The sequence below is a fragment of the Hyaena hyaena genome, unplaced genomic scaffold, assembly GCF_003009895.1.
Source record: "Hyaena hyaena isolate Hyena2069 unplaced genomic scaffold, ASM300989v1 scaffold_18, whole genome shotgun sequence".
Lineage (NCBI taxonomy): Eukaryota > Metazoa > Chordata > Mammalia > Carnivora > Hyaenidae > Hyaena > Hyaena hyaena.
In genome coordinates, this window is record NW_024080649.1 from 634,759 (window position 1) to 755,687 (window position 120,929).

The following is a 120,929-nucleotide window of genomic DNA, read 5'->3' on the forward strand; positions in this document are numbered from 1 at the left end:
ATAAATATAAATAAATAAATAAATAAATAAATAAATAAATAAAAACAAGCATTAAAAAAAATTTTTTTAAGCACATGAAAAGAAAAACACATGAATAGAAAAAACAAAACCTCATTGTTAAAAGTGAATGGCGCAGCCTATTCAGGAAGGAAGGAAGCTAACTCCAAGCATGTGCCCCACACATGGCATGGAATGTTCTGACTTAATCTTTATAATTCTCATTTTTACAGATATGAGAACTGGGGTTAAATACCTTGCCCTGGGACACAAGGCTGGGACAAACTGAGGCTCAAATCTTCATCATATGAAGAGCACAAGAAATGACAGATTAAATGCTTTGAAGATGGAGGGTGGGAAGTGGGGAGGAGAGACTCTGGTTCAAGAAGTACTGGGAACAGAAATTAATCCAGAAAAAAAAAAGTTTGAGTTCTTTGAATTCATCCCATAATCAGTAAATATTTGTCAGTCCCACTGGATTGTTCCAGGCCCAGGCTGAGGACAGAGTCCCTTATCCCTGTGGGAGCCCACAGATTAGCTGGAGCAAGACCTACCTAGGAAACGATCTCTGAAGCAGCCAAAGATTAAGTGATGCTAAGGAAAAACATCTGGAGCGGGCAGGATTTGGGGAGCATCTAGGATCTGGGATGCTTGCTATGGAGCTGCTGGTCCCCATCTCCTAACTCAGCCACCAAGCCTTCTACCTGCCAGGGGCTCCCACATTCTGGTCTTCATCAATTCTTACCTGAATAGCAGGAGCCCCCAAGCACACCGCACTGGTTTCTATGCCTCCAGTCTGATTCGCCTCGCGGCTACTGCAAGCAGCCTTTCTCACTCTGGCACCTGATCTCTCCTCTTGATAAAGTCCCATATTCTGCACTTCTAGCCTCAACTCTGCCACCTCCCTCACTAGCTCCCCAGGTCCCAGGGACCTTACAATCCTTGGAGAACCCTGTCCAGTATCTGAAGTTCTCTTCCTCCCAGTTGGTCCCCTCTGGAACTCCTTCCTGCCCTTTTCAAACATAGCCCAGGAGTCCTTTCCACTAAAGGTCCTTCTCAGGACCCCATTCCTCTCTGGAGCCTCCCTAAGGTCAGTAATCTTCTCTAGTTCTTTCCTGGTGTCTCAGGCATCAGGCGACGTCATTGCTGGCAGCAAAGCCCACCTTTTCCCAAACCCTTTTCTCTGGGAATAGCAGAATGCGCCGCAGCAGCCAGCTGAGCAGACACGAAGGTAGTGCAGGGTCAGAGGGGATGGGATAGGGAAGACAGGTTGCTGTTAAGCTGCAAAATAACCCAGCCTTTCCTTCCCGTATATGGTCTTGTGTCCGGCAGTCCCTGTGTCTCACAGCGGCAATCGTGTGTATCTTCGATGGGATTATGATCACCAAATTGGGGAGGGATACAGTGAAAAGAGTCCTGGGACTCCAAGTTGAAACCAATGTCTTCCGGCCCCTGGAGCCCACCACACAGGCACCCGCAAGAGAACCCGCGCCCGCAACTGGGAAAGCGCCCCCGCCGGCACCCGCGAAGGCACCTGCGGCCGCGCGGGCCAAACCACCCGCGCCAGCGCCGGAGCCAGCACCGGAGCCAGCGCCAGCAGCCGAGCCGGGGCTCACCTCACCACCCCAGGCCGCACCCTCGCTGGCACCCGCCTCTAGGCGCCCATCGCGCCGGGCATCCTCTCGGCAGCCTTCGCAGCCACCGTCGCGGCCGCCTTCACGGCAGCTCAAGGGGACATCCTCGCGGGAATTCTCGGCCCCATCCTTGACCAAGGCTGCACCTTTAAAAGGGGGATCCTCGCGGACATAAGCGTCCATGCCTCATCCCTCCGGGTAATCCCACCACTTAGCTTGCATGCGCTGTCACCCACTCTGGCCCACATGCGATCATAAAATCAGAGCTGCTAAATCGGGAACATTTCTGCCTCCTCGTGTTGCCTTGTGTAAAAGTCGAGTTTCCTTTTCCTGCGGCCGCTGCGGGGCGAGGCTGCCCCAGGACGCGGTGGCCAGGGTCTCCACCCCGCCCAGGGTTCCAGCCCACGCGTGCACAGGGGTCCAGCGCTGAGGCCCCCTCCCACGCAGGCGGGACCCCCACCCCCACCCCTCGCTGGGGAGCCCGGGCTGGCGCAGAGCTCCCGCGTGGTGCTTGGCGGCGGGGCCGGGCCCTTGACCCCCCCCCCCCTCCGCTCCGGTCCTCGAGGTGTGAACCAGGTGCGACAGCGGGGGGACGCGGCGCGCGGGGCAGCGCTGGGAGTTCGCGTCCGCGGGTCCCGGCCGTTGGCTGAGCGGGACCTGTGAGCGGGTGGGTGGGCACCAGGCTCGCTCAGAGGCCAGGCCTGTCCGGGGCCAGCAGGAGAGAGATCAGACAGGAGGCGAGAAGTTAAGAACCCCCACGCAAAAATGGCTGACAAAGGCAAAAAGGGCAAGGCGGTCGCGGCACCTACACCCGGGCCCGCAGATAAGCCGCCGCCCCCTCCTCCAGCTGCCGAACCGGAGGACAAGAAAGACCAAGAAGACAAGAAAAAGGCAAAGTCGGTGCAGCCCACGGATGAAGTGGGCACCAGGAAGGGGTGTCGCCGCTACGGGTGGGAATTATTGAACAGCAATAAAGAGTTCTGGATGATGGGGCACGCCGAGGTCAAGATCCTGAGCTCGGTAAGGTGGGCTGGTACCCCGGGGCAGGGGCCCAACCATGGAAAGAGGGTGGAGGAGCGGGCTCCAGAGGGGCTCCGGAAGGGCTCTAGAGTCGCTGCGAGCCCTTTGCCATAGCTCAGGTGCATGTCTCCCAGCAGGGCTGCCTAATAGCCGCACTGGTACTGTTCACGGAGACCAGCGTGCACCCTCTCCTGACGCTCATCATCACTATGGAGCTGTCCGTCTTCTGCTTCTTCTTCATTGCCTACACCCTCGCCATCAACAGATACACGTCCTTCATCCTGTGGCCCATGTCTGTAAGTGAGAGGAGGTGGGGACTGCCTGAGGCTGGTGTGCATTCGTGGGTGTGTCTTGATGAAGAGAGACACCCTGCACCTTCCATATTTGTGGCCCAGCGAACGGCACAGCACCTCCAGCGGGATCAGGGTAGGGGAAGCTGAAGTTAGGTTACAAAAGGCTCTCAAACACCCCAGCTTAGGGGCAGGGAGGTCTCTTACCTTACCATGGTCAAAGGAAGAGGTAGGTCTTTGCTTTCCTGAGGCTTTGCTCTCCTTGGGAGGAGGTGCTGTGTAGCAACCAGCTGTCTCCTCCCCCACTTCTGTGCCAGCTAACACTGGAGTGGGGAGATCACCCCAGGGGTACCCCATCCCTAGAATTCAAAAAAGAGAAACCAATCTTCTCATAAATCAGTAATATAAAAAGAGAATTTTTTTTTTTTTACAAATAGTTTATTGTCAAATTAGTTTCTACATAACACTCAGTGCTCATCCCCAAAGTGCCCTCCTCCATGCCCATCCCCCCCTCCCCCCCACACCCATCAGTCCTCAGTTTTTGTCAGCATTCANCCAAAGTGCCCTCCTCCATGCCCATCCCCCCCTCCCCCCCACACCCATCAGTCCTCAGTTTTTGTCAGCATTCAAGAGTCTCTCATGGTTTGCCTAAAAAGAGAATTTTTTAAAAATCACTTTGAAGCAGTCTCAGGTCTCTAGTGACTATTCCTGTGAAGGATGTTAAGCCCAGAAGAATGTTCAGCCCAAAGCAGTCATCCACTAGGACAGGAGCAGGGCAAGTCAACCAACCATTTGTAGCCTTTTTTCCTTCATCTGTAGCATGAGGACAGTACTAATGTCTCAAGGGATTGTGCCTGAGGAGTAAATACAAAGCTCTTGATGCTGTGGATTTATGGACTTGACTCCCTGATCATGACCTGTATAATCCAGAGCACACTCACCCAAGTCCCACCTCACTGCACATTCACAGCAAGCCTCCAGAGCCTTAAGCTCTAGGTTTCATGTACGTTACATATGAAATGGTCTCAAAATGGTCACCTAACTTATCCCCAGGTAACTCAGCTAGTAAGTGGCAGAACACGGATTCAAACCCACCTTTGTCAGTAGAGTCTGAGTACCTAACTATACTCTGTCCTGTGTCTTTGTCAAAAGTTATTAGGGCCCAGGGATTCATAGGTCTCAGCAAGGTAGGAGAGGACCCCCAATACAGGGAGAAAGGAGAGGAGGACCAAATAAGACTCTTGGGGAAGGGGTAAGCAGAGGACAGAGTAAAGGAACAGGCAGAGGGCAAACTCCCAGCCAAGGAACCTGAAAGATACTTTTAGTTCCAGCAAGATGAAAACTCAATAAACCCTGAAAATCCTCCTACTGCACTTACCTAAAACTACTACGGAAAGTGTAAACACAACTGCTGTAACTGAATGGCTGAGCTGACAAAAAGGGAAACACACAAGTGCCAAAAATGAAAAACAGGAGCAGTGATCGAATACCCTGCTGAAGTGTGGGGAGCAATGGCCCACGAAGTATTGCCCCAGGAACCTGGCAGATGGATTTTCATACATTCTTGAGTTAGAGGAGATGCGACCTTCGTCCTAAGCAAAATGAAGATTTAGAACTGAGACCCCTGGGTAAAGCCAGCACTCTGCAAAGACTGAACCTTTAAGGAAAAGACAGGCAGAGGAGATACCTTCCTCCTCACACACAGAGGAACAAGAAGGCCTGTTCACCTCTGCCTGAGCTGGGAGTGGAAAAAACAAAAAACAAAAAAAGACCACTTTGAGAAACAGAAACCTTGAGCCTACAGTTTGTACAGATTTGGTTTGAATTTTTACCACCACCATCCTAGAAACCTTCATGCAGCCTAGAAAATTTGTGCCTCGGAATTATAATAAAAATAATCCCAATTTAATGATGTTCTGATGATGTCCTTGGGACTCCTAACAGAAACCAATGCAAAGTCACAATCAAAGCACTGGGGTGTTTGGGTGGCTCAGTCAGTTGGGGGTCTGACTTTGACTGAGGTCATGATCTTGCGGTCTATGAATTCAAGCCCCGCAGCAGGCTCTGTGCTGACATCTCAGAGCCTGGAGCCTGCTTCAGATTGTGTCTCCCTCTCTCTGCCCCTCCCCTGCTCACACACACACTCTCTTAAAAATAAATAAACATAATTTTTTTAAAGTATAAAGAGATTCTCACAGGACAGGTAAGGGTGGGGAGAGACTTGTCAAAAATGAATGCACAGTTCAAAACTACAAAACACTTGATTTTAAAATCCCCATGTCTAAGAATTGAGAATCAGCAAACATAACAGAAAAGAGGAGGATTAGAACCCTGAGAATATGAGATTAATACAAGAGCGGTCTGAAAATAATAAGAAATATACTTTAAATAATAAAGGGATAAACAGAGCCCTAAGAACAGAATAAGACATTGTGAGGACAGAATAAAAAGATCTTTTTTTTTTTTAATGTTTTATTTATTTCTAGGAGAGAGAGAGAGACAGCGTGAGCAGGGGAGGGTCAGAGAGAGAGGGAGTCACAGACTGAAACAGGCTCCAGGCTCTGAGCTGGTAGTCAGCACAGAGCCTGACGTGGGGCTCAAACCCACGAACCGCGAGATCATGACCCAAGCAAAAGTCGGACGCTTAACCGACTAAGCCACCCAGGCACCCCAAAAAGATCTTTTTTTGAGTACAAAAGACAATGTCTATAATCAAGTATATAGTTTTTGAATTTAAAATGTCAATAGATGGATTATAAAGCATATCAAAGCTGGAGAATTAGCAAACTGAAAGATGTGAGATAAGGATCCAGGATATAGCACTGAGAGATAAAGGAAGAAAATAGAGAAGTTGAGACAGAGAAAATAGTCCATCATAAGCCTAATAGGAATCCCAGAAGAAAAGACTCAAAAAAATGGAGGAGAAATACTGATAATGACTGAGAACTCTCCAGATGTGATGAGTGACATCACTAAATATGGCAGTGTCAGAAACACCAAACTCTGTCCCTCCACTAAAGCAATAATTAGGCTGTCAAAAAATATCAGAAACAACTTTTTCAGAACTCTGGGATCCAATTTTAAAAGCTTAGAACCAAGGGAATGGTTAATAAAGAAAGAAGCTGTTGAATGTGGTAAGAGAGTGTTGTGACATTTTAACATACCTCCCCACTATCCTTCATACCCCAGCTTGTCTGTGGCCATGAAGACAACAGCCCACATTCCTAGTGATTCTTTGAAGGATGGGCCCTCACCTGCCTCGGAGCTTTTTCAAGGCTGAAGCAGCCTCCTGGATAGCATTTGTCAAAAGCATTTAAAGGCACATCTACTAACATAACCACAACTGACTGGACAAGGGAAATCAAATGAGGCAACCAATAGACAAGACCAGAAGTTTGGAAAAAAAGAGGCTGGGGATAGAGATGCATAGAGGAATAAGAACTTTGAAAACCTACAACATATCCAGGGAATCCAGAAGGCCACACACATGCCAAGAAAAGACCCTAAGCGTTTGCCTCTTGCTGACCTTTAGGCTCTGTATAAGCAGCAAGGGAAAACAGAGTTCTAAACAGCCTGGACAAGTGTTGAAGGAATACCCCAAAACAAAGCCAATTTGCAAAGACTGGTCAATAATTTTTGTTTCCAGATATTTAAGGAACTCTCTTTCAAATAACTACCTGACCAGTAAGCTAGCAAAACAGGGACTTCAGTTGCAGCACTGAAAGAATACAGTCTTTAAAAAAAGATAGTTCAGTAAAAGTCATTAAACATACAAATGAGTACAACTCACAACCATCAACAGCAACAAATCCTGGGAAGGGAGGAGAATATGGTTTACAGAGTAACTATATGATAATATTCAAAATGCCCACAATTATAAGGCATGCAAAGAAACAAGAAAGTATAGCCCATTCACAGGGAAAAAAATTAATAGAGACTGCCTCTGAGAAAACCCAGATATTAGACTTACTAGACAAAGAGTTTCAATCAGTTCCCTTAAAAATGCTTAAAGAACTAAAACCAGGTGAACAATTTATGAACAAGTATAAAATATCAGCAAAGAGAAATTACAAAAAGGAGCCAAAAGGAAATTCTGGAACTAAAAGTAATATAACTGAAATGAAAAACTGAGGAGTGTGGATTAACAGCAGATTTGAGCAGACAGAAGAATGAATCCATGAACTTGAAGATGGGTCAATTGAGATTATCCAGTCTGAGGAAAAGAAAACAAAAAGAATGAAGAAAAGTGAAGAAACCTATAGAAGAGCATCAAGTATACTAACATATGCTGAATCCCAAAAGAAGAGAAAGGGGAAGAAAGAGTATTAGAAGAAATGGTCAAAAACTTTCCAAAGTTTATAAAAGAATACAAATTTACACATTCAAAAAGGACCAAGTAGAATAAACTCTAGGTGATCCACACTGAGACATTTATAATCAAACTGTCCAAAGATAAAGACAAAGTCTTGAAAGTCACAAGAGAGAAGCAACTAATTTCATACAAGGGACCTCTAATAAGATTAACAGCCAATTTCTCATCAGAAACCATGGAGACCTGAAGCAGTGGAATGATATACTTAAAATCCTAAAAGAAAAAACAAAAAAAACTGTCAACTGAGAATTCTATCTTCAGATTTGCTATCTGTTATGATTGTGTCCCCTAAAAATATGTTGAAGTCTTAACTCACGGTACTTGTGAATGCGACCTTATTTGGAGGTAAGGCCTTTGCAGATGATCTAACTAAGATGACATCATTAGAGTGGGTTCTAATCTAATATGACTAGTATCCTTACAAAAAGGAGAAATTTAGGCGCAGAGACAGACATGTTCAGAGGGAAGCTGATGTGAAAAGACACAGTAAGAAGACAGGATGGTGAAACAAGCCAAGGAATGCCTAAAGTTACTAGAAGCTAGAAAAGAGGCCAGAAGAGATCATTTCTTAGCATCTTCAGAGGGAGCATGACCTTGCCAACACCTTGATTTCGGACTTCTGGCCCCCAGAACTGTGAGACAATAAATTAATGTTGTTCTAAGCCACCTAGTCGGTGGTACTGCATTATGGCAACTCCAGAAAATGAATACAATATCCTTCAAAATTTATCCTTCAAAAATAAAGGAGAAATTAAGACATTGTTAGATAAACAAAAGTTGAGGGAGTTTGTTGCTAGTAGACCTGCCTTATAAGAAATATTAAAGGGAGTCCTTTGGGCTCAAACAATAGGACATTAGACAGCAACTTGAAGCCATAAAAAAAATAAATAAATAAAGAACACTTGTAAAGTAACTAATAGGTAAATATAAAAGTCAGTATTATTGGGGTGCCTCAGTGGCTCAGTCAGTTGAGAGTCTGACTTCAGCTCAGGTCATGATCTCACAGTCTGGGAGTTCAAGCCTCACATCAGGCTCTGTGCTGACAGCTCAGAGCCTAGAGCCTGCTTCAGATTCTGTGTCTCCCTCTCTCTCTGCCCCACCCCCCATCTCTTTCTCAAAAATAAATAATAAACATTAAAATAATTATTTTTTAAAAGCCAGTATTATTGTATTTTCAGTTTGTAACTTCTTTTTTCTGATACAATTTAAAAGACAAATGCATAAAACAATAAATATAAATCTATGTTAATTGGCCTGTATGTATAAAGATATAATTTGTGACAATAACAATAAGAGTTTTTGTGTACTACTGAGACTAAGTTGGTGTCAGTTCAAGCTAAACTATTATAAGTTTAAGATGTTAATTGTAACCCCAAGGTAACCACTAAGATATTGACTAAATAATGTGTAGAAAAAGAAATGAGCAGGTAATTATACTGATACATTACAAAAAATTAAACACAAAAGAAAGTAATAATGGAGGAATTGAAGGACAATAATATATGATATATAAAAAACAGATGGAAAAATGACAAAAATAAGTCTTTATCAGCAATTACTTTAAGCGCACATGGATTACACTCTCCAATTAAGGCAGAGAGGATCTGAATAGATTTTTTAAATGATCCTATAACATGAAGAAAAGAGACTCACTTTAGTTCAAAGATATAAATAGGTTGAAAATGGAAATGGAAAAAGACACTCCATGGAAATGGTAACCAAAAAAGAGCTGAGGTAGCCATATCAATATCAGATGGAATGAAAGACATGAATTGTCAAAACCACACCTAGGCATATCATTACAGAGGCACTTCTGATCACCAGAAACAAAGGAAAACTTAAAATCAAACCAAGAGAAAAGACAATTTACCTTAAAAACAAAACAAACCAAAGAAACCCTCAAACTACTAGACGAACTTCATGTTTTTAAACAGCAGTGACAGTGGCCAGAAAACACAATAATTTCTTTAAAGGGATGAGGTGGCAAGAGTAAAATACAGACACTTTTAAACAAAGAATGGAACAATTTCTTTTCGCTGACCCTCACTGAAAGAACTACTAAAATATGTGCTTCGGGAAGAAGTAAGTTAAACAAACAAACAAAAAAAACGTGTGCGATGTAAAAAAGGAACAGTAAGCAAAGAGCCTAGTCAGTTTGTGAGAGCCTGCTGAGCTAAATAAACATTAAGATAATACTGTGATTTTAAAAAGTATATTAATAGTTTTTTGTTTTCATTTTTTTGCAAGGGGAGGGAGGGAACACTATAGCAAGGTGGAACTAAAGCAATAACAACACAATAACATGTAAGGCCATAGTACTAGTATATTATAGTAATAAAAAGTTCTTGATTTGGGGGTATCGTGTAGCAATAATATTAACACTAACATCTTAAAACATAATACTGTATTCTGATAAAGAGTAGAATTCCAGGATATAGAACATCAAATCTGTTGAAGAGAAAGAGTGAAAAGAGAATAAAGAGAGCTAACTCAATAAAATGGAAAAATAAAAAGAAATAAGTGTGGTATATGTTAAGTGGAAAAAATAAAATTAAATGGTAGAAATAAATCCAAATACTAGAAATCAGAATACTAGAAATACTAGAAATCCAAATACATCAAATCAGAAATGATGACAAATATAAATGGACTATATTCTTTGTTTAAAAGACAGAGGTCTCTAACAATAGATTTTTTTAATCCAGCTATACACTAAATTACAAGACATGTGGAGAACAGTTATGAGAGATGGAAAAAATAATAAAAGGAAAATACTAACCAAAAGAAAGCTGGCATAGCTTTAATACCAGATTAAGCCAATTTTATGTGTTTTATAAGTATTTAAAGAAGATCACTACCTAGAGCAATTCTAAACTTGTATGCACCTAACAATATAGCCCCCAAATAAAAAAACAAACTATAAAGAATTATAATAAATTATAAGAAAGAACTGGCAAATAGCAACCATAGTGGGAGATTTTAACAGGCCTTCTCATCAATTGATAGCTTGATATAATGACATACATAGAACATATGAAACCCTACACCTTTCAAGTACACTTGGAACAATCATAAAAGTTATCCTCAATAAGACCACAAAGCAAATGTAAATAAATAACTAGTAATATGAAGTTAGACCATATTCTCTAACTTCAATGAATATAATTAGAAATCAATCAGTAAAATTTAACTAAATCCCCAAGTGTTTGGAGGGAAATCTAATCTGTTCCTCAAACATATGAGGATTTCATGTAGTATTCAGATACTATCTGTAATATGTGCCTAAACTATTCAAATTTGAAAATTAACAATCTCAAGAAGGTACCAAAACTAAAACAGGGGAACTAAAAAGAAGGCAATGCCAAAGATAAAAGCTAAAATTAAGGAAATAGGAAACAAAGATCCATAGTGAGGATTAATGAAACCAAATATCTAGTCCTTCAAAAAGACTACTAAAGCAGATAGACCCCAAGGAAAAAAGAGAGAATGAACAAGGACAAATATTAGTAAAAAAGATCAGGAAGTTATTTTTAAAGATTACAGGGAAATATGAGCTTTTATGCCAATAAATTGGAAAGTTTATTTAGATAATAGCTAATTTCCTAGAAAAAAATATCATATAAAAATTTATTCAAAAAGACATAGAAAAACAGGTTATAAAAAATTCATCCATGTTTTCATCTGGCACTTGTTTCACTTTTTGCATTTAAATCTTCTGATTCATCTGGAGTCATTTGGGTATATGGTGTGAAACATGGTGCCAGCTTTATATCCGAAGGCTATCGAGTTGTTATAGCCTACCATTCAATTTATTCATTTATTAAATAGTATATCTTTTCCCCACTGATTTTAAATGGCATTTTTGTTAAATGTTAAAATTCCAGATGCAAGGTTTATTTCCATACTTTATATTCAGTTTCATTGGTCTGTCCCTGTTTTCTTTTTTTCTTTTAAAGGTTTTATAATATGTTGTACTAATAGGCTTTTGATATTAAAACCAGACATTATAAGGAATGTAAAGTATATATGCCTAGGTTACCTAAATATGGATATAAAAATCCTCAATAAAATATAGGCAAACTGAATCAAGCAATCTATAAGCAAGCAATACATCATGATCAAGCAGGGTATGTGTCAAGAATGCAAAGATAGTTTGTCTTCAAAATTCTATTAATTTGCCATCCTTTACCTAAAGGAGAAAACCATTTCATCATCTCACGAACTTCAGAAAAACTATTTAGTTCGTCTCATGAACTTCAGATATATTAATTTTAAGAAAAACTCTTAGCAAACTAGGGGCACCTGGGTGGCTCAGTCAAATAAGCGTCCGACTCTTGATTTTGGTTCAGGTCATGATCTCACCATCATGAGATCGAGCCCCACCTCAGGCCTTGCACGGGGCATGGAGCTTGCTTAAGATTTTCTCTCTCCCTCTGCCTCTCTCTCTATCTCTCTAAAAAAATAAAGGGGCACCTGGGTGGCTCAGTCAGTAAAGTGTTCAACTTCAGGCTCAGGTCATGATCTCATGGTTCATGGGTTCAACCCCCACGTCAGGCTTTGTGCAAACAGTTCAGAGCCTGGAGCCTACTTTGGATTTGTGTCTCCCTCTCTCTCTGCACCTCCCCCACTCATTTTCTCTCTTTCTCTTTCTCTCTCCCCCGTTCAAAAATAAACATTAAAATTTTTTTTAATAAAAGGAAGAAGGAAAAGAAAACTCTTAGCAAATTAGTTTAAAAGGGAACTTGCTTATCTTAATAATAGGCATCTACCCAAACCTATAATAAACATTGCGTTTCATGGTAAAACTTTAGAAGTACTATTTAGAGATGCCTACTATCCCCACTTCTGTACATTGTGCTGGAGATCTCAGTTAGTACAATGTAACAAGAAAAACAAAAAGTGTATGAATTGAGAAGGGGAAAAAATAGCATTATTCACAGATAATAAGATTCTTTACACAGAACACCTATGAGAATCTATAGTCAAATTACCTGAACTGGTTGAATTCCATAAAGGTTAACCAGAGACAAAACAATAGTGTTCCTGAATACCAGCAATGAACAATGAGAAAATGTGACTTTTCAAAGAAACCATTTAAAGCAGAAATAGGAAATACAAGGTGTCTTAGAATAAACCCATTCAAAGATGTATAAGACTTTACATAGAGATCACATTTTACATAACAGACATCAAAGAAAACTCTGCATAAATGGAAATATATACCATATTCACATATCTGAAGAGTTACTATCATAAAGATGGCAATTTAAGGGGCACCTAGGTGGCTCATTTGACTATGCATCTGACTCTTGATCTCAGTTCAAGTCATGATCTCATAGTTCATGAGATCGAGCCCCATGTCAGTCAGAAGTTTGAAAATCATCCCCTTTGGAGGAAGCTATGCCAGGCTGGGTGTTGATGGGGGTCTTGGCTCTGTTTGAGGCTGACTCTCCTACCTCTCACACTTCTAGGACCTTCTCAATGACTTGTTTGCCTTTATGTTCCTTATGGGAGCTGTGGTCCTAGCTGCAAAAAGTCGACAAACCATGCCAGTGCCCTACTTAGCTGCTATGGTAAGTCTTTAATGTTGGGCAGTTTATTTGCTCAGAAACCACCTCTTTTAGGGGCACCTGGGTGGCCTTTGAGTTAAGTGTCCGACTCTTGATTTCAGCTCAGGTCATGATCTTACAGTTTGTGAGTTCAAGCCCTGCGCCAGGCTCTCTGCTGTCAGTGCGGAGGCCATTGTGGATCTTCTGTTTCCCTCTCTCTCTGCCCCTTCCCGCCTTGCACTCCCTCTCTCTCTCAAAAATAAATAGTAAAAAAAAAAAAAAATGAAGAAATCACCTCTTTTGGAGAATGGGTGCTTCCCTGATTTAAGGAAAGTGCTTCTTTTCACAAAATCTTGGAACCCATGCAAAGTTTAAAACTAAAGTTGGTAAATGCTTCCAATGAAGAAGCTGCTTAAATAAAGATGTAGTCCGGGGAGCCAACCAATCTAATGGCTTCCTCTTCTTAGCTGCCCCAATCCCTGAGGCAAAGGGCCACACCCAGGCTGCTGACAGTGTATTTTAAGACAGAGGCACAGGTGGAGGGGTGTGGGGCAGGGGGAGGAGGGTGGCTGAGCCTGGAGGTGGGGCAAACTCAGAACGTCTCTGGTCCAGAAGTTTAGGAAGAGGAAAGGATGTGTTAACTAGCACCTGCTGATGAATTAGAAACAAGGAGGGAATATGCCAGCTTTGGAATGAAAAGCAAAAGTAATGAGCATCCTTTTTCCCCCAGATCCTCATTGGTATAGCTGGAATGTTTGCTTTATTGGATATATGTCTTCAAACAAAACATTTCAAAGGCAAGACGATTCAAAAGAATGTGCTGGCTCCTCCTCCAAAACAGGAACAAATGGATGAAAATCCAAAGGAAGCAGTAAAACCACCAGAAAAGGCACCAGAAAAAGCACCAGACAAAGCAGAAAAGCCAAAGGAAAAAGAAAAGGGAGGCAAGAAATGACTCAAAGGAGACCCCTGTTGTCGAAAGCAGCAGTGCGTTTTACAACAAAACATTTCCACTGTCTTTATTGTCTTCTCTCTAGAATGGTTTTCTTTTCCATCCTAATTACCAACTTTGCTTGGAAAAGAAATTCCTCTTTAAATGGATTTTAAAGCTTAATGTTGACGTAAACATTATTTTGTTTATTCAACAAAAGTTACTGCAAGTTTTGGTGCAGAGGGCAAGATCAAGGCCTCTGGGGGTGCCTGCAGGCCACAGGGCACACAAGATTTGGGGTACAGTAGTGTGGGTGACACTGGCTGTCAACAGTGACCAGCCAAAGGGGCCAGAAGAAAACAAGAGACTGGAAAACAAAATGAACATTTTGTTCACATTAATTTTTTTTGAGGCGGGGGTGGGGGTGGGGGGAGGGGGAGAGAGTAGAGGAGGGAAAGAGGGAGGAGGAGAGAGAGTCCCAAGCAGGCTCTGTACCCAGTGGAGTTCATGACCTGAAGAAAAATCGAGAGTCAGGTGCTTAACTGACTGAGCCACCCAGGCGCCCCCACATTGATATTTTACATTTTAAAAAAGCACCCAGGTAGCGGCTATGAGAAAAACAGGTTGCCGGCCTCCCTCACTCTGACTTTGTAGCTTAGCATCGGTCCTCATTCGAGGTGTGCTCAGGAGGGAGGGCCACAGGGGTGGTATCATCCCCTCAGGGCTCAGGGCCTCCACAAGCCAAAGCCAGAGTCAGGCTGGCATGTGGGCCAGGCAGACTGGGCACGGGAGGAGCTGGAGGCATTCGGGTTCCCTTAGACATGGCCGGCCAGCCCTCTGGGACCTGCGGAGTCTCCCTCAATGAGGACCTGAGCCGGGCTCAGCTGGCCACCACAGCCACCATTCCCACTCACAGGCCTCAGTCAGGGCCCTAATCTCCATGGACAGACCAAGCGTGAGGCGGAAGGGTCAGCCTCCCGAGAGGAAAGCAAGGTCCCGAAGTGATGCATGAGGAGCTGGAGGAGACAGGGGTGGAGAGTAACAGGGTCCCCCCCCCCAGCACAGCCAGGAACAATGTGAGAGACAGGCTGAGAGGGTCACCTGGGCCGCGGGAGCCATGGCAGTGACTCAGGCCTTCGTCCTAAGTGCCACAGGGAAGCCCTGAAGCGGCAGGGCCCACCTCCACCAGGAGATCACAGACGTGGCTGCTGCAGAGAATGAAGTGAGGCCGAAGGAGGCTGCTGCCTGGCGCTCAGGTGGGGAAGCAGGCAGAGCCCAAGCCTGGATGGCCCCAGCCATTGGGCCTCCACCCATCCAGTCGTTACTCCCTCTGCAGCCCCCACAGCACCCCCTGCAGGCTAGGCAGGGTGAGGCAACCCTGCTGAAAGTGGGAGCAACTACAGGGAGTTAGTTACATTATAAAGAAAAACTCAAAAATGCACCCTATCCTGCCGTGTGACCCCAAATTCCTCTCCTAGGTATTGAGCCAGGAGGAATGGTATATTAGAATTTTCTTAATAGCCAAAAGGCAAAAAAGAGCCTGCAGGTTCAAAAGGAGATAAACCGAACTGTGTTACATTCACAAGACAGAATACTACTCAGCAATAAAAAAGGAGACTAATACAACATGGTAATAACGATAAAAATAAAAGATGCACAATGATGACTCACATACTGAGTGAAAGAAGGTGGACACAAAAGGATACACCCTATGACTCTGTTTCTACGACATTTAAGCACAGGGAAAAATACAGTGGTTGCCTCAGGAGGTGGAGCTTGGGGACTGATGACAAAGCGGCATGAGGAAGGGGCGCCTGGGTAGCTCAGTCGGTTAAGCATCCGACTTTGGCCCAGGTCATGATTTCGCAGTTGGCGGGTTTGAGCCCTGCATCTGGCCCTGCGCTGACAGCACCGAGCCTGCTTCAGATTCTCTGTCTCTGCCTCTCCCCTGCTTACATTCGAGCTCTCTCAAAAATAAACTAAAAACAAACAAACAAACAAAGGGGCATGAAGGTATGAGAAAGTTATTTTCATTAGGGAAGCGGTCACATCGGTGTATACTTTTGTCGAAACATTCAACTGTATAGTAACACCTATGTATCTCATAGTATGTAAATTTTATCTAAAAATGTAAGCTAAACATGACTGTTCAGAATCTAATGGAAATGGGTAGACCTTGCTGAACTCCTTTGTGTGGCCACTCCTCTCAGTCAGTCCCTGGAGGCAGCTCTCGGAAACAGGCAGAGGTTCCCCACATCCAGACAGAGAAGGCACGCAGTGGGGTGGAGCGTCACTTGACACAGCCACTGGTCATACTGAGAAGGAGGCCCTGGGACAGGGTTGTGGTCACCACAGACTTCAGAGAGATGCCTCTTTGGAGCAAAACTACATCAGGCGAGTATCTTCCAGGAGTAAGGAATGACTTGGGCATATTACCTATGGAAATAGTCAAAATGTAAATTCTCAAAAATCCTAACTAGTACATTCAGAGTAAAGATATCATGTCCTTAAAACAAGGAACTATAAAGAGGATAATAAGCTCACCACAGTTCTTGGGATGGAGGAGGGAGTAGATTATGAGAAAGATTTTAAAATTTAATGATGTGGAGCCTGCTTAAGGTTCTCTCTCTCCCTTTCTCTCTGCCCTTCCCCTGCTCTCATGCAATCTCTAAAAAATAATAATAATAAAGGAAGAAAGCTCTCAAACCAATAACCTACCTTTAGGAATTAGAAGACAAAATTAAACCCAAATCTAGAAGAAGAAACAACAGAGATTAGAGCACAGATAAACAAAACACAGAGCAGAAAAATAATAGAATCAGCAAATCCAAAAGTTGGTTCTTTGAAAATATCAACAATAAAAAAAAGATCATCAAACCTTTAGCTAATGACCAAAAAAAGAGAGAACGCATAACTAAAACCAGAATTGTAAGTGCAGACATTACTACTGATGATAGAAAAATAAAAATAATTACAAAATTATAACAATTGCATGACAACAAATCAGATGAAATGGGCAAACACACTAGAAACATACAAATTACTTAAACTGATTCAAGAAGAATTAGAAAATCTCAACATATCTACAAAAGATCAAAATATTGGGGTGCCTGGGTGGTTCAGTTGGTTAAGCATCCGACTTCGGCTCAGGTCATGATCTCACGGTTCATGAGTTCGAGCTCCGTGCTGGGCTCTGTGCTGACAGCTAGTTCAGAGCCTGGAGCCTGTTTCGGATTCTGTATCTCCCTCTCTCTCTGACCCTCCCCTGCTCACGCTGTCTCTGTCTCTCTGTCTGTCTCTCTCTCAGAAATAAATAAAACATTAAAAAAAGATTTTTAAAAAAGATCAAAATATTAACGAAAAGCCTCCCAACAACAAAAGCCTAGTACCAGATAGTTTCACTGATGAATCCTACCAAACATTTATTTATTTTTAATTTATTTATATTTTTCAAAGGTTTCTTTTTTATTATTTTGAGAGAGTTACACAAATGGGGAAGAGACAGAGAGAGAATCCCAAGCAGGCTCCACACCATCAGTGCAGAGCCTGATGTAGGGCTTTAACTCAAGAACGGTGAGATCATGACCTGAGCCAAAGTCAGACGCCTAACCAACTGAGCCACCTGGACACCCCTCAACCAAACATTTAAAGCAGACTTAATACCAACCCTTTGCAAACTCTTCCAAAAACCAGAAGACAAGGGAACACTTCCTAACTCATTATATGAGGCCAGAATTACCCCAATACCAAAGCTAGACAAAGACATCACAAGAAAACTATATACCAGCATTCGTTGACTGTAGATATAAAAATCCTTGACAAAATACTAGCAAATCAACTCTTACAGCATATTAAAATTATTATACACTATGACCAAATGGTATTTACCCCAGAATAGAACTGCAAAGTTTTTGAAAACTGAACTGATACTGGGCCACAGTCCAATGGTAGGTAGGATAATGTGGCCTGCATCTAACCAGTTGATTGCCTGCTTAAAAACAAACCAACAAAAAACTAAAAAACTAAAACCAATGCTCTCTATAGGAATTAAATAAATCCAGAGTTCATAGCCTAATATTCAAAATGTCCAATATACAATCAATAATTACTTGACATATTAAGAAATAGAGAAATCTGGGGCACCTGAGTGGGTCAGCTGGTTAAGCATCCAACTCGATTTCAGCTCAGGTCATGATCTTCTGGTTCATGGTATCAAACTCCATGTTGGGCTCCGTGCTGAATAGCTCAGGGTCTGCTTGGGATTCTCTCTCTCCCTCACCCTCTGCCCCTCCACCACTCACATGTGCTCTCACTCTCTCAAATAAACATTTAAAAAACTGTTAAAAGAAACATGAAAATCTCAAAATTTCATGAGAGAAAAGACAATAAATAACCCCAAGAATAACAACAAATGTTAGGTCATTAGACAAAAACTTTAAAGAGAATATTACAGCCATGATCTAAGAATAAATGAAATAAATGGAATGATAGAAAGTCTTAGTGGAGAAATATAAAATACAAAAAATCAGATGGAAATTTTAGAACTGAATACAATAACCAAAATAAAAAATCTCACTGAATGTGCTTAATAATAGAATGGAAATGACAGAGGAAGGAGTCAGTAAACTTGAAGTAAACTTGAAGTCAGTAAATCAATAGAAATTATTCAGTCTCGGGGCACCTAGGTGGCTCAGTCAGTTAAGCGACCAACTTCAGCCCAGGTCATGATCTCACGGTTCGTGGGTTCAAGCCCTGTGTCGGACTCTGTGCTGACAGCTAGCTCAGAGCCTGGAGCCTGCTTCAAATTCTGTGTCTCCCTCCCTCTCTGACCCTCCCCTGCTCTGGCCGTCTCTCTCTCTCTCTCAGAAATGAAAAAAAAAAAAAAAATTAAAAAAATTATTCAGTCTCAGAAGACATGAATAGATACTTTTCCAAAGAAGACATCAAATGGCTAACAGACACATGAAAAGATGCTTACTATCACTCATCATCAGGGAAATACAAATCAAAACCACAATGAGGTACCACCTCACACCTGTCAGAATGGCTAAAATTACTATTCAGGAAACAACAGATGTTGGCAAGGAAGTAGAGAAACGGGAACCCTTTTGCACTGCTGGTAGAAATACAAACTAGAAAAGCCACTCTGGAAAACAGTATGGAGGTTCCTCAAAAAATTAAAAATAGAACTAACCTATGACCCAGCAATTGCACCACTAGGTATGTATCCAAGGGATACAGGCATGCTGTTTCAAAGGGGCACACGCACCCCAGTGTTTATAGCAGCACTATCAACAATAGCCAAATTATGGAAAGAGCCCAAATGTCCATCAACTGATGAATGGATAAAGAAGATGTGATATGTATATACAATGGAATAGTACTCAGTGATTAAAAAGAATGAAATCTTGCCATCTGCAATGACAGGGATGGAACTAGAGTATACTATGCTAAGCAAAATAAGTCAGAGAAAGACAAATATCATATGATTTCATTCATTTGTGTAATTTAATAAACAAAACAGATTAACATGGAAAGGGAAGGAAAATAAGATAACAACAGAGAGGAAGGCAAACCATACGAGACTCTTAAATACAGAGAACAAACTCAGGACTGATAGAGGGGAGATGGGTGGGGGGATAGGCTAGATGGGTGACAGGCATTAAGGAGGGCACCTGTAGGGATGAGCACCAGGTGTTATACATAAGTGATGAATCACTGGGTTCTTCTCCTGAAACCAACACTACACTTACGTTTACTAACCTGAATTTATTATTTTATTTTATTATTTTTTAACTAACTTCAATTTAAATAAAGGGGAGCCTGGATGGTTCAGTCGATTAAGCATCCAACTTCAGCTCAGGTCATGATCTAACAGTTCATAAGTTAAGCCCCATACTGGGCTCTGTGCTGACAGCTCAGAGCCTGGAGCCTGCTTCAGATGCTGTGTCTCCCTCCCTCTCTCTGCCCCTCTCCCACTCATGCTCTGTCTCCGTCTCTCAAAATCGAATAAACATTAAAAAATTAAAAATAAGGGGCGCCTGGGTGGCTTAGTCGGTTAAGCGTCCGACTTTCGCTTAGGTCATGATCTCGCGGTTCGTGGGTTCGAGCCCCACGTCGGGCTCTGTGCTGACTGCCAGCTCAGAGCCTGGAGCCTGTTTCAGTCTTTGACTCCCTCTCTCTCTGACCCGCCCCTGCTCACGCTGTCTCTCTCTCTCTCCTAAAAATAAATAAAAAACATTAAAAAAAAAAAAGAATTATAAAAAATTAAAAATAAATAAATAAATTGTCTTAAAAAGAAATGATCCAATTTCAACAAAAGAGAGTAATAAGATTAAAAAAAAGAAGAAGAACAGAACCTTGGTAACTTTAGAGACAATACCAAAAGAATACTTTTATCATTGGATTTCCACAAGGTATGCAGTAAGAGTGTGGCACATAAATTTCTTGAAGAAACAATAGCTGAAAACTTCCTCCGCTTAGCAAAAGACATACATTTACAGATTCATGAAATTCAGTAAATTTCTAACAGAAGCAAAAAACTCATACTTAGGTACATCCTAATCAAATTTCTAAACATTAAAAAGATGAAGAAAAAAATATTGAGAGCACCTAGAGAAAAATGATGCAACAATCTGAATAAATGACAATTTGTCATCAGAGACCATGGAGCCCAGAAAGAAGTGGCACAATTTTCAAGCGTTAAAGGTAAATAACCATCAAACCAGAATTCTTTATCCAGTGAAAATACCCTTTTTACATCAATGAAAGCCAAAAAAAAAAAAAAAAAAAGACACTCTCAAAAAGAGGAAAACTAAGAGAACACATTGCCAGTAGATCTGCTCTGAAAGAAGTGTCAAAGGAAGTTCTTTAGACAGTAGGGAAATTATACCAGAAGGAAACATGCAACTTAAAGAATGAGCAACAGAAATAGTAAAAATCTTAAAAATTAAAAACAGAGCTACCATATGATCCAGTAATCCCACTTCCGGATATATATACAAAGAAAACAAAATTATGTTGAAGAGACATCTGCACCCCCATGTTTATTACAACGTTATTTACAAGAGCCAAGACATGGACCCAATCTAAGAGTCCATCGATAGATGAATGGATAAGGGAAAAATGGTGTATATATACAATGGAATATTATTCAGTCTTTAAAAAGAAGGAAAACTTGCCATTTGTGGCAAGATGGAGGACATTATGCTAAGTGAAATAAGTTAGGCAGAAAAAGACAAATAACTAATCTCACTTATATGCAGTATCTAAAAAGAAAAAATGAAACTCAGAAAATGAGATCAGATTTGTGGTTACCAAAGGCAAGTGGTAGAGGGAGAGAGAATTAGACGAAGGCAATCAAAAGGTACAAACTTACAGTTTTAAGAGAAATAAGTATTAAAGATATACTGTACAACATGATAACTATACTTAATACTGCTGTATGCCATATCTGAAAGTTGATAAGAGAGTAAATCCTAAAAGTTCTCATCACAGGTTAAAAAATACTTTTCTCTTTTTTGTTTCTATATTTGATGATGTAGATTAACTAAACCTATTTGTTAATCATTTAACAATACACATACATCAACTCCTTGTACTATACACTTTTATATGTCAATTATTACTGTATGCCAGTTATATCTCAATAAAACTGGTAAAAAGAAATAGTAAATATCTGGACAAATAGAATATTCTTCTCAAGTTCTTTAAAATACATTTGATGTTTGAAAGCAAAAATCTTTTCAATTTTTTAATTTAAAAACTTAATGTTTATTTATTTGAGGGAGAGAGCAAACAGCGGAGGGGCAATTTGACGGAGATATAGGATCTGAAACAGGCTCCAGGCTCTGAGCCGTCAGCACAGAGCCCAACACGGGGCTGGATCTCACAAGCTGAGATCATGACCTGAACCACACTCATATGCTCAACCAACTGAGCCACTCAGGTGCCCTCCTTTTTTAATTTTTTTAAATGTTTATTTACTTTTGAGAGCGAGAGAGACAGTATAAGCAGGAAAGGGGCAGAGAGAGAGGGAGACACAGAATTCAAAGCAGGCTCTAGGCTCTGAGCTATCAGCACAGAGCCCAACGCAGGGCTTGAACTCACAAACCAGGAGATCAGGACCTGAGCCAAAGTCAGACACTGACTGAACCACCCAGGAGTCCCTGAAAGCAAAAATCTTAACATTATCTGATGGGATTTCTAGTATAGGTAGATGTAATACAAGGGACAGCCACAGCATAAAGAGGGGAGGTTAAAATTATATATATGAATGTCAAGTTTCTGCTTTGCATTTGAATGGTAAAATATTAATTCTAAGTAGACTGTGAAAAGTTAGGGATGTATATATTAAGCCCTAGAAAAAACACTAAAAAACGGTACAAAGAGAGTAAAAATCTCAATAGATGTAATAATAGAATACTAAAAAATATTTAAATAATCCAAAAGGCAGGAAAGAAGAAATGAACAAAGAGAGAAGGACCAAACAAAACAAATACAAAACTGCAGACCTAAATCCAAATATACAAATAACTGCATTAAATATAGATGGTCTAAACATACCAATTAAAATAGATTGTCAGATAATGTTTTTAAAGACTAAATCATATGCCATCTATAGGAAACTCTATTTTTTTAAAGTTCTTATTTATTTTATTTTTGAGACAGAGAGGGGTGTAGGGGCAGACAGAGAGAAAGAATCCTAAGCAGGCTCCAGGCTGTCAGTACAGAGTCCAACACAGGGCGTGAACTCACAAACTGTGGGATCATGACCTGAGCTGAAATCAAGAGTCAGACACTTAATTGACTGAGACACCCAGATGCCCCAGGAAACTCATTTTAAATATAATCGTATAGGTAGATTAAAAATAAAAGAATGGAAAAAGATATTCCATATGAACGCCAATCAAAAGAAAACTTGAATGGTTGTACTTATGTCATACAGAGTATAAAGCAAAGAAAATCACCAGGGATAAAAGAGACACTATATAAAGATAAAATGATCAATTCACTTTATAAAAATACAACAATCCTAAATGTTCCTAATAACAAGCCTCAAAACACAGAAAGCAAAAACTGAAAGAAGTGAAGAGAAAAATGGGCAAATCTACACATATTGTTGAAGATATTAACACTTCTCTCTCAGTAATTGATAGAACAAGTACACAAAAAATCAGCAAGGATATAGAAAAACTAAATACCACCAATCAACTGGATCTAAATGACATTTATAGATCACTTAATAAATATACTCTTTTCTGGCTAAAATGAGCAAATCAGAGGGCTCTAGATGCTGGCAAAGACGTGGAGAAATGGGCACCTTCCTACACTGTTGGTGGAAATGTAAACTGGTACAGCCCCTCTGGAAAACAGTGTGGAGGTTCCTCAAAAAACTAACACTAGAACTCCCATATGACCCAGCAGTAGCACTGCTAGGAATTTACCCAAGGGATACAGGAGTGCTGATGCATAGGGGCACGTGTACCTCAGTGTTCATAGCAGCACTCTCAACAATAGCCAAAACATGGAAAGAGCCTAAGTGTCCATCAACGGACGAATGGATCAAGAAGATGTGGTTTATCTATATGATGGAATACTACATGGCAATGAGAAAGAATGAAATCTGGCCATGTGTCGCAACATGGTTGGAACTAGAGGGTGTTATGCTGAGCGAAATAAGTCAGGCAGAGAAGGACAGATACCATATGTTTGCACGTATAGGAGGATTAGGAGGAACTTAACAGAGGACCGTGGGGGAGAAGAAAGGGAAAAATAGTGGGAGAGAGGGAGGGAGGCAAACCATGAGAGACTCTTGAATGCCGAGAACAAACTGAGGGCAGATGGGGGGGTGAGGGGAAGGGGGTTATGGGCATGGAGGAGGGCACTTGTGGGGATGAGCACTGGGTGTTATATGGAAACCAACTTGACAAAATCTAAAATAAATAAATAAATACATAAATACACCCTTTTCAAGTGTACAGTGAGCATTCACCAAGATGGACCATATCCTGAATCATAAAACAAATCTCCATAAATTTAAAAGAATTAAAATCATACAAATATATATTATCTGGTATAATGGAATTAATTGAAATTAAACTGGAAATCAATAACAGAAAGATGATTGGAAAATCTCCAAATGTTTAAAAATTAAACCATATATCACCAAATTATCTGCAGTTCAAACATAATGTCGTGGGAAAAATTAGAAAATATTTTGAGCAGAATGAAAATATAACATATCAAAATTTGTAAGATAAAACAAAAGTAATACTGAGAGATAGTTATAGCATTAAATGGTTCTATGACAAAAAAAAAAAAGATATACAAATGCCAACAAAAAGAAAGTAGGTGTGGTGAAATTAATATTAAATGAAATAGAATTCAAAGCTAAAAGCATTCACTAGGGAAAACAAAGATATCATATTGATAGTTAATAAATAAATGCCAGGTATGATTCTAAGATATTTTTATATATTAACTCATTTAATCTTCACAATAATCATATGATTGGGTCGCCTGGGTGGCTCAGTCAGTTGAGTGTCCAACTTTTGATTTCCCCTCAGTTCATGATCCCAGGATTGTGGGATCCAGCTCTGTACTGGGCTCCATGCTAAGTGTGAAACCTGCTTAAGATTCCTTCTTTCTCTGCTCCTTTGCCCTGTTCACACACATTCTCTCTCTCTCTCTCTCAAAAAGTAATTTAAAATATATATATATATATAACCATCAAACCAGAATTCTTTATCAAGTGAAAAAGTATCCATACACACACACACACACACACACACACACACACACACATATAGTAATCATATGACTTAGTTAATATCACTATCACCATTTTGTGAATGGAGAAGCTGAGGACAGAGAAGTTAAGAAAGTTGTAGAACCAGGATTTAAACCCATGGCTTGTGCTCTTAATTGCTACACTACTGCACAAAATATAGGTTAACTCCAGTTCATCCAATACTATAACTTAAAAACAAACAAAAAAACATTAGAAATCCAACGAAAAGTAATACATCTAAATTTTAGTGAGGAGCTTTAACATATCTGTTTTAGTAAATTAATACATCAAGCAAAAGAAGGATAAGTATACAGAGGGTTTCAATTACACAATTAACAAGATACATAATAGATACATAGATAAGTTTTGTACCCAACTAGGAGAGAATATTCAATCTTTTTAAACACACATGGAACATTTACCAAACAACTATCAGGACACAAAATCTCAACAAATTCCAAAAAAGGAGATCAACAAATTCCAAAAAAGGAGAACATACAGACTTACTCTCTAAATAAAATAAATAATAAAATTAGAAATTCACCAGAAAAGTACACCTAACATTTATCTAACTAAAAACTTTAAAATATCCTTTTAAATTATTCTTGGATTAAAGAGGAAATTAAAACTAAAACTACAAGCGAATTAGAAGTGGATGAGAAACTGGAGCAATATTTTGGGCATGTGCCCTAAGTGGTCCTCAAAGAAAACTTTATAGCTTTAAATGCCTTCATTAGGAAACAAGAAAGACCTAAATAAACTACAACACAACACACAAGAAATAAAATATAATGAAACAAAAACTAGAGGTCAATTCTATTTATGAAAATAAAGGCAAAAATCCCAAAGTACTAGCAAAATGAATCCAGAGGTTTATCAAAAAAGCAAAACACCGCAGGTATAATGGTATATCCCACAAAGGTAAGGATGGTGAGTCTTAGGAAAATTGCTATTTGGGGCGCTTGGGTCACTTAGTCGGTTAAGTGTCGCACTCGATTTTGGCTCAGATCATAATCTCAGAGTCATGGGATCAAGCCCAGCGTCAGGCTTCTGTGCTAGGCACGGAGCCTGCTTGAGATTCTCTCCCTCCCTCTCCTTTTGCCCCTCCCCCCACCGCCTCTCCCCACCACCACCCCTCCCCCCTCTTTCACATTCACACATGCCTGTGTGACTACTCTCCTCTCTCTCAAAAAATGAAAATTTAAAAATTTCTTAACAAAGAGAAAAGAAAAAAAAGAAAAACACTGCTATTATCAGTCATCACATTCCTAGATTAAAGGAGAAAAACACCACGTTCTAGAAGGAAAAAACTGTATGGCAAAAATGCCAAGTAAAAGGCAAATGACAAACCGGGGAAAAACTATTCATAACTCACATTTCAGAACAAGGACTAATCTCCTGAATGTATGCATTCTTGTGTATCATTTTTTTAAACCAACAATTAATAGAAAAACATACAAGGGATGTGAAAAGTCAGTTCTCGGAAAAGCAAACGCAAATGGCTGTTACATATGCAAAACAAAAAAACAAAAAAAATCTTGATCCACTCATAACTAGAGAAATGCAAATCAACACTGCCCAGGGGGGGCTGTTTCTAAACACCATTCTCCAATAAAAGAACCAGAGTTTCTCAGAGGAACCCTGACTTGGGAATACAAAATGAACCTGAAGTATCTTACAGGGTCAGAAAATTAGCAAAGCGGGGGAGGGAAAAAAAGATGAGGGATGGAAGGAGCTAATAAAGGCCAAAGATGAAACAATTTAACCAATGAAATTAAGCAAGACAGTATTTAATACTAACACAAAGACTAAAATAAATAAATCAGTGTAGGAGGACAGAAAATATTCCTAACACAGGAATGTAAAAGGAATAAAGCCACCCTCCTTCATTCCAGAACGGACATTACCTGGTGCCATCCTGTGTGATAGGTTCTGCGCTGGGCAGCTCAAAGCCACTGGTGGGAGGGACAGTGCTCACAGGCATCTGGTCACCTCAAGCAGGGGCACCCCTCAGTTTCTCCTTGCCCTCTCCCTGGACCCCCTCAGCCACCCAGGTGAGTCCCCACATTTTTTGTGTGACTTTCCTTTCCGTAAAGTGCGATATCAATTACATGAAATAAAAGCAACCATTTTAAGTGTAGCGTTTGATATGCTTTGACAAGTATATGTTCCTGTGTAGTCATCACCCTAGTCAAAAGAAAAAACACTTCCAGCACTCCAGAAAGCTTCCTCCTTCCCCCCCTACTTCAGGTCACCACTGATCTGACTTCCATCACCATAACTTAGTTTCACCTGTTCTGGAAATTCATAAAAATGTAGTCATACAAGTACGTATCCTTTGAACCTGGCTTCCTTCATTTAACATAGTATCTGCAAAATGCATCTACATTGCTGCATTTGTCAATGATTTCTTCTTTCTGGGGCACTTGGGTGGCTCAGTTGCTTTAGCGTTTTACTCTTACTAGTTTCAGCACAGGCCACAATCTCGCGGCTTTGTGGGTTCAAACCCTGCATCACGCTCCTTGCTGGCCGCACAGAGCCTGCTTGAGATTCTCACTCTCTTCCTCTCTCTGCCCCTCTGCTGTCTCTGTCTCTCTCAAAATAAACTTTAAAAAATGATTTATTCCTTCTTCTTGCTGTGAAGTATTCCAGTGTATGGATACCCCACAGTGAGTTCATTCTCTCTGCCATAATGAACCACCAGGCAGTATGCAGTATGAGCTATGAGAGAGAGAGAGTTGCTGTGAATATTCATGTCCAAGCCTTTGCACAGACATGTGCTTTTATTCTTTTGGGTAAATACCTACATGTAAAATGCCTGAGTCACATGGTTGGCCTCTGTTTAACAAGAACTTTAACAAGTTTTAAGAAACTGTCAAACTGTCTTCCAACGCGGAGGTAATCATTTCCACCCCCATCAGGGGTGTAGGAGCATTCCAGCTGCTCCACAGCCTCACCAGCCCTGCAATGGTAGCATCCCCTTTTATGAAGCCATTTTAATAGGTACAAAATAGTACCTCATTGTGGCTTTAATTTGTATTCCTAGACATCTAATGATACTGAATATCTTTTCATGTGCTTATTGGACATCATATATCTTTGTTGAATAGTCTGTTCAAAGCTTTGGCTCATTTCAGTTATGGGGTATTTCCTTCTTACTATCGAGTTACAGTTTTGAGCAGTGATTTAATTAACACTGATCGATATCAGGTTGTCCTCTGTTCTAACCTTCACCTGGCCTCTTCCCCGGAAATCCAGAGTAAGATCCAAACACCAGGGCCTGGTTCTCTATAATCTCCCTCCCTCCGCTGGCCCTTTGCTCAGTCCTTTCTTCTACATAGGCTTCTGGCAACCCTCTCAACCAGCCATAACCAGCCAGACATCTTTTACTAAGAATTATCTTATTCAGGAATCTCTGGACACATTTACTTTACTCACTCCCCACAGGTAAGTTGAGGCTCCTTGCATCCTGCAAATTCAATCTTTCTAGCACTGCTGTTGAATAAATAAATGAGTAAATGAATACCTCTTACCTGGTGGGAGAGGTCAGTGAAGTCTTCTTCAAGGAAGTGAAACCACAGTATGACCACAGAATAAAAAAGGAGTTCATCACAGAAGATGGAGAAGAGCATTCCAGATATCAGGGTCAGCATGTACAAAGGCCCTGTGGTGGGAGGGAGCATGGTTTGTTCAAGACACTGTAAGAAGGTCTATGTATGGGAGAGACAAAGATCAGAGGACAGCAAGGGATAACGTTTTTAGGCTCTTTACCAAGACTCTGAGCAAGATGGGAAATTCCTGAGATTTTTGGGATAAGGGAAAAGGAGGTGATCCTGATTGAAGATTTAAGTTCTTCTGGCTGCCAAGAAAGGAACCAGGGAGGCCTCTAAAGACACCCTCCTAGGAGTCCAGGGAGGAGGCAGGAGCACTCTGGGACCTAGTCGAGGCCTTGGTGGTGGTGAGAAGTCAACAGGCACAAAGAAAGCCTTAGGAGGTGAAGATGTGCAGGCCTTGGTCATGGGCTGATGGTGAGGTTGAGAGAGAACTAGGACAGCCCCGGGCCTCAGATCTTCGGGGGGAAGGATGGAAGGCAGTGCCCTTCACTGGGGCTCAGGGGCCATCTGGGTGTCCTCCGGGGTGAATGGGGAGAGGAAGCAAAAGGCAGGCCAGGGCAGCCAATACAGGCCCAGGAGCTGGGCTGGCCAAGGATAGGAGGGGTGGTCAGGGGAGAAAGAGGTAGTGGGGGGGCGGGGGGGAGCTGACAGCGCGATTAAAACCGCAGGGGGACCAGACAGAGGTCTTGCAGTTTGGGCGCCTAGGTTTCTGGGTTCCGGACACAAGCAGAGACGCGAGCAGGAAGCTAGACGACGCAGCGCGGCTACACCGCCCGAAGCAAGGAGAGGTGAATGGAAGCCCCGACGGGGTGTTCAGGGGCGGCAATTAATAAGGTCTCGAGGTGCCGGGACGCGGGCGAGGGGAGAGTCCGGGGGTCTGAGGAGGCCTTGGGTCAGACCCAAGGCCCGCAGAGCAAGCAGCAGGGGTTCGAGGGGAGGAGGCGAGGAGGAGGGAGGGGAGCGGAAGGCGGCAGGACAGCCGAGGAGCTGGAGACGGAGACGAGGGGAGGAGGGGGCAGGGCAGGAGGGGCGGGACGGGGGCGGGGCGGCGGGGGGATGCTCCCCCGCTCCCGGGTCTCGCCTTTTTCTCCTTCCGCACTGTCCGGGTTTCCGCTTCCCTCCCGGGCGCGGGGTGAGGGAGCGGGGCCGCGCCTAGTTCCCGGCCGCTGCCGCCATGTGGCCCCCAGACCACGAACCCGACCCGGACCCTGACCCGGCCCCGGCGCGCGCCGGACGCTCTCCGCAGGGCGCGGCGATGCCCGGGCTCCGCGCCCTCCTGCCGGCGCGCGCCTACCTCTGCTCGCTCAAAGGCCGCCTCCTACTGGCAGAGTCGGTGAGTGCGACGCGGGGCCGGGGCGGGGGCCCGGGCCGGCAGAGACGCCGTCGGGACTCCTGGTCTCGCCAAGCCCTTGGAGCCGAGGAAGGCGGGAGGAGCTGGGTGCACTTCCCCAGGCGTCGGGCGGCGCTGAAGCTCAGCGCGCGGGGCAGGGGCGAGGTGGGACCCGAACCCAGGCCCTCTTGGCTCGCTAAACCAACGTGGGGGGCCCATCGGGAAGCCTGGGGCCGGGTCCCGCTCCTGCCGGACCCCTGGAAACCCAGCCCGGCGCCGTGTGACCCCGGGCGCCTCGGCTCCGCAAACCCTCCTGCCATTCCGGCTGCGCCCGGTGAGGAACTGGGCCCCTTCGGTGCTTCACGACGCCCGGGACGGGGGCAGGGTCAGTTCTCTGCGCCCTTGCCCGCTTTCTGGGCTCAAGGAGGACCGGCCGGGCCTCGAACTGCGGGGCGGAGGCCGGGGTGGACTCCTGCCTGCTGAGACGGGGAACAGTGGGTAGAGGGGAAGGGGACCCCTGGGATTGGGTGAGGCCGGGGCCGCACAGTGCGGGGCGCGCAGGCAGACCCCTCCCCCCTGGTGCACGGGGCCGGGGCGGGAACCCAGCGGGGTGACTTCATCCCCCTCTTCCCCTCCCACGCTCGGATCCAGCCGCTCCGCCCCCGCCGGGTCCTTCTTCCTTTTCGCAACCCCCATCCCTGCCCGTCAGGCCTTTGTCTTCGGGACACTCCGAAAAGAAAACTTCGGTGCAGTCTGTGTGTGGGATGGGGGTTTGGTGCTGGCCTCCGTGCAGTGCTGGGAAGGAAGAGGCCCGGCGCAGGGGAGGCGAGGCAGGGAGGAGCTCTTGTTCCTTAGATTCCTAGCAGTTTGACAGCCCCTATCCTTATTCCCACTTTGCAGACAAGAAGGCTGAGGCCAGAGCATCTAGGGGATTTTGACAGGTGGGTCACTTGAGGGCCAGGTGACAGCAAGGTTGGGAGTGGGAAGGAGCCTCTGCCCCCCACTTCTTCCTACTGTCCGGGGAGGCAGATGGCCAAGGCCTCACGTCGCTCACCCACTCGCCCAGCAAGAGGCGGCCTTTGAGCGAGCAGATGTCGGTTCTACAAGGGAGATTGATGGGAGCCTCTTTTGCAGAGAAGCCTTTAATCCACAGGCCACTGAGGGGCCCCAATCCCAGCCCACTCCGCCCACCTCATAGAGGAAGCCCTTGGCAGTCAGGAATCCAGATCTAGGAAGATGAAGAAGTGGGAAGGAAGGAAGAGTTGGGGTGATCACTGAAGACACAGGGGAGCCATTCTGGTCCCTCTTGCCGCCCTCTGGTCCCCTCTGGCTGCCTCCAGGCCCCAGCAAGTGGGGAGACTGACAGGGACAGGAAAGGCATGAAAGTAGCCACCAGGAATCAGGGAATGAGGAAACAAGAATGGAGAGGGGGATCCCCAAAATCTGGCTCTGGGGTGGTGGACAGGAAGGGAGAAACACAAGAATAGCCTTCTGTTGAAGAAGTACAGCAGGAGCTGGGAACAGAACTCTTTCTGGGTCCCATGGATTTGCCTTCCTGGGAGACCTCTCTCTCAGCTTTTATTTCCTATCTGTTCCAGCTAAACTCAGCTACTTCCATGGCCCTGATCAGGGCTGACTTGTGCCCTGGCGACTCCCTGGGGTCTCTTCAGCTCATTTGTCTGAAGCAGCCGCAGTGTTTCCTGTGTGGCGTCTGAGTGTCCCTCCAGGGCCCCTGTGCCCCACTCCAAGCTACTCAGCCGTGGACACGCTGAGCCCAGCCCAGCTGTAGTGACAGAGACCAGGACAGAAAAAGGCCAGCAACCATGGGGCAAGAACTACAGCTGTGTGATCGGCCAGCCCTGGGTTCAAATTCTGGTGCCTTTTTATTAGTTGCATGACCCTGAGCAATTACCTCACCTGTCTGCACCTGTCTCCTCATCTGTAAAGTGGGCTGTGAGTAAGCACCTGTGCATGGGTGGTTGCAAGGATTCCCACATGCCTCAGTGGGCACTGGCCTGGGAAGTAACAACCCCATCAGCTTGGCCCGCCCTGCAGCGCACACGGTCTGCAGAACTAGCTAGGGCCTCGGCGTCTTCCTAAATCAGTTCCCAGCCACAACGCATGTGCCGGGCTGCGGAGACCTGCAGTTCTTGTTCCTTAATGCGGTGGGCCCTTTTCACAAAGGCTGGATGGGTGATGCAGCCGGGCCTCAAGTGTCAGGGTCAACACTCCCTCCTGGATGTTTTCTCATCTTATGAAAATGTGTCAATCTCTAAAAGACCCAAACAGTTATACTCTTAACGCCCATATGCCCACCACCATGTTTGCTTTAGCACATATATTATCCATCTACCTGTCCACCAAGCCAATTTAGTTTTTGATGTAAAGTAAAAATGTACTTTGCCCGCATCAGTACATGTCAACTCTAAACACTTCAGCCTGCATATCATTAACTAAAGTTCAAGATTTATATTTTGCTTTTCAGCTAACATTTACATTTTGGGGAGTTGGGGGTAATTTTTTGAAACTGGTTCCCACTTAGTGGACTGCCTTTGAGACTGCTTCGGTTTGATTTCCTGGTTGGGCACCATCTGAGTTGGGTGGATTCCACCTTAGAGCCTGCATGGGGGGGGGGGTGGTTAGGTGAGCAGCTGTAGGAGGCAACCTGAGAGGGTGGGAGCTGCACACACGTGGAAAGCTGGGGCTTCCTGATGGGGTCCTTGGCAGGGAGCTGGAATAGGGTCCAGATGCAGATCCATGCCCAGGGTCGCAGGGGGCAGCGCGGGTGTGGGCCACCGCCCCATGACGGGGTTCTGATCCTGGCATCTGTGGTACTGTGGGCAGTTCGCCTCCCCTGTTCCTGAATGCAGAACCCTGGGCCACGGGTTGTGCAAGGGCTCTGACTTTCGCTTGTCTCACCTCCAGGGTCTGTCGTTCATCACCTTTGTCTGCTATGTGGCGTCCTCTGCATCCGCCTTCCTCGCTGCACCCCTGCTGGAGTTCCTGCTGGCCCTCTACTTCCTCTTTGCTGATGCCATGCAGCTGAATGACAAGTGGCAGGGCTTGTGCTGGCCCATGATGGTGAGGGCTGGGCCCCAGGAGGGCGGAGTTTGGATGCACTTTGGCCCTCACCCTTCTCTGTGCTGGAGGGGCTGTTTGCCGTTGGTGGATCCAGGCCCCGCCACTCAGCAGCCATGTGACCCAGAGCAGGTTGTCTTAACCTTCAGGGCCTCCAGTGCCCCTCCCTGAGGCAGGGAACCTTAGCCGGTATCATGGCCCTTGGCCACCAGGTGGCACTGGCGTTCCCAGCTGGGCCTGCCGGAATGAGCCTCCGCCGCAGGAATTCAAGCCATTTCCACAAGGGCAGGGCAGGTTAACTGAGGACTTGCAGGGCTTACCCGGGCCTTAACCATCTGGCACTTTGTCACCACTTCAACCTTTGCTTTTGAAAAGGGACAGAAAGGCTGCCATTGAACCCTGGTCTCTTGACTTCACATCCCATATGTTTCCTGATGGGCTACAACCTGTGTCCCCATTTTAGAGACAGGTGAGCAGAAACCATGATGCATAAGTGGATCTGCCACAAGTATGTGCCACAGTGAAGCCCAGGGCCGGATCTCCCCGTTGGACAGCGAGCAGGGAGCAGATGACCAGGTTTCCAACTTCCCCTTGCTTGCCGAACAGGGAGTCCTGCACGTGGGTCAAGCCACAGGACATGTGCAGCCTGGCCCATACCCTGTTGTCCACCAGGCATCGGACCGGCCAGCAAGACCGGGGACAAGGCAGCCTCAGCTGCTCACAGCCCGCAGGGGCACCTGGGCAGGGCAGGAATGGGGGCGGGACAAGGACCAGGAAGTGCAAGCAGAGAGCCCGTGGATGTCAGATCTGCGGGCCAGGTGTGTTTCCAGGCTGCCCGGCCCATCGTCTCCTGGGAACAGTGGGTTCCTGCCACCTGGTGCCCTTCTGAGCCCCTGTCCCCTGTGTGGGCTCCCAGCTGCCCCCCCTCAGTGCTGTCTTCCACTCCTGGGAGGCCAGGGCAGTGACTATGCCCACTGCTCCCCAGGACTTCCTGCGCTGCATCACGGCAGCCCTCATCTACTTCGCCATCTCCATCACCGCTGTCGCCAAGTACTCGGATGGGGCTTCCAAAGCAGCTGGGGTGAGTAGCCGCGCTCTCCCTGGAAGGGGTTGCCCAGCAATGCCCCCTCAGGATCACCCCACCCCAGATGCCTGGGGCACAGTCTGCCCCACCTCAGGTCCCTCAGGGTTTCACGTGGATCTCAGCTATTTCCAAAGTCCTCTTATTAGATAATTAATCCACCCTGAGTTTTGAAGGCTGTTTGCCCAACCAAGATCTCAGCTCATTTTCCTCCGTGTCGGTACCGGGAGGGGTCTGCGCTTGCCAATCAGAGCTGCTTCTCCAAGCAGATAAAGCCAGGCGGCAGCTTCTCGGGCTGGCCCTCCTGCTCCCAGGGACTCCCATCTCCTGACGATGGGCTCCATCCGCCTTGTCTCCTATCCCACAGGTGTTTGGTTTCTTTGCCACCATCGTGTTTGCAATTGACTTCTATCTGATCTTTAATGACGTGGCCAAATTTCTCAAACAAGGGGACTCCGCGGACGAGAACGCAGCTGACAAGGCAGAAGGTGGGTGGCTGCCCTGTGGGTTTTTACCTGCGGACCTGGCTTATCACCCCAGGACTATTGCTGGGGACCCTGCTCTCCCTAAGGGATATGCAGCCAGTTTGTGGCTACAGGAGGAACATCCCCACAGGCTGAGAGTGCCTTTACAGCCTAGTTCTCTTGTCCCTTCGTGCCGGCTCCCCTGGACTTCTGCCCTTCCAGGAAAGGCAAGCTGAGGGCAGGCCCGGCACCTCCTCCTCCGTGACACCTTCCCTGATGAGCCCCCAAGGCAGCCAGTCACCTGCAGGCAGCCCCCTGCCTGGACCAATCTCCCCACCCCGACCCCAGTCTCACCTGCCTGTGGCTCAGGGGCCAGAGAACCAAGCTCTCGTCCTTACCTGCAGCACCCAGGCAAGCTCAGTCAGGCTTATGAGCCAGCAGAACCCATCCTCCTGCTAACAGTATAGGAGGCGCACCTCGTCCCATCCCGTACTTCAGCCAAAGCTAGGTTAAACGTTCCTAGATGTTTTCCTTAGGTCTTTGTGACCTGCTTACCGGTTGCCCACCATGGATGCTTCTAGACAACCACCCTAGTGGACAAGTAGCAGTGGAGACATGTGTTTGAATATTTTGTGAGCTTTAATATTCGAAGATATAGTTACAGCTTTACTTTTGCTGTAAGATCATTCCTAGCTTATGTGTTAGAATGAATACAGCAAAACCACAGAGTCCTGACAGTCCGGCCCTTGACACAGGGACTTACGGTTTACGGAAGCTCTCTGAGCTCATCCCTGACTCAGCAACAGTATGAGGACTGACTGGGGTTCTGAGAGACAGAGATTGGTCCCTCCCTGAAAATAGCAGCTGACACTGGAGCTGGAGCAAGAGGGTTATAACTTGGGTGCTCTTCCTTCCTGAAGGTTCCAGACGACTCTACAGAGTACTCTTCAGTATTGGGATTCTAGGAACCTTGGAGTTACACCTCACAGATGGGCCCTTAACATTATAAAATGTGTCTGATTACTACATAAAATTGGGATGGAGGCAAGGAGGACTGAAACTATAAGGTGGTTAAAAAGAGGCTTCCTGATTTTCTAGTTATATTTTAGTTTCTTGAGCCAGAAAATAGCTGTCCCCACTTTACCCTGCTGAATTGCAGGGTAGGGTAGGGTTGGGCTTGGGGTGCAGATATACTTCCCTGACACCCCCAGGTGAGAATAGCCCAGGGAGGCTGGGGAGGGCCTGGAGCAGGGTCATCCAGGCTCTAGCTCCTCCAAGTGGCCATGCCCTGGAGATGACAGCAACTGCCTGTCTGGGGTCCCAGGTAGGGGCGTGGGGGGGAGGGCAGCCCTCACGCCAAGCAGACACCACCAACATCACAGTCAGCTGCAGGAGAGGCCTGAGCCCGGGGCTCCAGCCAACACCCAGAAACCCAGCCAGTCTCCCCGGAAACAGCCTCCAGGCACCACTGGCCTGGAAACTCCCACCAAGCATCCTCTTTGCTTTCCTTTCAGAAGAGAATTCTGACTCTGACTCCGACTGAAGGCCTGCCCTGCCCTGGCAACCTGGGCCTCACGGGCCTTGACTGCTGCCCCTTCTGACCAGGACAGCCAGGACGTGGTCAGGGGACCGTGCGTGTTGGGAGAGAGGCTGTGACTTCAGCAGCAGTGGGAGTTGCTGACGGAGCTGGCCTCCTCACAACCCCAAGGTGACGTTCCCTAGCCCAGCTTACAGACTGGCACCCCTTGGCTTAGCCCCGTCCAACTGCTCCACACACAGGGGCTTCGTGAATATTCCTCTTCTCATTCCTGCCCTGCAGAACTTAAGCCTTGTAACCTCCCTGCCAAAAATAAGCACAAGGGATAGAGCTGATGGAGCCTTGTTACAGGAAGCATTTCATGCTGCAAGGCTGGCGGGGGGGTGGGGGTGGGGGTAGATGTAGGACAGAAGCCACCACAAGACCAACCTGCTGGGCCCCCGGGGGTTTGGTCTGCATCTGGTGTCCCAGTCACGAAAGGCACTTTGTGGAGAATGATCCTTCTAAGATTCTTTTGTTCAAGGAGTACCAGCTGCTTCTTTTTTTTAATGTTTATTTTTGAGACAGAGACAGAGCATGAGCAGGGGAGGGGCAGAGAGGAGGCAGAATCTGAAGCAGGCTCCAGGCTCTGAGCTGTTAGCACAGAGCCCGATGTGGGCCTCGAACTCATGAACCTCGAGATCATGACCTGAGCCCAAGTTGGACTATAACCAACTAAACAACCCAGGTGCTCCAGCCTCTTCATTTTTGAAGCAGGGAGAAAACTGACCTTGGCTCTCATCTGGGAGAGAGCGGGTCACGGTGTCCGTGATGGGCACCTCACGCTCTCGGAAACCATGTCTTCTCTGCGCAGCGTGTCAGTTGTAGATTAGCTTACCAGATCCAAAAGATGAGGGTACCTAGAAGCAAAATAACTGACAGTGTCCTGGGTAGCTGGGCAGGCCCAGCCAAACCCTCTTGCCTGCGGGGACCCCCTGGCTGGCAGGGGCTCTCGGGCGCTCAGGATGACATGTTTCTCGACACCACAGCGGGTCTCCTGACCACCTCTCGAGAGGTGAAGTGTGCCTTCTATGTTCGCCTGAGGACCTGTGCTGTGTATGTTCAGTGGGGTTTTGTAACTTTATGTAATTTTTTTACACATCAGTCGCTTCTTTAAATGGCCTTCCCTGTGACCCTCATGAATGAGCCAGATCAGGACCCAGGTCTTGGGCATTTGTAACCTTTGTTCTTCTCTTGCATGTGAAAAAAGCCATAATGGATTAAACCAGACTACCTGCTTGGAGTGTATGTATTTGAAAACCCCTCACACTACCCAGGGCAGTGCAGTCCAGGGTCATGCTTCAGCACAGACCGGTCACACGCATGGTGAGTCCTGACAGCTCCACGTGCACTTGCTCCACACCAGGCCCCCCTAAGCGTCTGATGCCTGTGCTCTCTCTCATCTGCTCCTCACACGATCCTGTCTCACAGTCCAGGAAGCTGACAGAAGGTTCAGGAACTTGTCCGAGTCACCATGACCCCTTGAGGACCTCTCACTTCTGTATCAGGATAACAACCCATGCACCTCTCAGGCAGCCAGAAGCTAGGGCTCTCGTGGTTTGGAAACTGGTTACACAAAGGACCCCGAACGTGAAGGCTGGGAGGGCGCTGGGTCGTCATGCGGCCCAGGTGTCCTGGCCCGGCTTTTAACGCGTTCTGAAAATGCGTCTGGAAGTTAATGTGCAGAAACCGAGAGGGGTACATGGTGGCAGTTTCCTCTCCACCCTGCCTGCCCAGCTAAGCCTGCCGGGCTGCCTGCCAACACCCGCAGCCCGGCCTCTCCCACAGACGCGGGCTGTGTTCAGTCTCCACCTCACAGGCCTGTTTCGGGAACTAGGTCCACAGACTTTGAAGGGATAGGAGGGAAGTCAGAGTGAGGAAAGAAGACAGTGCCATTTTTACATGTCCATTTATTAAACAAGAACTCCTTCATGACAATTTAATACAATATTAGCGATTAGTGCTGAGAAAATTATTTCCCTCTACATACAAAAATACAGATTTGAACACTATGAAAACAATTAGGACAAGTACCATGAAAAATAGGTCCTTCAAAAGAAAGGGGCAAAATTGAGGGCAATGTGAGGCTCTGCCTGCCGTCCGGGACAAACCCACAGGAGCAAAGGCTTCGGGGCCCCAACACCGCTCCAAATGGATAGAGTCAAACCCACAAGCCAGGGTTTGAGAAGCCAGGAAACCCACCAACAGCATAAACCAATGTTTGCCCAATGGGCATCACCTCAGAACGCCCCACAGCTATGTCTATTATTTTAAGAAGCAAACTGTAATCGTTACTAAGTTAACATTGCCCCCCAAAAGTGCCACCAGGCCAGGTACCAATGAATAATCATATTAGAATTATTAGCCATCTGATATCACTTCCTTTGTTAAAATAATTACATCTTCTGGCCCTTCAAAAGGACAAAAAAGAAGCTACAATTTGTTTGAGTAAATCCATTCCTTCACTTTGCAATGGCTCAGCTAGTTGACTCAAAGAATCTTCTTCACCAGACAGAACTCGCATCCCGGGGGATGGCGGGGGGGATGGCGGGGGGGGGAGTGGGGGGAGTTGGGAAAGCCAATGGAGCAGCTAGAGTGTTACCTGTGTCCTGATGTCATCAGGCTCCTCGCAGCAGAGAGTCTAGAGAAAGGGCCACTGAGCCCACCCCGGGGAGTCTATAAACCAAAGCAGGCTGGGCCTGTGGGGGCCTGCGCTGGTCCTGGAAGACCCCCCTCCCTTCCCCAGCCGCAGACAGCAGACAATAGGGATCGTCACCGTTTCAGACCCAAAGAGGGGCGAGAGCGCCGCGGACATTCACGCTTTTCCTCGTTACAGAACCACTTTCCTCTTCCTGTCTGAGGTGAGCGGTGGCCTCCCTGACTGAACAAGTGGCTTCAAAATGCCAAATGCAGCTACACTGATTAATAAGTATTTCACAGAAATATACGCTGACTCTCAGACTGTTGAAATAAGCAGAAACAAGTTAGTGGGGAGAAAGCAGCAGAGAGGAGACAGGAATAGCCAAGGGGGGTGCTGTTTGTTTTCTTTTTTAAAATACATAACGAAGTTTAAAGAGGTAATGGCTAAACCTCAAAACCATCATCACTAAAAGCAATATTAAAAGGACACAATCTAACATGCTACAAAAATAGTGTCATCTGGTTTAACTAAATGTACATCTTTTTTTCAGTTCCATGATTGACAAGTGTTTATGTGACTGACACACAGAAGGCACCGAAGGTGAAGTGATTATTATTTGTCTTAAGACATACAAAGACAGAATTACCTACTTGGGAAGTACAGTCATACCTGTAATAAATAGTTAAGTGGTTCTGCCACGGGTTCCTGAACCCCTACAAATTGCAACATACACAAATAGTTTCGATCCCTACAGTCTCTTAGAGGGAACCATCAGAATCAAGTTATTACAAGCATTGGTTTTATCCACATCTGTCAGTTTCCTCATGAGGCAGGGTTTGAAAACTCATCTTTAAATGGGCTACAGAGTGAAAGAGCTGGAAGCAGTCAGCCCTGGTGCGGGTCTAGCTGGCGTGGGGGTCTGTCTGGGCCTCCTGCCCTCGTCCTTCTGTGGGAGCCGGCCTTCCCCCAGCCCTTGGACCGGCCAGTTGTCTTTTGAAGCCCCAATTATCTGCCTCCTTCCCTTCTGCAGAAAGGGAAGCTTGCAAAATCAATTCTGGAAAAGGCAAGAAAGCAAAATGGCCCACTGAGGGAGGCAGGCATCAGTTAGATCTGGGCCTGTCTGATATGGGCACCAACAAGGTCTCCACACTGTCCTCATTTCCTGGTAACAGGAAGTGCTTCCCAATGGGGTTTAGCAGTGTTCTCCAAAGATGACTCCGATTTAACAGTTTCAGACTGGGTCCCATACAAACCAGTACCCGAATCAACTGTGTCATGCCTTCTCTGGTCTGAGACACAATAATGAAAAGAAACTTTGGGCCTTGCCCTAATCCCATCAACAAAGCAGATTAAGGTCATTTGAGACAAGTTCCTTCTCAAAATCAGAACCATAAACGTTCTGACAGCTCACCAGAGTCCAGGCTATTAACCCCCTTCATGAAGGCTCTCTGGCCTTTGTGTACAATACACCCCAAAGAACACCTACCACTCCAAGGCGTCTAGATGAGCAAGTCACCTGAATTAAAGTCTTGGCATAAAAATGCGGACAATAAACTGACCCTAGGAACGGGATGCACTATTCAAGGATCCATAATCTAAACTTTATTCTAGGCAAGTTGCTGTTGCTTCAAACTCAGTGGGCTTGTAGGTAACTTCTTCCTTTATTGTTACATTTATGGAATGAGAAAAACCAGAAAGGGAAAAAAATCCCCAAGGTGCAGAAATTACACTCGAATAGAAATATAATCTAGACCAAAGAAGGAAAAACACATCAGGCCCCATTCCTCTATTTCAAGCCTAAGAGAGTATAAATTCCATTACTAGTGCGAAGGAAAGTCAAAAGGAACATTCATTTTCAGAAGAAAATTCTTCTAGATCTAACAGGAATTGAGGGTATTTTCTATCAGGGACAGTTTCTAAATAATAGCAACGGGCAGGGTCAAATGTTTCAAATAACCTTTCACCCAGACAGTTCTCATGATCTCAACAATATCTACTGAGAAGGGAGGAAATACGAGATTGTATAAAAAGCCAGGAAAGGTGACAAAGCTCAAGGCAGCCTGTATCTGGTCTGCTTCCTCTCTAAGGTGGACCCGAACCAGAATCTGAGTCCCCTGTCCAGACCTCAAGAGCCCACCCAGGGCTCCAAGGCATACTGGTCCCAACATCCAGCTTTGGCTCTCAGGCTGAATGCGAGCCTAAGACCTCATTTTTGCCAAGACGAGAGGAAAGGACGTTAACCAAGTCCATTTTTTCACAATGGCCTGGGTCGGTGACCGTGTGCAGTATGAGGACTAATTCCCCAGAGGCACACAGTCTGGGTGTGCTGGGCCCTCCCTCCTCTCCCCTCTCATCTTGCCGCTGCTCCACCTCTCCAGCCTGTCTCCCAGCTGGTCCTGAAGTGGGTGCTGATAAGGCAAGAAAGATTTGAGGGAGACAGAAGCCCTGGGTTCTGCAAAGTTTACTAGGAACCAAAAAGGTGTCTGGGGACCTCAAAAGCTAATGACAGTCCCTGGGACAGAGAACAACTTTATTTTCCCAGAGAGAATCAATTGGCGGTAGCCTTCAGCCCACAAAGTGCTTTTTGCCTTTACCTGTTTAATGTCCTTATTTTCCTGTCAACAAGATATGGAGAAAATGACAATTGGGAAGTAGCAGGATGACCTCCTGGCTGCCTGGTTTTGAACATGGACGGCACAATGGGAACCACTTAAATCCTCGCTGCCTTCCAGAATCCCTAAATTGGCCACACGTCACCCCCACACACTGTTTAGGTTCGGGCTGTTCTGAAAACCCACATAAAATCTTGCACGGCCAGAGATGAGAACTTGGGCCACCTCTTAAACACGTGGAGAGTCGAGGAGTTTCTTCCCGCAGAGCAAATGAGTGTCTGCACGACGAGCTGAGCTTGGACCGCACACAGGACATCACACACGGCCAGGCCTCGCTGCAAGCACGAATGCGTACACGTGTGCAGACAAAAGAGTTAGTGCTTCCTTGCCTCAAGAGACCGCCTGTAGCTTAACCCAAGTCTGAATCACTAAGAAAGCATCAAAGAAAGGCAGACCAAGTGGCAAACTTTTTAAAAGAGCAGACATGTTTTCAACGGAGTGGAAAGCTCTCACCATCTAACACATCGATACACTTCATGCCTACCCATGGGCATGAGCCTCCCTGCCAGGGGACAGTCGAGGTGCCCTGAGGGCCAGGGGTGTGGTCCGCCCCTGAAAGCCAACCCTCAGAGGCGGGCGGGCCCCCGGTGGCCAGGCTGGAAGGCAGGGCACTGGGACTGGACAGGCCACTCATTACATCCTTGCCTTTTTGTGGGCAAAGGTAATCTCTCTGGGACGAGTGTTTCTGCATAGAGTAAAAATCTAAAATAAAATAGATCCTAGGAGGTCTTAATCTGTGACTACTTTTGTCCTTCCCTGGTGTTATACGGGGCCGACTGAGCGTCTTTCAGCCTCCATGACTGTAATCTTTCTGTATGAAAGGGAAAGACCTCTCCCTCCCTCTGCACCTTCAGCCACGTGAGAGAAACACACAGGAAAACCCAAGGGAGAAAATACCACATCAACCAAAGTCAGTGAGTGCCAAGATCCACCTTCTCTGAAGACGTCAGTGTGCGCATCTATCTGAAACCACCAGGGTCCCACCGGAGGCTGGGTGGGTTTCCAGCGCGCAGTCTCCAGGCACAAAGTCCAATGTACACAGCAACTGTGGTTCCCACCAAGTTTGGCACAAACTACGAAAGCAAGCATCACCCTACCAGAAAACTGAGAAACACTAAGATTGCCTCAGCCTTAAACCAAATGGATGCCCCAAACCAAATGGATGTGGTCCCATACTGGAACTATTAAATACACAAACAGGCTTCCTTCAATTTGGAAAAAAAAAAAGTCCTGCTAAGCGCCCCCTAAATCTAGATTGTCTTGTTTGCACACAGAAGCCACATAAGAAAAAGAAGTGTTGTCACACTCACCCTAAACAGCCACACTCTCCTCTCAACTGCCCCACCACACTGCCGCACGGAGCTCTGTGCTCTGCGACACACAAGGAGAGAGCGGGCAGCTGCTTCTGGCTGTGGTGGGAGCTAATTAAATATAAAAAAATATATTTACAGAAACCGTGGGGGAGCCTCATGGCACAAAGGATATTAAATAGTTACAGGGACATAAATAATTCCAAAGATTCTAACACTAAGATGCAAAGTGACTCCTATGTCCCTCGGTGGCACAAAGGGTCACCACTTTTTATCACCTATAAGCATTTACAATTGCAATAGGCTTCAGAACCATTTCTTGCAGCTTTCGACACATCCTCAGGAGGCCGACAGGCCCTTTTCCACCAGATGATAAGCTGGTTTTATTGTAGTGACCTGGGAAAGTTTGGGCAACAATCCTGCCTGAGTGGTATTCTTTTCCTCAATCTCACTTCAAAGGCGGCTTTTTATTGAGGCCAAGTAACATGATTCCCAGCAGATTCCTGATAAAGCTCAGGGTGGTCCTTCCACATGGGCCCCACTGAATGCGAGGCTGTCTTTGTGGCCCCATTTCTAAGTGGAACTCTCAGAGGGAGAGAAGCCCATTTTGGATTATGCAGACACACTGGACAAATACAAAATAAATACATGAAAATGAACAGATAAAATCCAGATGTCATCATCTCCTCAGAAGTCACTACACATAAGAAGTTCAAAGTCTGTGAGGTATGACTGGTGCCACCTCAGAACATGCGTGGGAATGGGGCTCGGTCGGACCCGTGTGGGAGCAGGGGAGGTGTATGACCATCAGGCCAGCAGGGTCTGGCACTGACAGCCCGCCGCCCCTGATGCAAAGAACTGCAGCAGAATTCGGCTAGTACCGGAGGGTCAGTTCTGGGGGCTGACCCCTGGCCCCGACCCTTCAGACACGGAAGGGTACCGTTTCCTGGGGAACCGCCTGCCTAGCAGTGGTCCCTGCGCTGGGAAATGAGACGCTTCTCTTTCGCGAGGCATGCGATGCCACAGGCGCACGGATGACACCTTCTCGTGCCTGCTCTGCTCCCCACCCCCGAACACACACTGGGGTTCTCTCTCCCCTCACACGGCGCATGCGGCAGCAGCTGCAGTCATTTGCTACTAGACAAGATCCTGGGGACCCTCCGCGGGCTGCAAACCCGCCTCCGCGCCCCCCCCCACCGCATCCCCATCCCGGGCAGTGTGGGTTTCCTCCCTGGTGACAGCTAGACACAGAATATTAGAGGGACAAGGTTTGTAAACATTCAAAACAGTTCAGAGTGAAAACCCAACAAGTTACGACAATTTTTCCATGAAAGATACAATTATAGTCTCCTGACAAGAAAACAAAAACAAAAACAAAAAAACCCTACAGCCTCACAGGGGCTCATGTAACACATTCACTACAGTCATCTTCACTTTATCCAGAATCCATCCAAAGCCTTACGTAACTAGAATTTTTCCCAGCAACTTACAAGATCGATGTTCATAGTCATGACCCTGAGGCATAAAAGCTACAACCCATGCCTTCTGAAACATCAGTGAAAGGGTGTGTCGTGCTGGAAATTCAAGTATTTTCAAATCCTAGACAAACCTACTCAGAGTCACTCTAGAACTGTCCACAAATTTGAAAATTTGCACATCTCTAAAACAGAGGTGTGTCCCCACCTGTGGTCCATGAAGCCAGCAAATGCACCAGCATTCTGGCTGATGGAATGCTGGGGTGTTTTTGCGGGGGGGGGGGGGGGGGGGGGGGGGGTTGTGGTTTTTTTTGTGGCTTTTACCTGAGAAGGCAAAATTGCAGGAAGTCTGCAATTCAGCCTCCAAGTAGTAAGGGTGGGTATTAAATTGGAAAACAAGCCCCCATATTCCTAGAGGAGAATCTGGGACTCAAGGAGGTGACGCATTTCAGATCGAATTGAGTGATTTCTCAGCAGGGTGGGAAACGAAAGGGGACCTTCCCGCATGTCAGCAGTCCCGCAGAGCTGTCCCTAGAGGGCAGCAGCTTTTTCCGTCCCCATAAAGTCTGGGTCCAGCCGAGAGCCCCACAAGCGCTCCCATTGCCAAGACCCTCAGCGCCACGCAGGGCTTTCTGGGCCTGTGCTGGGTGTGTTGACGCCCCAGGAGTGGAAGACGAGGAGCAGGGGAAGGTCCGGGCAGCAAGACTAAAGGACGCCCTGGAGCTCACGAGGGGGCTGCCAACTGTTTGAACCCCGCACCTTCATTCCTGACTTTTCTCCCTCCCGGCAGCCCCCATTCATCCAAAGTCTTGAGTTGTCACAAAAACATGACAGGGTGGCTTGGAGTCAGATACGAAGCCTGTGCTCAGGGACAGCGAAGACCCAAGGCGGATGCAGGAGCCGGGAAGCTCTGCGGCAACCGCAGCCACCGAGCACTGGGCCTCTGCCACCCGCTTCGCACACCGGGCACGGGGGCTCCCTGCCTCACACACCCGCCAACGGGGGCTCTGAAAACCCTTCCCCAGAATGAACTTTTACCAAAGAGGGCAAAATTCAACTTAATCACGGGAAAGTCTGACGTGACGAGGGAAAGAAAACTTGTTTGAAAGGATGGGCACGAGGACAGGAGGGAGGAGGGTGTGGCAGGAGCTCAGGTGTCCAGGCGCTGGATCTCAGGGCGACCGTCCACGTCTCTGGACTCCGTGCGGGCTCGGATGTAGTCACTGGCACTCTGCTGGTGGATGCTGATCCTCCACTTCTGCACCGCCAGGAACGTGTTCACCGCATATACCGCGGTTGCCAAGAAGCCAAATATCTGCAAAACACAGGCACGGTTAGTCCTCAGACATGTCAGCCGCCTACCGGGTGTCTGGGCAGAACCTGCCCCTGAGCAGCTCACATTCACCCGAGCTGTGTGCACCTCTTCCAGCCGCACCCACAATGCCCAGACCCACTGATATTCAGCTGCCAGACTGTGGCCAAGTACGCAGCGAACATGACCCACATAAATTCCTGCATCACCTGAAGACAGCCCAACGCTTCTTTTAAAGTATTCTGGATCTATTAAAAACAAACAAACAAACAAACAAACGGGAACCTGGGTGGCTCAGTCAATTAAGCAGCCAACTCTTGGTTCTGGCTCAGGTCATGATCTTGGGGACTGTGGGTCTGACCCCACATCAGGCTCTTCTATGCTCACTGTGCAGAGCCAACTTCAGACCCTCTATCTCCCTCTTTCTGGCCCTCCCACACACACACACACACACACTCTCTCTCTCAACAATAAATAAACATTAAAAAAATTAAAAAACAATCACAGAAGTGCCTCTTTTACAACACCTCATGGCCACTGGTAAAATATGAAAGTAAAATGTAGAGCAAAATACCAGATAGACAGAATAGGGTCTCAGGTGTCAGCCCCTAATCAAACCATAATGCCTGATGTTCCGTATCCCAGCCCCGCACCCCCATCCACTGTCCAGCTGCCTTGCTCCTGGGCACCTCCAGGTGACTCCGGGTAAGCAGCAGTACAATTTTAATGATTTGACAGCACTGATGAATCCACTGAGTGACATCTGGAAGGGTATCTGGCTTAATATTTTTTAAAAACCTTTCAAACCGGCCCCCACACAGCAAAAGTGCTACCTGTTCATTATAAAAACAGAAAAATACGGAAATGTACAACATAGAGCATGAAAGTCCACCCCACCCTCAAAAGCATTCTACCTCAAAGAACAAAAAAAATGTCACCTGACTGCCAGATGGGGTCAGGCTACCCTCTTCTTCATTAAGACCCCCCTGCCCCCCAAAAGATAAAGCTCTTAAAAGTCATGTCACTAACAGACACGCAGGCCTCTGCTGGAAACAACTAAAGCAGTAATTCTCAAATTTGAGCATGTGTCTGAATTACCTGGAGGGTGTGCTGCTACGGATTTCAGATTCAGTAGCTCTAGGGGAGCCTGGGAATAGCATTTCTAACAAGTTCCTCAGTGATACTGAGGCTGCTGTTCTGGGGACTATACTTTGAGAACCACAGCGCTGAAGGAACCAGGACCTCCATTGACTCAGTAAGAACATCATTAGCGAAGGAAAAGCTAAGGAAGAATGAGCAGGATACAAGCTAGGGGACAGGAGAGCAAGTCACAGAGTGCACAAATCAGCCTGTGTCTTAACCGTTCACTTACCACGGCAGCAATTTCTGCTCCGGTTTTGTGGTTTAAAGCAGCCAGTACAATCGAAGCAATAAAGAAAAAGAAAGTGCTGAGTCCAGTGTTGACCAAATCCTAAAGAAAAAGATAAAGTCACTTGGAAAGAATTATTTTTCCGGGTTTGCCCTAAAAGCAGCACAATACCTGGCCTCTCTGATGGCTCCATATTTTAGTCTCGATGGCTCAGGGCTACTGGGCTCACAAAGGAAGGCAAAGATGATACCAGTTTATGATGCTACTTGATATGTCACCAAAGCAAAACCCACTTTTTAACCAACCGTGTTGTCATTTCTTAATGAATTATTACAGAAACCCAAACCACTAACCCACTTAGGACATGCACGTTAATTACCATTTTGAATTCTATTGTCAGCTTTTCAAACTGCGTTCCAATCACCTCAGCATTGACAGTGCTCCCCAGAAGTCCAGAATGTACTGAACCTGGCTAAGTGCCCTCCAATGCTGCCTCCCCCTCCCCCTCCCCATTCATTTGTGACTTGGCAAGTGCACAGGTTTTCAGACATAGAGAACACACTTAGCCAGACCTCATACTCCTTCTTATGCATGGTCTTTCAAGGCTCTCTATGGCGAAAACCTGAGGATTTTCTCCTAAGCTTTTTGCAAAGCAAACAAGGTTATGTATCCAATGCTTCCAAGATTTAACTCCTGTCTCAGCTATGGAGACAAAAGGAGCACAGCAATTAAGTGGTGCAGCCTAACGTGGGTCCTTCCTCACCATGACTTGGGACAAGCCATTTTGCTTCTTGTGTCTCATGTGGGGACAGTACCTCCCACCTCACAGAGTTGTTCTAGGGGTCAGGTGGAGCCACTCACAGTTAGGGTTCTCTGCACATTCATTGCTGCTTTGGTAATTACCAGCATGACAATGGGCCAATGACAGAATGCGTCATACCAGATCCCTCTATAATCTCTACAGGGAAACAAAATCCAGGGGAAATGCTAGACCATTTAAGTGTCAAGTTGACTGTGCATCAACACCATGTAGGTCCTTCAAAGGCCATCTCTTTTTTTTTCTTTAATATTTATTTGAGAAAGAAAAGGAACGCGCTCAGAGAGGTGAGTGTGTGCATGCGGTAGTGAGTTGGGGAGGGGCAGAGAGAGGGAGAGAGAGAGAATCCCCATCAAGTTCCACAATGACAGCACAGAGGCCAACATGGAGCTTGATCCCACAATCCTGGGATCATGACCTGAGCTGAAATCAAGAGTTGGACGCTCTACCAAATGAGCCACCCAGTGCCCCACCTCACCATTTCTTCTTTCCAAAGATGCAAAAAACCAACGTTCTTATGACAGAGGTACTGAGCCTGCGTGGCAGGAACCCCAGCCCACTGCTGGTATGCAGGGGCTCACAGAGGGCAGCAAGTGCTGGCTCCAAAACTCTGTCAGAAACTGTCTGCCAGCACGACAGTTTTCAGCTGTGGCCCATATAAAGCAAGAGAAAATTTTTCCCGAATTCAAACCAGGAAGTGTTTAGTTAAAATGCTCAGGTCTGGGGCGCCTGGGTGGCTCAGTCGGTTAAGCGTCCGACTTCAGCTCAGTTCATGATCTCATGGCTTGTGGGTTCGAGCCCCGCGTTGGGCTCTGTGCTGACAGCTGAGCCTGCAGCCTGTTTCAGACTCTGTGTCTCCCTCTCTCTCTGACCCTCCCCTGTTCATGCTGTCTCTCTCTCTCTCAGAAATAAATGAAACATTAAAAAAAAAATGCTCAGGTCTGGGTAAGGTGCTGTAGGGATAAAAAAGAATATAAAATGTACTTTCCAAAACAAAGACTATTCAGAAGTGGGGGGAGTTTTGTGATACATGCTGAGACGAAATATCAAACAAAATAGTATGTACATTATTGGTGATAGTGTAAAAAATAGAAATGTGGTCAAAGGCCTGTATGCATCAAAGATTTTAAAAAGGTTTGTGTTGCCTATGATTTCCACATTTGGAAATTCATCTTAAATATCACACTTAGTGCAAAGGTCTAAGGATGTTCATCATATTACTCAAAATAGCAAAAGAAAAAAAAAACCTCAAAAAACTGAAAGCAAACAAAATGCTCAAGAATAAAGGATTTGTTAAATAAAAATAAAGGATTTGTTCCACAATGGAACACTATGCAGTCATTAAAATAATGGTGCAGTTGTATATTTAACGGGGAATATACTTAAAATAGTTTAAATGAAAAAGCAGGATTCTAATGGTTCCACTTCCATCCCCCCCCACACATACACATATCACAACATACATGCCTACATGAAAGATAGTCTACATCGTCTGGAAGCTTATATCAAGTATTACAAGTGGTTATCCCAATGGGTTGTATCACATATGAGTTTTTAACAGCTTTATTGAGATATAACTCATATGCCATATAATATACCTAATTAAGTTGTACAATTCAATTACCACAATCTAATTTTATTTTTTTAATACTTCTTTATTTGAGAGAAAGAGAGAGAGAGAGAGAGAGAGAGAAAGAGAGAGAGAGAGAGAGGAAGGAGCAAAGAGAGAGGAAAGAGAATCCCAAGCAGGCTCCATATTGTCAGCACAGAGCCCGAGGTGGGGCTCAAACTCACAAACCATGAGATCATGACCTGAGCCGAAACCAGGGGCTGGACACTTAACTAAGCCACTCAGGGGCCCCTACCATGATCTAATTTTAGAACATTTTCAGCACTCCTAAAAGAAGCTCATTAGCAGTTAATTCTTTATCCCTCCCCTAATCCTAGGCAACCACTAACCTGCTTTCTATATCTTTGGATCTTCCTATTACGGACATTGCATATAAACAGAATTATATATTATGTGCTCTTTTGTGATTGGCTTCTCCCACTCAGTGTAGTCTTTCTAAGGTTCATTCAGGTTGGAGCACACATAGGTGTGCCCTCAGAATGGGCTTGGGAGCGTTTTAGTCAACAGTGGTGCTTAATTTTTTTTAATGTTTATTTATTTTTGAGAGAGAGAAAGAAAGAGAGAGAGAGACAGAATGAATGGAGGAGGGCAGAGAGAGGGAGACATGGAATCCGAAGCAGGCTCTAGGCTCTGAGCTGTCAGCACAGAGCCTGACATGGGGCTCAAACCCATGGACTGTGAGATCATGACCTGAGCTGAAGTCAGGATGCTTAACCAAATGAGCCACTCAGGCGCCCCTTTTCTAATGCTTTCAATGGGACATATGCTCTATCAGCCACACACTTTCCAGTCTGCCGCAGCCATCCCCGCTCCCTACAGCCTCACAATGCTGGCCACCACCTTATGCCTCCTGTCTGGCCCCTCAAACACCCAAGGTTGCAGCCCCTCCTTTGTGCTACGAGAGAAGAGGAAAACCACACTCACGTACACACACTCTCAGGTCTCTTCTTCAGTGACGCACCAGGAGGTACAGATGTGAATCCCTGTAACTTCAAGAACAGAGCAACAGGGTGTGGCCTAGAGGATGCAGACCCAAGACCTACTGACGATATCTGGCCCACAGACAGGTTTGACTTGCACAATGTTCAAAGCAAATTTGAGCATGCCAACATTTAAACACCAGAAAACTGTATACAAAAACTTCTTTAAAAAAAAAAAAAAAAAAAAAAAAAAGCTTCTAGCTCCTCCTGAAAAACTGTTCCAGAAGTGCCCTGTGGCAACCACATGATCAGCTGAGTGGGGGCTGACCAGAACCACCGGCCTGCCTCAGCGGTCTCCAGCCCCAGCGGGCCCAAGTCTACAACTCCGCGCCAGTCCCCGAGAACGGGCCATCCTGTAACGTGCCCCCCCACGTCCACACTCTGTGCCCAGGAGGTACCCACTCACCTCTCAAGGCCCAGTTAGAGTCTGGCATTTTCTCTGAACTTCCCCTGACTGACCCACTCCGGGCTCCTGCCCAGGGAATCCACCCCCTCCTTGCCTGTGTCCTGCCAGGGCTCACACAAAACTGTATCAAATGGAGCACAGGTGAGCTTATCCACAGGGGAGCAGCCTGCATCTGCCTGCCCTGGGCTTTCAGCTCCCAAGTCCTGGCACAGAGGAGGTGTCCCATTCGTGTTTGCTGGACCAATCACAGGTGAGACAGTTGTGAACATGTTTCGCCCCAGGCGGTCACTGCAATCGCTCCCAAACCTCAGGACTCTGTGGTTGGCTCTGCCGTCGGTTCCACACATGCATGAGAGAGCAAGTTCACAGCCACTCAGTCTATACCACACACAGAATTGTGCTCAAATGGCTCCAGTGTCAAAGGGACAATCCTAATACTGACTATAGTGGCAAATACTCTCCATGGAGTTCCTGTTGTGCTCCTGGGTATGTGTGTGCGCGCGCGTGCATGTGTATATAACTTCACATATAATAACCTAATTATGATCCAAAATATGTATAAAGTAGGACTTGTGTTATTTTGTTCTGCTTTTATGGGGAAAGAAACAGAGTCCCAGAAAGGATGAGTGTGGTATAACAAAAAATATATATTTGGTCTTTGCTCCCAGTTCCTTGGCATTTTCTAGGGTGACGGGAATATCTTTTTTTTTTTTAATGTTTTATTTATTTCTAGGAGAGAGAGAGAGACAGCGTGAGCAGGGGACGGTCAGAGAGAGAGGGAGTCACAGACTGAAACAGGCTCCAGGCTTTGAGCTGGCAGTCAGCACAGAGCCCGACACAGGGCTCGAACCCACGAACCACAAGATCATGACCTAAGCGAAAGTCGGACGCTTAACTGACTAAGCCACCCAGGCACCCCTCTTTTTTTTTTTCTTAAATAGTTTATTGTCAAGCTGGTTTACATATAACACCCAGTGCTCATCCCAACAAGTGCCCTCCCCCATGCCCATCTCCCCGCTTCCCCTCTACCCCACCCCCATCAGCCCTCAGTTTGTTCTCAGCGTTCAAGAGTCTCTCATGGTTGGCCTCCCTCCCTTCCCCTACTATTTTTCCCCTTCTTCTCCCCCACAGTCTTCCGTTAGCTTCCTCCTAATCCTCCTATACATGCAAACATACGGTATCTGTCCTTCTCTGCCTGACTTATTTCGCTCAGCATAACACCCTCTAGTTCCATCCATGTTGCTACACATGGCCAGATTTCATTCTTTCTCATTGCCGTGTAGTATTCCATCATATAGATAAACCACATCTTCTTGATCCATTCGTCTGTTGATGGACACTTAGGCTCTTTCCATGTTTTGGCTATTGTTGAGAGTGCTGCTGTGAACATTGGGGTACATGTGCCCCTATGCATCAGCACTCCTGTATCCCTTGGGTAAATTCCTAGCAGCGCTACTGCTGGGTCATATGGGAGTTCTAGTGTTAGTTTTTTGAGGAACCTCCACACTGTTTTCCAGAGGGGCTGTACCAGTTTACATTCCCACCAACAGTGTAGGAGGGTGCCCGTTTCTCCACATTCTCCCCAGCATCTAGAGTCTCCTGAGTTGTTCATTTTAGCCACTCTGACCGGTGTGAGGTGGTATCTCAGTGTGGTTTTAATTCATATTTCCCTGATGATGGACACAGCATCGTTTCATGGGTCTGTTGGCCATCTGGATGTCCTCTTTGGAGAAGTGTCTGTTCATGTCTTCTGCCCATTTCTTCACTGGATTATTTGTTTTTCGGGTGTGGAGTTTGGTGAGTTCCTTATAGATTGTGGATACTAGCCCTTTATCTGATAGGTCATTTGCAACTATCTTTTCCCATCCTGTCAGTTGCCTATTAGTTTTATTGTTTCCTTTGCCATGCAGAAGCTTTTTATCTTGATGAGGTCCCAGTAGTTCATTTTTGCTCTTGATTCCCTGGCCTTTGGTGATGTGTCAAGTAAGAAATTGCTGCGATTGAGGTCAAGGAGGCTTTTTCCTGCTTTCTCCTCTAGGATTCTGATGGTTTCCTGTCTCACATTCAGGCCCTTTATCCATTTTGAGTTTATTTTGGTGTATGGTGTGAGAAAATGATCTAGTTTCATTCTTCTGCATGTTGCTGTCCAGTTCTCCCAGCACCATCTGTTAAAGAGGCCGTCTTTTTTCCCTTGGATACTCTTTCCCGCTTTGTCAAAGATTAGTTGGCCATATATTTGTGGGCCCAATTCTGAGTTCTCTATTCTATTCCATTGGTCTATGTGTCTTTGTGCCAGACAGGAGTACTTTTGTGATTCATAAGGAGCCCCTTCAACCATTCCTGACTTTATGTTAATGAGGTGACTCTCTGGAGCCCCTGGACAGTTTCAGGATGGGAGGTCGTTACCAGAAAAATCAACCAGGCAGTTAGAAGGTTAGAACTTTCCGCCCTACCTGCACCAACCTCCAAGGAGGAGAGAGGGGCTAGAGATTGAGTTCAACCTCCAAATGACCAATGATTTTAATCAATCATGCCTACATAATGAAACCTCCCTAAAAACCTCCAAATGATGGGGTACAGGGACCTTCCAAACTGGTGACTACACACCTAGGCTGGGAGGGTGCTACACCCCGACTCCAGGAGGACAGAGGCTTCAGCACGTTGAGACTTCTGGATCCTGCCCTACACATAAGGATCTCTACCATGTGGCTGTTCCTGCGTTGTATCCTTTATAATGAACCAGTAATCATAACTAAGGCATTTTTCCCAAGTTCTGTAAGCTGCTCTAGAGAATTATGAACCTAAGGAGGCAGCTGGGTGAGCCCCCAAATCTGCAGTTGGTGCGGGTGACCTGGGAGCTCCATCTGTGGTAGATGTGTGAAGTGGGGGCAGTCTTGAGGAACTGAGCCCTTTGCCTGGGGATCTGTGTCAGCTGTTGGGAGTTAGCATCAGAATGGAGTGGAGCTTGTGGACACCTAGTTGGTGAACTGGAGAATTGGAGAACTGCTCAGTCTGGAAAAACTACACAGATTTGGTGTCAAAGGAAAAAAAGACATATATTTAGAGTAAAAACTGGTGTCAGAAACCCGACACAATGAGTCATGGCCAAGTCCTTGGGGCTCTGCAGGTGGCCCCTCTGGATGCCTCAGACTGTCCCAACTCAACACCCAACCAACCTGGGTTCCTGATCCGGAGAGGTCTGTGGGATGAGCGACAGCCGCCAAGGCACTGAGAAGGAAGACCAAGGAGGAAGAAGAAAAGCCAGGACGGGGTAGCCTCAGGACAGGCAAGAGTGGAGAGTACGCACCAAGAACAGAGCATTCCATGGCAGAGTCCACTCAAACGTTCATCGAGGAGATGGGGTGCCTGGGTGGCTAGTCAGTTAAGTGTCCGAGTCTGTTTCAGCTCAGGTCATGATCTCAAGGTTTCATGGGCTGGAGCCATGCTGCCAGCACAGAGCCTGCTTGGGATACTCTTTCCCTCTCTCTCTGCCCCTCCCACACTCGCACTGTTTCTGTCTCTCTCAAATGAAAAAATTACATATATATTTTAAAAATCTTCAGTGAGGGGAGAACTGAGGAACAGCCAGGGGATCCAGGAACACAGAGGCCCCAGAAATCCCGACCAGAGTACTCCCAAAGACATCCAATTTACCTTTTGACCCAACTCGTAACTCCACAATCTTTTCATTCTTCAATCAACTGTACATTTAATGTATTTTTCTGAATGATCTGTATTTGACAGTAAAAGTTGAGAAAACACAGACTGGGAGCAGAGAAACAGAAGGCATGACCAGACCTCCCTGCTTGTTACAAAGTTGGGCAGGGCAGGCCCTTATGGGCTCAGAGCACCAGCTAGGGAGACTGGGAGACCCTTGTGGGCTTTCAGAAGTGGGAAGGGGATGAGAGAAGAGAAGGATGTGGGGCGGGCAGGAAGCCTGGGGCACTAACCACGGTAAACACAAATAGGACACACAGGTGTATGAGCCCCTAATATAGAGAGAAAAACAAATACCACAGGATAAATCCCATAGAATCATCAACAAACAAGCAAACCCAGAGCTAACAGAATCATTCTGCTTACATCAAATAATGCTTGTATAAAATACATACTTTGCAACCTCCTCCTTATGTGCCATTTTCCATAAATATTTTTGTGTCAATGTAGGCTCCTGAAATGACCGTTTTGCTAAATCTATACCAATCACACCCTATTTCATTCCCTAGCTGGCTCTGTTGAGAACAACAACTCCCACCACCTAGTTACAGAAACACAACACAGCCAAGGCCAGCCCTCAGCAGTGACTCAATAAGCTGTGTCCAGCCCTGAAGAGCTCACTTTTTCTCCCCTCCTAAAGAAGAGATGACCCGAGCTCTCCTCAGTAAGTACCACCTCCTCAAGTTCATGTACTCACATACTCTTCTGTTGGATAAGCATACACCTTCATCTGCTCTACAAGGGTGGAAATTCTTGGGTTCCTGGGTGGCTCAGTCGGTTGGGCATCCAACTTGTGGTTTCAGCTCAGGTCATGATTTCATAGTTCCAGGAGTTTGAGCCCCGCATTGGGGTCCTCACTGATGGTGTGGAGCCTGCTCGGGGTTCTCTCTTTCTCACCCTCTCTTTCTCCCTCAAAATAAATAAATAAACTTTGTAAAAAAGGGTGGGGTGGAAATTCTGGAAAAAGGATCCCAAAGAATTGAAAGCACTGAGGGGATGGGGTGCCTGGGTAGCTAGTCAGTTAAGCGTCTGACTCTTGGTTTCAGCTCAGGTCATGATCTCGAGGTTTCATGGGTGGAAGCCATGCTGCCAGCACAGAGCCTGCTTGGGATTCTCTCTCCCTCTCTCTCTGCCCCTCCCACACTTGCACTCTTTCTGTCTCTCTCAAATGAAAAAAATACATATATATTTAAAAAATGTTCAGTGAGGGGAGAACTGAGGAACAGCCAGGTGTTCACTCTGCCAACGCCATCCAGAAGAAAATGACGTATGTTAACTTGTCAGTGAAAAAGATGCATGTGAGTATGACCAAATAATGTGGTAGTCAACAAGGAGAAAGCTCTTCATGACTAAAACAGAAAAATCCAGGACACCTGGGCAGCTCAGTTGGTTATGCGTCCAACTCTTGATTTCGGCTCGGGTTGTGATCTCTCGGTTCGTGAGTTTGAGCCCCAAGTTGGGCTCTGTACTGACAGTGCAGAGCCTGTTTGTGATTCTCTGCCTCCCTCTCTCTCTACCCCTCCCTGCCTGTACCCTCTCTTTCTCTCAGAAATAAACATTTTTTTAAAATCTGAATTCCAGGAAGCTCACTAAGGAGATATTTCTGGGGATAAGGACCGATATGAATTACTTATAAAGCTGTAAATCTTTTAACAGATTTACAGATGTCAAATCAGAAGATAAGACTGAATTAAGGGATTAAAGTCAATCCTTGCAGAAGTCTGCAGGAGAAAGATGTGGTTGACAGAAAACAACTCTTGTGGGGCACCTGGGTAGCTCAGTGAGTTGAGCATCCGACTTCAGCTCAGGTCATGATCCCATGGTTCATGGGTTTGAGCCCTGCATCAGGCTCTCTACTGACAGCCCAGAGCCTGGAGCCTGCTTTGGATTCTGTGTCTCCCTCTCTCTCTCTATCCCTCCCCCCCTTGCTTGCTCGCTCGCGCTCTCTCTCTCAAACATAAATAAACATTAAAAATATTTTTAATAGTTAAAAAAAAGAAAACAACTCTCATTTGTGATAATATTAAGACTTTTCATACTGGCAGCAGTGCACACTGGCTTGAGGTTCCCTTTCACCCATTGTCTCATTTCATTCTTAAAACAAGCCTGTAAAATACTCCACTTTACCCATGGTGGCCTTCAACATTGGGCTCTAAGTGACCTGGCCAGAGTCACACACAGCTCTCAAGAACCACCTTGCACTTGAACCCAGAAATGTCTGACTCAAAGTCCTTGGTCTTAACCTTCCTGTCAGCCACTTCCTTCTCAAACAGTTCCTCCAGCACTTTGCATTCTGGTTGGAGGAGGTTTATGAGACGGTCCTATGCTCTCCATCTACTATACTATCAATTTAAATTGGTAAATGCTCACAACTCTGTGAGCATTTTTTAATAGAGAACAAATTTTATCTTAAAAATTCTTGAGATGCTGGGGCAACTGGGTGGCTCAGTCGGTTGGGCGTCCAACTTCGACTCAGGTCATGATCTCGGGGTTTGTGAGTTCGATCCCCACTTCGGGTCTGTGCTGACAGCTCAGAGCCTGAAGCCTGCTTCAGATTCTGTGTGTGTCTCTCTTTCTCTGCCCCTCCCTCCCTCACACTGTGTCTTTCTCTCTCTCAAAACTAAATAAACATTAAAAAAAAAAAAAAATACCAGAGATGCTAAAACCTGTCACAAAACCAGGACAAAACCAGCTGAGTTTTCAACTGAAATCAACTTTTCTAGTTCAGCTCTCCTTGTATATTCCCTCCTAGGAGTTCAAACAACACACAGAGCATTCTGCCAGAAAGAGCAGCTCCTCCCCATACCCCCCAGGATCACCATGGGAGCGGCCTTCCCAGGCAAGGGGACCAGCTCCACCTCCTCCCTGCTCCTCCTGGGCTCCTGCAGCGGGGCCCACTTTCCAGGGTGCTGCAGGAGGCAGCAAGCCAGGAGCTCACCACGGGTGGGTGGTCTGCAGCACCCTCCTGTGCTCCGGCCACCCTGCACCCCTTCAGGAGGCACAGAAGGGGGAGGCAGCCGGCTGTGCTTCCTGTGGCTCTGACTGATTCCCTTTGAGCTCTTGCTTGTGAGTATTTGCAGAGAAACAACAAGAAAACCAAGTGCTGTTATTAAGTTTCCTTTCTCATTCAGCAGGGTAAGGACAAGTAACAGGAGTCCAGGAACATGGGCCTGGGCGGGACCGGCCCTGAGCATCCCATGCTGATCAGAGGGTGAGCCCGACATTAAGCACCCAAACCACCGAGAGGGCGCACTTCCACTCAAGACTCTGATCAAAGCGCCAAACCCTCCGCGTCCTCCCAGTTGCTCTGAATTTGATGATAATCCTTGGCTTTGCAGCTCATTGGTCATTTCATCTGTAATTCCAATTCTTCCTGAATCAATACTTTTATAAATGGCTTTTAGGCCCAGTGTGAAAAAACTACAAAGGCATTAATTCCATTTTTTTTTCTTTCCAGACTCTGTAAATATCAACTTTACCAATCTTCTCCGAGGATCATAAAATTGAAATGACATCTTTAAAGGGGTCAAAATAATTGTTATGATGGTTCTACCATTAGTGAAGATTCAAATTACCTTATAGTTTTATTCAACCCAGTAAAGAAATTCAAAATTTCAGTTGAATTACAATGAAATATTTAAGTATCAAAATGAACTGGAACCAAACAGAACACAGAGTTCCAAAGCAGCACCCAATCCCTTGGTGCTTTGGTGCTCTGCTCATCACCAGAGTGGTGACCTATACTCACTGTCAGGTTCCAGTTGATCTGGGGGATTCTCATGTGAAGGTTCAGACTGAACAGAATCAGCAAGACTCCGGTCACCACAAATGCACTGCAACTCACAAACTCGAAGAAGTAGAGGCCTTCACACGGGGAACACTCCATGATGGTCTCTATGCAGATGAACGCAATCAGGGCCAAAATCTAGGAACAAAAATTGGAAACACACATGTATGTGTATATTTAGTACACAGCCGTGGACATATGTGCCTATCACATTTAAATACAACTCCAGCACCACCATATGCAGCCAGAGTTTTCCTCTGGGGACGACAGCATCACTGTCACGAACACAACCTGATGAAATTCTCGTGCAACAACAGGTATGGAGGATAGAATTCCTGAGGTAGACCCCCACGCCCCACGACAGTCCCCACACACCATTGGGGTGTGGCACGGCCCTTGTGAGGAAACAGAAAGGAACATCTCTGTGATGTTTTCAGTTCTTCCTCTGCCACTAGTAAGTGGCCACTGCCTACACACGTTTCCAATTTATAGTCCCTACCACAATTATGCCAAACACGGAGAGGGCAGGGTCCAAATGGTGTCCATTTGTGCCATCTGTAGCTACCCCAGTGGTTCAAGCGGAGGTCACGCAGGCTGACTGGGACCCCTGAGGGCTTTAAGACAGGAATGGGTATAATCCTTCCTTCTCCCAATTACAAGTCCCTAAAAATGAGGCCTACCTAATTAATTCATAAGCCGTGCTTTTTAAAAGTTATCCCTGGAGGGGTGCCTGGGTGGCTCAGTCAGTTAAGCATCTGACTCTGGATTTTGGCTCAGGTCATGATCTCACAGTTGGTGGGTTTGAGCCCCACATTGGGCTCCGTGCTGACAGTGCAGAGCCTGCTTTGGGATTCTCTTTCCTTCCCTCTCTCTCTGCCTCTCCTCTGCTCACTTTTTCTCTCAAAATAAAGAAACAAAAAATTTTTTAATAAAAAATTAGGACACCTGGGTGGCTCAGTTAAGTGTCCAACTTCGGCTCAAGTCATGATCTCACAGTTCATGGGTTCAAGCTCTGTGTTGGGCTCTGTGCTGACAGCCAGCTCAGAGCCTGGAGCCTGTTTCAGATTCTGTGTCTCCCTCTCTCTCTGACCCTCCCCTGCTGTCTCTCTCTCACACACAGAAATAAATAAAACATTAAAAAAATTTTTTAATAAAAATAAAAGTTATCACTGTACTTGGTCATAAAAAGCTGGAATGGCAGTTTATAAAAACATTTAAAAATTTACCAATAACGGCATCAATTTCTTTCTGAGGAACCAAAGTAATATTCCAGCAATATGTCCCAAGAGATCAGAGCTCATAGTTAAACAGGTATCAACAGAAATTACCAGGTGAGCTTTTAAAAGATTTCAGGACAGGGAGCACCTGGATGGCTTAGTAGGTTAAGGGTCTGACTCTTGGTTTTGGCTCAGGTCATGATCCCATGGTTCCGGAGTTCGAGCCCCATGTCGGGCTCTGTGCTGACAGCTCAGAAACTGGAGCCTGGTTTGGATTCTGTGTCTCCCTCTCTCTCTGTTCCTCTCCCACTCACATTCTGCCTCTCTCTCAAAAATAGATGAACATTTAAAAAAAATTTTTAAATATCATGAGAAAGAGGGGGCCCAGTGGCTGAATTAATGACACAATGACCAGGACAGTTCAGGGGGTCCTGCACCTAAAACCAGATCAATCTTAGTCTCCTGGCCTCTACTCTACCACTTCTTTAGCTGAGCACTTCCCAGCCGACCACATTTCAAGCCTGTGCCAGAACCTGAGGTGAGCCCCCACTTCAAAGGTCCAGGAGGTACAGACGACTCTGTGGTCCCAGATCTGTCCTTAGAGCCACCAACATCAGCATCATGAGAGAGCCCATCAGAAGTGCAGAACTTCCTTTTTTTTTTTTTTAATGTTTTAATTTTTATATATTTTTGAAAGACAGAGAGAGAGCTGGCAAGGAGCAGAGAAGGAGACACAGAATCCAAGGCAGGCTCCAGGCTCTGAGCTTGAAGCGGGGCTCAAACCACGAACCAGGAGATCATGACCTGAGCTAAAGTCGGACGCTTGACCAACTGAGCCCCTCAGGCGTCCCAGAAGTGCAGAATTTCTGCCTCTCCTCCTTAACCTACAGAGTCAGAATGTTTTTATTGTTTGCCAGATGATTAAACTCTGGGAAAACTACAAGGCACGCGCCTTTCAGTGCGCAACTCAATGCCGCCTCCTCCCCATGCCTTCCCTGATTGTTTCTCTTCTTGCCAGACATTATTTGATTCTACCCTCTCCTGGGAAGGCTTGTTCAACTGTGAATGCATTCTACCCTTTTTTAAACTTGCCATTATGCCTCTCTCTGCCTCATGAGCTTTTGGAAGGCAGGGGCCAGCCCATCTCTTTCTTCCTGGGGCACCAAGTACAGTTACTTGTGCACTGCCAGCAAACAGGCTCGGAGGCCACTAAAAACCCACATCCACAACTGCTGACTTGCTTGGCAAGATCTCCACATGAAAAGCAGGGCAAGGTGGCTCCCCTCTACCCACTATCAATATTAATACTTCAACACTGGTGCGCTTGGTTGATTCATTTGGTTAAAAGCCTCTGGCTCTTAATTTTGGCTCAGGTCATGATCTCACAGTACATGGAATCCAGCCCCATGTCGGGCTCTGAGCTAACAGCCCGGAGCCTGGCTTGGGATTCAATCTCTTCCTCTCTCATCCCCTCTGGCCCTGATTGTGCCCTCACTCTCTCTCTCAAATAAATAAAAATAAACATTAAAAAAATACTTCCACACAGCAATCATAAAAGACACCTCTATCAATATGTGGTTCACACTTCTATTTTAAGTCAGAACATTCTGAGACAGGGGTCTTTAGGCACACATTTTGTGTATCTTCTAATGGCTCTTCTTATAATTCTCTACAGAAGCACAGACTTGAATTCTCCATCTGAATTTCATGCCTGACTTGCAATCAATTCACAAAGAAGTAGTTCATATAAGGGAAACTCCTAAACTTTTTCTTCCCCTTGTAATTGGATCTAGTAATCCTGGGTAAGAAATAACACACTGTACTGATGAGTTACAAATGTTTCTGGTATGCTAACTTCAACCATATTTGTGTGGGAAGGTAACACCTACATTCTTAAATATTAAAAATGGTTTCAAGAATATGCAAATCTAATCGGCCACTCAATACAGCAGTGAACAAAACAAAAATCTCTGCTCTCTAGCCCATATTCTAATGAAAGTGAAGCTTTTAAAAATTATATTAAAAATACAATATGCTAGGCAGTGTTAAGTGCAAAGGGGGAAAATTCAAAGCAGGGAAGGAGAATGCAATGTAACTAGGGCAAAGGTGTTTGAAATGTTAGGCAGAGTGACATGAAAGCCTTACTAAGAATATTCTAGATTTTTGACAAAGTTTATCACAGTCTATTACAAATGATATTCAAATGAAAGAGAACATCAACTGCCCCCATTCTTTTTTTTTTTTTTTTTTTAACATTTATTTATTTTTGAGAGACAGAGAGAGTGTGAGCAGGGGAGGACAGAGAGAGAGGGAGACACAGAATCTGAAGCAGGCTCCAGGCTCCGAGCTGTCAGCCCGGAGTCCAACACAGGGCTCAAACTCACAAACAAGATCATGACCTGAACGGAAGTCGGCCACGTAACCAACTAAGCCACCCTGGCGCCCCATCAACTGCCCCCATTCTGACCTCAGTCTGTTCTATCTCACTAAATTCTTTCCAGTTTATCTCTTAATTCGAGCCAAACACCCTGTGGGCAAAGCATCCTGTGATGGAAACTGAAAGTGCCCCCTGAAGCAACAGGGACTGCCCTGAGCCGGCAAGACCCCGTGGGGCTGACCCCAAGACAGTGATCAACCTGAACTTTACTGACCAGATGCAAGCACCCACCTTTTTTTCTATAAACGTGGAAGCATTTTCAACACGTGGGAGATGTCTTTGAGGCATCAGTCCTAGTCTTCCCAGCGAGGGCCTCCCTGAAATAAATTCCTTTCTTCTTTCCCCGCCACTCGCCTCTCCCCCTTTGGATTTTGTCAGCGGCCAGTAGCTGAACCCAGTCTGTTTGAAACCCCTGGAGCCAGGGGCTCTTGCACCCCAGTTATAAAAGAATAAAATTAAACAGCAAATGAAGATATACACCGGGCAAGGTCCAAAAGGGTCTCTAACACAGGAGCTCTGCCCTGTGGAGTTTGGAAGGCACGGCCCTCCTGGAACGTGCACACACATTTTGGTTTCCCAACCTGGCAGCTGTCAACTCTGGCCTTCAGGTTTTTATAGAGCTCAGTCTGCAGCCCCTTCCCAGAGGCTGATGGGTGGGGCTGAGTTCTCTTATCACAAGGTTGCTTCCCCTGGCAACCAGCCCCCATCCTTAAGTCCGCGCATTAACCCAAACTCAGGTGTGGCTGAAAGGGGGTTGCTAAGAATATCAAGATACCCCTCGTCACTTAGGAAATTTTAAGGGTATTAAGAGCTGTGCCAGAAATGAGATGAAGACCAAATATATATTTCGCAGTATCACAAGTATTCCTATGTAGACAGAGATACAGATAGATACACACATACACACAACTGTACACATACATTAATCAATCTCCTTTTGATAGGTGTTTAAGCAGCTTCTAATATTGTTTCTAATAAGCAGTACGCTTTTTTGCCTGCCTTTTGGCACAGCAAATGTCAAATCTTCCTCCTGCACAGCGAAGTCTATCAATTGTTGCTAAACTAAAAGCTACCTGTTGACTAACAAGAAAGAAAGAACTCAAAGTTATGCTGGAAGCCAACAACTTCAAGCAAGCCCCAAGAGTCAGAAGTAATTCAACTTATAACAGTTTTGCAGTAGACAAATGTCACAATGTAAAATAGTAGAGCTGTTCAAAAAGATGCAAGTAACAGCCCTTGTATTTGCTAATTGAGGGATCATGGGTGTCCTTGGACAGATCCCTTTCCATGTAGCACCAACCAATTCACCAAGAGTATTTTCATGATTGGCAAGCAAATTTATATTAAAAGGTTGTCAGCAGCTAATCACAACCGGCAACCTCAAAAGGCAGGAAGGGAGGGAGGAGAAAAGTTGGCTGATTAAGTTACTATTAAAACTGTTTAAAATTTTGGGGCACCTGGGTGGCTCAGTCGGTTACGTGTCCGGCTCTTGGTTTCAGCTCAAATCATGATCTCACAGCTCATGGGTTTAAGCCCCATACTGGGCTCCGTGCTGACAGTGCTGAGTCTGCATGGGATTCTCTCTCTCCCATTCTCTCTCTCTGCCCCTCCCTCAATTGGCACGCACTCTCTCTCTCTCTCTCTCAAAAATTAATAAACTTTAAAAATAAGTAAAACTTTTAAAAATTTCATAACCCCCTATGTTACTCTTGGTGGGAGTGTCCAGTGTCAGGGCCTTTCTGGAGGCCCCAGTAACCAACAGCACTGTTCACCAGGGCATCCCATTCTCCCCTCTGCAGGCACACTGTAGGGTTGGAAGCTTGTGGTCTGAGATGTTCCCCATGCAGATTTATTCTCAAGATGACAGAGTTTATAACTCAGAACTCCACCCATGCCACTCCAGCTTCCTATCATGACTTCTCTAGCCGGGTGGCGATGGAGTATCAATGGTTTCTGGGGATTTGACTAATTGGAAGCTGTCACATGTCACATGTCACATTTGGGTCTGGCTGTCACATCCACACATAGTTACTGTAAAACCCCCACTAAAGGAATGGCTTCCAGATATGCTCTGAGCTGACATCATGAAGAAGAAACGGGTCCTAAAATTCACAAGATAGATCAAGATTATATTCAGTGATGCAGAGTATGTAATTATAAGCACATACACATGTTCTCCCTTTTTGGCGGGAATCACATGAAATAGAATTGATCAGGGAAGTCAAACTAAAACATTGTGGAGGTTCCTCAAAAAATTAAAAATAGAACTACCCTACAACCCAGCAATTGCACTACTAGGTATTCGTCCAAGGGATATAGATGTGCTGTTTTGAAGGGACACATGCACCCCAATGTTTATAGCAGTGCTATCGACAATAGCCAGAGTATGGAAAGCGCCCAAATGTCCATCGATGGATGAACGGATAAAAAAGATGTGGTGTGTGTGTATATATAATACTCCATTGTATGTATATATATATGTACATATACATATATACATACAATGGAGTATTACTCGGCAATCAAGAAGAATGAAATCTTACCATTTGCCACTATGTGGATGGAACTAGTGGGTATTTTGCTAAGCGAAATAAGTCAGTCAGAGAAAAATAAGTATCATATGACTTCTCTCATATGTGGAATTTAAGATATAAAACAGATGAGCATAAGAGAAGGAAAACAAAAATAACATAAAAACAGGGACGGAGACTCTTAAACATAGAGAACATAGAGAACAAACTGAGGGTTGCTGGAAGGGCTGTGGGAGGGGGATGGGCTAAATGGGTAAGGGGATAAATCACTGGAATTTACTCCTGAAATCATTATTGCACTCTATGCTAATTAACTTGGATGTAAATTATAAATAAACAAACAAATAAATAAAAGATTGATCAGAATTCCAGGGTCTATATGGCAGGAACCTGTAGCAGTGCTACAAAAAAACGAGAACATGTATGGGAGATTACAATTCATGCATTCCAATTCGTAAGATGGCATCTGACAAACCCTGAAGTGACACAGTTGGAAAGCCCCAAAGAAAATGGCACACAAAATTGCCTCCAATGTATTGAAACAGATGGAAGAAACAAATGTGGCAGTGACGACCTGCTACATATATCCACCCATAAGTGGATGTATGGAGCATAGCAGCCTAACAGCACCCTGACTGTGTAATGGTGCTGCTCAATACAAAATAGTGGCAATCTAAAATGTGAATTGTTCAGGCGCCTGTGGGACTCAGTTGGTGAAGGCTGCAATTCTTGATCTTGGGGTTGTGAGTTCGAGCCCCATGCTGGGTATGGAGATTATTTAAAGATAAAGTCTTAGAGGGGTGCCTGGGTGGCTCAGTCGGTTGAGTGACCAACTTCAGCTCAGATCATGATCTCACGGTTCGTGGGATCGGGACTGCGTCAGGCTCTGTGCTGATAGCTCAGAGCCTGGAGCCTGCTTTGGATTCTGTGTCTCCCTCTCTCTCTGCCCCTCCCCCATTCATGCTCTGTCTCTCAATAATAAATAAAAGTAAAAAAAATTTTTTAATAAATAAAATCTTTAAAAATAATAATAGGGGCGCCTGGGTGGCTTAGTCGGTTAAGCGTCCGACTTTCGCTTAGGTCATGATCTCGCGGTTCGTAGGTTCGAGCCCCGCGTCGGGCTCTGTGCTGACAGCCAGCTCAGAGCCTGGAGCCTGTTTCAGTCTGTGACTCCCTCTCTCTCTGACCCTCCCCTGCTCACGCTGTCTCTCTCTCTCTCCTAGAAATAAATAAAAACATTTAAAAAAAATAAAAATAATAATAAAATTTAAATTGTTCTAGTGTACACCTACATTCCAGATTGATTCTGCATACTTTTTCAATATTAAACTGATCATACTAAAAATTCAAATATGACCTATATTAGTAGAGGCCTAAAAACAAAGAAAAAATTTCTTAAATTTATAATTTTGTGTGTTTCTCATTAAAAATACTCATTCTTGTACCTAGCATTCTATTTTTAATTTTATATATTTTTCCTTCAAGTGGGCCTCCAACACCACATGAGTCTCAAGCCACTTAAAGCCTGGATCTACTTCTGGTTTGAGTAACAAAAGGTTTGAGAGGACGAGAGCTCTGGCACTGGCCAGTGGGGACGCTCCCTCTCCCTGCCTCAGCAGCCAGCGCTGTTCCAGGAAGGGGTGGCCTCTGAGTAAGGCGCAGGGGAGATGTGTACTGTTCGAGAAAAGGACACCTCCCTAGTGAGAAGCCATTGAGATTTTAGGCTTGTTTGTTGCTGAAGCATAATCCAGCTCACACAGACCAGGGAGGGAACTCTGGCATACTGTTAAATTTCACATGTCCTCGGTCTCTAGCACAGAACTGCGTGTTTTACAAGACGAACATGTCACTCACTCTTTTTCTTTTTTTTTCTTAAGGTTATTTATTTTGAGAGCGAGCATGTGCACAAGTGAGGGAAGGGCAGAGAGAGTGAGGGAGAGGGAGAGAGAGAATCCCAAGCAGAATATGGGGTTTGAATCACGAACTGCGAGACCATGCCCTGAGCCAAAGCTGGACACTTAACTGAGCCACCCAGGTGCCCCCGTTACCCACTCTTAAAGACACCAGATCCAAATGGTTTGACGGACTCTTACCAGATCGTCAAGGTAAAGCTATAGACATAATGACCATGTGACTTAAACATTTAAAACAAAAGCATAAAATATTTGGAATTTCAGGAATCCATCTACGTGGTAGGACTGTGGATAGATTGTGTGTGTGTGTGTGTGTGTGTATGTGTGTGTGTGTGTGTGTGTTGGCTTCTTCCTCTTTTTCTTTTTTAAGATTTTATTCTTTTTTTTTTTTAATTTTTTTAATGTTTTATTTATTTCTAGGAGAGAGAGAGAGAGAGAGACAGCGTGAGCAGGGGAGGGTCAGAGAGAGAGGGAGTCACAGACTGAAACAGGCTTCAGGCTCTGAGCTGGCAGTCAGCACAGAGCCCGACGCGGGGCTCGAACCCACGAACTGTGAGATCATGACCTAAGCGAAAGTCGGACGCTTAACCGACTAAGCCACCCAGGCACCCCAAGATTTTATTCTTAAGTAATCTCTACACACACGGGGCTCGAATTCACAACCCCAAGATTAAGAGTTGCACACTCCACTGATGGAACCTACCAGGTACCCCATGTAGGCTTCTTTTATTTTCCAGAATTTCTACAATGAGTGTGTGTGCTTCTATTTTAAAAAATTAAATATTCCATGTAAAGCACTTTTTGAAACATGCTGGTTTACTATGAGTTAAATGTTAGTGACCTCTGAGATCAATCCTTATTTGTTTTGAAACCATTCATAAATATTTAAAATTGACATTAAAAGCTCTAATGGAAAATGAAAGTCACTCTGCAAGTCCATGTTGGTCGCATTTCTTTATCAGAAGCCTTCATCATTTCTAAACCCTTCCTGAGAACACACAACCCTATCTCCCGGCAGCCACTGCACTGTAAGTGCTGGGGCTGAGCACAGAACCACCTGGAGGGCAGCACATAATAAAAAGGCCACCCTTACTCTAATGTAATGGCAATGACCCCCATGAAGGAAAAGTGACCTTAATATGTATGAAGCCATCTTCAAAGATCAGACAAAATCCTAACCTTCCTTGATTATCGGTTTATTAGATGATCTAATCAAACTCATTTAAAGATATGCATACAACTCGGTTAAGCATCCGACTTCCGCTCAGGTCATGATCTCACAGTTGGTGAGTTCGAGCCCCACATCGGGCTCTGTGCTGACAGCTCAGAGCCTGGAGCCTGTTTCAGATTCTGTGTCTCCCTCTCTCTCTGCCCCTCCCCTGCTTATGCTGTCTGTCTATCTCTCTCTCAAAAGTAAAATAAGCATTTAAAAAAATTTAAAGATATGCATACAAACAAAAATCACAATATTTAAAAATAGTTCTAAGGAGTCTTAAAACCACCAGATGCAAAAATGACTATCCACATGGAGACTGTCTCCAACAATCTGAATCTGTAGTGGCTCCTATGTGGCCACACAACTTCTTCAGTGACCCTGACTGCTCTGTGGCACCTAGAGGCTTGCCGGGCTTCAGGCATCAGTTCCAACACACCCCATTATACACACAAAGACAGGTAACGATCCGGGTACCAAGGCTCAGTGCCCAGAGAAGTGTTGAGGTTTGGAACACTAACAGACACTGAGAGATTGGGCAGCATCAGAGGTCTTGAGAAGTCTTCCTAGAAGGAACTGGACTCAGGGGTCTTGGAGGAGAAGCAGGAGAGAAAGCCTGTGTGAGGTGGTGCCTGACTTTCAAACTGAGATCCTTGGTAGGGGGTAAAGTGGAGGGTAGGGGCAGAACCTAGCCCCTGACCAAAGTACCTTAGTTTTCATGTTTTTATTCCCATTAACAGTAGGTCCTAAACTTTGCTGACCAAACAACAGAACACCTGTTTATAGCCTTCTCAGCTAATGCTCTAGGAAGCATCCAAATCATCAGCCTCATTTACACATTGGGAAATTACTTCTGTTGTGCTTTAAAAAACACATTTTTTGGGGCGCCTGGGTGGCTTAGTCGGTTAAGCGTCCGACTTTCGCTTAGGTCATGATCTCGCGGTTCGTGGGTTCGGGCCCCGCGTCGGGCTCTGTGCTGACTGCCAGCTCGGAGCCTGGAGCCTGTTTCAGTCTGTCACTCCCTCTCTCTCTGACCCTCCCCTGCTCACACTGTCTCTCTCTCTCCTAGAAATAAATAAAACATTAAAAAAAAAATTTAAAAAACACATTTTTTATTTTGGGGGTGCCTGGGTGGCTCAGTCAGTTAAGCATCTGACTTCGGCTCAGGTCATGATTGCTTCAGATCCTCTGTCCCCCTCTCTGCCCCTCCCCTGCTGGTACACACGTGCTCTCTCTCTCTCTCTCTCTCAAAAATAAATAAATCTTATAAATGAATGAACGAACAGATGAATGAATAAAAGTCTCTCTTCCCACCAATACTGAAAAACATATTTGAAAGATGAGACATGGCTTGTATTTAGCTTCAAAGACCCGACACTGCTCCTCACAGCAGAAGCTGAGGTGGGAGCCGGGACTAGAAGCGCAGAAGGGGCAGAAGGGGCATGAGGCCTTTCCCCACCGTCTTCTACATCCTGAGGCCAGGGCTTGTAGGCTGCTCTCCACACATACAGGCCTGTTAAATGACAGACTACCTTAAAACAGAAGCTGCCAGGCCAGAGGCCATGCTGTGTGTTCTGCAGAGGGCCTTTAATAACCTCGGAATAACACTGGTTTGCATGTAGGAGCAATAAGGATATTGGGATATCCTTCTATAAGGGAAGGATGCTCTCAGGCCCCGTGCTGGGCAAGGTCCATTCGCTGAAACTCACGCCCACTCATGAGGCAGGTGGCATCTCCATTGTGGGGCCAGAGGATTAGCCCAAGGCCCCAAAGCCGTGGTTCCATAGACCTCGTTCTCCTAGGCCAGACATGTAACAGAGAACTTACTTACCAGGGTCTGGTTCCTCCCTACACTCTTGGAAAAAAGCATCACTGTATGACTTCTCTTCAAGGAACACAGTAGGGGACCCACAAGGGTCTCTGAAGCACACAACTCGATCACTCTTTCTCAAAGAGATCTAACTACAGTAACATCTTAATTTTTCTAAGAATAATTCCCTGAGTTGCCACCCTCAGTGGAGGCCATCCGCTGAGGAAAGTACATTTAAAATATTTCCCTCCTGTCCGCTGAGACAATACAACAGTGAGCCAATTTTGCGGGGAGTGGCTCTCAAACACAGAAGCTAACTGCAGTGTCAAAGGATTTGAGACAGGGGGAGATTTAAAACAGAACTACCTGCTGGGGAAGGGCAGGGACACCTTCAAGCGCTAAAGCCACCCAGGCTGGCGGGGAGCACTGTTTAAGCAGAAGAATTAGTTTAAGCAAAGGAGTCAAGGGGCAGAGGCAAATAAGTGCCTTACTGTTGAGAAGAAAGGGAGAGACAAACAAGAGTGGGAGGCTGCCAAGGACTCAGGGCAGAAAGAAGAAAACAGGAGACCAGGGCAAGGTGACCAGCACCTCAAGCGGCTCTGCCAGGCACGTGGGTGGCCACCTTCCCAGCAGCGCCCGCTTCAAGCCCCAAAGGCTTTGTTTTCCATGAAGGACATAAGGGCTCAGGCCTGAACCCGGCCGTGTTATGAGACCAACCCAACCGGTGCTGATTTTCCAGGCCGGGGTCTGCTGTGTAAATAATTTTGCCATTTTGAAATCCTAAAGCCATATATCAGAGCTGATCTCTGGGGATTGCATTTCAAGTTCTTTTTTTTTTTTTTTTTTTTTTTTTTTTTTTTTTTTTTTTTTTTTTTTTTTTTTTTTTTTTTTTTTTTTTTTTTTTTTGGTAAGACTCTCACCTTTAACATAAATTATCATACTTGTAGTGAGCTCGATCTCACACCCACAGGTCACTTATATACAATAGCTGGCCACAGCATACCATAGTCTTAGATCAAAATAGGTCTATTTCTGGACATTCAACTACGTACAGCACACAACAGTATTCCCGATGAAGTGCAAAACATCTTGTTTTTAAAAAAAAGTTTAGAAAATCTTATTATGTGGTTTGATGATAGAATTGCACATGACTTCAGAAAGCCACAGGACGGTCAGCATCTTTCTTGCCAAAAAAATGCCCACAACATTTTCCTGCAAATGCCACCCTGCCCAGAAAGCTACATTTTCAGACCGTTTAAATTAGTAATGGAGCAAAAACAGCACACATGTAGAGGACACAGGAAACAAGCTGCCTTCAACCACACACATATGAAGATGGTTAACTGTGTTGCTGGCGTGGATTTCCTTTCCCTCCTTCCTTTCCCATGTCCTTGCTTCATGGATAAAGCTGAAAGCCCAGGAAGTAGCATCCCATCCCTTGTGATTCACAGGCAAAACCCGCCCCCTCTCCTTCATCTTGGGCACCTCCCCACCCTAGCATCTCTGAAAACCATCTTAACCAAATGGCAAGAAGGGCACTGTTTTTCTTACTGAATGAGAAACAGCAGTCCAAGAGGAGCTTTTTCTTAAAGATTAACTTAGGTCAAAATAGTGAACTGCATATCCTGAGAGACCAGCATATATAAATATATATACATAACACACAAATGTAATATTCAAATCTTGGTTTTTAAATACTACCATTTTCCAGTGTCAGGAACCAGGGCTCCCTAGGAGAACTCCAGGGTTGAGGTAAGAGAATCTAAGATGAGTCTGGATATCTTGTGTCTGAGGATGAAAGGAACATGTCTGAAGGACAATGAAAGGGGCTCCCACTGGCCAAATCCGGGACAATTGGAGCATCAAAATAAATAATAAGTTAAATATTAAATAAACAGGGGAGAAGAGAAATCTCATCCTTACAGTTGAAATCCAGCTAAAAAATACAGAAGGAATGACAAATTCAGGCAATCGCCATTTGGCAACCATCGTAACAATACTGGATTCAAGCAAGAATCATCAATAGATATTAAAACTCATGAGGAAAAGTTTGAGGAGCTACAGGATATTTAAATGCTCTGAAAGTATCTCCCCACAAAAATACTTACTAATTATGTAGGAAAAAATAGTAACTTGACAGTGGAGAAGCCTGGCACATATCACTTTAACCAAGTTCAGATTACCAGTAATGGAACGAATCTATCTCATTTGCCTCTGATATGAGGCACTGAGAAAAAGCCCCATCATCTCTGCGGTATTCCTGACAACCACAAAATAACCAGAATCTAAACATGAGAAAACGTCAAACACAAATTGAGGGGCATTCTACAAAATAACTGGCCTGGATTCCTCCAATATGCCAATGTCACAAAACACAAAGGTTGAGGAACTATTCCAGATTCAAGGAGATTAAAAAGATGTGATAAGTGAATGCAACATATGACCCAGGATTTTCCTGTACTATACAGAACAGTCTTGAGACAAGAGGAGAAACACGAATAAGGTCTAAAGTTTAGCTTCAGTATTTTATCAACGTTAATTTCCTGACTTTGATCATCTTACTGTGGTTTTGTGACAACACCGGTCTTACCTTTAAAGACACTGACGTATTGAAGGATAAACAGGCATCGAGTCTGCACTACACTCTCAAAAGACTTAAGATATTATATAAATCTACACATATACACACGTACATACACCTACACACAAAGAGAAAAGATAAAGTAAATGTGGTAAAAAGTTAACATTTGGAGAATCCAGGAGAAAGTATGTATTATTCAGTACCACTCTTTCAACCTTTGTGTAAGTCTGAAATTATTTCAAAACCAAAGGTCTTTTTAAATGACCACAAAATACTGAAATACATTAAATACAGAAAAATCCATGAGCTTTTAATGGACATTTCAAGGGGGTGAAACCCCACTATTCACCTTTGGGGTGTTGCTAAAGCTTCCGCTTGTTATCAGGAAAACAAAGGACAAGAACCAAGCAGGTACCTTGCTTGCCTTTCCAGCGCAAACTGTATTTCAGGGCAATCACATGGATGATGAGGGAAACTTCCTTACAGAATTACGGATAGTAAATGCAGAGAAGGAAGGACAGAATCAGAAAATCACCAGTTGGACCTGGGCCAATTTCTCAACCCACCTGAAAGCTAGATGTTAACTTTGTTGTATTCAATAAAATACATATACATATATATATATTTTTTTTTTTTTTTCTCTGCCAACTTATCAGAGTCATCCTTCTAACACCCATTCGCATCACCCTCCACTAAAGCTTTCTATAGCGCTTCAGCTCAATTACTCTCCCCTCACTCGGACTTCCTGTAGCTCCTGGTCTAACCACTGGATCACATACTTGGTTCACATGGAGACCTTTTCAAAATTATGACACCAACACTGTACTCCTGAACAAAGTTTCCCAAACTCGGCACTACTGACACTGTGGACTCGATAACTCTCTGTTGCAGGGGCTATCCTGTGTACCATCTGATGTTTAGCAGCATCCCTGGTCTCTACCCGCTAGGTGCCAAGTACTCAACCCACTCCCTGTGGTGGCAACCAAAAACATCTCCAGATACTGTCACATGTTCCCTGAGGGATAAAATCTCCCACCCCCAAGAGCCACTGAGCCAGGTTACAATCATCATTGGCGGTTAAGCTATTAAGTAAACAGTCGATGGGTTTTAAAAAGCTGGATCAGAGGTACCTGGGCAGCTCAGTCGGTTAAGTGTACGACTTCAGCTCAGGTCATGATCTCACCACTCATGGGTTCGAGCCCCATGTTGGACTCTGTGCCGACAGCTCAGAGCCTGGAGCCTGCTTTGGATTCTGTGTCTCCTTCTCTCTCTGCCCCTCCTCCACTTGCATACTTTCTCTCAAAAATGAATAAAAATTTTATAAATAACTAAGTAAATAAATAAATAAAAAGCTGGATCAGGCTCAACATACTCATACCCACCAATCAATCCTGGCATCACTAAAAGTGAGACAATCAGATATTGCCTTCTGATATCGATGCAATAGGCTATACACAGCAGGACCTAGAAAACACTCTTGCCACCCCCCCTAAAGTCAAACCTCCAGAGCTAACTAATGTACAGGAGATGGAAGTTAGAAAAGCATGTTGGGGCACCTGGGTGGCTCAGCTGGTTGAGCGTCCAGCTCTTGGTTTCAGCCCAGGTCATGGTCTCATGGTTCGTGGGTTTGAGCCCCACGTCGGGCTCTGTGCTGACAGTGCGGATCTTGCTTGGGATTCTCTCTCTCCCTATCTCTCTGCCCCTCCCCCTCTCACTCTCTCTGTCTCTCCCTCAAAAATATGTAAGTAAACTTAAGAAAAAGTTATACAAAGAAAGAAAAGCACGTTAAAATTACAGAGGAGGCTATCAGCCAAATTCAAAATATAGAAAATGCTACACAACAAATCACCTCATCTCATCAACAAATCAATAGCATAAAAGGAGGCAGGGTGCTATTGCAGATTACAAGAGGCTGAGAGGGGCGCCTGGGTAGCTCAGTAGGTTAAGTGTCCAACTTTGCCTCAGGTCAAGAACTCATGGTCCATGAGTTTGAGCCCTACATCAGGCTCTGAGCTGACAGCTTAGAGCCTAGACCCTGCTTCTTTGGATTCTGTGTTTCCCTCTCTCTCTGCCTTTCCCCCAACTCATACTCTCTCTCTCTCTTAAAAATAAACATTAAAAAAGAGAGAGAGACGAAGAAACATATCAAGCAGAAGCACCATGCAGATTTTCTTTAGGTCCTGATTCAAACAAACCTAAAATGCACTTTTGAGATCCCTGGAGAAAAAGAAACACATACTAGATTTTAGATGATATTAAGGAACTATTAATTATTTAGATGTGATAACACTGTGGATGTATCATTTAGGGGGAAAAGTCTTTAACTGTTAGAGATGTATGCTAAGTACTTACAGTTGAAATGCTATCATATCTGAGACGAGCTTTAAAATATGACAGACAGAAAAACAGAAGGAGTTAGTAAAGAAGAAAATAAGGGGCTCCTAGGTGGCTCAGCTGGTTAAACAGTTAAGCGTCCAACTCTTGATACTGGCTTAGATGGGGGTTCTGTGGTTGTGCAATTGAGCCCTGTGACGGGCTCTGCATCAACCACGGAGCCTACTTGGGATCCTCTCTCTCTCTCTCTCTCTTTCTCTCTCTCTCTCTCTCTCTCTGTCGCCCCCTCTCTTTCTCTGCCCCTCCCGCTCTCACGCTTTCTAAATAACTAGATAGATAGATAGATAGATAGATAGATAGATAGATAGATGAGTAAAATGTTGATGACCGTTGAAGATGGGGGGAAGGGTATATGGGGATACATAACAGAATTCTTGTACTAATACAAAGGTTAATTTTATGTCAATTTGAGTGGGCCACAGGGTGCCCAGATAAACATTGTTTCTGGGTCTGTCTGTGAGGGTGTTTCCAGGTGAGACTGGCATCTGAACCTCAAGTAAACTCGGGAAAGTAGACTGCTATTCCCACTGCAGTTGAACGATCAGTCCACTGAGGGCCTGAAGAGAACAAAAGGGAGAGAAAGGAAGAATTTGCCCCTTTCCCCTGCCTCATTGCTTGAGTCACATCTTCTCCTGCCCTTGGCTTGGAATTTATTTCATCAGCTGTAGGCTGGTAGTACTGACTAAATTATACCACTGGCTTTCCTGGATCCCCAGCTTGCAGACAGCAGATCATGGGACTTCTCTGCCCCCATAACCACGTGAGCCAATTTCTCATAATAAATCTTTTTATATCCCGCTAGTCTGTTTCTCTGGAGAACCCTGATTAATACAACTAGTAAATGTTTATAAGTTTCCATAATAAAAACCTAAGTTTAAAAGAAATGTTGAAGGACTTATATCCAGAATATACAAATAACTCTCAAATCTTTACAGTAAGAAAACAATCCAATTTAAAAGTAGGTAGAAGAGAGGATTCCTGGGTGGGTGAGTCGGTTAAGGCCCAGCTCTTGCTTTTGGCTCAGGTCATGATCTCATGGTTCATGGGTTTGAGCCCTGTATCAGGCTCCGTGCTGACAGTGCAGAACCTGCTTGGGATTTTCTCTCTCTCACTCTCTGTCTCTCCTTCCCCTTCATGCTCGTGCACGTGCATGCTCTCGCTCTCTCTCTCAAAACAAACAAAATAAATAAAAGTGGGTAGCAGACACTGCATGAAAGAAGACACATAGATGGCAAATAGACACATGAAAAGATCTTTAACATCATAGCCCATAGGGAAATGCACATTATTTTTTCTTCATTTATGAGACTTTATTGAAATGTAACATGCTAATGATTTTGTGCACTTTTCTACATGTTATATTTCAATGCAAACTTTAAAAGACTTTTAACTTTAATTTTTCTTATTTTTCTTTTATAGTTTATTGTCAAGTTGGTTTGCATATAACACCCAGTGCTCATCCCAACAAGTGCCCTCCTTCATGCCCCTTTTCCCCACCCCCAGCAACCCTCAGTTTGTTCTCAGTATTCAAGAGTCTCTCATGGTTTGCCTCCTTCCCCCTCCTTAACTAATTTTTCCCCTTCCCCTCCCCCATGGTCCTCTGTTAAGTTTCTCCTGTTCCACATATGAGTGAAAACATACGGTATCTATCCTCTGCCTGACTTATTTCACTTATCATAACACCCTCGAGTTCCATCCATGTTGCCACAAATGGCCAGATTTCATTCTTTCTCATTGCCATGTAGTATTCCATTGTATAGATAAACCACAGCTTCTTGATCCCTTCATCAGCTGATGGACATTTAGGCTCTTTCCATGATTTGGCTATTGTTGAGAGTGCTGCTATGAACATTGGGGTCCATGTGCCCCTATGCATCAGCACTCCTGTGTTCCTCGGGTAAATTCCTAGCAGTGCTATTGCTGGGTCATAGGGGTGTTCTGTTGTTAATTTTTTGAGGAACCTCCACACTGTTTTCCAGAGCGGCTGCATCAGTTTACATTCCCACCAACAGTGTACGAGGGTGCCCGTTTCTCCAGGGAAATGCAAATTAAAATCACAATGATACACCACTTCACACTCAGCGTGGCTACAATTTAGAGAGTAAGAGACAATACCCAGTGACGGCAAGGATGCAAAGCCACTAGAACTCTCATACACTACTTGTGAGAATACAAAATAGTACACAGCCACTCTGGAAACGGTTTGGCAGTTTCTTATAAAGTTAAACATACACTTATGCCCTATGGCCCAGTAATCCCACTCCTAGGTGTTTGCCCTGGAGAAATGAAAACTATGATCTCACAAATACCTATACATGATGTTTACTACAGCTCTGCTTATAATCACCAAAAACCAGAAACAATCTAAGTGGCCTCGACAAATGGATAAGCAAATAGTGGTATGTCCATAAAATGGAATACTATTCAGCGAAAAAAAAAGATCAAACTACTGATTCAGCAACACGGAAGAATATTTCAAATGCGTCATGCTAAGTGAAAAAAGCCAGACTCAAAGACAACAACACTATATGATTCTATTTATGTGACATACTGGAAAAGGCTCAACTATAGGGATAGAAACAAGATATACTGGTTGCCACAGACTAGATAGAAGTAGAGGGAATGATTAGCAAGAAAATGGAAGCATGAGACAATTCTGAGAGGTGATGAAGCTATTCTGGACTTTGAGTGTAGAGGTACACAAATGACCACATATTTGTCAAAACTCACAGATCAGTATACTATAAAAGGTGAAATTTATTGTATTCAGATTAAAGATAAAAATGAAAAACTCTGTGTGTCAACTTTACTCAAAAAAACTTAAGGTAAAAATGAAAAACAAAAGAAACTGCTGTGAAGCCTACTGATAAAGAGAAGTATGCTATCATCATGTTATAAAGTAATCTGTATTGCATGTGTGTGTGTGCGTGTGTACACATCCATACATACACATGTTAATAAACACACAGACAGAAGTGTTATATACAATGTGAATAGTGTTCATCTCTGATTAGGAGATTCCAGGAAATTTGTTTGCTCTTTTAAGGTACTACTATTTTCTTTTTTTTTTTTTTCTAAAATAAATTAGTGGTACTTGTATGATTTCTTTAGAAAGCAATTTTTTTTTTTAAATTTTTTAATGTTTTTTTTATTTATTTCTAGGAGAGAGAGAGAGAGAAAGAGACAGCGTGAGCAGGGGAGGGTCAGAGAGAGAGGGAGTGACAGACTCTGAAACAGGCTCCAGGCTCCGAGCTGGCAGTCAGCACAGAGCCCGACGCGGGGCTCGAACCCACGAACCGCGAGATCATGACCCAAGCGAAAGTCGGACGCCTAACCGACTAAGCCACCCAGGTGCCCCTAGAAAGCAATTTTGAGGCGTGCCTGGGTGGCCCAGTTGGTTGAGCACTTGACTTCAGCTCAGGTCATTATCTCACAATTCATGAGCCCCACATCGGGCTCACTCCTGTCAGTGCAGAGCCCACTTCAGATCCTCTGTTTCCCTGTCTCTGCCCCTCCCCTGTTTGTGCTCTCTCTCTCTCAAAAATAAATAAACATTAAAAAAAATTTTAAATAAAAAGTAATTTTGAAGGGCACCAGGGTGGCTCAGTCAGTTTAGCGTCTGACTCTTGGTTTCGGCTCAGGTCATGATCTCATGGATCATGGGATCAAGCCCCACGTTTGGGCTCTGCACTGACATTGTAGAGCCTGCTTGGGATTCTCTCTCTCCCCCTCTCTCTGACCCTCCCCTACTCTCTCTCATGCGTGCTCTCTCTCTCTCTCTCAAAATAAATAAACATTTTTTTAAGAAGTAATTCGGAAGGGTGCATGGGTGGCTCAGCTGGTTAAGAGTTCAACTTCAGCTAAAGTCATGATCTTGTGGTCCGGTCTGTGGTTTCGAGCCCCACATTGGGCTCTGCGCTGACAGCTCAGAGCCTGGAGCCTGCTTCAGATTCTATGTCTCCCTCTCTCTCTGCCCCTCTCCCACTCACGCTCTGTCTCTCTCTCAAATATAAATCAACATTAAAAATAATTTTTTAGGGGCGCCTGGGTGGCTTAGTCGGTTAAGCGTCTGACTTTCGCTTAGGTCATGATCTCGCGGTTCGTGGGTTCGAGCCCCGCGTCGGGCTCTGTGCTGACTGCCAGCTCAGAGCCTGGAGCCTGTTTCAGAGTCTGTCTCCCTCTCTCTCTGACCCTCCCCTGCTCATGCTGTGTCTCTCTCTCTCTCTCCTAGAAATAAATAAAACATTTAAAAATAAATAAATAAATAAATAAAAATAATTTTTTAAAAAGAGTAATTTTGAAACAAGCAGATAAAAAGATAAATACAAGTTCCTCTGGGAAGCTTTTCCTGATCTTAGCCCTCTCCCTCTAGGCTTCTCTTCGATGTCCTCCAAGCAGGCTGCCCTTAGTCTTGTTTTTCCGTAGCCTTGGCTTCTCCTGCAGACTGAGCTGAAGGAGGAAATGCCTCCAACATGCCTATTCCTATGTTCATTCCACTTTACTGCATGGTGGCGCCTATCTCAGGAATCATGTCTGTCTGGTTCCCTGCTCTATCCCCCTGAACAGGTACTCAGCAAACAGCTGGTCAATGATGGACTGACCAACTAGAAATGCACAGGCATCTAATAAATGGCCATTAAACCATACCCACAGGTAACTGGACACTATCCAAAGGGTGATCATTAATGTTTCATTTCAACCTAGATCAGAGGTTCAGGCGAAAGCCTTTGGGGATGACTCTGCCCATGTGAGTTTCTAATTATTTGTAGAAAACATGCAAGGCTGGACTTATCCACTGCCATATTTGTGGATAAGAGACTTGGGATTGTTAATATGTAAGATAAGCTTCAATATTATCCCAACAGGAGAGAGGGCCAGGCTAGTGCCATAGGTGGACTCTGGTATACACTTACTGTTAAAGATTCAGCTTTAACAGTAACAAGGGGGAGAGCAGATTTCCTAAGAGCAGTCAAGTGAAAACAGAATATTGAGGTGATTTTAGATGACGTCAGTCATATTGAAGCTAAATGTCAGTAAAGGATGAAGTTAAAGACTTAAATGTTGATGGTGGGGTTGAACTGAGTGGTCACAAATCTTTTCTCATCTGGGACATTCCATTTTCATATCTACAGGCTGAAGTCTGTTCATTCATTTGAAAAAACATTAAGACCAAACTCATTTAAACGTGTATTTTTGTGATTCCTTGCACATGCCAGGAATGTCCAGAGTGATATTTTAAACATTTCCTCACTTCTAAAACAAAAATAAACAAAAAGAAAAAAAAAAAAACCACCACAGCACCATGATTTATCTCTAGTCTAAGCAGGCCAAGGTCCCTGCAAGCCAATAGCCTATTTGCTATAGAAAGTAAAAACAAATTAGAAAGCTTCCAAACATCACAACTTGGGAATTCCAGTTCCAGTTCATGGAAGAAGTACAATGCCCCCTCTCTCACTGAATGTGGCTATAAAATCTAGGAACAATGCACGCAGCAGCTACTTCAGGACCCTGAAAACTGAAATGTAGTAGGCAGATGAGGGAAGAAGACCAGAATTCACAGTTCACTGAACCAACCAGCAGCCTATTTTTCCTCCCCGTATTGCCCAACTTGGACTCAAGGCAACCTCAAACTCAGAAAAGGGAACTACATGTGGACAGAATGAGCTCCAAGCCAATCCCTCCAGTTCTGGCTAGAGAAGTGGCCAAGGTGATTCTTAACACTGTAGATACTGGGGAGAAAGCCTGTTTTTTATTTTCCTTAATTTTTTTTTGTCCAGGGCACCTGGGTGACTCAGTCAGTTAAGTGTCTGACTTCAGCTCAGGTCATGATCTCAGTGCTCATGGGTTTGAGCCCCGCGTCGGGCTCTGTCCTGACAGCTTGGAGCCTAGTCTGCTTGAGATTCTGTTTCTGTCTCTCTGCCCTTCCCCTGCTCATGCTCTTTCCCTCTCTCTCAAATATAAAATTAAAAAATAATAATAAAATAAAATAAAACTGAAAAAAGTAATTAAAAACTTTTTTTGTCCTGGGACACTTAGCTGGCTCAGTCAGTTGGGTGTCCAACTCTTGATTTTGGCTCAGGTCATGATCTCATTCTATCTCTCTCTCTGTCAAAATAAATAAACATTTTTTATTTTATTTATTTATTTATTTTTAATGTTTTATTTATTTCTAGGAGAGAGAGAGAGAGAGAGAGACAGCGTGATCAGAGGAGGGTCAGAGAGAGAGGGAGTCACAGACTGAAACAGGCTCCAGGCTCTGAGCTGGCAGTCAGCACAGAGCCCGACGCGGGGCTTGAACCCACAAACTGCGAGATCATGACCTAAGCGAAAGTCGGACGCTCAACCGACTAAGCCACCCAGGCGCCCCAAATAAACATTTTTTAAAAAGAAGATTTATAAAAAAAAATTTTCATTTGTTTTGCCCTTCATCCTCATACTCCAGACCCTGGCCAAGCCTGAAGCGGCAGACATGCTATAGCAGCAGGAGCCTGTAGATGCCTGAAACTCTGCGGAAGGGAACTCTTCCTGTATGATCCAAGGAAGCAAAGTTCCCAGAGGAGTGAGTCCCACTTCTTTTTCCTTTCCCTGTCCTCCCACTGCTTCACCTTGGCTGTGGACCAAGCTGTGAGAAGAGGGCAATAGTAGGGTGTCTAGGTGGCTCAGCTGGTTAAGCATCTTTTTTTTTTTTTAATTTATTTATTTTGAGCGAGACAGAAATAGAGTGAGCAGGAGAGGGTTAGACAGAGAGGGAGAGAGAGAATCCCAAGCAGGTTCTGCGTGCCTGCGCAGATCTCACGAACTCTGAGATCATGACCTGAGCAGAAATCAAATGTGGGACACTTAACTGACTGAGCCAGCCTGACTGGCCCCTGGGTAGCACACAGAAGAGAAAGATCCCAATAGCACCGCAAAGGCTCTGAAACAGAACTGACATCAAATCCTCGACCCCACGGAAGGCTGGTCAGAACTTGCCACCTGAATCTAAGCAGGCTGACCGCCTTCTAAAACCAAATCAAACTCAACATTCTTCACAGGATTTAAACAAGACGAGAGTCTCAAAACCTAATAATCAAATGTCCATGATATAATCCAAGATTACTTGGCATATAAAGAACCAGGAAAATCTCCAATCACACGGAAAAAGACAACTGACAGATGCCAGTGCTGAAATGGCACAGTGCTAGAACTCTCAGATTACAAAGCAGCTAAAGTAAAAATAATCCAAGGAAAAAGGACAGATGAGTACTCTTGAAACGAATATAAAGACAGAAACTCTCAGCAAAGAAACTGAGATATAAAGAGGAACCAAATGGAAATGTTGGAACTATAAAATATAATATCCACCCCCTCCAAAAAAAAAAAAAACTCAACAGATGGGCTAAAAAGCAGAATGGAACTGACCAAGTAAAAGAATCAATGAACCTCAAGATAAATCAACAGAAATTACCACATCTGAACAATAGGAACATAGGTCTCCTCAGGGACCCATGAGATAATATCAAAAGGTCTACTTTTTCTGTCACTGGAGTCCCAAAAGGAGAAAAAAACGTGAAATAGAAAAAAAGTGTTTGAAGAGATAATGGCAGACAACTTCCTATATTTGACAAAAGACATAAATTTAAAGTCCCAAGAAGCTCAGCAAATCCTAACCAAAACATTAAAGAAGTCTGTGCCTGGATGCAACATAATCAAACTGCTGAAAACTAAGGGGGGAAAAAAAGCCCTAAAAGCAGCCAGAGAAAAAATGATGCATTCTACATAGTGAAACAATGATTTGAATGATACAGGTTTATCATGAGCAACCAAAGACAGCAGAAGGAAAGGGAATAACATTTTTAAAGTACAGAGAAACAAACTGACAACCCAGAATTCTATATCCAGCAAAACTATCCTTTAGGAATAAAAGTGAAATAAAGACATTCTTAGAAAAAAGAAAATTAAGAGAATTCATAGCCAGAAGACCTGCTCTAAATGAAATGCTAAAATTTCAAATCTTCAGCTAGAATGGGAATGATCCCAGAGGAAAACTGCAACACTGGGAATGAAAGAACAATAACAATGGTAAAAATCTGTGTAAATACAATAGACAATTCTTCTCCTCCTAAGTTCTATAAGATGGTTTAGAGCAAAATTTCTAACATCATTTGATGGGGTTTCAATGTATACGACAACTAAAACGAGGAAGGAGGGTAAAGAGGTAAATAAACCTATGTGATGGTAAGGTTTCTATAATTATAGACATCACAGCAATTATAATTAAACTTTAAAACGCTATAAAATAATTCTTAGAGCAAACACTTTTAAAAACTATAAAAAGACATATACAGTGAAAACTCTGCAGATCAATTACAATGGGATACTGGCAAATATTCAAATAATCCAAAAGAAAAGAGGAAAGGGAAAATCGAGGAACAAGGCACAAAGGGAACAAACAGAAAACAAATCATAAAATGGTAGGCCTAAATCAAAACACATTAATAGTAACATCAAATGTAAATAGGCTAAACACACACCAATTAAAGATGGATATTGTCATGGGCACTTGGGTGGTTCAGTCGGTTGAATGTCTGACTCTGGCTCAGGTTATGATCTCACAGTTCCTTAGTTTGGGCCCCGCATCAGGCTCTGTGCTGACTGCATGGAGCTCGCTTTGGATTCTCTGTCCCCCACCTCTCTCTTTGCATGTCCCCTGCTAGTGCTCTTTCTTTCTCTCTCAAAAATAAACAAACATTTTTTAAAAAGATGGATTTTGTCAGAACAGATTAAAAGCATAGGACCCTTCTGTTTCTGTCTTTAAGAAACTCACTTCAAATATATAGGTAGGTTAGAAGCAAAATAATGGAAAAAGATACACCATACTAACACCAGTAAGAGAAAGGTGACATGGCTATATTAATACCAGACAAAGGACACATCAGAGCATGGAAAATTACCAGGGATCTAAAGGGAGATTATATAAAAATAAAAGCTTCAATTCACTAAAAAGGTATAATAATCCTAAATATGTATACAATAACAGAGCCTCAAAATATATGAAAGAAAAACTGATCAAACTGACAGAAGAAATGAACAAATATAGTTTAGCCCTTCAACATTCCTCTCTCCATAACGGACAGAACTAGTAGACCAAAAAAGCCAGCAAAAATATAGAAGTAATGATGGATCAAAGACTGAAATGTAAGACCTAAAACTATAAAACTCTCGGAAGAAAACCTAGGGGAAAAGCTTCATGTCGCTGGATTTAGCAATGATTTCTTGGATACAATAACAAAACCACAGGAAACAAAAGCAAAAACAGATAAATTAAACTACATCAAAATTTAAAACTTCTGTACATCAAAGGACACAATTAACAGAGTAAAAAGACAATCTATAGAATGGGAGAAAACGTTTGTAAATTATATATCTGATAAGGGGTTACTATCTGGAACATATAAAGAACTCTCACAACTCAACAACCACCACCACCAGATTAAAAAATGGACAAAGGGCTTAAATAGACATATTTCTCCAAAGATATATAAATGGCCACCAAGCACATGAAAAGATGCTCAGCATCACTAGTCATTAAATAATCAAAACCACAATGAGATACCACCTCATAGCCATTAGAATGTCTATTATCAAACAAAACAAAACAAAAAGAGAAAATAACAAGTGTTGGTGAGGATGTGGAGAAAGGAAACTCTTGTGCACTGCCGAGAATATAAAGCAGTGTAGCCACTATGGAACATAATATGGTGGTTCCTCAAATAGAATTATCACATGATTCAGAAATTCCACTGTTGTATATATCTCCAAAAAAATTAAAAGCAGGGTCTCAGAGTACCGGGTGGCTAAGTGTCTGACTCTTGGTTTCACCTCAGGTCATGATCTCGTGGTGTGTGAGTTGGAGCCCCATGTCGGGCTCCATGCAGACACTGAGGAGCTTGTTTGGGATTCTCTCTCTCTCCTCCTCTCTCTCTCTCAACCCCTTCACCACTCACTCTGCCTCTCAAAATAAATAAATAAACTTAAAAAAAAATGAAAGCAGGGTCTGAAGGAAATATCTGTACGCCTATGTTCATAGCAGCATTATTCAGAATAGCCAAAAGGTGGAAGCAACCCAAGCATTCACTGACAGATGAACGGATTAAAAAAATGTAGTGCATGAGTACAATAGAATATTGCTCAGCCATAAAAAGGAAGGAAATTCTGATATATGGTATAGGATGAACCCTGAGGGCATTATGCCAAGTGAAACAAGTGAGTCATACAAAGATAAATATAGGATTCAATTTGTATGAGATATCTAGGAACAGAAAGTAGAATGGTACCAGAAGATAGGGGAAAGGAGAAATGGGTAGATATTTAATGGGTATAGATCTTCACCTTTACAAGATGAAAAAGCTTTGGAGATTGGTTGTACAATAATGTGAATATACTTAACACTAGTGGACTGTACTTTTAAAAAGAGTTAGAACAGGGGAGCCTGGGTGGCTTAGTCGGTTAAGCGTCCGACTTTCGCTTAGGTCATGATCTCGCGGTTCGTGGGTTCGAGCCCCGCGTCAGGCTCTGTGCTGACTGCCAGCTCAGAGCCTGGAGCCTGTTTTAGAGTCTGTGACTCCTTCTCTCTCTGACCCTCCCCTGCTCACGCTGTCTCTCTCTCTCTCTCCTAGAAATAAATTTAAAAAATTAAAAAAAAGAAAAAAAGAGTTAGAACAAGACCATTTGGGTAGCTCAGTCGGTTAAACATCCGACTTCGGCTCAGGTCATGATCTCATGGTTCATGGGTTCGAGCCCTGAGTCTGGCTCTGTGCTGACACCTAGCTCAGAGCCCGGAGCCTGCTTTTGATTCTGTGTCTCCCTTTCTCTCTGACCCTCCCCTGCTCACTTTGCCTCTCTCTCTCTCTCTCAGAAATAAATAAAACATTTTAAAAATTAGAAAATGGTTATAATAGTAACTTTCACATTATGTATATTTTACCACAATTTATTTTATTTATTTTTAATTATTTTAATGTTTGTTTATTTTTGAGAGAGAGAGACAGAGTGTGAGTGGGGGAGGATGAAGGAGAGAGGAAGACACAGAATCCAAAGCAGGCTCCAGGCTCTGAGCTGTCAGCACGGAACCTGACACAGGGCTCAAACCCACAAACCATGAGATCCTGACCCTGAGCCAAAGTTGGATGCTTAACCGACAGGTGCCCATATTTTATCACAATTAAAAAAATAATATATAAGTATTGAACAATACCATCAACCACCTGGATCTAACTAACATTTATAGAGTACTTCACATTACCAAGAGGAAGGTACACATTCTTCATAAGTATACTTGGAACATCACCAACTATATCTTGGATCAGAAAACATACCTTAATACATTTAAAATAATCAAAACTGCATAAAGTATGTCAACTACACTTCAATTTTTAAGAGAAAATCACATAAAGCGTGTTCCCTAACTATAAGAAAACTAAACTAGAAATTAATTTCTCACTTTTTAAAATGTTTAGTTATTTTTGAGAGAGAGCACGATCAGAGGAGGGGCAGAGAGAGAAGGGAACAGAGTGTGAAGCGGATTCTGCACTGACAGCCCAACGCAGGGCTCGAACTCATGAACCATGAGATCATGACCTGAGCCAAAGTCAGATGCTCAACCAAATGAGCCACTCAGGCGCCCCTACACTAGAAATTAGTAATGCAAAGAAAATTTGAAAAATCTCCAAACACCTGGTAATTAAACAACATATTCTTAAATAATTGATGTAACAAAGAGGATGTCTTAGGAGAAAGTAGAAAATATTTTGAACTGAATGAAAATGAAAACTTATTGAAAACTTGCAGCTGAACCAGTGCTCAGAGGGGAATGTGTAAAATAGGATGCTTATATTAGAAAAGAACAGACATCTCAAATCAACAAGCTAAATTTCAATCTAAAGAAACTTTTCTTAGAGCAAAGTAATCCTAAAGTGAGTAGGAGAAAGGAAACAATAATAGGAGCTAAAATTAATACAATGGAAAAAAAGGGAAATATCACTGAAACGGCAAATTGGTTTACTTCACCAGCCAGATGGAAACTGGGAATAAAAGAAAAAAACTTATAATAAAAACGAAGATACAGGGGCACCTGGGTGACTCAGTCATTTAAGCATCCGACTTCAGCGCAGGTCATGATTTCACAGTTTGTGAGTTTGAGCCTCACATCCGGGCTCTCTGCTGACAAAGTGGAACCTAGAGCCTACTTTGGATCCTGTATCTCCCTCTCTCTGCCCCTCCCCCTGCTCACAGTCGGTCTCCTCTCTCTCTTTCTCTCTCAAGTAAGTAAACATTTTAAAAAATTAAAAAAAAAAAAGATACAACTATGGACTCCCACAAACATTAAAAGAATAATATAGAAATACCACAAACAATCCAATACACGTAAATTCAACAGTGATAGGGACCAATTTCTTGAAAGCCACAAACTACCAAAACTCACCCAGGAAGTAAACGAGAACTTAAATAGTCTTAAATCTATTCAATAAATTGTACTCTCAGTTTAAAAACTTTCTAAAAAATAAAACCCCAGGCCCAGATGGTTTCACTGGAGAATTCTACCAAATATTAAAAAAAGAAATAATACCAACTCTATAAAAATCTCTCCCAGAAAACAGAAGAGGAAGAATACTTCCCAACTCATTTTTTAAGGCCAGCATTACCTTGATAACAAAACCAAGGACAGTTCAAGGAAAGACAATTAGACCTATATTTCTCATGAACATAGACACAAAATTTCTCAACAAAATACTAGGAAATCAAATCCAGCAATGTGTAAAAAGAATAGTAAATCACAACCAATCATGATTTAATCCAGGAATAAAAGGCTGATTCAACTTTTGAAAATCAACAGATATATTTCATCATATGAACAGCTTAAATAACAAAAAACACAATTATGTCAATGGCTTCAGAGAAAACATTTCACAGAATTCAACAACCATTCATGATAAATGCTGTCAGCAAACTAGAAAGAGAAGGGAACTTCCTCAACCTAAAAAAGGGCATCTACCAAAAATCTGCAGCTAACATACTGGTGAAAACGAACGCCTTCCCCCAAGGGGAACAAAGCAACAATCTCTACTCTCACCACTGATATTCAACATCGTACTGGAAGTGCTAGCCAGTGCAAGAAAAATAAATGGAAGGCATACAGATTGGAAAGAAAGAACAACTGTCCCTATTTGCAGATGGCATGACTGTCTACGCAGACAATCTCATGGGAATCTCTAAAGACACTCCTACAACTGAGTAAGCTGGCACAGTTATAAGATACAAGGTCAAAACACAAAAATCAATCCTATTTCTATATCCTGCCAATAAATAATCAGAAACTAAAGTTAAAACAACAACAAAAACCCACATCTGTTACAAGAACTGAAAAGATTGAAGTACTTACATATAAATCTAACAAAATACGTAGAGGATCCACACACTGAAAGTACAAAACACCCCAGTGATATGAAAGCCAATGTGCACAGAAAAACTGTCCATGAATGTTTATAGCAGCTCCACTCACAATCACTAAAAACTGGAAACACCCCAAATGTCCTTCAACAGGGCAGTGAAGAAACTTTTGCGATCTACCTACAATGGAAAACTGTTCAGCAAGAAAAAGGGATGAACTATGAATAAAACACAACATGAATGAATCTCAAATGCATTAAAACGAGAAAGTCTCAAAAGTTTGCATACTCTGTGATTCAACATATAGGATATTCTACATTCTGGAAAAGACACAACTACAGCAATGAGCTGTCAAAGGCTGGATGTGATTACAAAAAAGAATGAAAGTTTTGTGGGCTGATAAAACTGTTCTGTGTCCTAACTGTGGTAGTGGTTATGTGAATGTATATGTGTTAAAAAATCATAGAACTGTTACACCCAAAAAAAAGTCCATTTTACTGTATTTTAATTGGAAAAACTAGAACACATGGAGACCACCAACATCCTTGGCATGTGCCCAAACCTCTAGAGCTCAAACTCCTGTCAGTTTTCTTATGTTCTAAGAAAGAAACCGGTGTGCACTCCCTAAATTTTTTTTCTTGCTGATTTAATTCAAAACCATAATATGACAAATTCTAAATTAGCTTTTAAATGATGTTTTTCCAGACTCAAAATATAAAATAAAAGCCTTCAATTCTGCCAATTCAGTCATGAAACAAAACAAAAATAAAGAAAAACAGATCGGTGTGCCTGGGTGGCTCAGAAGGTTAAGTGTCCGACTTCAGGTCAAGTCATGATCTCCTAGTCCGTGAGTTCAAGCTGCGCCTTGGGCTCTGTGCTGACAGCTCAGAGCCTGGAGCCTGCATTGGATTCTGTGTCTCCCTCTCCCTCTGCTTGTGCTCTGTCTCTCTCTCTCTCTCAAAAATAAATAAACACTAGGGGCGCCTGGGTGGCTTAGTCGGTTAAGCGTCCGACTTTCGCTTAGGTCATGATCTCGCGGTTCGTGGGTTCGAGCCCCGCGTCGGGCTCTGTGCTGACTGCCAGCTCAGAGCCTGGAGCCTGTTTCAGTCTGTGACTCCCTCTCTCTCTGACCCTCCCCTGCTCACGCTGTCTCTCTCTCTCTCCTAGAAATAAAAAAAAAATAAAAAAAAACATTAAAAAAATAAATAAATAAATAAATAAATAAACACTAAAAAGTTAAAAAATTAAAAAAAGAAACCGATCAATTTCCAAATGGCAACCAAAAGCAAGCCAGAGTTTACTGGACAGAGCCAAGCAGAGACAGTCTAAAGCATAATGAAGCGTAATACTCAGATGTTAGCTGTTTTTTTGGACAGTGTTCAATGTTCACATGTTCAATGTTCAGATTGTTAATATTCAGATGGAATGCTTTTTGGAGTTATAAATATACCCAAAATCAAGTTATGGAATAGCATGTATAATACTCCATTTTTACAAGCATGCACACAGGAACAAAATCTAAAACAATATATACCTGTTAATGGAAGTTCTCTGTAACATTGAGAAAACTGCACTGGTGATTTTTACTTTTCTCTTTATTTTTCTAAAGTTGTCTAACCTTTAAACAACAGACACAAAATACCTTTATAATCAGAAAATAAGTTTTTCCCATTTTTGAAAACAGTTTTCAAGTTAAAAGTGGTATGTATATTACAGATGAATTCATGTATGATTTAAGACTCTGCTCCTGGACATAAAGGAGCTTTGTAAGCCTCAGATAGAACCAGATCCCAAAAGACACTTTACCAGATGGGTGGCTGGAGAAGAATAGGAATACAGAGGCTTCTCAAGACAAGTGGTACCTTCTCTGGTGTCTCTCAATAAAGAAGCGGGGAGGAATCAGGCCAATGGCAAAGATGTTCTGATGGAAGGAGGCCTGTGAGTGCCAGTGAGCAGGCAGAATGGATCCTGACATGGAACAAAGGCAGGGAGGCAGACCCAGGAGGAGAATAAGAAATTTGGAAGAGGTATGAAGGAAGGGAGAGTTGAAGAAGGCTTGTGATGGAGAGTAATCACAGTTTCATAGGAAAGGGGCAGTGTGCTCACTGATGCCTCAGAGAGCTAACTATTCCGTCCCCTCCCCTCCTCTCCTCTAGGAGAAGTGACCCCAGCCTGCCCCTTGCACAGGGGTGTCATGCTGAGGACTCTGAGCGCACAAGATGGGTAGACACCTGACCCAAGGGCACCCAGGCCACAGGCTGGCCAGGCAGCTCTAATTTGCCTGGCTGGAAAAGCTCTACCCAAATAAAGTCAGTGGTAATCAGGCCAATCAGACACTCTCTGGAATTCAACTTCAGTCAGTGAGTTAGCAGCAGAGACAGCAGACAGATCTGGGATGAACATTTTTTTTTAATATTTTTTTTTATTTTTTATTTCTAGGAGAGAGAGAGACAGAGTGAGCAGAGGAAGGTCAGAGAGAGAGGGAGATACAGACTCTGAAATAGGCTCCAGGCTCTGAGCTGGCAGTCAGCACAGAGCCCGACGCGGGGCTCGAACCCACGAACCACGAGATCATGACCTAAGCGAAACCCGGACACTTAACCGACTAAGCCACCCAAGGCGCCCCTGAGATGAACATTTTAAATAACCTATCAGAACCGGGGCACCTGGCTGGCTCAGTCAGTAGAGCATGTGACTCTTGATCTTGGGGTTGTTAACTCAAGCCCCACATTGGGTATAGTTTACTTAAAAATAAATAAAACCTTGGGGCACCCGGGTGGCTCAGTCGGTTGAGAGTCCAACTCTGGATTTCAGCTGAGGTCAGGATCTCACGGATCGTGGGACTGAGCCCCCCGAAGGGCTCTGTGCTGCCAGCGTGGAGCCTGCTCGGGATTCTCTCTCTCTGCCCACCTCCTACTCACGCACACGCACATGCACTGTCTCTCAAAATTAAAAAAAATTAAATTAAAAATAAAATAATCTACCAGAATATATTTATAATACATATAAATATATCTCTATGAGAAAACGACACAACTGCAACTTTGCCTAAGCATTCTTTTAGGATTCTTCTGGCCTTTAAAAGCTGCTGTTTGGATTATGCGATCACTTGCAGAAAATACTTAGTGCACACACCACAGTCTGAATGTTGTCCTGCACTTGAATGTGAGTACTTAACAGTGAAGTGTGGTTTGTTCCAGAGGGCCTCTTCGTATGGCATTCCTTACGGCACAAGATTGTGCTTCTCACCGCAAAGAGTTAGGCAGCACTGTTTTTAACATGCTCCTCCTTGCAGCCTACTGACTTTTAAGGCAGTATTTTTTGTCAGCCAGTTTTCTCTTCCTGGAAGCAACCAAGCAGAGCGTTCGCATTTTATTAAGACAACTACCTTCCTTCACCATGGTCTTCTACTTCGACTCAGGTCCTTGACCAGACTTGCTCCTAGAATTCTTTCAGGTCTTTGGCTACGTGGGACAGACAGTGCCATATGCTGCCCTCACGGTGGGGTCATGGTCCCTGGGCCCTACCAGGTTTGGGCTTCCACGTTCTCAGGCCAAGTTAGTGCTCACAGCCCCTGCCAGATTAGCCCAGTGACAGATACCTGTCCCCAAGCTGGCTCAGGTGGCAGAGGATGAAGCATTTGGTGGCCTCAGATTAGAACGGGGCCAGCCAGAATCTAGGCAGAGCTCAGTCCTCTTTCAGATGTGATTAGGTCACAGTCCAGTCTACGAAGGGAGGCCACGGGCCCTTTGTGGCCCAGAGGCCATGGGATGCCCTTGACTGGGCAGCTAGGAAGAAAAGCTCAGTCTTGTATACTCAGCTCAAGTAAAATGCTCAAGCCCTGTTGCTTGGCCCTACCAGGGTTCCCTCCAAGGCCATTTATCTGTTCTGTAGCAAACCCACAAGAACCCATGTTCTTATTCCTGGCCAACTGTGAGGTGACCAGCACTGCAGGGATGGGCTCAGCACGGGAGCAGCTCACCCAGCCAGCCCCTCAGTGCACACATCTAAACAGGAACTCCTAGAGTAGAAGTTGTATGGGCTTATCTGCACCAACCTCTACTACAATCACACAAAAGCTCTGAGTGAGATTGAAGGTTTTTTATTCCAACAACATGGGAGTTCTTGTCAAAATGAGTCAGCAAATTACTTTTTATCTGTCTTCTTCCATTCAGTCATGTAGTATTGAGCACATCATCATCCATATACCTCCCAGAGGACCACACAAGATGCTGGAAAGCCCTGAATATGCACACGCTTATTAATTCAAAATAAATCTGTTTAAAATACTATTATCTGGGAAATTTAATTTAAAGTTTATATTCGGGGCGCCTGGGTGGCTCAGTCAGTTAAGCGTCCAACTCTTGGTTTCGGCTCAGGTCACGAAATCAGAGTTCATGGGTTCAAGCCCCGTGTCGGGCCCTGCGCTGACAGCACAGAGCCTGTTTGGGAAATCTCTCTCTCCCTCTCTCTCCAGCCCTCCCCCACTTGTGCTCATTCATATGCATACACACTCTCTCTCTCAAAATAAATAAATAAAATTTAAAAAAATATACCCTCCCATCTAGCTTAATATCACAGCTAAGCCATGTCTCAAATAAGTTTCCCAATTAAATAATCAAGACATAAGCGGCTCCGTACAGCACCTTCGTGTCAGTTACAGGAAGATCCCGGTCTGAGTGGGGGCTTGGCTTGGTAAGAGGACAGCAAATTAAAAATGGCACGCACACACATCCCCAGGGCTGATGAACTACAAACAGGCAACCTTTCCTTCCAGGGGAAACTGTCCAATGCCAGGGCGTGTGTGTTGACAAGCAGAGTGTGCAGGCTGGATCTCAGCCTCCTTACCCCCTCAGACCTACTGTGTGCACACAACCTACCAGCTGTATATAGTAGTTCTGGACAATAAAGATTTAGAGCAGATGTTGAGGACTTCCTTTGTTCCTCTGTGACAATAATATTGCTGGACTAAACTGGCTAAATCCTATATCTGGAAGGTCTTAATGATCTCTGTGTTAAGTATTAAGAAGCTTACTATTGCAATTAGGTAAAATTTAAAAAAAATTTTTTTAACTTAATTTTCATTTATATTGATCTGGTCTGAGACACAATGATAGATTTTACAGTCTGTCAAAAAGGAAAAAAAAAAAAGAAGAACTGCAGGTCTCCTACAGAATTCTGTGGAGTGGGGCACCTGGGTGGCTCAATCGGTTAAGCATCCGACTTCGGCTCAGGTCATGATCTTGCTGTCTGTGAGTTAAAGCCCACCGTGGGGCTCTGTGCTGACAGCTCAGAGCCTGGAGCCTGGTTCAGATTCTGTGTCTCCCTCTCTCTCTCTGCCCCTCCCCTGCTCACGCTCTCTCTCTCTCTCTCTCAAAAAAAGAATGCCATGGAGCTAGGCACAGAGGAGGGGTTCCACAAACTACTACCCTACTTACCCTACTGGGCTCCCCCAGGTTTCCTTCCATCTTGCAATTCATCATTCTTTGTGGGCTTCACTCATCTAATAACTTGGCAGCCCCTAACGCCCCTCAAAGTCCCAGACCAACAGTTGAAGCTTTTCCAAAGCATCTAGAGAAGGTGAAGCGTATGCAGTGTCTCTCCAACTACCTCACCAAAACCACATTGACCATGACACCACGATGCCAGTAACTCTCACTACCCCTCCACTGCCATCACACATTTCAAGACCATGCATCAAGCCATGTGCATGTGTTTTCCTGTGACACGTGGGGGTCTGTTTTCCCAGTTTCAGCTCCAAAACCATACTCTAAAAGAAGATAGACCAATTTGCTGGCAAATTATCCTGATCTCAATTTATTATCAGAGAAATTAAGGAACTAAAAGGCAACTTTATATCTACCAACATTTGGGTTTTGTTACAATCCAAACTTTAGGGCTCCCAAGTAGGCTGCCCATCGCAGGACATTTACTTGGACAGCTTGCCAGGACTGGTTAAATACCTGCACTTTCAACAGAATATCGCAGGGGCTCCTGGGTGGCTCATTTGGTTGAGGGCCCAACTCTGGATTTCGGCTCAGGTCATGATATCAGAGTTGTGAGTTCAAGTCCCACATCGGGCTCCACGCTGAGCCTAGAGCCTGCTTAAGATATTCTCTCTCTCTCTCTCTCTCTCTCTCTCTCTCTCCCTCTGCCCTTCTCCCCTGGCTAGAGCTCTTTAAAACAAAATTTTAAAATTTTAAATAAATAAATAAATGAACAGAACATCACAAAAACTTGATTTGTCCTATACAGTCTTTACTAACTTACTAACCTAATAAGGGCCGAAGGGCATTTACTACTCATCTTCTCATCCCATAATCATATAAAGAGTAAGAAAGACCTGAATTCAGAGAGCTTGTTTCACAACTGTCCAGTCACCGCCATAGCAACGGCTTAGTCATGGGGAAGAAATGCCAGCCTTAGGCTCAGGTTCCAGGGCAACCAACAAACTGGGTAACCATAGGTAAGCCACAAGTTCTCAAGGGGTCAGATTTGTTACCTGTAAAACACAGGAGGGGCACACATGACTGGCTTCAGGATTCCTTCCAGTCTAAAACTTCTAAGTTTCTGAATTTCAAGGTGTTTGGAGCCACCTTGAACCTCCACTACTGATTTATACCATGCTCCCATCTTGCTACGGACTTACGTGTATCTCCCTTCACTCAAAATTCATATGTTAAGCCCTAACTTCCACTGTGATGGTATCTTTAGACGGGGTCTTGGAAGGTAATTAGGGTTAGATGAAGTCAGGAGGATGGAGCCCTCATAAGAAGGAGAAGAGAGAAGGACACCTGAATGGCTCAGTCAGTTAAGCATCCAATTCTTGGTTTTGGCTCGGGTCACAATCTCATGATTCATAAGTTTGAACCCTACAGCAGGCTCTGCACTGACAGTGAGGATCCTGCTTGGGACTCTCTCTCCCTCTCTCTCTGCCCCTCCCATGTACATGCTCTCTCAAAAGTAAATATACTTTTAGGAAAACAACAACAATGGGGGAGAGAGATCTTTCTCTATGCGTGCACAAAGAGACCATGTGAGCACACAGTAAGATGGCTGTTGCCTACAAGCCAACACAAAAGGCCTCAGAATGAAGCTTACCTTGCAGGTACCCTGACCTTGGCCCAGCCTCCAGAACTGTGAGAAATAAACTGCTATTGTTTAAGCCACCCCATATATGGTATTTTGTATGGCAGATGAAGACACACCCTCAACACGAATTAGTTGTTTTTCTTTTCTTCCTGGATAATATATCAAACTGAACTTGGATGAATTGGTAAGTGCTTACCAAGCAGCCAAGTATTCACTAGTATGAACAGTGAACAGAAGAAAACTGGGTCTCTGCCTTGCAGATGTTTTAGACTTACTACAATAGACTGTAAGTATACCCAAATCTGTTCTGAAAGCCAGAGAGTCCAGGGGCACCTGGCTGGCTCAGTCAGAGGAATGTGAGACTCGTGATCTCTGGGTTGGGAGTTCGAGTCCCATGTTGGGTGTAGAGATTCTTAAATAAATAAAATTTAAATATAATTAAATTATTAAAAAACGAAAGCCAGAGAGTCCAGAGAGTGAGGGACACATGTAATACAAGCTAGTGCTCCATCATAGGACATCACACGACATAGGACATCAAACAGAACAAAGAAAACCCAGGGCACCGGGGTGGCTCATTCGGTTAGGCATCCAACTTCAGCTCAGGTCATGATCTCACGGTTCGAGCCCCGCGTCGGGCTCTGTGCTGACAGCTAGCTCAGAGCTTAAAACCTGCTTCAGGTTCTGTATCTCCCTCTCTCTCTCACCATCCCCTGCTCACGTTGTCTCTTTCTCAGAAATAAGTAAAACATTAAAAAAAAAAAAATGATGGGCATGGCAAGGCCAATAGGAAGAGGGGTAGAGGAAAGGAGACAGGGAAAAGGTATACAGGACCCAGTCTCATCCCTGCCCGCTCACTGCTAGAGTATCTTCGGGCTGTGCCCTTGCAGCATCAGTGTATTGCAGTGTGAGAACAAGAAGCTAAGGAGCTTGCAGCCAGGATGAGGAGGCAAATCTAGGTGAAGAGAGCCTGAAGGGGACAGTAACTCAACTAGAACCTGGCTGGATGAGCCGGGACACACCAGCATGAAAGCTGATGTCTAGCATTCACCAGGTGCTTCTCTCGGCCAAGCTCCACGCTAGCACTTTCCATTCAACCTCACACCAACCCTATGGTAGCAGGCAGTCCTCTTACCTGTAGTCCTTGCCATTCTGGCCTCACTCAGGCCCCTAAAGACCAGGCTGAGGATTAAAGGTGTGGCCCTAAGTGTAGGTGATCAAGATCTATTTCTGTGAAGGAAAGTGACAAGAAAACAACAGAGAAATCCAGAGTGGGGTGCAGAAGGCCATAAGGGACGCTCTTCCAGCAACCCAACAGCACAGGTGGAGGGGCAGAAGACACAGAGAGAAAAGGACAAATGACACTGGGGGCCTGACATGCATCAGTTGGATAAAAATCTAGCTCACACAGCCCCCTCCCCAGATATTCCCCATCTCAGAATAAATTGTGATTTTCAAATGTACCAAAAGGGTTACTGGGTATGGAAGTATAGGCCTTGTTAGAACATAACTTTCCAAGTTATCTGATCCTATGGTATGTGTGCATTTCATGGCCTTTGAGATATTTTGCAATCCTGTTAGGTTGTACATAACTGACACACAATGATATGCAACACAAATGATTCTTGTCTGTAGACAGGTAAATTAAATGTCTAGTAGAGAGACAAGCGATTCTCCTCAAAGCTGAAGTTGCATCTATTCAAATTCATTTCATGGTGCGTGCATGTTGCGGGGGCGGGGGGGATATACACGTATGGGAACACACACACATGGTCTTTGTGTGCAAACTCCTTGAATTTTCCTTTCAACAGGTTATAACACCTTACTGGCTCCCTCATTAATTAATAAAATCTTTTATATTTGTACAAGAATCATGATTTTATCTTTTAAAAATTATCTTATAATACCCATAAACAAGCTAAAGTCCAAACAGATGCCAATATTATATGACAGGTGTTCTACGAAGGGAAAAAAAGGTTCCAGAAGTCAATAATTCTTCCAAACCCAAATACTTTTGAGGTGCTGGCTCAAGCAAACAGGAGAATAGTCAAGCCTCAATTTTTATCTCTCTACCCCTCCTCCACCAGCAAACATGTTCCCAGCTTCCTTACAACTTTCATTAGCTCTGATCTCAGAAATTCTTAAATGTCAGTGGAAACCCAAGGAGCTCAAAGAGAAGAGCTGAGGGGCTCCCCTTTCTAATGAAACCAACACCTCTCCAGACTCTGACAGATGTGACCCATTCATTGTGGAAGAATCGGGAGCCAGAAGGGCTCTGCAGGCTAGCAGGCATACCAGGACCAGGCAGTGCTGGCAGAAGGAAAACAAAAATGGACTAAGTCCCTGTAGGATGGGGAAGACGAGTGATGATCGAACAAAGCTCACAAACTGCCTAATGGTTGTAGAAACACACACGCTATGGGGCGGGGGGGGCGGGGGGGGACAGTATTCCACGTGTGATCTCTGAAGGTTGGCTGCCTAATTCCATACCTACTAACAGTGGACACGGTGGGCAAGTTAGTGATATCAAAAAGCCTGTTTCCTCATCTGTAAAGCACCTGCCTCACAGGATTTCTGTGAGCAGTAAATGAGAGAACACACATAAAACACTTAGCAGTCTTACACACAGTCAATGCTCGATGGATGTTAGCTTCAATAGTTTTTTTTGACTCAGAGGTGAATATAACATAAAATAAAAACAGAGACTATTATAAATCATAACTGCCACCTAAAATTACCATTTGTCACAGTCTTTCTGCTCCCATTGCCAAAAGACCACCTGGGTCTTTGTTTCTCACCTGAATTACTCAAGGTCTCCTACCATGCAGGGAGGGCCCTTCTCATCTCCTCCTCCTCAAAGCCAATTCTCACCCGCTTTAACTGAGCTTTAACTGAGCAATAGCCAAGAAAAATATGGGAACCACAGAAGCGCTTTTACATTTTCTAATAGCTAGATTTTTTTAAGCAAAAGGAAACAATTATTTTAGTAGTATATTTACTACTAAATTACCATTATATCCAAAGTAGTATTTTAACACGTAATTGACATAAAAAATTGAGATATTTTACATTCTTTCCTTTCCTATTCCAGCTTTAAAATCTGGCATGTTATTTTATACTTACGTACATCTCAATTTGTACTGGCCACATTTCAAGTGCTCAGGAGCCTTAGCACCAACTATTCCCCATCTCCTTCAGAAAATCCAAATTCACTGGCCTAACGAATCAGGGCCTTTCCACCTGGGTCCTCCTTATCCCTCTGTGTCCTTCTCCCCTTCCCTACCTTTGCCTGGGCTCACCCCTCTTCCTTATCCACTCCGAGCACCTGGTATATTCCTCCTCCACAGGACACACCACACCTGTATGTTAGCCACTGGCTATTCAACACCCAACATGTAAAGTGCCCGTTTCCACCAAAGGCTTCTTTGCCAAGCTGTCCTCTATAAGGTCCCCTGCCTCTGGTGATTAGAACAATTTGTGTGCTTTTCTGTCCCATATCAGACCCTCGCTCCCCAAGTGGACTGTGCACCCACGGGAGGCAAGGATTCTTATCCTATTTGTGGATAACTGTAGTTGGCCCAGCTGAGGCATTCAAACATATATAAAATATAGATTTTAAGAAGGAAATACTTTAGAATTTTTACATTTACGTACTGCTCTTGATCTAACTCTATAGTCATTCAGCCAACTCTTAATCTCAAAGCATACACATGTACAGGGTTTCGACCAAAAATGGTTGAAAGAAAGTAGGTGAGCTAAAGAAGCAACTACCACTGGGAGAGCCACTGTTCCTGGCGCTTGGGTTGGTTTTTTGGGTTTTTTTGTTTTGTTTTCTGGGGTTTTTTTTTTTTTTTTTGGCACAGAAATCTTTTAGACTTAAATTGTTTTTCATAGCTGCGCTGGAATAAATGGGAAACCACAAAAATGAAGGCTTCCACTGTGCCAGTCATCAAATTGTAGTGGTAAGAAAGGAGCCATCCAAAACTATCCACATCTGATTGAACTCTAAACATTTTAAATGTTTATTAACCCATATAATTCCCAAATTTAACCAATCATTTGAAATGCTCATAGACAAAATTCTGGACTTCAGTATTTCCTACAGCCCCCTCCAGCCTTCAGAAGATAGAAGCCTCCCTTCCCAGGGCCCCACTGAACTGCTGTTCTTTTTTTTAATCAGAGAGCTTTATAAAGACAATCACTGGGACTCTCAGCCTCAATCCTAGTTGCAACTTTCTTTACACACCCGTCAAGTGTATGCTCTGAGGGCTCCCAAAGTGCTGGCTTGCCGGATCCTGAGCAGTTCTCTCTCTTAACACGTTGATCAGAAAGCAGACAACTTCAATAATAATTAGAGAATCCCTAGATTTCATCTTACACTTTCCTAAGCAAAAGCCTTGGCGAGGCCTCTTATGGTTTCCCCTTCTTTTACAAAAATCTGCCTTTTAAGCAAAAGCTTCTGTTTCCTAGTAGCAGTAGATACCCTTTTAAAACTCACAGTTAAAAAAAGAAAAAAGAATTACAGTGGCATTTTGTTTCCATACTTTCTCCCCAATACTTTCCACTTAAAACGGAGTCCAGAAGTTTACTTGTAAATAACCAATATTAGGTTATTTTCCCTTATGGATCCCATATTCTCAAATAATTTGACCTTATACATTAAGTAATATTCCATTATTTTTCTCTCTTTTATTAACCAGCTATGTATATTCAACTGTTGATCAGGGCCTTACTATGTGACAGGCACTGTTACAGACCCTGGGGATATAAGGAAACTTACCACACAACACCTCTGCTCTTATGGAGTTGACAGTCTAGACGGGTGGTAAAAGCCATGAACAAAAATTCAGCAGAGGGAAAGGAAAAAGAGTGGGGATGGGAGTGTCCTATTTTACAGTGTGGTGAGGGAAGGCCTCTTTAGAACAGAACAGTGCTGAAGAACAGAGCAAAGTGACATTTTTGGGAGGGGGGGGCAGGAAGCAGAGGGCGCAAGAATGTATCTCAAATGCAAAGACTCTGAGGCAGGGGTATGTTACTCAAAATGTTAATCAAAGCCATCAACATAAAATAATCTGTACCATAAAATGCTAGTCAAAAAAGAAATTGGCCTGAATACTATTTAATGCAATTAGATTCGTCTTTTTGAAATGCAATTAGTACCTAGTCCCTCAGTCTCTCAATCCCCGATTTCCACTTCAACAAATTCTAGGGCTTCCAGGGGACCTCACTCTGAAAACTAGTGACAGAACCCACCATCTAATGTGTGGAGACAAGACCACACAGGAGAGGTGCAGAGATGAACACTGGGCCCTCCTTTAAGTGAGAATTTTTCACACAAAAATCCTCCCCATCAAGTTAAACTGCTTACAAATAAAGCAAGATCTTCTCCCAAAGGAGGTGTTGCCTTCTAAACTCTGTATCCTTCCACTCATCTGTCCCTTCCTCAGCCAGCTGCAGGCCTGCTCCCAGGCCTGGACCACTTTGAACAGAGCCTTTGAACGTTTAAATTGGCTTTGCGCCACCACACGAGATGCTGTCTGGGGGTGTCTTATTCTCTAATTCTCTCCCGGTCTAGCCTTCCTCCTCCTGGGCTCTCTGAAGTCCCACCTCACTAATGAATCCAAATTCTAGCTCATCTACCCCTGCTTTTTACTTCTCTTGTACACACAGCCAGTCCCCGGGGGGAATACTCTTACTTTCCAAACAAAAATATCAGGACACATTGTCAGTACATGAGTACTTGTTAGATGAATCACTATCATTTCAATGCTTGGAATATTTCATAATTTAAAATAAAATCATTAAAAAAAAAACCCAACTTGGGATATACTCACATGAGATCTGACGAGACAGCACAGGAAATTGGGACTGTCTGGGAAAATTCAGGATCCGTGTTCATAGTCACAGGCCTTTGACTATAGCTCTATCCTCCAACAAACAACCTGATTTTCCAAAGAAATCTGACATCACCCCACAAAAGGATTGGAAGCGACTTCCAGCAATAAGGATAAGGAGGCAGTGACGGCAGCTGTGGGTTGAAGGCCAGAAGGCTGGTATTTCCAGGTTATTTCAACAGTGCATGGAGCTAGCAGGCCCACCATACAAAATAACCAGCCTCGGCCATCAGACAGACCTCCACCCTTTATGGGGTGCACCACCAATGTGAAGTAGCTCAGGTATTTCTACAACTACTTCTAGGCTGGAAATACGGCTCTCTTGAGCACCCAAGTGAGCATCCATTTTACCAGGAGGGGGAAGTACCCTGAACTGGGCAGTGCACATACACTCCTGTCTTCCCTCCTCTAAGCGTCCTTCTGAAGCGCCATGACCTGGTAAAGACTTGTTTCACTTTCCAATTAAGAGAAAAAAAAAGGTCCTCCAGGCCTGTTAAGGAAGAGCTGACTTGGCCCTGTGACTCAGGAGGAGCCAGAAGGTCTTACTGAGACTGGTAAGTGCTTGTGGGTAAGCGCACTGCAGAACTGGAATAAACTGACACTTTCAGGCATATTGTAGAGACGTGCTGACCGATTCCATAAGTTTTTTAATGCTCAGAAATTTAATGATACTGCCCTTTGATCTAATAAATGCATTCCTTGAAATTTAATAAAAAATAGTAATAAACCTCAAAAGAAGAGTGCAAGACATTTACTCAAGCATTCTTCTTATTAGCAAAAAAAGAAAAAAAGAAAAAAAAAGGAAATTATCTTGTTAGCCTTTGGAAGAGAAAAACTCCAAAGACCTTTTCATTTGATTTGTCATACTGAGATTTCTTTTTCATTTCCTATAGGTTAGTTGTTTAAATGGAGACACAACTGACATATTGTATTAGTTTCAGGTATACAGCATGATTCAATATTTGTATAACTGGTAAATGATAACAATAACTCTACTTAATATGTGTCACCATAATAACTACAAAATTTTTTTCTTGTGATGAGTCCTTTTAAAATCTACTTCCTTACAACTCTCAAACATGCAATATAGTATTAACTATAGCCATCATGCTATAACACTTTACAACCCCATATAATGTATTAACTAATAAAATTAAGGTAGGGGCGCCTGTGTGGCTCAGTCAGTTAAGCCTCCAACTTGAGCTCAGGTTCAAGCCCTGTGTCAAGCTCTGTGCTGGCAGCTCAGAGCCTGGATCCTGCTTCAGATTCTGTGTCTCCCTCTGTCTCTCTGCCTCTCCCCTACTCATGCTCTGTCTCTCTCTCTCAAGGAATAAATAAACATTAAAATTTTTTTAATTAGGATAAATTCCTCACAAATGAAAGAAATGTTGCCTTTAGCAAATAAATTAAACAAATAAATTAAGTGCCTGCAATCGTGCAGAATGCTTGTTTTTACAGGAAAATGTATTGAAAACATTTTTAAACTTTAAGTTTCTTCAGGAGGTTTGTATTTTTAAATCATTCTCCCCAAAGCCTTCCAAATTACAAAGTAAGCAAAAGGTTAAAGAATATGGTCAGTATATTTGCTTTCAGGCTAAGGTATTAGTTAAGATAGACCTAATAACAGCTAACATTTTAATAATTTTTTAATAGAAGATATTTGCATGTGGCATCTCATTCAAAAAGCACAAAAAGTCATACACTAAAGTCATACACTAAGTCTCCCTTCCACCTGGCCCTCAACCACTCAGTTTCCCAACTTGTTTTAGGGATATTCTAGAGTGCCAACAGGTTTGTAGCACTTTGTATGTGAGACACTTTGCTCAGGATTTTGTATGGCAGGCTCATCAGTGCAAGCGGTACTATCATCAGCCCCAGTTTATAAATGAAAAGACCTGCTTGTGGCATGAAGTGAAGGAGTAACGGGCCAGAACCCGTCTGCATCTTCCTACTCCCCAACACACACACACACACACACACACACACACACACACACACCTCAACAAAGGTGACTTGGGATTATGCAGTTCCCTCTTCCTTGAACCTCCCCCACCAACCTTCACCATCCCTTTGCCTGGATAACTTGACTCTCCATATACATTTCAGAATCAGGGGCACCTGGCTGGCTCAGTCAGTAGAGCATGGTACTTTTGATTTGGGGGTTGTGGGTTTCAGCCCCACAATGGGCATATGGATTACTTTTAAAAAATAAAATAAAATCCTTGGGGCACCTAGGTGGCTCAGTTGGTTAAGCGTCCAACTCTTGATTTCAGCTCAGGTCATGATTTCCCAGTTCGTGAGTTCAAGCCCCATGTCAAGCTCTGCTCTGACAACACAGAGCCTGCTTGGGATTCTCTCTTCCTCTCTTTCTGCCCCTCTCCCACTCATGTACACTGTCAAAATAAATAAGCATTTTTTGAATAAAAAATAACATTCTTAAAGAAAAAAAGACACATTAAAATCAGTTTGTCTCTAAAAAAAAAACTTTGCAGAGATTTTGGGATTGTGTTAAACACAATTAATTTGTAGAGAATTAATATCATAACTATACTCAGTCTTCTAATCCATGAACATTAATTTCTTTCTTCCTGTTTTGTAATTTTCAGCATGCAAATCCTGTGCATATTTTGTTAGATTTATATACTAAGTATTCCATTCCTTTCAGAGCTGTTATAACTAATAGGGTGTTTTAGTTTTGTTCTTTCCTGTTTCCAATGATTTACTGCTTTTATTGCTAGGATACCGAAATAATTGATTTTTTGTGTGTTAACCTTCTATCTTACAACTGTGCTAATACATTTATCAGTTCTAGGAGCTTTTTCTAGAGATTCCCATTGGACTGTCCACACAATCATGCCATCTGCAAATAGGGACAGCTGTTCTCTTTCCAATCTGTATGCCTTCCATTTATTTTTCTTGTACTAGCTAGCACTTCCAGTACGATTCTGAGCATCAGTGGTGAGAGTAGAGATTGTTGCTTCATTTCCCTTAGGGGGAAAGCATTCATTTTCATCACTAAGTATGTTAGCTATAGATTTTGGGTAGATGCCCTTTTTTGGGTTGAGGAAGTTCCCTTCTCTTCCTAGTTTGCTGACAGTATTTATGATGAATGGATACTGAATTCTGTGAAATGTTTTCTCTGCAGCCATTGACATAATCACTCGTTTTTTGCTCAGTAAGGTGTTCATATGGTGGATTACATCTGTTGATTTTGGAAGCTGAAGCAGTCTTTTATACCTGGGATAAATCACAATTGGTTGTGGTGTACTATTCTTTTTACATAATACCACTGGATTTGATTTCCTCGTTTTTTTTTTTTTTTTTTTTTTTTGAGGATTTTTGTGTCCCGTGTTCATGAGAATGACTGGCCTGTAGTATTCTTTTCTTGAACTGTCTTTGTCCCATTTTGTAAAAATGGGAGTGTACTATTGTTTTCTGAGGTCTGGGATGATAATTTTACTATTTTTAACATCCTAAAAGAGTGGTTTTAACTTTACTTTTCTTTGATTTTAAGTCTTTGAGCAGGAAGACAATTCCCAAAGATAACAATAATTTCCTAAGTAAAAATGAGATCGTTTTACAAGGAGCCACTTTAAGGTAGATCTGAGAATCCAATGCAGTGAAACCTAATACTTAATCTACAAGTCCTGTCACATCCCCCACAGAGCAGGAAGGGTGAGGAACTTTGCCCTACTGGCTTGAGATTAAAAAAAAAAAAAAAAAAAAAAAACTGACAGGTTTCCATCAAATAAAAGATATGTTATTACTCAACTCTGAAATGCAAATACACACATTTACCTTTGAGTTACCTAAGAAAACACCTCTTAACCTTAGTTCTTACAATTCTAAAATGCTCCGTCATTATTACCCACCGTATACTATTGAGGAAGCCAAGACAAGGGTAAGGTTAAGAGATTTCAAGATCAGCAGAGCTAAAATTTGAATTTAAACACCTTATATCACCCAACTTGGTTACAGAAAGTCCTAAACACAGGCAATGCAACGTCAGAAGGTCAATCAGGCATGAGAGGGGCTGGAAAAAAGGGTCTGAGGCAAAAGAACTTCTGGAAAGGTCTTTTTTTTTTTTTTAATGTTTTATTCATTTTTTGAGAGCGAGTCAGAGAGAGAGCAAGCAAGCAGGTGAGGGGCAGAGAGAGAGGGAGACACAATTCGAAGAAGGCTCCTGAGCTGTCAGCAGATAGCCCGACACAGAGCTCAAACTCACCAACCACGAGATCCATGACCCGAGACGAAGTCAGCCACTTAACCGACTGAGCCACCCAGGTGCCCCAACACATAACCATGTTTTCTGTAACTTTTTATTATGAAGTTTTAAACATTTACACAAGTAGAAAGAATAGTGTAAGGAACTCCTAGACACTATTACTTCTAGATATCACCCAGGTGCCCCCAGAGAGGTCTTTTTAGAACTGAAATGCTGAATCTGCTTTTGACACTTTTGAGAAGGCCCGTCCCCTCACTGAGGAAGTGGACAGGTCTGTTGGGTGAGGGGCAGGGCACCTCACAGGAGCTGCACACCTGCACAATGGCCAATGAGAAACTGAAACCCTTGTGAGTCTCACTTAAGCATATAAAGGTCACCCAAATCATCACCAGGGTAGCCAAAGACCAGAGAAATGTCCTTCGATGCAGTCACCCTTTCTGTGGAACTCAAAATGACGTGTTTGGGAGGCAGTAAAGAGCACATTCTGAAATCAGACTGCTTGGGTTCAAACCCCAGCACTACCACCCACTATCCATGTGACCTTGAAGGAGTCACAACCTGTGTGCCTCAATTTCTCTTCTATTAAACAGGGATAACAACAGAGCAAGCTCTCACTAAAGGATGCCTGCTGTTGTCATTATTCAATCCAAGGCCTGTCTTCTTCTGACACTGTTCTAGATCATGGTATATTTGACAGTATGCCCTTCCCCAACCACCACCACCACCCTCTTCCACCAACCCAAGAGCAAAACTCTGCTTTCGATCAAGCTGATGGAGAAAAAACAAAAGACCTAAATGAACTATTTCATTAAACGATGTCTGGCAGCTAAAAACCAATAAGCACTCATAGAATCCACATTCACAAGAAGGAAGAAAGCATTTGAATCAATAGTTTAAACCAACTCTTTTTCCACAAAAAGTACATTTTGTTGTTTTATGTAACCACATGAGACATTCTCTCCAACTAAAAGATAGGTATAAATTCCATTTTTAAAAATTTAATCTATGAAAATACACTGACTAATTTTCATATTTCAGATTAGTTTTGCTATCAAAAACATTCCACTTAAAATATCGATTTAACTTTTAAATCGCTAGGAACTAAACTATCTTTAATTCAAATATATAATTGTAATTTGGGGATGGCAATTTCACCAAGTTTCTTTAAAGATAGGAAACATTAATTTGCAACAATGATAGTTATCTTTTATTACACATTAACTAAGCGCTTAACACACAAGGTGCTAAATTCTACATGTCACCTCATTTTCTTAATCCTTTTAGGAGATATAGGCTCGTTTTACAGAAAAACCTCAGCCTTGGGGAGCCTGGGTGGCTCAGTTGGTTAAGCATCCTACTTTGGCTCAGGTCATGATTCACGGTTTGTGTGTTCTAGCCCTGCATCGGGCTCTGTGCTCACAGGTGGCTCAGAGCCTGGAGCTTGTTTCAGATTTTGTATCTACCTCTCTCTCTGACCCTCCGCTGCTCATACTCTTTCTCTCTCTCAGAAATAAATAAAACATTTAAGGGGCGCCTGGGTGGCTTAGTCGGTTGGGCGTCTGACTTTCGCTTAGGTCATGATCTTGCGGTTCGTGGGTTCGAGCCCCGTGTCGGGCTCTGTGCTGACTGCCAGCTCAGAGCCTGGAGCCTATTTCAGAGTCTGTATCTCCCTCTCTCTCTGACCCTCCCCTACTCACGCTGTCTCTCTCTCTCTCTCCTAGAAATAAATAAAAAATATTTTTAAAAAATAAATAAATAAAACATTTAAAATTAAAAAAAAAAAGGAAAACCTCAGACTTGAGGTTGACTATTAATGGTTCTGATAGAGAACTGATTACTAGCACCTGTATGAGGCATTAACACTAAATGATACAGAAAGGTAAGTCTGAACCTTGAAAGTGCATGTGAATGACTCGGGGAGTCTTGTTAAACTTCAGATTATCGTTCAGAAGGTCTAGGGTAAGCCCTCGATTCTGCATTTCTTTCTTTCTTTTTTTTAAAGTTTATTTATCTATTTTGAGAGAGCGGGAAAGTATGCAACAGAATGTGGGAGGGTTAGAGAGAGAGGAAGAGAGAGAGAATCTCAAGCAGGCTCTGCTCTGTCAGCACAGAGCCCAATGTGGGGCTTGAACTCACAAACCATGAGATCATGACCTGAACCAAAATCAAAAGTCAGACCTTTAACTCTCTGAGCCACCCAGGCACACCTGATTCTGCATTTCTAACAAGCTCTCTGATGCTGGCAATGCTGCTGTTCTGTGGACCACAGGTGAAGTAGCAAGGATGGCAACAGGTTGCCATAGGCCACAAACCACAAAAAAAAAAAAAAAAAGTCCATTAAACACTAAAATGAAAAAAACTCAAATTTTTCTCAAAAACAGTAAGTTAACCATAATATAAACTCTAATATAAGAATTATAACTTATCCATATTTCTTCATGGGATTTTGAGCTTTGTAACATCTTAAATGTATCTTCATAATGACTTCTTTTTAAATCTGTAGTCCAATTTCTTGGAGCTTTGAGGGTTTTCTCCCCTAAAAACCCTGACTTATATCAAGGCTGAGAAGTCATGTACGTACATGGAAGACTGTTTCTAGTTGCCATAACCTTCAATCAAGCAGGTCTTTTTTCACTGACCCACACATCCTCTCGCTGTTTAAATCCAACACATTAGACAAATGGCAGAGTTAGGTGAGATTTTAGGGGCTGGGACCTCAAATTTCTCCAGATGAAAAGTAAATTTCTACAACACAACAGCACCTTACCACGAGGCAGAAACAATTATCACTGGATTCCATTTCTGGCCTTAGGTAACCAAGTTCCAGCAATGAGATGGCAATTAGCGTTGTATACAACTACCGACTTTCATTCTTTTACCAGATCCTTCTAGTGGCAAGGTCTATTTACTTTCAAAAGTCTACCGAATAAACAAAGCAAGGTACTTAACAAGGCCCTATGTTCTACCTGAGTCCAAGTTCACACCCCGCTCTTTTTTACTTATTTCTGATTATCTGTGCTATACTCAAACATTGGCTAGCTGCCTTTTAAAAGGCAGTTAGACACCACCACCAGCCCCCGCCCTCCCCCACCTCCTCCATTCTCTTTGCTAACAGCAATGCCTAACTACAGAACCAACATATCTCTGAGGACATTCCAGCTTACTGGATAAGGTCAGTTTAAAATTCTAGGTAGGGGATAACCCATTCCATTTGTCTTTCCTTAGAGCCCTTCAAAAATATCCCCTGGCAATCAGCAGAACAAGCCTTTCACCAGAGAGAGAGAAAATTGTCTATGATTCTGCAATTTACAAACACTGAGACCTTTATTTCAAGGGTGTCCCCATTTTATATTATTCCCAAAGGACGTTTATCTATGGACTCAAGTAAGCACAAGCCCAATGCTTGGAAGAAACAAAATGTACACACACTGCGGCTGCGACTGCGGCTCCGGCTCCGTGCAAATGGTTATAAAGAAGGCTATAAAGTTTTGCTGCGGGCCTCAGAGGAAGGCCTACCTGTGACAGGGTATAACACTGGAACACAGTTTTTGCTGAATTTGGAGCGTGCCCTGTCCACAAGAGAGCCAGGAGAGGCCTGTTACAAAAACCATGAAAGAGGGGCAGAGGTGCCAGGCCGCTACCCTGCACACCCTGGAAGCTGAAAATAATTGAGACATGATCTCTACTATCACAAGTCCGACAGAAAGTTGCCTGTTGCCTCCAAAAACTGGCTGCCCTCCTCCAGTGATTTAACTCTGGGTACCAACTGGGCAATGCCAGCCACTGCGCTGGGGCGGAGGACTCAGGGATGTTCGTTCTATCTTCTAGGTTAACCAGGTGGAATCAAACCTCTGCGGTATAAACTGGAGACTTTGGGGGTTAGATCTGGGCACCCCCACTGCATGTAGGCTACATGCTTCCATTCAACAAACGTTTACTGAGCGTCTACCGTAGGCTCAGCGCTCTGCTAGGTGCGGAGGAGGAAGCCAAGCCACAGTCCCCAGTGGTGGAAGCACACATACAGAGAAGGGCCTTCAGGGGAGGTGGAGGTTGTGCGGGCCCCGAAAACCTGCCACAAATTGCGTGACCAGTAGTTATTCGGGGGTCAGCATGACCTTCGCGCCGGGCTCCGCGGACCACCAAGCCCAATAGTGAAAAAGGCTCGCGACAGCGAAGGCGGGAGTGGACAGGTAGGCCCGGGGGCAGGTGTTCAGGTAGGAGGCGCACAGCTGAGCCTGCAGGTCTGGAGAGGGCAGGTTCCCTAAGGAAGGTGGAAGGAAGGGCGGCCCAGGATCCTGCGAGGAAGAGGGCGTGAGGAACTGGGGTCTGGCCCCGGGAAGCGGGTGCGCGGCGGTGGCCGGCCGGGCCTGAGCCCCCGAAGCGGGAGAGGGAAGGGAAGACTCCCGGCTAGGCCGCCAGCCCGCACCTGGGGCCCCGCCCGGCACCTACCACTTGGGCGACCTTGAGGCAGCCGAGCGCTCCGCGCAGGTATTCGGGGTCGCAGCGCAGGCCGGCCAGCCCGCGGCGCTGGCTCACCGGCTCGGTGGTGGGCTGGTACGGGCTGCTGGCGCCCGAGATCATGGAGGTGCTCGAGGCCTCGCCCTCGAAGCCGTCCAGCTCCTCGCCGCTCCGCATGCTGCCGCCTGGCCCGAGCCGCCTCGCGCGGCCGGCCCCCGGCGCCCGGAGCTGGCCGGCTCAGCGGGGCCGCCGCATCGCCGCCGCCGCCGCCTGACTGCCCGCCCGTGGCCCGTCCCGCTGCCGCCACCTCCTCCTCCTCCTCCTCTGAGCCCGCCGCTCGGCTGCAGCGGCGACTCGGTCCGCTCGGGATCGGCTCCCGCCGCCTCGGCAGCGGAAAGGGAGGGAGGCGGGAGCAGGCTGAGAGAGGAGGAGGCGGGAGCCGGCGCGGCGGGCCGGGAGGGGGCGGAGCGAGCGCCCCTCCGCCTGCCGCTCGGCGGCGCTCCGCGGCTAGGGCGAGACAGAGGCGGCGGCTCGCGCCTAGGGGCCTTGGGGGGCGGGGCCTCGGGCGAGGCGGGGCGCCGTCTCCTCGGACCCCGCCCTTACCTGCCTGTGCGCAGGGGCACCGAAGGCTCTCTGCAAGCCTTGGGATCCCCTCCTGCGAGGGCGGGGTCGTGGGGACCGAGAGGAATGGGGGCTAAGGGGAGGGTCAAAGTGAACTTAAAGGACACGGAATTGCTTTCCCAGGGCGCTGCCTTAGCTTCTCTTCTGGAGGAAGTGGGGTCCTCTGCAGGTAGGCTGGGAGACTTACCAGTGAAGACCAAGATGTGTTGTGCAAACCCCTGCAGCGAACGGTGGTTGGCCCAGGGGGTTCTGGCTAGAGCCGTCTAAGGGTCTGGGCTCCCACCCTGAACGCCTTGCAACCAGCCAGTACAGAGGCCAGGGACTGAGCGCGGCGTTAGTGAAACTCACAGTTGAGTGAAGGGTCGCTCAGCACGGGGTCTGCAGGTCAGACACGGTAAATACTTAACAATAATTCCCAGCTTAAGTTCTAGATCCACCGGCCTGACCGAGGACGGGGCACTAGCCCATTGTAGACCCTCGGTAAGCAACAGTAGTTGCCTCTCCGCTGACAAGATTTTGTAATCTCTGTCTAATCATCAACTCAAGTTAAACACAGATTTTTGCTCTGACGGGCATTAATTAGGAACCAATTTGCAATTCAAGTGTGAAGGCTAATTTTAAGCTTAAGTAAAACACTGACTTCTAAGAATTGTCGCCTTGGTACTGAACTCTTAAACACCACAAATATTGAGAGCTTCCCATGCCGTAGGCACTGAAGAAGACACTTGTATTATTGTTCCCATTTTACAGAAGGGCAGACTAAGTCTGGCAAGTGGTAGTAGCTTGTCCCAGGCCACACAATTCAGTGGCGAGTGGAGCCCAGGTTCCAACTTTTTACACCACACGATATTGCCTAATATATAATTTAGATAGACTGCTGAACTCCAAGCTGAGATGCAGTAAACATCATAACTAAAAAGACTTCCGTTTAAAGGGTTTTCACCTTTGGGTTACCAAAGATGGAAAAGACAGTATCTCTAAGACTCAATTCAACCAACAAATCTGTACTGGGCACTTACTATGTGCTAGGAAATATACTAGGAACTGGAGAAACTGCCAGGTAAAGATGGCAAGTTGGATGTAGGCTTTGGCCTCTGTGTTGTCTCCCAAAAGACATTCCACAGTGAAATCACAGTTACAGGGATATTTATTTATTTATCTATCTGTTTATTTATTTATTTATTTTAGGGCATAAAAGCACTGCGACAAAGAATGGTAAAGAAGACAAAGGCAACAAAGTTGGAATCAGAATAGCAAATGGACAAGTGATAATTGACTTAGCAGATCCAAGAAAGCTAAACCCTAAAATGCACAGGGAAAGGCTGAACTACAACTTAGATTATATCACAGAACAAAAGGCTCTGGAATGGGCAGCACCAAGCACATGTAGAAGTGGAGGTGGAGGCAGAAAAAAAAAAGATCAATTGAAAGTCTTTTTAAGAAGGAATTGGAGGGGCGCCTGGGTGGCCCAGTCAGTTAAGCGTCTGACTTCGGCTCAAGTCATGATCTCGCGGTTTGTGGGTTTGAGCCCCGTGACAGACTCTGTGCTGACAGCTAGCTCAGAGCATGGAGCCTGCTTCAGATTCTGTGTCTCCCTCTCACTGAGCCTCCCCTGCTCACACTCTCTCTCTCTCTCTCAGAAATAAATAAAACATAAAAAAAAAAAAAAAAGAAGCAGTTGGACCCCTGAATCCCTTTTCATGCCCATCCCCCAAGACTGGAGTTTTATTCTCTGGAGGAGATAAAACAGAGAGTCTCTTAGCTAGGGATCATGAGGCACAGTTGAGGGCAGGGGTACTATATTGCAATGTATGTGTGTATGTCTCCCTGGATGCTAAGTAATATGAAAGCAAAAAAAAATTAAAAAGAATTCAAAAGAATTAAAGAAAGGGAAATCTTACAGGAAGTAGAGCTGAAAGACAAAAGAGATGGAAAATGAGAGAAAAGATAAGAAAACTAGAGGAATAGGGGCGCCTGGGTGGCTCGGCTGGTTAAGCGTCCAACTCCGGCTCTGGTCATGACCTCACAGTTTGTGGGTTCATGCCCCACGTCGGGTTCTGTGCTGCCAGCTAGCTCAGAGCCTGTAACCTGTCTTCGGATTCTGTGTCTCCCTCTCTCTGACCCTCCCCTGCTCATGCTATCTCTTTCTCTCTCAGAAATAAATTTAAAAATTTTTTTAATGTTTTATTTATTTTTAGGAGAGAGAGACAGACAGACAGCGTGAACAGGGGAGGGTCAGAGAGAGAGGGAATCACAGAATGAAACAGGCTCCAGGCTCTGAGCTGGCAGTCAGCACAGACCCCGACGCAGGGCTCGAACCCACGAACCGTGAGATCATGACCTAAGCGAAAGTCAGACGCTTAACCGACTAAGCCACCCAGGCGCCCCTCTCTCAAAAATAAGTTAAAAAGAAAGAAAGAAAATTAGAGGAATAAGCCAAGAGAATAATAGAATAGTAAGACTTGCGTAGAGTTAAAACCAAGAAAATTGGAGGGAAGAAAACATAAAATAGTAATTCAGTAACAATTTTCTGAATGATACGACATGAGTTTTGGATTTAAAGGACCCACCAGTGCCCAGCACAGTGAATGATCACAGGCTTGCACCCAGGCACATGAGACCGGCAAGGACAAGATGCTCAAAGTCCCAGAGAGGAACAGAGCAGGTTTCATTATAAAGGATCAGGAATCCGAAAGGCATCAGACTTTTCCACAGCAGCTTTGGGGGCTACAAGGAAATGAAGCAAAGTCTCCATCCTGAGGAAAAATGATCCCTACCTTGAAGTCTGATTCCATATGGAATATTAATCAGGTATGATTGTAGACATGTAGAGATTCCTTTTATCCTTTTCTCAGGAGGCTACTGGAGGACACCACCAGAACAAGGATTTAAGCCAAGGAAGTAAAAGATGCGGGATCCAGGAAAGGGTGGGTGCAGCCTAGAGAGAGGTGGTAAGGATCCCAGGGTGAGGGGAGCAGAGGCCCCTGTGCATCAGGCTGTGAGTCAACCAGCCCAGCCTGGAGGAGCGAAAGGCTTTGAAAGACTTCTTCAAGATGAAATTCATGTGCTGAATATACACAGTTTGAGGAAAGTTTTGAGATATATTAGGGATAAACGCATAGAGAACTAAGCAAATATTCATATATATTTAACAACAGCAGAAACCTGGGTGGCTCAGTCGGTTAAGCATCCGACTTCGGCTGAGGTCATGACCTTAAAGTTTGTGAGGTCGAGCCCCGCATCGTTGGGCTTTGTGCTGACGGCCAGCTCAGAGCCTGGATCCTGCTTCCGATTCTGTGTCTCCCCCTCTCTGCCCCTCCCCTGTTCATGCTCTGTCTTTCTCTGTCAACAATAAATAAAACGTTAAAAATTTTTTTAAAAAGAAGGAAAAATAAAATGCATAGAAAAGAAGTATGGTAAATCACATGGCTCAGTTGTCAATAATATTTGCATAACTATAATAATGTAAACAATGAATGCTGATCTAGCCAGATGTAAGTAACCCCTGTAGAAAGGAAAAGATAGAGGGACAGGACGCATGCAGGTATGATAGGGAGAAGGGGAGTGTGTGCAAGAGATCTAAATACTCATCATCTATTGCGAGAGATCAGTAGATGCTTGAAACTGAAAAATCAAGAGGTAGCAGTATATGCTTGTTAATTAAACATATAAGAGATAAGTACAAAAATAATCAGTTAAAAGTTTCAAAGCATTGCCTCTGGGGAACAGGAAATGTTAACAAGGGTTATAGGCCTTATAGAACTATTTGATTCTCTTAACTCTGTGCACATATAACTTTAACAAAAATAAAAGCTAAGTTGGGGTGCCTGCCTGGCTCAGTTGGTGGAGCATGTGACTCTTGATCTTGGGAGTGTGAGTTCAAGCCCCAAGCTGGGAGTAGAGGTTACTTTAAAAACTAAAATAAAATATTTTAAAAATAAAAGCAAAGTTGCAAATAAATTAAAAAAAAAGAACTTGAGAGTCAGGGGTGAGCAAGTGAGGAGTCCCAGCCAGTGAGGACATGGAGAGCAAGCACTGAAACCAGTAAGTATAGCAGAGCACGTGCTGAGTATTGTTTGTGGTGCTCTGGAAGTTTCCAGCAAGGATTTAACTGAGTCTCTGGATCAGAATTCCAGCTGAGATTTTAAATGTGAACAGCAGTTAGCTAAGCAAAGAGATGATAAGGGTTGGTGGAAGAGTGTTCCAGGCAGAGGGAACAACATGTGAAAAGGCCCGGAGAAGAGGCTCAAATGCAGAATTCAAGGGGAGGAGGATGAGAGGCAAGACCCCAAGCCAGAAGGAAGCCTCAGGATAGTCCCTGTGCAGTTTTGTGGGCGTGACAGGGTGGATTCTGAACAGAAGAGTGTTAAGTGGGAGAGTGGCCCAGGGAGGCCTGACTTTTAGAGTTCTCTCTCTGGTTTCATTGAGGGAGAAGGGTTGAGCGGAAGCAAGATTAGAGGCTTCCTCCAGTACTTATTAACTGTTCCCTGTTCCTGGACACTAGCCTAGGTTTATTTTTAGTTCTGGGGACAGACTTAAAATTTTTACTTCTGGTTTTTAACAGAAGTTACACAGACTTGCAAAGGATGTCCTTAGGAATCCCACATAGTAATGGTAGCTAAAACTTGGTATTATATCTTCCTCAGTTTCTAATTGTAATACATCATGAGTCTGTGGCTGTAGTGTGCCTCCAAGTGTCTATCAGCGCTGAGATCAAAATGAGGATGATAAATGATAGAGAGGTGGGCAGCCTTCGGACAGGTCCCTGGGTTTCAGGTCTGGTTCACATATCTAAGGCTGACTTAAGGCAACCAGACTCAGGGAGCCTGATGCACCAGCCAAATGTTACTTTATTAATTGCTGCCAGTGGATAAACTCTGCCAACAATCATAATGCTGATTCATATGTCAATCCCTGAACTCATCCTGAAAGAACTCCTCAGAGTATATTGCATCTTTTGATACAGGCTATTCCCCAGGTTACCCTGGCACACCTGGATCAGGCCTGGCCCCACCCAAGCCCCTGAGCCTCTCATTTAGCTCTGGGCTTACTTCCCTCCAAGGGCAACCACCTCCAAGTCTGTAGGCCTCCTCACACTAGCCCCCTCCACAAGCGCAATGATTCCACAGACTCATGGAAAGTTCTAACCTCAAGAGCATTGGTCCTATAAGGATTTTAGATTCTAAATTCCATGAAGGACTGGAAGCAAACAAAACACCTTCCCAAATGGTGGTCCCTGGTGTTCTATACCTGGAGGCAGTGCCTGGCGTTGGTGAGGAGAAAGGAGGTTCACATTTCACTTTGTTTCTTACTGAGGCCTCTCCCTAGTGCATTTCTATGAGTGTTGAAGGCAGGGTAGCTTTTCCCATAACATCAATTAAGCAATAGATCTAATCTACTTCTAATAAGCTCAGTAATTAGCGGGATCCCTACAGACTTCTCCCTCAAACAAAAATATAGACGTTGGTGGTGAAGTAGAACACTTCAAGCATGAAATACATAGTGAGAGGACAAATTAAGTTTATCATGAACAATTATCAATGTTAATATTCTTTTTAAAGTTTATTTACTTTGAGAGAGAGAAAGCGAGAGCGGGCGGGGCGGGGGGGAGAGGAGAATATGAGTGGGGGTGGGGTGAGAGAGAGAGAGAGAGAAGAGAATCCCAAGCAGGCTCTATACTGTCAGCACAGATGTGGGGCTCAAACCCACAAACCGCAAGATCATGACCTGAGCTGAAATCAAGAGCCAGTCGCTTAACCCACTGAGCCACCAAGGCACCCCATCAATGTTAGTATCAAAATGAGCCAAATGTGCCAGAAAATTTTATGTTTAATGTCACAAGACTAACAACTTAGTTTGAAACTATTTCACTTTTAAACAGCCTTTCAAGGAAAAGTACCCATACAAATTCCTTATGTCTGAAAGATTAGACTCAAAGATGTAAAAATAAACAAGCCATTTTTGTGTTTGAAAGAACCAGATGCCCCGGTCTTCCCTGGGGTGGGGGATACTGACTGGACCCCTCGGGCTGTGCTGTGCCGTGCGTTCTCGTTCCCACATGCCTGGAGGGAGCGCTGAGCCTGGGCGAATTCCAGGCGGGAGCAGTTCAGGGGTTGCAGTTAACTGCTGCTTCTGAAAAAAACTTGTCTCTTCAGCCAGAAAAATGCTCTCCAAGTCTTCTCTAAAAATAGTGCTTGCTGGGATTTTCCAGTTTGACATTCCTTCAGTTCCTATGACCAAGGACAACTCGAGCCAATCCATGTGCATCCCTTCCCAGAGACTCCGGTGGAATCCCACCCTCCGTGGGATGCCACTTTGCCGGTCCTGCTGCCACCAAACCCTGCGGGCACTTGATGATTCGGGGAAAGAGTTGCCTGCTCAGCAGCTGCCTTGCTTCTCCCTGGCGGCTCTCCACCTTCTCTTCCCATGGCAGAGGAGGGGGAATGGTTTTCTAGGGAAGGTGGAAAGTGTGACTATAAGGAATTGTGGGTGCTGCCTTCCCTCCAGTACCCGTGGTCATCCCAGGCCGGATGCTGACTAAAAGCCTGGGAACTTCAGGGAGCCACTGTGGTAGCCAGGGGGCAACAGACGTAAACCAAACATTTGCTGATGACCTGCTTCCACGTGCTGGCCACAGGGCCACAAAAGACCTGTGGGAATAGCCATTGTGGGACCATAGTGCGCATGCCTGCTTCCATCTGCCTAGCATCTATCCCCCTGCTTCTAATGATGCACCCCTACCTTGTTCTGGACTGCTCCTTTTCTACCCCAATAGCCATCTCCCACCTCCCCAGTGATGCCCATCCAGGAAGAGTGTGGACTTGACCCAAGAATGATCAGTCATGGTTCCCTTCTATCAGGGTCTGAGACGGGAGGTGAGAATCCTACCCTGGGCTTTCTCTGTAGAATGCAGGGGTATACAGACTTCAGTATGCATAGGAATCATTCAAGAGGTAGGTGTGTTTTTTTTTTTTTTTTTGAGAGAGAGAGAGCAGGGGAGGGGCAGAGAGAGAATCCCAAGCAGTCTCTGCACTGCCAGCACAGAGCCCCACATGGGGCTTGACCCCACAAACTGCAAGATCATGACCCAAGTGGAAATTAAGAGTCACTTAACTCACTGAGCCACCCAGGCACTCCTGGGGGGTAGATTTTCAGAAACTTCTGAAGGGTCTGATGCTTAGGCCTAAGGTGGGGACAGGAATCTGCTGCTGCAAATATCTAAGGGACTACAAGGCCAGTAAAGTTGCCTGGGGTGGGAGAGGTCAGGGAAAACTTCAAGAAGTTAAAGTGGGTTTTAAAGGCTAAGTAGGAATTCACTGATCAGCATGTGATCCTGCCACCTGTTCTGCCTTCTGGAAGCAGTCTTATTGCCTAGCATATATGGTCCCAGGCTCTCCTGACTTTCCTCCTACCTCCCTGGCTGCACTTTTCAGTCATCTGTATAGGTTTGGTCCCCGGAGTTCACACTTTCTCAGGGTACTAGCTTCATCACCTTTCCTATGACTCCAGACGATCCTCCGGAGCTCCAGCCACTTAGATCCAGTTGCCCACTAGATACTACACTTGAGGGTCCTGAATTCCACGAGGCTAAAACATAATTGATAATCCCACCTGCTGGCCCCACAACCCTGCAATATGAACACCCGTTCCTTTCTGAGGCCAATAGGAGGAGGAGGAGAAGGCACTTTTAAAATGCATTCCATCTGCCAGACGTGGCTCTACTGGTTGTCATAAATTAACTCATTTAATACTCAAAATAGCACAACGAGGAGGGCTAACTCCTGGATATCCTGTAGGCTCAGGCTAGATGTCAACTCATCCTGGAATACCTTCCTGAGTCCCCAGGCTGGGTCAGGTGCTTCTGCCCTGGCTTCCATAGCCCCTTGCATCAAAGTATTCACTACACTATGTTATCACTCATTGTTTACCCATCCATCTGCGGCTCTTCCAGACCATGATCTGGGTTGTGTCCTCTGGGGCTTGCCCAGGGCTGGACGTGGGGTAGGCATGCAAGTACCCATTTGGGGAACACAGAACTATATTCACTGGCTGTGTAATTTCAGACAAGATGTTAACATCGGTGGGCTCAGTTTCCCTGACTGTAAATTGTAAAGGGTTTAGAATTGTGATGGAGACAAAGTAGACACTCAACAAATATTCACTCATTATTGTTGTCATTATTTTGAACAAGCAGGGCAAGGCATTCTGGAATAAGGAGCCAGCCTGAGCAAAGGCTCACAGAAAGGCCTGAGGGATTCAGAAAGAGGTGAGCAACCTGAGTTTGTGTTCAGACAGGGAAGGTTGGAGGGTATGTGAAGGGCAGGGGCAGGGGAAGGGGCAGATGGACAGGGTAGGCTGGAAACACATTCTGAAGGCCCCTGCACTCAGGTGAGCCATTAGAGTTGCACTGGGCTCTTTAAGCACGGAACTGACATGATCAGATTTGAGTGAAAACAAAAAGTAGAGATAAATAATTCAGTCTTATCTTCTCTATCAAATGGGTAGCAGTCTCTGTTACCTTAAATAATGGATACAGCCCTTTAAAAGGTCTCAGAGCCCCCAAGAGAACGTCTGTGGATGCCTGGGGATCCCCAGACCCATTCAAGGACACCCTGGTGCAGCCAGAAACATCCCAAGAGTTCAGGGAGTCTGATTCTCAGGGGGACTGGAGGTCCCTGGATTCGTGGGGACCTGAGCTAAGCCTCAAAAGGATGGATAGGCGTTAGGTAAGTGGTCAGAATAGGCAGGAGAACATAATAGTAGGACAAGCTAAGGGCAGAGTCTGGGAGGTCAGGAAATTAGAGGAGGGAATGAAGAAGTTTGCTCACTTGGGCTGTCGGTCCTCCCAGGCCCTCTTGGTGCAGATAGCTAGGGAATATACATATGTATATAAACATACACACACACACACACACACACACGTGTATGTGTGTGTGTATGCGTGTGTGTATTGAAAACCATGAGTTCACCTTAATATTTCTAACTCCATTCCAACATTCTAGTTTTCTCTTTTCATTATTTGTTACTCTCTTCTCTGGCAGTGAGAAACCTGGTTATTATCTTTCATACATTAACTTACATGACCAGTGCCCCTGTACATAACCACCTTCCAATAGCCAGCACTCAATCCCTGCACAGGTGCCCTCCTACCCTGTGACCCCACATTGGGCCCCTCCTCTCAGGTAGAGACGTACTTCACCAGGCCCAGGTTCTGACACTCCATGCAGGTGCCCTCCCTCCTCCCTCTGGACTGATAACCCTGAATCAGACCAGCCCCCATGGGTTTACTGTCTTCATGCCACTTGGGCTCTGATGCCCTGTGCCCCCTCTCGTCCCTAAGATTCCCTCTCCATCCTGAAGAGGTTTTTAACACCTGGCCATTCCCTCATCCCACCTACAGGGACATTCTCTTCACTTTGCTCAGGTTCCATAAACCACCTCTGGGTCATCATAGCTTCCCACCCCAGCCCCAGACACCTACCATACTCTGCCCACCTAGACTTTAGGGCCAGGGGTGCCTGGGCAGCTCAGTCAAGTTAAGCATCCAATTCTTGATTTCAGGCTCAGGTCATGACCTCATGGTTCATGGGGCAAAGAGCCTGTTACGGATTCTGTCACTCCTCTCTCTCTCTGCCCCTCCCACTTTCTCAAAATAAATAAACTTTAAAAAAAGACTATAGGGCCAAATCAGTGGGGAAGAGGAAAAAGGCCAATGATTTGGGGGGTTGTTTTGAGCAAAGATGACTGTGGTGTTAGACACATTGCTTGCCTTATCTGTTGCTCCCAGAGGACTATTAGCCCTGGAGGGGCGCAGCCTACCTTGTTTACCTTCTTATCAGCAAAATCTCAGATATCACCCAATCATGCCCACTGTTCCTTGGAAGATGGCAATGGTTGCTGCGGAGAGGCAGGGGGAGGTGCCAAGAAGTCACATACCTCAACCACGTATTTGGAAGCCCACGCATGCAGATGGCGGAGAGCTGCCTTGCCCAAGAAACCAGGCAGTTGCCCAGGTGATGGAATTTATAGTGTGCTGAAAGCTTGTCTGTTCTAAAATAGCTCTCTTGCCCACTGTCTAAACTAGCAATTTATTCCTTCATATTTAAGGCCTGGTGTTTAGCCCTGCCCCTGCTGGGCAAAGTGTGCAGATTAGGTGGAGGGAAAGCAGTGAGACAGCAGCAATGACACCTGGATTCTCAGTCCCAACTCTGCTCCCTTCTTGTGTGATGGTGATGAGTAACTTCCTTCCCTGGGCTTTTTTTCTCCATCTTGAAAGCGGTGATTTCAAGCACTAAGGTCTCTCTCACACAATCAGTCCAGGGCTGGTTCTGTTTCAGGACCATCTGCACACTTGGCACTGCAAAAAGGCACTCACCTCAATGCATCCAGCCTCCCTATGAGATGAGGGTGCTAACAGGTTACGTGACTCAGTGGTCCACAAGTACACAGTAAGTTCTAGAGCCAGGACTCAAACACAAGCCCACCTGACAGCCCATGTGTCAGGGCTCGGACTGTGGGCTACGGTTTTCCTTTTATGTCAGAACAGTTCCGGTTCATCTCAATGCCAGAAATATTTATGGTTCCAAGCGTGGGTGATGAGAACCATCTGGCAGAGTGGCTGGTTTGAGGCTGTTTGGTGATGCCCCCCTTGAGGACTCGAGCCAGAAGCAAGGTGTGTGCTGGATTGCCCTTTGTGCCTATGACCATGCCACCCACGAGAGTCACAGAAACCCGCTCCTGGGGGCAAAATTTCCCAAGGGGTGTTCCTATTATGGCAAACCCACCAATTTACAAATGCTGATTTCCCTGGTAGCAGGGAGAGTGAGAGGGAAGAGAAGGTGAGGCAAGGGAAAGGAAACTGAGAGGCCACACAGAAATATCACCAGAGTCCAAATTCGAACAGTCATAAAAATACAAATCTTGACCAACCCTTAGAAGCCCTGCATGTGAATGTTTTCAAAGGGAACATTTGTGGAACCTGGAAGATGTCCATAATCACAGCTAGCTGGGAAAGCCCACGCTTGAGCCCTTCACCAACAGTCACCCACAAAATAAGTCGGAGCAAAAATCTACTGGGGTGCCTGGGTGGCTCAGTCGGTTAAGTGTCCAATTCAATCTCGGCCCAGGTCATGATCTTGAGCCCTGTGTGGGCCTCAGTGCTGACAGCATGGATCCTGCTTTGGATTGTTTCTCTGCCCCTCCTCTGCTCACATGCACATGCTCACTCTTTCTCAAAATAAATAAACTTTAAAAATATAATTAGTTTGTGGG

General features: G+C 44.6%; 4 protein-coding genes across 6 annotated transcripts in view; 3 read left to right on the top strand and 1 right to left on the bottom strand.

Moving 5' to 3' along the window:
- Nucleotides 1–1,914, top strand: part of LOC120223837 (vegetative cell wall protein gp1-like) — a 12,152-nt gene extending 10,238 nt beyond the window's left edge. For both annotated transcript variants that reach the window (XM_039222068.1, XM_039222076.1), the window contains one exon: nucleotides 1,330–1,914. In XM_039222068.1, coding sequence (XP_039077999.1) covers nucleotides 1,330–1,806 — 477 coding nt within the window. In that variant the 3' untranslated portion in view covers nucleotides 1,807–1,914. The remainder of the gene's footprint in view (nucleotides 1–1,329) is intronic.
- Nucleotides 1,915–2,259: 345 nt separating this feature from the next.
- On the top strand, nucleotides 2,260–13,976 carry CMTM2 (CKLF like MARVEL transmembrane domain containing 2). Of its 2 annotated transcripts, none has more exons than XM_039222122.1 (4): nucleotides 2,260–2,651; nucleotides 2,786–2,947; nucleotides 12,785–12,886; nucleotides 13,593–13,976. In XM_039222122.1, the coding sequence occupies exons 1-4, from the start codon at nucleotides 2,397–2,399 to the stop codon at nucleotides 13,815–13,817; spliced, it is 744 nt and encodes a 247-aa protein (XP_039078053.1). In that variant the 5' UTR covers nucleotides 2,260–2,396; the 3' UTR covers nucleotides 13,818–13,976. The 2 variants fall into 2 exon arrangements, with proteins under 2 accessions (XP_039078053.1, XP_039078055.1); XM_039222124.1 differs by having other exon boundaries at nucleotides 2,789–2,947.
- Nucleotides 13,977–29,267: 15,291 nt separating this feature from the next.
- Nucleotides 29,268–36,295, top strand: CMTM3 (CKLF like MARVEL transmembrane domain containing 3). The gene is made up of 5 exons (XM_039221532.1): nucleotides 29,268–29,532; nucleotides 32,455–32,610; nucleotides 33,593–33,688; nucleotides 34,056–34,176; nucleotides 35,667–36,295. Exons 1-5 carry the CDS (start codon nucleotides 29,374–29,376, stop codon nucleotides 35,693–35,695), a joined length of 561 nt encoding a protein of 186 aa, XP_039077463.1. The 5' UTR covers nucleotides 29,268–29,373; the 3' UTR covers nucleotides 35,696–36,295.
- Nucleotides 36,296–44,115: 7,820 nt separating this feature from the next.
- Nucleotides 44,116–109,214, bottom strand: CMTM4 (CKLF like MARVEL transmembrane domain containing 4). The gene is made up of 4 exons (XM_039222491.1): nucleotides 109,029–109,214; nucleotides 57,806–57,982; nucleotides 46,511–46,609; nucleotides 44,116–45,141 (listed from the first exon to the last, which is right to left on the bottom strand). Exons 1-4 carry the CDS (start codon nucleotides 109,212–109,214, stop codon nucleotides 44,977–44,979), a joined length of 627 nt encoding a protein of 208 aa, XP_039078422.1. The 3' UTR covers nucleotides 44,116–44,976.
- Nucleotides 109,215–120,929: the final 11,715 nt, after the last annotated feature.

What these genes read in the sequence shown, in the direction of transcription:
- CMTM2 (XM_039222122.1), top strand. Translation starts at nt 2,397, where the DNA reads ATGGCTGACAAAGGCAAAAAGGGCAAGGCGGTCGCGGCACCTACACCC. An exon ending in TCATCCTGTGGCCCATGTCT is followed by an intron (nt 2,948 to 12,784) that starts GTAAGTGAGAGG and finishes TCACACTTCTAG; the next exon opens with GACCTTCTCAATGACTTGTT. An exon ending in TGCCCTACTTAGCTGCTATG is followed by an intron (nt 12,887 to 13,592) that starts GTAAGTCTTTAA and finishes TTTTTCCCCCAG; the next exon opens with ATCCTCATTGGTATAGCTGG.
- CMTM3 (XM_039221532.1), top strand. Translation starts at nt 29,374, where the DNA reads ATGTGGCCCCCAGACCACGAACCCGACCCGGACCCTGACCCGGCCCCG. An exon ending in GCTTGTGCTGGCCCATGATG is followed by an intron (nt 32,611 to 33,592) that starts GTGAGGGCTGGG and finishes ACTGCTCCCCAG; the next exon opens with GACTTCCTGCGCTGCATCAC. An exon ending in CGCAGCTGACAAGGCAGAAG is followed by an intron (nt 34,177 to 35,666) that starts GTGGGTGGCTGC and finishes CTTTCCTTTCAG; the next exon opens with AAGAGAATTCTGACTCTGAC.
- CMTM4 (XM_039222491.1), bottom strand. Translation starts at nt 109,214, where the DNA reads ATGCGGAGCGGCGAGGAGCTGGACGGCTTCGAGGGCGAGGCCTCGAGC. An exon ending in GCCTCAAGGTCGCCCAAGTG is followed by an intron (nt 57,983 to 109,028) that starts GTAGGTGCCGGG and finishes TTTTGTTCCTAG; the next exon opens with ATTTTGGCCCTGATTGCGTT. An exon ending in GAGCAGAAATTGCTGCCGTG is followed by an intron (nt 45,142 to 46,510) that starts GTAAGTGAACGG and finishes TGTGTTTTGCAG; the next exon opens with ATATTTGGCTTCTTGGCAAC.